At 42.5% G+C, this 144179-nt stretch overlaps 3 protein-coding genes across 3 annotated transcripts in view; 2 read left to right on the top strand and 1 right to left on the bottom strand.

Annotated features, from left to right (window-relative positions):
* Positions 1-6664, top strand: part of LOC115900785 (zinc finger protein 492-like) — a 12953-nt gene extending 6289 nt beyond the window's left edge. Inside the window, 2 exon segments of the mRNA XM_030942589.1 lie at positions 4030-5817; positions 5820-6664. Of these exon segments, the coding sequence (XP_030798449.1) occupies positions 4030-5817; positions 5820-6664 (2633 nt within the window).
* Positions 6665-36764: 30100 nt separating this feature from the next.
* LOC115900735 (zinc finger protein 99-like) lies at positions 36765-102758 on the bottom strand. Its single transcript, XM_030942331.1, is given in 12 exon segments — positions 36765-36853; positions 36939-37002; positions 37358-37578; positions 37581-37702; positions 38080-38173; positions 38176-40893; positions 51372-51467; positions 52266-52394; positions 71580-71693; positions 73581-73880; positions 102023-102313; positions 102470-102758. Coding segments are annotated over 12 exon segments (4527 nt in total).
* Positions 102759-112534: 9776 nt separating this feature from the next.
* LOC115900789 (small nuclear ribonucleoprotein G) lies at positions 112535-112910 on the top strand. The gene has a single exon (XM_030942597.1). The coding sequence runs from the start codon at positions 112535-112537 to the stop codon at positions 112763-112765; it is 231 nt and encodes a 76-aa protein (XP_030798457.1). The 3' UTR covers positions 112766-112910.
* The last annotated feature ends 31269 nt before the right edge of the window (positions 112911-144179 follow it).

The raw sequence follows: 144179 nt of genomic DNA, 5'->3' as shown, positions 1-144179 counted from the left end.
AACCTCTATAAGAAACAACAGTATATTTTTAATTTGGTACAAAATCAACTTCAGTTGAATAAAAAATTCTTCCTCATTACATCTGCCCTGAAATTTGTGATTGATGTTGCTAATTATGTTTTTACATTGTATATTCATTAACAGATGTTTATAATTTCTGTGCTTTTATTTTTCAAAATTTAGAGAATAATTTAAAATGTTTTCTGGACCATTATGATAATGCCACAAAATTCTGTTTTTGTGTATGTGCATATCTTTCCCAGAAAATAATGTATTTTTATTTATGTGTTTTTTTTTTTTTTTTTAATCCTTTAACTTGCAGGTTAAGGAGCTGCTTTCATCATCTTTTATATGTAGGGCATATGCAGTGCTAATATACTTTTTCAGAATTTGGTTGTTTTGGAAGGTTTCTTTCTTTTTTTTTTTTTTTTTTTTTTTTGAGACAGAGTCTCGCTCTGTCGCGCAGGCTGGAATGCAGTGGCCGGATCTCAGCTCACTGCAAGCTCCGCATCCCGGGTTTACGCCATTCTCCTGCCTCAGCCTCCCGAGTAGCTGGGACTACAGGCGCCAGCCACCTCGCCCGGCTAGTTTTTTGTACTTTTTATTAGAGACGGGGTTTCACTGTGTTAGCCAGGATGGTCTCGATCTCCTGACCTCGTGATCCGCCCGTCTCGGCCTCCCAAAGTGCTGGGATTACAGGCTTGAGCCACCGCGCCCGGCCGGTTTCTTTCTTTTTATTTGGCAGGACAGATTTGTTGATGGTATTATTCTCACTTCATAGCAGTTTTTTTCTCCCCGACCCCCCCGCCACAGGATTTTGTGTCACACAGTTTCTTTCTGGCCTGCAAAATTTTTGTTGATAATTTACGGTTATGTCATAAGACTATGTTTGTAAATGACACATTACTTTCATCTTGCAGCTCCTCAGACTTTCTTCTTGTCTGTGATTTTTGAAAATGTCCTTAATATGTATTTGTTATAAATATCTTTGTGTGTATCCTAATTTGTTTGTTGAACTTCATTTTTACATCACTTTTCTTTTAGGATTTTCCAGTTATTATTTATTTTTCTATTTTTTTTACCTCCAAATTGTTTTTTTTTAATATTTTGATATTTTTGTTTTTTATCCTCATTTTTATGATTTTCTACAGTGGACTGACTGTGTTCCTGTTTCACTCATTGGATATTATTCAGTTTATTAGTGTTTAAAATTAATGTGTATATCTTTTTTATGGTTTCTGTCTGACATTTATGTAATATTTTTGATGAAATTATATTGCCCTGTTTTGTATACATTGTAATCTTTGAGATTTGGACATTAAAAAAAGCTACTTGTCACAGTCTTTAAAATGTATTTTTTTCTGACATAGTCTGAAAACAGTTATCTTGGCTAGAGATTCTGGGAGTCTCTCAAACATGTTTTTAGGATGTGCCTTGTCTAAAATTTTGTGTTTAGTTTTTGTCAAAGGAGTTTATTCATGTTCCTTCTTCTTCTTCTTTTTTTTTTTTTTTTTTTTTTGAAACAGTTTTGCTTCTGTCACCCAAGCTGCAGCACAGTGGCATGGTCTCAGCTCACTGCAGCCTCCACCTCCTGGGTTGAAGTGATTCTCTGGTCTCAGCCTCCCACTTAGCTGGGATTACAGGCATGTGACCCCATGCTCAGGTACTTTTGTATTTTTAATAGAGACGATTTCACCATGTTGCCCAGGCTTAGTCTCAAACTCCTGACCTAAGTTGATCTACGCACCTTTTCCTCCCAGAGTGCTAGGATTACAGGTGTGAGCCACCACACTCAGCCTATTCATGTTTCTTCTTAATAACCAATAATCGGGCCGGGCGCGGTGGCTCAAGCCTGTAATCCCAGCACTTTGGGAGGCTGAGACGGGCAGATCACGAGGTCAGGAGATCGAGACCATCCTGGCTAACACGGTGAAACCCCGCCTCTACTAAAAAATACAAAAAACTAGCTGGGCGAGGTGGCGAGCGCCTGTAGTCCCAGCTACACGGGAGGCTGAGGCAGGAGAATGGCGTATACCTGGGAGGCAGAGCTTGCAGTGAGCTGAGATCCAGCCACTGCACTCAAGCCCGGGCAACAGAGCAAGACTCCGTCTCAAAAAAAAAAAAAAAACAATAATCACTTGCTACAATTGTTTCCTGTAGCAAGTCTTTATGCTGCTGTAAAACTTACCTTTCTTATTTATTATTTTTTGTTATACTTTAAGTTCTAAGATACATGTGCACAACGTGCAGTTTTGTTACATAGGTAAACATGTGCCATGGTGGTTAATGTTATCCGTCCCCCAGGCCCCCACCCCACGACAGGCCCCAGTGTGTGATGTTCCCCACCCTGTGTCCATGTATTCTCATTGCTGAATTCCCACCTATGAGTGAGAACATGCAGTGTTTGGTTTTCTGTCTTTGTGATAGTTTGCTGAGAATGAGGGTTTCCAGCATCATCCATGTCCCTGTGAAAAACATGAACTCATCCTTTTTCATGACTGCATAGTACTCCGTGGTATATATGTGACACATTTTCTTAATCCATTCTATCATTGATGGACATTTGGGTTGGTTCCAAGTCTTTGCTATTGTGAACAGTACTGCAGTAAACATACATGTGCATGTGTCTTTATAACAGCATGATTTATAATCCTTTGGGTATATACCCAGTAATGGGATGACTGGGTCAAATGGTATTTCTAGTTCTAGATCCTTGAGGAATCGCCACGCTGTCTTCTACAATGGTTGAATTAGTTTACAGTCCCACCAACAGTGTAAAAGTGTTCCTATTTCTCCACATCCTCTCCAGCACCTGTTGTTTCCTGACTTTTTAATGATTGCCATTCTAACTGGTGTGAGATGGTATCTCATTGTGGTTTTGATGGGCATTTCTCTGATGGCCAGTGATGATGAGCATTTTTTCATGTGTCTGTTGGCTGCATAAATGTCTTCTTTTGAGAAGTGTTTGTTCATATCCTTCACTCACTTTTTGATGGGGCTGTTTGATGTTTTCTTGTAAATTTCTTTAAATTCCTTGTAGATTCTGGAAATTAGCCCTTTGTCAGATGGGTAGATTGTAAAAATTTTCTCCCATTCTGTAGGTTGCCTGTTCACTCTGATGGTAGTTTCTTTTGCTGTGCAGAAGCTCTTTAGTTTAATGAGATCCCATTTGTCAATTTTAGCTTTTGTCACCATTGCTTTTGGTGTTTTAGTCATGAAGTCCTTGCCCATGCCTATGTCCTGAATGGCATTGCCTAGGTTTTTTTCTAGGGTTTTTATGGTTTTAGGTCTAACATTTAAGTCTTTAATCCATCTTGAATTAATTTTGGTATAAGGTGTAAGGAGAAGATCCAGTTTCAACTTTCTACATATGGCTAGCCAGTTTTCCCAGCACCATTTATTAAATAGGGAATCCTTTCCCCTTCTCTTGTTTTTGTCAGGTTTGTCAGAGATCAGATGGTTGTAGATGTGTGGTGTTCTTTCTGAGGGCCCTGTTCTGTTCCATTGGTCTATATATCTGTTTTGGTACCTTATCTTTCATCCCAGCACACTCAAACTGTCATTTGAAAGAATACCACTATTTCTTTCAGATCTTTTATGCAATAAGAGACAGGAACCAGTGTCTGTGAAAGCCCCTGTCATTGAGAAATAAACATGTATAAGCCATTATTTTATTTGTCTTTTAAAAATGAAACCAGGAGTTGGCAGTTTATTTCTAAAGTCACTGTGTTACATAGGGAAGCAGGAAGATCTGTGTAGGGTAAATGTAACAGACTTTACTTTCTCCTGTGTGCCTCTTTGCATTGGACTCACCTGGGGCACTGCACACACTTAACTTACTTTAATTTTTTACAAATGTAATTTGGTCTGTATGTTTTTGTTACATTATATGGCTGTGAAAATGTTACAGCATGTAATATTTGGCTGTGCCATCTTGTGATGTAGTCTATCATTTTATAGGTTAGATTTGTAAAGTATATTTGTCTGAGTCTAGTAAGTAAAGTAATTTATTGTTTTTATTTCTTTCAGTTGTATGTCCTCATTTTTCCCAAGACCTTTGGCCAAAGCAGGGCATAAAAAATTATATCCAAAAAGTGATGCTGAGAAGATATAAAAAATGTGGACCTGAAAATTTACAGCTAAGAAAATACTGTAAAAGCGTGGATGAGTGTAAGTTGTGTGAAGAATGTTACAATGGACTTAGCCAGTGTTTGACAACTGCCCAGAACAAAATATTTCAATGTGACAAATACATGAAAGTCTTTCATAAATTTTCAAATTCAGACAGATATAAGATAAAACATACTGGAAATAAAGCTTTCCAACGTAAAGAATGTGAAAAGTCATTTTGTGTGCTTTCACACTTAGCTCAACATGAAAAAATTCATACTGGAGAGAAACCCTACAAATGTAAAGAATGTGGGAAAGCCTACAATGAGGCCTCAAACCTTTCTACACATAAAAGAATTCGTACTGGAAAGAAACCCTACAAATGTGAAGAGTGTGGAAAAGCCTTTAACCGGCTTTCACACCTTACTACACATAAGATAATTCACACTGGAAAGAAACCCTACAAATGTGAGGAATGTGGCAAAGCTTTTAACCAGTCTGCAAACCTTACTACACATAAGATAATTCATACTGGAGAGAAACCCTACAAATGTGAGGAATATGGCAAAACTTTTAGCCAGTCCTCAACCCTTACTACACATAAGAGAATTCATACTGGAGAGAAACCGTACAAATGTGAAGAATGTGGCAAAGCTTTTAGGAAGCCCTCAAGCCTTACTACACATAAGAGAATTCATACTGGAGAGAAACCCTACAAATGTGAAGAATGTGGCAAAGCTTTTAACAATTCCTCAGCCCTTACTATACATAAGAGAATTCATACTGGAGAGAAACCCTACAAATGTGAGGAATGTGGCAAAGCTTTTTGCGGGTCCTCAACCCTTACTACACATAAGAGAATTCATACTGGAGAGAAACCCTACAAATGTGAAGAATGTGGCAAAGCCTTTAACCAGTCCTCACACCTTACTACACATAAGAGAATTCATACTGGAGAGAAGCCCTACAAATGTGAAGAATGTGGCAAAGCTTTTAGCAAGTCCTCAACCCTTACTACACATAAGAGAATTCATACTGGAGAGAAACCCTACAAATGTGAGGAATATGGCAAAACTTTTAGCCAGTCCTCAACCCTTACCACACATAAGAGAATTCATACTGGAGAGAAACCCTACAAATGTGAAGAATGTGGCAAAGCTTTCAGCAAGTCCTCAACCCTTACTACACATAAGAGAATTCATACTGGACAGAAACCCTACAAATGTGAGGAATATGGCAAAACTTTTAGCCAGTCCTCAACCCTTACTACACATAAGAGAATTCATACTGGAGAGAAACCCTACAAATGTGAAGAATGTGGCAAAGCTTTTAGCAAGTCCTCAACCCTTACTACACATAAGAGAATTCATACTGGAGAGAAACCCTACAAATGTGAAGAATGTGGCAAAGCTTTTAGCAAGTCCTCAACCCTTACTACACATAAGAGAATTCATACTGGAGAGAACCCCTACAAATGTGAGGAATATGGCAAAACTTTTAGCCAGTCCTCAGCCCTTACTACACATAAGAGAATTCATACTGGAGAGAAACTCTACAAATGTGAAGAATGTGGCAAAGCTTTTAGCAAGTCCTCAACCCTTACTACACATAAGAGAATTCATACTGGAGAGAACCCCTACAAATGTGAGGAATATGGCAAAACTTTTAGCCAGTCCTCAGCCCATAAGAGAATTCATACTGGAGAGAACTCTACAAATGTGAAGAATGTGGCAAAGCTTTTAGCAAGTCCTCAACCCTTACTACACATAAGAGAATTCATACTGGAGAGAAACCCTACAAATGTGAAGAATGTGGCAAAGCTTTTAGCAAGTCCTCAACCCTTACTACACATAAGAGAATTCATACTGGAGAGAAACCCTACAAATGTGAAGAATGTGGCAAAGCTTTTAGCAAGTCCTCAACCCTTACTACACATAAGAGAATTCAAGCTGGAGAGAAACCCTACAAATGTGAGGAATATGCCAAAGCTTTTAGCCAGTCCTCAACCCTTACTACACATAAGAGAATTCATACTGGAGAGAAACCCTACAAATGTGAAGAATGTGGCAAAGCTTTTAACAAGTCCTCAACCCTTACTACACATAAGAGAATTCATACTGGAGAGAAACCCTACAAATGTGAAGAATGTGGCAAAGCTTTTAACAATTCCTCAACCCTTACTACACATAAGAGAATTCATACTGGAGAGAAACCCTACAAATGTGAAGAATGTGGCAAAGCTTTTAGCAAGTCCTCAACCCTTACTACACATAAGAGAATTCATACTGGAGAGAAACCCTACAAATGTGAAGAATGTGGCAAAGCCTTTAACCAGTCCTCAAACCTTACTACACACAAGATAAATCATACTGGAGAGAAACCCTACAAGTGTGAAGAATGTGGCAAAGCCTTTAACAACTCCTTTATTCTTAACAGACATAAGATGATTCATACTGGAGAGAAACTCTACAAACCTGAAAGTTGTAACAATGCTTGTGACAACACCGCAAATATTTCCAAACATAAAAGAAAGCGTGCTGGTGAGAAATCATAGAAATATGAATAATGCAACAGAGCCTTTGCTTGCAGGTTAGGTAATTCACACTGGAGAAAACTTTTACAAGTGTGAACAATGTGGCAAAACTTACACAATGCTCATACCTTATTGCACACGAAAGCCTTTATACTTGAAAATAAATTCACAAATATAAAGTAAACTGATTAATATCTGCTCACATCTTATTCAGCATCAGAGAGTTTATACTTAATAGCGTTAAAAGTGCAATTACTGTCAAAAGAGTCTTGAGAAAATGTAAGCCTTTAACGTGCTGAAGAGGATTTATTTTGAAGACAAACATTACAAATATAAACAAAGTTGTAACTTTACTTGTAACAGATCTTGTATTCATTTTGTATTAGAGGCAAACCCTGAAGCAATTGCTCAAACTTTGTTCAACATCAGAGAATTTATATCAAAGAAAAACCCTATAAATGTAACAAATTTGGAAAAAAACATTTATTCAAAAACTGCAGGTTAGAAAACAGTTCATATTACAATATATTTTTGCAGATGCAATAAATAGAAAAAAATTTAATTCCATGGTAAGTCTATGGAAATATCAGAGAATTTACGTTAGAAATATATACGGCACTCATACTTAATTCTTTACACTGAATCAGAGTTCTGAGTTAGAAAATAATCCAAAACTAAACTTGGTAGAAAAATTATTTGTATATAACTTTAAAAGAGTAGAAGATTTTTTGGAGAGTTACAAGTATACTTTTTTGGAAAGAGTACAGATTGTTTGAAAAGTAAGTAATGTAATTAACTCTCATATTCATACAAGTAATGTTCTAATTAGCTCTCAAATTATTTCATGTTAATGTCATAACTAACTCTCAAATTACTTCATGCTAAAGAAGTTAGTTTTTCTTTTTTTGTTTGTTTGTTTGTTTTTGAGATGGGGTCTTGCTCTGTCACCGTCCAGGCTAGAGTGCAGTGGCATGATCTCGGCTCACTGCAACCTCTGTCTCTAGGGTTCAAGTGATTCTCCTGCTTCAGCCTCCCGAGTAGCTGGGATTACAGGCGTGCACTACCATGCTGTCTAAGTTTTGTATTTTTAGTAGAGCTGAAGTTTTGCCATGTTGGCCAGGCTGGTCTCAAACTTATGACCTTAGGTGATCCACCCAGCTCAGCCTCCCACAATGCTGGGATTACAGGTGTTAGCCACCACGCCTGACCCATGCTGCTTTTTTATTCCTATTGTATTCATATGTGAAAGCATGTGACCAAAAGATAGGAGAGATTATTTTTTATTAGGTGAGCATTTATGACCTGTGAAAGAGTAAGAACATTAAAATGTGAGATGCATGATGAAAATCTAAGTAAAGAGGTTCTTTGTGATTCACTTACAGTATTGAGTGATGCATGAGGTAGGTGTTCAGAGTAATATTCTGCATTATATTGAGAGACAAATATATATTTTAGTTTTAGTCAAAATTAAAAATAAGTATATTTTACTAGTTGTACTTTTATGAAAAAAATGCAGTACATGTTAAAAATTTTAGATTATGTCTGAACTTAATTTCTTAATTCAACATTTTTAACAGTTTAAATATTGTGCATTCAATCAAATCACATTATTCCACTTACTTTAATCTAGTCCACCTTACTCAAGGGTGTAGATAAAAGGTGGTAACAAGGCCGGGCGCGGTGGCTCAAGTCTGCAATCCCAGCACTTTGGGAGGCCAAGGTGGGCGGATCACTTGAGGTCAGGAGTTCAAGACCAGCCTGACCAACATGGAGAAACCCCATCTCTACTAAAAATACAAAATTAGCCAGGTGTGGTGGTGCATGCCTGTAATCCCAGCTACTCAGGAGGCTGAGGCAGGAGAATCCCTTGAACCCAGGAGGCAGAGTAAAGTAAGTAAGTAAGCCGAGATCATGCCATTGCACTGCAGCCTGGGCAATAAGAGTGAAACTCAGTCTCAAAAAAAAAAAAAAATGCTAACAATGCACTATTTGGTAAAATAATGGACTAACATCTCTAGTACTAATCTTTTTTCCTGTGGCTTTAAACTGCAAATAAAGAATATTGTTGCTGTAGGCAAAATTTGTATTTTTTTCCCATTTAAATTTACTTTTGTTAATTTTTTCAGGCACAAAATGTTTATGTTATATATGGCATATTCTGATAGAGGCATACAATATATAATGATCACATTAGGGTAAATGAGGTATCCATCACCTTTAGAATTTGTTTTTTGTATTATGAACAGTTCAATTGTACAGTTTTAGTTATTTTAAAATATACAATTGTTGACTGCAGGGTTATTTTTATAATAATAATAAAAATTATATACAAGTACAAAATTTACATTTCTGAGTCCTGAATACTTAAAAATAATTTCTTGTATATTTTTCTTTGACTCTGTGGCCTCTCTGCTTGCAAACACAGACTTTTTCTTTGGATTTACATAGAGTTAAATATACATATCTATTAGTCTAAATAAAAACCTTAGGTGTAAGAAGATTATGGATTAAGTGTGTTTGAGTAGGAGTTTATGACTGTTTTCAGAATATTCAATATTGGAACAAGACAAATAATTTTAATAAGGTGTTTAATTTTCTTTCTTTCTTTCTTTTTTTTTTTTTTTTTTTGAGACAGAGTCTCGCTCTGTCGCCCAGGCTGGAGTGCAGTGGCCGAATCTCAGCTCACTGCAAGCTCCGCCTCCTGGGTTCACTCCATTCTCCTGCCTCAGACTCCCACGTAGCTGGGACTTCAGGCGCCTGCCACATCGCCCGGCTAGTTTTTTGTATTTTTTAGTAGAGACGGGGTTTCACCGTGTTCGCCAGGATGGTCTCGATCTCCTCACCTGTGATCTGCCTGCCTCGGCCTCCCAAAGGAGAGTCACGATATTAACTGTCAACTTCCCTGGAAGTCAGATTCAGAACTTCAAAAGTGAGCTGTGTCCATGTGGGAGAGTGACAACTCTTATTTTTGGGTGGGTGTGCATTTAAGGATCGCAGTCTCACCTGTGTGATTGGCACCCTTATGACATTTTCTGTATCAGCCAAAGGCTTTATATGATATGCATGAGAGTCACAGTCTGCTCTGAGAGTTTTGTGCTGGTATGAGCCATGATTTTACCTGATGCCCTAAGCCCAGGTATGAGAGTCATCCTCTGTCTAATTTGCTGGATCCAGGAATGAGAATCAGCACTGTGCCTGCCAGCTACATTCAGAAGTGAGTCACCATCCTACCTGTGGCTGGATCCACATATAAGTCACAATTCTAACTGCAAACTGCATTTACATGTGAAATTTTTTATCTTAATGTGTGTAAGTTAAAATCCTAACTGTCAGCTGGGTGTGCATGTGAGAGTTACAGTCTCACCTGTGTGCTGAGCCCTGTTAGACACTCTCTATACCAACTGAAAGCCTTATACAATATTCATGAGTATTGTAATTTTCTCTGACCTTCGTATAAGAAACACACCCAGACGTCACTCATTGCCCTAAGCCCAGCAAAGAGAATCAATCTCTCTCTTATTTACTGGGTTCAGGTATGATTGTCATCTTTGCATCAGTGAGCTGAGCCCAGGTGTATGTCACAATCCCACCTGTAGACAGAGACCAGGCAGAAGAGTCACATCACCTGGATCCTAGGACAGGAATATGTCAGTCCTCAGTATGAGCAGGATCAAGGAAGAAGAGTCATATTGGCTGGGTTCTGGGCCTAGTGATATGCCACAATCCTTCATGTGGGCAGGTCCCAAGCAGAAGAGAACAGTAACATCACTTAGGTGATGAGCCCAGCAATATGTAACAATGCCCAATGGGGCAGAGCCCAGGCAAGAGAGGAGAGTCAGGTCACATATTTGCTGGTTCCAGCAATATGTTACAACTCCCACTGTTAGCAGAACTTTGCAAAAGAAGTGGGTCACAAAATTTAATTGCTGGGTTAAGCAATCGTTCACAATCCCCACTGTTGGCAAAGATCAGGCAGCAGAGGACTCAGATCACCTAGTTGCTGGGTGCAGCAATATGTCACGTGTTCATTCTTCTGAAGCTGAGACCCAGGCAGGACAGAAGAGTCACTTCACCTAGGTGTTTGACTAAGAAATATGTCATAATGTCCCATGTGGGGAGAATTAAGGCAGAATAACACATCATCTAGGTGCTGGTCCCAGTGATATGTCACAATTTTCTGTGTAATCAAAGCTTTGGCACAAGAGGAGAGTCACATTACCTAGGTGCTGAATTCAGAAATATGTAACAATCACTTCCAAGTAATGGATTCAGGCAGATGAGGAGACCCACATTACCTTGGTCCTTGACCTTGGTATATGTCACAATTTCATCTGTGGGTTGGGCCCAGGAAGAAAACGAAAATCACTCGGGGTATGGGCAAAAGCACACATCACAATCACACCTGCAGAAAAGTCCAGGGATGAGATACACAATCCCTAACATGCCCAGCTCTAGGGAGAACAGTCAACACCTCCTGTGTGTTCAGTCCGAGTGTGCAAGTCAGAATCTGGATACTGGGCTGGATTTGGGCCTGAGAGTCTCATTCAACCTTCAGATTGTGCTCTGGTAGTAGAGTCACAGCCTCAGAGGTGTGATAAATCTTGGTCCGAGAGTAATTATCTCATCTGTGGACCTGATTCATGTATGAGACTCACAATGCAAACTTTTAGCTACCTCTGAGTGTGAGATTCAGAACCTCAACAGTGGGCCATGGCTATTTAACAGGGTGAAAATTCTTACTGTGAACTGGGCGTGCATACTAGGGTCACTATCTCACCTGTGCACTAGGCCCTGTTATCACAGTCTTGGTGCCACCCAAGAGCTTTCTACGGTGTGCCTGAAAGTCACAATCCACACTTAGATCTACATGCTGGTATGAACTCATGATCTTACCGATTGTCCTAAGCCCAGGAATGAGAGCTAACATCTCTCTTATTAGCTAGGGTCAGATATGAGAGTTCTCAGGCCAGATCCACATGTGACAGTCACAATTTCAACCATGGGTGGCATCCAAATGTGATACTCAGGACCTCATCAGTGGTCTCTGTCCACATGTGGGAGTGACAGTTCTCACTGTTGTCTGAGTGCATCTGTGAGAATCACAATTTTAAATTTGTGCTGGAATCTGTTATGACACTCTCTGTATCATCAGAAGGGATCATACAATATGTGTGAGTTTTGTAATCTTCTGTGACCTTCACACAAGTAGAGAGCCCAGGAGCTTGTCCATTGCTTGAAGGCTACCTATGAGAGTCAACATATCTCCTATTGGCTAGATCCAGGTAGGTATGCAGCTAATCACTGTGCCTCTGAGCTGGGTCCAGAAATTGGTCAATATTCAACCTGTTTCCAGATGTACATATGACAGTCAGACTTTTGACTGTGGACTGCATCTGTGTGTGAGGTTCAGAAGCTCACCAGTGTCCTTCTTTGATGTTTGGAAGTGACAATCCCAATTGTTGGTTTGGTAGGCCTGTGAGAGTCACAATCTCACCTGTGTGCTGAGTCCTATTACATTCTCTGTAGCACACAAAGTATTTATAAGGTATGCATAAATTTTATACATCTCTGTGACCCTTCTTAAAGTAGGAAACCCAGGACTACCTACTGCCTAAAGTCTAGCTAAAAGCGTCAAAATCATTCCTATTGTCTGGGTTCTCATATGAGTGTAATCGTAATGCCTGTGAGCTGGGAAAAACTATGTGTCAAAACTTAGCCTGTGTGAATAAACCAGAAAACAGAATCATGTCAACTGAATGCTGGACCAAAAACATGTCGCTATCCACTCTGTGAGGAGAGCTGTGGCAGAAAAGTCACATAATCTGGGTACTGGGCCCAGCAGTATGTCACAATGCCATCTGTGGGCAGGGTTCATGCAGGAAAGACATATTATCTGCATGCAGGGCACAGCAATATGTGACCCTCTGTACAGGGCTTGGATAAGAGAGGAGAGTCACAATACCCAGTTGATGGGCCCATTGATAGGTCACAATGCCTCCTTTAGGAGGAGCCAAGGCAGGAGAGTCGTATCATTTATGTATACGGCTCAGTGACATATCACAACCCACACTGCGGCAAAGCCCACGCAAAAGAGTAAAGTCACATCATGATGCTACAACTATCTCTGTTGGCAGGACCCAAGCAGGAGAGGATGATTATATAACCTAGGTTATGGGCCCAAAGATATGTCACAATTTCCCCTGAGGACAGGGCCTATGCAGGAAAGTAAAATAAATGCTTGGCCCAGGTACACATCACAATTTTGTTTTTGTGCTTTACCCAGGCCAGATAATCAGATCACTTAGGAGCTGGGCAAAGGTATATGTCACAATCACACTAGCAAGAAGGTTGAGAAATGAGATTCAAAATTCCATGCATTTTATGACTTCAGGTATGAGAGTCAAGAGACCTCATTTGAGTTGGCTCCAAATACATGAGTCACAATCTTAATGGTGGGCTCAGTCCCTGCAAGAGAGCCCCAATTCCAAATGCAAACTACTTCTGAATCTATGAGTCACAGCTTCACAGTGCTCTGAATCCTAGTCTTTGAGTCACCATTCTACCTGTTAAGCAGATCCATGTATGAGAGTCACAATTCCAACTTTCAACTGCCTCCATGTGTGAGATCCACAGCCTCAACAGTGGACGGTTTCCATGTGTGACAGTGACAATGTTTACTGTTGGCTGAGTGTGCACAGGAGAGTCACAATTTCACCTGTGTTCTTGGTTGTGTTATGACACTCTCTGTGCTACCCATGGGCTTTATATGGTATAAGTGGCAGTTGCAATCTACTTTGAGACCTTCATGCTGCTACGAACCAATGATTGTACCCACTGCCCTATGCCCAGGTATGAGAGTCACATCTCTCTTATTGGCCAGATATAGGTATGACAGATATAGTCATCAAAGTGTCTGTAAGCTGGCTCCAAAAAAAAGTCAGCAAACCAATTGTCCCGGGACCCACATATGACTGTCACAAATCTAATTGTAGAGTGCCGGTGAGATTCAGGACCTCACCAGGGGGTTATTCTTATGTGTGAGGGTAACAATCCTAATTTTCAGCTGGGTGTGCCCATGAGAGTAACAATCTCACTTGTGTAGTGGATCCTGTTATTATACTCTCAATGTAACACAAAAGCTTTATAGGATAAGCTTGAGTGTCATAATCTTATGTGACCTTTCCTCACATAGGAGACCCAGAACTTTATCCATTGCCCTAAGCCTAAAATAAAAAGGCAAAATCTCCCCTATTGGTGGGTCCATATATCAAATTAGCCAGTAAAAAAGATACTGTCTGTCCTGGCCAGGCTGAGAGAAACAGGTAAGATTCTGGGTCTCCTCTCTTTACAAAGATCATAAAAAATTACCACTTCCTCCCATATTGTATAAAGCCCTTGGGTGATACAGAGAGTGTAAATTCAGCTGATACAGAAAGTGTATCCAGCACGCAATATAAATTTTTCTTATTTTATGCACGCCCAGCCAACTATTAGCCTTGTCACCCTCACACATAAACAGAGCCCCCTGGTGAGGTCCTGAATCTAACTCGTGGATGCAGTTCACAGTTGAAATTGCGACTGCATATGTGAACACCTGGCTACAGTTGGAATGGTGACTCATTTCTAAACCCAGCTCATAGACAGGTGAAGACCCTCCTATCTAAACTCAGCCATTCTTAAAGATGTTCACTCTCATATCTGGGCTTAGAATCACAGGTAAAATTGTCAGTTCACACAAGCACAAAGGTTTCAGAACGGATTGCAGCTCTCATGCATACTGTGTAATGCCCTCAGTAAGAAAGAGAGGGTCCTTACAGGGCCACGCACACAAATGAGATTGTGACACTCAAATGCACACCCAGCCAACGGTAAAGATTGTCATCCAACCATATGAACACAACCAGTGTTAAAGTCCTGAATCTCATGCCCGCAGGCAATCAAAAGTTGGAAAGCTGACTGTCATATGTGGAGAGTCACCAACGCACCTAATCAAGATTTGGCACACCTATGAAGCTGTGCCCCTTTGAAAATAATACAGTGCATGGGAGGGATTGCGGCTGTCATGCAAGGATCCTGTCCACTGTTGAGATTGTAACTCGTGTACTGAGACCCAACATACAGAACGTATTGACTCTTATACCTAGAACTGGGCCATGTGCGTGATTGTTAATTTTATCCCTGGACTTTTCTGCAGGTGTGACTGTGACATATTTCTTTGCCCAGTACCTGAGTGATTTGACTCTCTTACCTGGGTACTCTCCTTATAGGGTATTGTGACATATTTCCAAACCCAGAACCTAAGTGATTTGACTTTCTTCTGCTGTTTGGGCTCAGAAGGGATTGTGATGTATTCCTGGACCCAGAACCAAGGTGAAGTGACTCTTCTTTTGTCAGGGCACTGCCAAAAAAAAAAAAAAAAAAAAAAAAAAAAAATTGACATATCACTGGACCTTGATTCCAGATGATATAACTCTCCTCTTTTTGCTTTGCCCAACATATTTTGGGTACCATGACACATTTCTAGACCCAGAACCTAGGTGATGTGAGGTTCCTAAGCCCGGCCTGCAGTGAGTCTTGTGACATATGTCTGCATCCATGACCTAAGAATTCTGACTCTTTTTTTGCCTAAACTTTGTCAACAAGGAAAATTGTGATATATTTCTGCACCCAGCAATCAGTTGATGTGTCTCTCCTGCCTAGGATTTTCCCAGAGAGAGCGTTGTGACATATTGCTGGGCCCAGCAGCCAGGTGAGGTGATTCTCTTCCTGTTGCATTGCTTTCAGGGGAAGGTTTTAAAATATTTTTGGCTAAGCATGCTAATGATGTGACTCTCCAGCCTCGTCCCTGCTTTCAGAAAAGACGGTGACATATCCATGGCCTAGTGCCTAAGTGATGTGGCTCTCCTGTTCACTCCCTACTGAGAGGTGGCATTGTGACATATATCTTGGTTCGGCTCACAGGTGCAATAATGACTGTCATACCTTGTGAGTTGAACCAGCCAATAGAAGAGACACTGACTCTGATATTTTGGCTTGGAAAAATGAGTAAGACCCTGTGTCTCCTCTTTGTATGAAGGTTATAGAAAGTTACCACTCTCACATATCACATAAAGCATCTGGGTACTACAGTGTCATAACAAATCCCAGAACATGAGTGAGATTGTGTTCTTGTGTGCACAGTCCACAAACCATTAGAATTTCTACCCTCTCCCATTGACAGAGCCTACTGGTGATGTTTTGAATCTCACATGCAAATGCAGTCAGTCCACAGTTTAAATTGCAACTTTCATATCTGAATGTCAAGCCACAGTTGGAATGGTTACTCATTTTTAAACCCAGCTTATAGGCAGGTGAAGACTCTCCTATCTGGACACAATCAATAAGAAAGATGTTGCCGGGTGTGGTGGCTCAAGCCTGTAATCCCAGCACTTTGGGAGGCCGAGACGGGCAGATCACGAGGTCAGGAGATCGAGACCATCCTGGCTAACACGGTGAAACCCCGTCTCTACTAAAAAAAATACAAAAAACTAGCCGAGTGAGGTGGCGGGCGCCTGTAGTCCCAGCTATTCGGGAGGCTGAGGCAGGAGAATGGTGTAAACCCGGGAGGCAGAGCTTGCAGTGAGCTGAGATCCGGCCACTGCACTCCAGCCCGGGCGACAGAGCAAGACTCCGTCTCAAAAAAAAAAAAGAAAAAAAAAAAAAAAAGAAAGATGTTGACTCTCACACCTGGGCTTAGGGCCACAGGCACGATCAAAGGTCCCTTCTAACATGGAGGTTTCAGAGCAAATTTTGGCTCTCATGCATATTTAACAAAGCCCTCGAGTGGTATGGAGAGTGTTCTAACAGGGCCTAGCACACAAGTGAGATTGTAACTCTCATCTGCACACCCAGGCGAGAGTAAAGATTGTCATTGTCCCACATGAACACAGCCTACTGTTGAGGTTCTGAATCCCACACTCTGAGATGGCTAAAAGTTGCAAACTTGACTCTCATACATGAATTTATTCCACAAGTGGGTTCATGACACTCAGATTAAGTTCAGCAAACCCGTGAGGCTGACTCTACTTAAAAAACACAATCCCCAGAAGGAATAGGGCTCTCAAACATAGATCCTGTGGACCAATGGGATTGTGACTTGTGTACTTAGAATGACCATACAGAAATTGACTCATACTTAGAACTGAGACTTGTGTGAGATTGTTAGTCTCAACCCTGGACCTTCCTGTAGGTGTTATTGTTACATATGCCGCAGTCCAGCACCTGAGTGATTTGACTCTACTGCCTGGACCCAGCTCACATACGAGGTTGTAACATATAACTGGGTGCTGAGACATTGTCAGAAGTGAGATAGTGACTCACTCTGGATTCAGCTCACAGAAATGGTGATGATTCATACCTGGACCCACTAATAAGAGAGATATTGACTCTGGTAACTAGGCTTTGGGGTCTGGGTCCTTTATTTGTAGGAAAGTAACAGAAGATTATGACACTCACGTATGTTGTATAAAAGATCTTGGGAAATACTGAATGTCATTGTAGGGCCCAGTTCACAGGTGTAATTGTGACTCTTTTATACACACCTAGCCAACAGTTTGAATTGCCATGCTTATACATAGACTGAGCCTACTGGTGAGGTCCTAAATCTTACACATGAACCCATTCCACCATTGAAATTGTGACTGTCATATATGGATCCAGTCACAGGTTGGATGGTGACAATTTCTGTACCCAACTCACTTGCACAATGAACCTGGCCAATAGATTTTGACTCTTGTACCTAGGCTTAGGTCAACAGGTAAGGTTTTGGGGTTTCTACTTGTATAAATGTCACAGAGGATTATCGCACTGACTTATATTGTATAATGATGCCCCCAGGGTTGTAAAGAAAGTGCCATTATATAACACAGCACAAAGTTCAGATTGTGACTCTCAGATGCACACTCAGCCAACAGTAAGAATTGCCATCCATACACATGGACAGAACCCACTGGTGAGGTCCTGAATTTTACTCACAGATGCAATCCGCAGTTGGAATTTCTTTTTTTTTTTTTTTTTTTTTTGAGACGGAGTCTCGCTGTGTCGCCTGGGCTGGAGTGCAGTGGCTGGATCTCAGCTCACTGCAAGCTCCGCTGCCTCCCGGGTTCACGCCATTCTCTCGCGTCAGCCTCCCAAGTAGCTGGGACTACAGGCGCCCGCCACCTCGCCCAGTTAGTTTTTTGTATTTTTTAGTAGAGATGGAGTTTCACCATGTTAGCCAGGATGGTCTCGATCTCCTGACCTTGTGATCCGCCCGTCTCGGCCTCCCAAAGTGCTGGGATTACAGGCTTGAGCCACCGTGCCCGGCCTGTTTTTCGTATTTTTAGTAGAGACGGGGTTTCACCATGTTAGCCCGGATGGTCTCGATCTTCTGACCTCGTGATCCGCCCGTCTTGGCCTCCCAAAGTCCTGGGATTACAGGCTTGAGCCACCGCGCCCGGCCAGCAGTTGGAATTTTTAATGTCATGTGTGCATCTAGCCATCAGTGGGATGGTGACTCATATCTGAATCCATCTAAGAGGCAGAGCAATGACTTTTATACCTGAACCCAGCTAATATGAGAGATGTTGATTCTCATACCTGGGCGTGGGGCAACAGGTAACATCGTGTGTTTATACAGCACTAATGTCTCACGGGGGATTGTGAGTCTCACCCAAACAATGTAAAGCCCTCTGGTGTTACAGAGAGTGTCATAAGAGGACCCAGAACACAGCTGAGATTGTGATTCTCATATACACTTTCAGCCCACAGTAAAAATTGTCATCCTCCAACATGAATACAGACAACTTTTGAGCTTCTGAATCTCATACTTGGACACAGTTGAAAGTTGGGATTAGGCTGGGCGTGGTGGCTCAAGCCTGTAATCCCAGCACTTTGGGAGGCTGAGATGGGCGGATCACGAGGTTAGGAGATCGAGACCATCCTGGCTAACACGGTGAAACCCTGTCTCTACTAAAAAATACAAAAAACTAGCCGGGCGAGGTGGCGGGCGCCTGTAGTCCCAGCTACTCAGGAGGCTGAGGCAGGAGAATGGCATAAACCTGAAACGGAACTTGCAGTGAGCTGAGATCTGGCCACTGCACTCCAGCCTGGGCGACAGAGCGAGACTCCGTCTCAAAAAAAATAAATAAATAAAGGAAAGAAAGTTGGGATTATAATCCTTACATGTAGATTTTATCTACAGATAGACGGTAACTCTAGGACCAGGATTCATTACACCTGTGAGGCTTTGACTCTGATACCAGTACACAGTCTACAGGTAAAATTGAGGGTCTCATGCATGAATCTGGTCCCTCCTTGAGACTATGACTCATGTATTTGGATGCAACTCACGGGAGGTGTTGACTTTCACACCTGAGGCTGGAACATATGTGGAATTGTGAATCTTATCCCTGGACCTTCCCACAAGTGTGATTGTGACATATACTTTTGTGTAACACCTGAGTGATTTTACTTTCCTGCCTGGGCACAGCCCTCAGGGGAGATTGTGACATATACCTGGGTCAAGCACCTAGGTGATATGACTCTTGCTTGAACCCTGCCCACAGAGGGTGTTGTGAAATATTACTGGGCCCAGCACTTGGGTCTTCTGACTCTTATCATTAGCCTGGGCCCTACCCACGGAGCCTTTGTGAGATATCGCTGAGCCCAGCACCTCAGTGATGTGACTGTACTGCCTGGGCCCTGCCCACAGTAGGTATTGTGACATATCTCTGAACTCATTACCTAGGTGATGTAACTTTTTTCTTTTGCCTGCATTCTGCCCCTTGAAAATGGACTGTGACATACCACAGGCCCAAGTACTTAGGTGATATGATTCTTCTCTTCTGCTTGGGTCATGGCAACAAGAGGCTGAATTATTTTAGCAAGCCCAGATGCAGGTAATGTAATCTTCTATCCTAAGCCCAGCCCACAGGAGGTATTGTGATTTATCTCTGTGGCCATAATTTAGGTGCTGTGACTCTTCTGTTCTCTCTAAGCCATGCCAATGGAGGGGGATTGAAACATATTTTTTTTTTTTTTTTTTTTTTTTTTTGAGACGGAGTCTTGCTCTGCCGCCCAGGCTGGAGTGCAGTGGCCGGCTCTCAGCTCACTGCAAGCTCTGCCTCCCGGGTTGACGCCATTCTCCTGTCTCAGCCTCCCGAGTAGCTGGGACTACAGGCGCCCGCCTCGTCGCCCGGCTGGTTTTTTGTATTTTTTAGTAGAGACGGGGTTTCACCATATTAGCCAGGATGGTCTCGATCTCCTGACCTCGTGATCCGCCCGTCTCGGCCTCCCAAAGTGCTGGGATTACAGGCTTGAGCCACCGCGTCCGGCTGAAACATATTTTTGAGACAGCACAAAGATAATGTGAAATTCCTGCCTGGGCCATGCCCATAGAAGGCATTGTGACATATCACTGGTCACAGCATGCAGATAATTTAACTCTCCTGTGGCCGGGCGTGGTGGCTCAAGCCTGTAATCCCAGCACTTTGGGAGGCCGAGACGGGCGGATCACGAGGTCAGGAGATCGAGACCATCCTGGCTAACATGGTGAAACCCCGTCTCTACTAAAAATACAAAAAAACTAGCCGGGCGAGGTGGCGGGCGCCTGTAGTCCCAGCTACTCGGGAGGCTGAGGCAGGAGAATGGCGTCAACCCGGGAGGCAGAGCTTGCAGTGAGCTGAGATCGCGCCACTGCACTCCAGCCTGGGGGCAGAGCAAGACTCTGTCTTAAAAAAAAAAAAAAAAAAAAAAAAAATTTAACTCTTCTTCCTGGGCCCTGCCCACAGCGGGATATTGTAACATATCTTTAGCTCAGCACTTAAAATATGTGGCTCTCTTAGCTTCTTTTCTACAAGTGACATTTTGACATATTAAGTGCACCCAACACACAGATGAGACTGTGACTCTTGTATGCTCATCCAGTCAACAGTTATGAGTGTCACTCTCACACATTGACAGAGACCTCTAGTAAGGTCTTGCATCTTGTACATGGACACAGTCCACAGTTGGAATTTTGACTGTCATATGTAGATCCAGCCACAGGTGTGATATTAGCTCACAGGCACAGTGATGACTCTTATAACTAGACCCAGCCAATAAAATACATGTTGACCCTTATAGCTAGGATTAAGGAAACCAGTAGGGTCCTGAGTCTCCTACTTGTATGAAAATTATGGCAGATTATGAAACTTATGCATATTGTATAATGCATCCTGGTGGTACAGAGTTCTCTTACAGGGGACAGCACACAGGTGAGATTATGACTTTGATATGCAGACATAGCTAACAGTATTGTCACCTTGGTGCTAAGCCCAACAGTACAACACAATTCTTTTTTAGGATTGTGAGTCCTAGGAGCAGAAAAGAGTCACATCAACTAGGTGCTGGGTCGAGTAATATGTCACCATATCCCTTGACGAAAGAGCACAGGTAAGACAGTCGCATCAACTAGGTGAAAGGCCCAGCAATATTTCACAATCTTCTCTGGAGTCAGAACCTGGATAATAGAGGAGTGACATCGGTCTGGTGCTGGGCCCAGTGAAATGTCATGTTGGGCATAAGTACATGAGTCACGATCTCAATGGTGTACTGGATCCATGCATGACAGCATCAATCTGTCCTGTGGACTGCCTTCTTAGTAGAGAGCCTCACAGGTTTGCTGAATGTTGGTTGGAGAGTCAGAAACCCAAATGTGAACCAAATCTGCCTGTGAGAGTCAATTCACTACTTTTGACTGGCTTTGGGTGTGAGATTCAGAACCTCAACAGTGAGCTGTGTTACTGCTGGGTGGGTGTGCATATCACGGTCACAGTCTCAGCTGTGTGCAGTGCTCAGGCAGAAAAGAAGGGTCAAATCACCTAGACAAATAATTAGAAATTTTATTCTCTTTTACTCATCTTTTCTAATACCTCTATGAGCAAAGTCAATGGAGGAGAGTTGCATCCCCTATGTTTTGGACACAGTCATATGTCACGATACACAATGTATGCAGGGCCCAGGCAGTAGAGGGAAGTCAAATAACCTAGGTGCTTGACCCAGTGATATATCACAACACCTCCTTGGACAGAGCCCAAGCAGTAGAGGAGAGTCACATCACCTCAGTGCTGTGTGCAAAAATGTGTCACAATACCAACTAAGTGGATGGCTCATACATGAAAGTCACACCACCTAGGCGAGGGTCTCAAAAATATGTTGCAATGCCCCCTGTGGGGAGGGCTCAGAAGGAAAAGAAGAGTCACATAACTTAGGGGCTGCGCCCAGCTTCAATCACTCCAGTTGAAAGAGACAAGGCACGAGAGGAGTGATGTATCACATAGATGCCAGGGCCCAGCAATATGTCGCATTCCTCATGTGGACAGGCCCTGTGAAGAAAAGAAGAGTCACATCATCCAGGTGATGGGCTGAGAGATATGTCTCCAAGACCCTTGTCACCTGTGTGCTGGGCCCAGTCTTAAGTAACTGCCTTCTGTGGGCATGGCCAGGCAAGAGAGGAGAGTCACATCACCTAGGTGCTGTTCCTAGAGATATGCTACAATCTATCCTATGGGCACAGTTCAGGTAAGAGAAGAGGAAAGTCACATTAACTAGGTGATTGGCTCAGAGCTATGTCACAGTGCTCTTACCAGGCAGGGTCCAGGCAGGAGACTCAAATCACCTTGGTGCTGAGCCCAGCAATATGTCACAATCTCCCCTGTAGGGAGAACCTGAGAAAAAGAGTTACACCAATTACCTTTTGGCCTACTTACAGGACATAATCTTCCCTGTGAGCAGAAACCAGGCAGTAGAAGAGGTTCATATCACCTGTGCAATTGGCACATAGATATGTCAAAATGCTCCCTACAGGCAGACCCCCGGCAGGAGGCTTACATAACATGGATGTCAGCCCCAAAAGTATGTCACAATGACCCACACGGACTGGGCACAGGCAGAAGAGACTTATAACCTGAGTGCTGAGTGAGCAGCCTAGAAACATGTGACAATGCTCCATGTAGGCAGGGCCAAGGCAGAAGAATAGAATAACATCACCTACGTTCTGGGTCCAGAGATATGTCACAATTTCATCTGTGAGCTGGGCCCAGGTGGGAGACCAAATCATGCTGAGTGCTGGGCACATGGTATGTCAGTCACACCTGCAGGTAGGTCCAGGGACGAGATTAACAATCCTGCACATGTCCAAGTTTTAGGTATGAGAGTCAACACATCCTGAATGTTGGGTCCAGCTACGTGAGGCACATCTCATCAGTGAACCGGATCTATGCATCATAGCCTCAATTCCTATTGCAGATTGTGTTGACTTAGTGGAGTCCCAGCCTTGTTGGTGTGCTGAATCCTGGTCTGAGAGTCACCAACCCGCCTGTGGACCATGTTTATGTACAAGAGCCTTTAAAAAATAAATCTGACTGCCTCTGAGTGTGTGATTTAGAATCTCAACAGTGCACTGTGTTGATGTATGTATGACTTACATCTTTACTTGGCCATCTTTACTTTCAGCTGGGTTTTCATGAGGGTCACAATCCCATCTGTCTGCTGGGCTCTGTGAACACATTCTCTGTATCTAATGATGGCATTATACGGTGTGCATTAGTGTCACCATTCACTCTGAGACATTCATGCTGGTATGGACCAATGATTGTACCCGTGGCCCTAAGCCAAGATACGAGAGTCAACATCACTCCAGTTGGTTCGGTCCAGATAGGAAAGTCCTGCCTATGAGTGGATTTAGAAATGAGTTGCCATTCCAAGTGTGGCCAAATCTTCACATATGTGAGTCATAATTCCAATTGTAAGCTGCATTCCTGTGTGTTTTAAAACTTCACCAGTGGGCTTTGTCCATGTATGAATGTGATTAATGAAGTGGTTGCCAGGGTGTGTGTATGTAAAACACAATTTCACCTGTGTGCCGGGCTTTGTGTTGACTCTCTGTACCACCCAGGGTCTTTATATGATATACAACCAAGTGGTAACCCTCTATTACCTTCGAACAAAGTGAAGACCCACAATGTTACCCATATTGGCTGGTTTGAAGTATAAAAGTCATCGTCACACCTCTAAATTGAGCAAAGATATATGTCACAATCCTACTTCTGGGTAAGGAGAAAACAGGAGAATCATATCATCTGGTTCCTTCTCCAGGAATATGTCACAATCATTTCTGAGGGCAGGGAATCGGCAGGAGAGTCACATTATCTGTGTGCTGGGCTCAATGATAAATCACTCTCTATTTTGTGCAGATGGTCCAGGGCAAAGCTCATGGGAGAGAAGGTCTCATCAATGAGTTGATGGGTCCAAAGATATGCCAAAATACTCCTTGTGGGCAAGATCCAGGCAGGAGACTCACATCACCTTGGCGCTGGGCCCAGAAATATGTCACAATGTCTTGTGATAGCAGTGTGAAGGCAAAAGAGTAACATCAACATAGTGCTGGGACAAGGGACATGTTACAATCTCCCCGGTGGGCAGAAGCTAGGAAAAAGAGAAAAGTCACATCAGCTAGCAGCTAGTCTCAGAGATATGTCACAATTTTTCCTGTAGACTGAGACCAGGCTGGAGAAAAGAGTCACATCACCTGGATTATAGGCAGAGATAGGTCAAATGCCTCTTGTAGAAAGAGCCCAGGCCGGGTGCGGTGGCCCAAGCCTGTAATCCCAGCACTTTGGGAGGCCGAGACTGGTGGATCACGAGGTCAGGAGATCGAGACCATCCTGGCTAACACGGTGAACCCTGTCTCTACTAAAAATATAAAAAACTAGCCGGGCGAGGTGGCGGGCGACTGTAGTCCCAGCTACTCCGGAGGCTGAGGCAGGAGAATGGCATAAACCTGGGAGGCGGAGCTTGCAGTGAGCTGAGATCCGGCCACTGCACTCCAGCCCGGGCGACAGAGCAAGACTCCATCTCAAAAAAAAAAAAAAGAAAGAGCTCAAGCAGGAGAGTTACATCACATGGGTGTTGGGACTCAGCAATAGGTCTCAATGGCCCATGTGGGCAGGGCACATGCAGCAGAGCCAAATATCTGGGGTATAGGGTCCAGTAATATGTCACAGTGCCCTCTAGGGCATTGCCAAGACGAGAGGAGAGTCACATCACCTGGGTACAAGGCCCAGAAATGTCACAATGTCACCTGTGGTTACAGACAAAGCAGAATAGTCACATCAGTTAGACACTGAGTCCAGAGATATCTCAGTTTTACCTTTGAGCCCAGGCAGAAAACTCAAATCACTCAGGTGGTGGCCAAGTGCATATGTCACACTGTCGCCTACAGGAAGGTCTAGTGAAGAGATTAAGAATTTAGTTGCTGGGCGTGGTGGTTCATGCCTGTAATTCCAGCACTTTGGGAAACCAAGGGAGGTGGATCACCTGAGGTCAGGAGTTCAGTACCAGCCTGACCAACATGACTAAACCACACCTTGACTAAAAGTACAAAAAATTAGCAGGTTGTGGTGGCATGCACCAATAATCACAGCTACTTGGGAGGCCGAGGCAGGAGGATTGCTTGAACCTGGGAGGCAGAGGTTGCAGTGAGTAGAGATTATGCCACTGCACTCCAGCCTGGGCGACAGAGCAAGACTGCCTCAAAAAGAAAAAACAAAAAAAAGAAAGAAAAGAATTTAGCACATGTCTTGGTTCTAGGTACAAGAGTCAACACCTCTTGTATGTCTAAATACGGGAGTCACAATCTGAATGGTGGACTGGAATTGTCCACCATGTCTCCATAGTCACAGCCTTACAGGTGTGCCGAGTCATGGTCCGAAAGTCACCAGTCCTCCTTTTGACTGGATTCACATGTGCAAGTCCACCCTTTGCCTCCTGAGATTCAGTTCCTCAGCTGTGGGCTGTGTTCATGTGGAAATATGACAATCGACCGTTGGGTGAGTGTCCATATGAGTATCATATTCTCACCGGTGTTCTTGGTCCTGTTAGGACACTCTGTACCACCCGAGGGCTTTATACATTATGTATGAAAGTCACAATCTGCTCCGACATATTTGTACTGATACAGACCTATGATTGTACCCGTGGCCCTAAGCCCAGGTATGAGAATCAACATCTCTTCAATTGGGAGAGTCCAGATTGGAAAGTTTTTACCTGCCTATAAGCTGGGTTTATTAAAGAGTCACTAACCCAACAGTGGCCAGATGTTCACATGTGACAGTCACAATTTTAACTTTGGATTGTCTACTTGTGAGTTTCAGGACCTCAAAATTGGACCCTGTCCATGTGTGAGGGTGACAATTTTAAAGGTTGGCAGGTTGTGCATACAATAAACAATCTCATATTTGTGCTGTGTCCTGTGATGACAGTTTGTACCACTTGACAGTTTTATACTGTATGTGAGGGAGTGGTATAACTTTTTTGGGGGGTATAAATGTCATCATCATATCAGTGATCTCTGCAAACATATATATCAACATCCCTCCTGTGTGTAGGGAATGAGTAAGAGAGTTACATCACCTAGGCACTGGCCCAGCAATAAGTCACAATCTTTTCGGAGGGCAAAGATGACGCAGGGGAGTCACATCACCTTGATGCTTAGCTAGGAATGTTACAATCCCCTCCTGAAAGCAGGGCACAGGTAGCAGAGTCACATCACCTGGGTGCTGGGCCCAGTGTTATATCCCAAAACTTTCTGTGGGCAAGGCCCAGGCAGGAGAGGCATGTCACCTGTTTTCTGTGCCCAGTAATACATTACAATCTTCCCAGTAGAAAAAAGAAGAGTCACTATTTTTTGCTGATGAACGCAAAGATATGTCACAATTTCCTTGTAGGTAGGGTCCAGACACAAACCTCTAATCTAATTCCACTAATCCACATGAATTCCAACTCTGGCTCTGCCAGCTTATGACTTATCGTATACTTTTCATTTCTATTATGCCCCAGAATGAGTTTCTCCATGACTTTTGAAGCAGTTTGTCCACCTGCTTTGAACATTACCCTCTTAAATCCAAGTGCTGCTGTTTTGTTGACCATATGAAGGCTTCCCATGAGTATTCCTCTTGCTTCCATTCACTTTCTTCTGTAGCCTCCATTTTTCTAATTACTTTCCTGCCCTTCTCAATATGCATCAAGACCTGGAAGGTCATATAGGAAAGTAGTGGGAGGGATGTCTAGCCCCGTTTTGGCAGTGAGCTGAAAAACAGGCTTCACATCTACTAAAAGAACGTGGGAAGTGGAAATCTGAGAAGAGAAATACTTTTTTTGTTGCTAGAATGCTCTTAGCAAGAGTCACTAGAGGTCAATGGAGTCAATGATGTAGGCTGGGCCAAAGCCACGGTGCAAGAGACCCATAAAACAGAGATCAAAAGTTAGGTGAGCGTGGTAAGACTCAAACCCCAAGGATGAAGAGGGGGCCACAGTTCACTCCAGTATCTCCTCTGTTCTCAAGTGGGTAACTAGCGGATCACCTACTAGTGATCAACAGCTTCCCCATAAGATCTCAGGAGTTGGGTGAGTCGGGGGAAGTAACGCAAGACCCCAGATGTATGCCAACATACAAAACCCCTAGTCCAAAGGTCACACCGTGCACTTGCCTTTAAAGTCACCCACTTGGCCCTCTTCCAAGTGTACTTTCCTTCCTTTTGTTTCCATTCTGTAGCTTTCTAATAAACTTTTACTGCTGCTCTAAAACTTGCTTCTGTCTCTCCTGCTTTATGCCCCTCAGTCAAGTTGTTTCTTCTGAGGCAAGAATTGAGGTTCCTGCAGACTCATACCCATGTGAATTCACTTCCAGTAACAGGTAACAGGTAGGAGAAAAGAGTAACATCACCTAGGTGCTGGTCCAGAAATATGTCATAATACTGTATTAGAGGAGATTCCAGGAAAGTTATATTACCTAGGTGAAGTGCTTAGAGATACATTACAATGCCCCCTGTGGGTAGGACTCAGGAAGAAGAGTCAAATCACCTAGAAGCTGTGCCCAGCTATATGTCACAATCAGCCCAGTGGGAAAAGCCAAGGCATGAGAGGCACATCATGCAGGTGCTGGGTCAAGTGACATGTCACAGTCTCCTCTGTGGACAGAAAAGGAGACACACATCATCTAGCAGAAGAGTCCAAAAGTATGTAAGGATCAAGGCAGTAGAATCACATCACCTGAGTGCTGGGCCCAGAGATAAGTCACTCTTCTGTAGGCATAGCCCAGGCAGGAGAGCAGAGTTACATCAACTAAGTCCTGAGCCCAGAGATATGTCACATTCTCCTCTATGGGCAAAGAGCAGGTATAATAAGGTAATCACTTCAAATAGTTGAGCTTCCAGAGATTATGCCACAATGGTCTCTGTGGTCAGGGTTCAAGCAGGAGACTCATGTCACGTTGACTGTGCCCCAACAATGCGTCACAATGTTTTCTGAGAAGAGGGTCAAGGTAAAAAAGCAATGCCACTTTGGTATTGGGCCCGGTGATATGTCATTGTCTCCCATGTGAGCAGGTATCAGGCAAGAGAAGGGAATCACATCACCTTTGTTATGAGCACAGGCATGTCACAAAGCCCCAGGTAGGCAGTGCCAAGACAGAAGAATAGTGTCACATCACCTAGGTGATGGGTCCAGTGATATGCCACAATCACATGTGTCAGCTTGGTGCCAACAGAGTCAAATCACTCAGGTGCTGGGAGAGGGGTATGCCACAATAACATCTGCAGGAAGATACGGGGGTGAGATTAACAATTCCATACAGGACCCAGTTTTAGGTATAAGAGTCAACATGTCCTGAATGTTGAGTGTAAGTACATGAGTCACAAGTTCAACAGTGCATTGATCAGAGCCTCTATTCTGCTGTAAACTTCTTAGTAAAGTCACCATTTCATGGGTGTGCTGAATCATAGTGTGGGAGTCACCAACCTACCTGTGGACCAGATCTGTGTGTGCAAGTCAGTTTTCCAAATTTTGACTGCCTTCGGGTGTAGGATTCAGAAACTCTATGGTGGGGTGTGATGCCACCAACTAAAGGGCTATTCATGCACAGAAGGGTTGTTATTGTAACCATCATGGTTTCTGTTGTTTTTGCCTTGCTAAGAATACATGCATGGCTTATAGTTGTGCTAGAAAACCATAAGGGTTTTGGTTAAATTACCTGTTGTATGTTATAAAGTAGACATAAAATTGGCCAAAATAGATTAAAATTCTACAAACGTGGAGTCAAGTTTCTCTTGCCTCCAGAGAAACTTGGAGGCTTAGGAAAGACAGACCTGGAAAAAAACCAATAAAAGGGAAATCAGAAGCTCAGAGAAATTGCAACCAGTTGTCCTTTATCTACCTATGACCTGGAAGCTCCCGCCCTACTTCGTGTTGTCCCGTTCTGTACAATGTACCTCTTACATATAGTGATGGATGTCTCCTGTCTCCCTAAAATGTATAAAACTAACACGTGCCCCAACAACCTGGGGCAGGCATTGTCACAACCTCCTGACACTGTGTTGTCTCAGACACTTTGGGTTCAAATTAGTAATTTTAGGTACAAATTACAATTCTTCTTAAAATAGAAACAAACATAAGGACTAGTTAAAGAGAAAAACTAATAAAAGTGTGCTCAAGGCTGGACACTGGCTCACACCTGTAATCCCAGCATTTTGGGAGTCAGAGGTGGGTTCAAGACCAGCCTGGCCAACATAGTGAAACCCCATCTCCACTAAAAATACAAAAATTAGCCAAGCATGGTGGTGCGTGCCTTTAATCCCAGTTACTCAGGAGGCTGAGGCAGGACAATCACTTGAACCTGAGGACAGAGGTTGCAGTGAGCTGAGACTGTGCAACTGTACTCCAGCCTGGGTGACAAGAGTAAACTCTGTCTAAAACAAAACAAAACAAAAACCCTAAAATTTACATGGTACAACAAAAGACCCTGAATAGCAGAAGCATTCAAGCAAAAAAGAACGGCTAAATGTATCATCCTACCTGACTTTGAAATATACTGCATAGCTATAGTAATGCAAACAGTATGGTACTTGAACAAAATAAGTCACATAGGCCAATGGAGCACAAAAGAGATGGGAAGTATATCCATGTATTTAAATTAAAGCTAACTGATTTTTTATATAGGTGACAATTTCTTAGGAAAATAAGAGTATCTTCAACAAGTAGTGTTGAGAAGAATATAGCACATGCAGAGCAATGAGTCTCTCATCTTACTCCATATATATAAATCAACTCAAAATATATTAAATACTTAAATGTAAGGCCTGAAACTCTGAAACTACTACAAAAAATATAGACCGAAAGCCCCGTAACATTGATTTGGGCAGTGACATTTTTTTACTTAACCTCAAAATCCCAGGGAACTAAAGGAAAAATTGATGAGTCAGATTACTTCAAATTAAAAAGTTGCTGCACAGAATCTGATACAATCAACAAGACAAATGGGAGATTTTTGCAAATCATACATGTGACAAGGGGTGAATGTCAAGATTATGTAAGAAAGTGACTATACAATAAAAAAATTACTGTGAAAAATGAGCAAAAAGCTTAAATATATTTTTTAAAAGACATACATACATATGGCCAAGAGATATTTTTAAATGCTCAATGTCACTTATTATCAGAGAAAGGCAAGCCAAAAAATCTATGAGATATAAAGTCACTCACATTAGAATGACTCTGTTGGCAAAGATTGGAAGTAAAAGGAATGCTTGCACACTGCTGGTTTGAGTGTAAATGAGGACAGCCATTATGAATACCAAAACAGAGATTTCTCTATATATTTAAAATAAAACTACCATATAATACAGCCATTTCACTATTGGATATATGTATTTAAAAAACAAATGAAATCGGAATGAGAAACATTTGCACTTCTATGTTGTTTGCAACACTCTTCATAATAGCCAAAATATAGAATCAACAGTTCAACATCTAATGAGTAAATGCCAACAATGTAGTGTATATACACAATGGAATACTATTTATCTTTTAAAAAGCCAGGAACAGAAAGAAAATTTTATGATTTCACCTAAACATGAATTATATAAAACTTAAATTCACTGAAGTAGAAAATAAATTTGTAACCGCCAGACACCAAGATATTTAAGAGGGCTTTACAAAGATGTTTGTGAAAGAATACAAAATTATATTTAGATAGAATATATTCAAAAGACTTATTGTACAGCATGGTGTCTATAGTTAATAATAATGTAATTTTGAATAATGCTAGAACAATGTCATGTGCTCTGACCATAAAAATGTTCACTATGTGAGGTAAAGCATTAATTACCTAAAATTAGCATTTGACAATGTATACATATACTTCAAAACATCATGTTTTACAGAATACATGCTTTATCTGTCAAGTTGAAAAATATATATTTAGTGGCCGGGCGCGGTGGCTCAAGCCTGTAATCCCAGCACTTTGGGAGGCCGAGAAGGGCGGATCACGAGGTCAGGAGATCGAGACCATCCTGGCTAACATGGTGAAACCCCGTCTCTACTAAAAATACAAAAAACTAGCCGGGCGACCTGGCGGGCGCCTATAGTCCCAGCTACTCGGGAGGCTGAGGCAGGAGAATGGCGGGAACCCGGGAGGCGGAGCTTGCAGTGAGCTGAGATCCGGCCACTGCACTCCAGCCTGGGCGGCAGAGCGAGACTCCGTCTCAAAAAAAAAAAAAAAAAAAAAAAAAAAAAAATATATATATATATATATATATATATATATATAAAACATTATATAGAAGGATATTGATTTTTTCAAATACTGTCTTTGTCATTAACTTAGCTAAATAGTATCAAAAATATAGTTTTGTGCTGTCTTGTCATTTAATGTTTGAGTCATAACCATAGGAGCTCTGACATTTAACAGCATGTTCTGAACTCAGTACAGTGCATGGGAAGAAGAGCCAATGTACATTAGGGCTTTTATTTTAAGCTTAAGATAGCAGGAGGTTCTGGTGCTAATTGTAATGGTATGAAAGACATTAAAAGGGCAGGTGTTGTTTATGGTCTCAAGCCTGGCCAGTGTTTGAACACAGTAAACAAGTTTGCATGCAAAATAACAGGAAATGTTTTAATCTGAAAGCTGTTATAACCTCATCTCCACAATTTTTCCAGGGAAAATGACCAAAGAGTTGCCTACAGCGAGGTGACTAAAAATAAAACTGTACACTGAACTTCACCCACTACAAAAATATATGAGTGAAAAATGTCTCCAAATTATAATATCAATATGAAAAAGTTATTTCAAATTTCTAATCACCTGAGTACATTTTATTATTTTGCAACATTTAACATTTACACTTAAAAATAGGAATCTGTATGAAAATGTAAGTTGTAGGCTGGGGCCAGTGGCTCACGCCTGTAATCCCAGCATTTTAGGAGGCCGAGGCAGGTGGATCACGAGGTCAGTTCAAGACCAGCCTGGCCAAGATGGTGAAACCTCATCTCTACTAAAAATACAAAAATTAGGCCGGGCGCGGTGGCACAAGCCTGTAATCCCAGCACTTTGGGAGGCCGAGGCGGGTGGATGACGAGGTCAGGAGATCGAGACCATCCTGGCTAACACGGTGAAACCCCATCTCTACTAAAAATACAAAAAAAACTAGCCGGGCATGGCGGCGGCGCCTGTAGTCCCAGCTACTCGGAGGCTGAGCCGGGAGAATGGCGGGAGCCCGGGAGGCGGAGCTTGCAGTGAGCTGAGGTCACGCCACTACACTCCAGCCTGGGCCACAGAGCGAGACTCCGTCTAAAAAAAAAAAAAAAAATACAAAAATTAGGCAGGCATGGTGGCAGGCACCTGTTATTCCAGCTGCTTGGAGGCTGAGGCAGGAGAATGGGTTGAACCTGGGCAGCAGAGGTTGCAGTGAGCCAAGATAGCACCACTGCACTCCAGCCTGTGTGAGTGAGACTTCATCTCAAAAAAAAAAAAAAAAAAAAAAAAGGTAAGTTGTGTTATGTCATAGAAAATTAAATTTAGAATTTTTACATACCATTAACTCTCTAAGATACATTTTGTAACAAATTTTATGCTTGCCACACTTTATGTAAGAATTCAATAAGATTCTTCTTTACAAACAAAGAAAAACAATGCTAACTGATTTAATTTTTTCACATGTGGACAGTGTATGCCTCTCACTTTAGTTAACTAATCTCAAAGTTATATTGGTAAGCAAATTCTCCACTCAAAACTATTTTTTTAAGCACATTAAAAATACCAACTTTTGGCCAGGCACAGTGACTCATACCTGTAATCCCAGCACTTTGGGAGGCCGAGGCGGGCAGATTACGAGTTCAGGAGTTCGAGACCAGCCTGGCCAATACCGTGAAACCCCGTCTCCACTAAAAATACAAAAGTTAGCCTGGCATAGTGGTGCGTGCCTGTAGTCCCAGCTACTTGGGAGGCTGAGGCAGGAGAATTGCTTGAATCCAGGAGGCGGAGGTTGCAGTGAGCTGAGATCATGCCACTGCACTCCAGCCTGGGTGACAGAGCGAGACTCTGTCTCAAAAAAACCAAAAACCCACCAACTTTTTCATCAGAACCTACAAAGTACTATGTAAAATAACATGGTAGGAAGACAAGTGAGAAAACTGTAGCTGTAACACAGAAAAAGGAGAAAAGCTGTGATGCATACATCCTTGAAATGAACGTAAGACAAACAAAAGTGAAGATAATTTAAAAATAAAGAAGCAGAATATCTCTTTAAATTCAGCAAGAGTGAGCTTTGCATCCTGGAAATAAAAATGTCCTCTCAACATGAGGAATCAATGTAATTTCTTCTCCATTCCTATTTTCCATTCTGACTTAAAGTTACAAACTAACTCCAGAAGGAATACTTACGGCTTATCATGAAGCATCTGCTACACAGCAAGCACTGCCATATTTGCTTGCTGCATTTATACACAAAAACATCCTCTTGACTTATGGAAGCCTCCCTAGTACTTACCTGAACAAATTTGCTCAGTAAATAAATAAATTAGCTTATGACAATTTTAAAAATGCAGAGGAACAATAACTAAGTAAAAGTGAGCTTATATGGGGTTCTCCAAGTTAAAGAAACAAATGGAATCTTCTAACTAAATAAAATATAACTTAATACACTAATTGTGGAATTACATCTAAAGATCATTTTGTGTACACTACTAAATTTCATAAAAATTATTCTTACAGGCCGGGCGCGGTGGCTCAAGCCTGTAATCCCAGCACTTTGGGAGGCCGAGACGGGCGGATCACGAGGTCAGGAGATCAAGACCATCCTGGCTAACATGGTGAAACCCCGTCTCTACTAAAAATACAAAAAAAAGCTAGCCGGGCGACCTGGCAGGCGCCTGTAGTCCCAGCTACTCGGGAGGCTGAGGCAGGAGAATGGCGTGAACCCAGGAGGCGGAGCTTACAGTGAGCTGAGATCCGGCCACTGCACTCCAGCCTGGGCGACAGAGCGAGACTCCGTCTCAAAAAAAAAAAAAAAAAAAAAAAAAAATTATTCTTACAATCCATGACATAATGTATACTTCATAAATTATAAAACAAAAAAAAAAAATAAGAAAAAAGAAAAGTATGTGTCTGGCATGAGTACCAGCCAAGTAAAAGCAAAGAAATTTCAAGGGGAGATTCTTAACCATAAGATGTAAGATTTTACAATAATGAATTCAATACAAACCAGAGAGTATAGATTTGCCTTCCACATTTTTGAGGTTTTTGGTTTTCTAGTAAATTAGTCACTTTATCATAATAATTTTTGTTCTAATACTTTTATTTTCTGAAAATAGGTATAAACTCAGAATTACACAAACACACCTACTTCATAATTTTCTTGCACCTAAATACCTTTAGAGTGATATATGTGTATATTTAACCATATGTAAATCAAAACTAAAAGTCTGTATGTATCTGTTTGCAGGCATAGTGGCCACATGTTCAAAGAAAAATATGTAACACATTTTTATTTACATTCCTGTATGATTTTTATTATGACCACAAAAATGCCCTTATAATAAACAACAATTTAAATGTACATTGCAAAATAATTAAAAGTGTAGGTTTGGATTGCTTGTAATTCAAAGAATAAGTGTTGAAGATGGTGAATCTCTCATTTACCCTGATGTGATCATTACATATTTTATCCTGGTATCAAAAATATGCCATATATGGCAGAAATATATATATATACTATGTATCCACCATAGTTAAGAAAAAGTTTAAGTTTGTCAAGGCAAAAAAAAAAAAAAGTTTAAATAAGATTAAAACTATAAAAATTAACCTATGAGAACAATATTCTTTAACTTATGTGCAAGTTAAACACACTGAAAAAAGAGATGACTACAGATGTTATGCCACTGTTACCAAATAGTAACTGTGACCATTTCTTAACTACACCCTTGAGTAAGGTAGAATAGGTCAAAGTGAGTGGCATAATAACACTTCATTGAATGTACAATAGACTTAACATGTCAAAAAATGTTTTAAAAAAATTAAGTTCACATATAATCTAAAAATTTATGAATTTACTACATTACATAAAACACAATTAAAATAATATGCTACTAACTTAACTAAAATTTTAAAGTTTTTTTCACTATAATGCACAAGAATTTATTACGCAGAACACCTACCTCATACATCACCCAATATTGTAAGTTAACCAGAAAAAGCCTCTCCACTTAGATTTTTATCATGCATTTTATATTTTAATATCCTTTCTCTTTTAAGAGAAAGGTCATGAATAATGCCCACCTAATAAAAACGAATCTCATATCTCTGATGCAGCAACAATTGATCACATGCTTTCACATGTAAATAAAATAGGAATGAAGATGATGAATTTGAGTTGAATTACATCCTTATTTCTTTTTCAAAGAGTAATTTTTTTCAGTATTACAATGTTAAAAGTTTTTTGATAATTGAAATATATAAAAAGTATACTTCAAATATATTTACAATTCTCCAGAAAACCATCTCTTTTTAAAGTTATATGCAACAACTTATCTAACAATTTTAGTTTGATATTTTTTATACTCAACATACTGATTTAGTGTAACGTCTGAAGTGCCAATACCTTATTTCTACTGTGAATTCTCTGGTATTTACATAATTTTGGATTAAATATTTTTCATATTTACTGCATCTACAAAAAGTATATATCTTAGCATACTCTGATATTTTCTAAGCTGTAGTTTATAAATTTTTGCCCAAATTTATTACATTTGCAGGGTTTTTCCTCCAATATAAATTCCCTGATATTAAACAAAGTTTGAGCAACTTCAGGGTTTTTCTGTAATACAAAATATGCACAATATTTAGATCTGTGATACAAATATAGTACTACAACCCTCTTTATATTTGTAATGTTTGTCCTCAAAAGAAATACGACATATATTTTCTAAAAGATATTCTGACAGTAATTGCATTTTTAATGTTTTTATTAAGTATAAACTGTGAAGATGTGAGCAGATATTAATGGCTTTTCCACATTCTTTATAGGTGTACTTTTTTTTCAAGTATAAATGCTTTCCTATGTGATAAGGTGTATTGGCTAAATGTTTTGTCACATTCTCCATTAAGGAGTTTTCTCCAGTATAAATTATATTGCAATCAAATGTGACTACCATTTAAAGGCTTTGTGACATTATTCACGTCTAGGGTTTCTTGACACTATGGTTTATGTTTAGAGAAGTTTAAGGTGTTCTCAAGAGCACTGTCATGTCTTTTGGATTTGTAGTTTATCTCTAGTATGATTTGAAAACTTATTAAAAACTTTGTCACATTCTTCACATTTGTAGAACTTCTCTGCAGCATAAATTATCTCACGTGTAATAAGGGTTGAAATGTATTTAAAGCTGTTGTCACATTCTTCATATTTATAAAATGTATCTTCTGTATGAATTATCTTATGCTTAGTAAGAGTTGAAGACCAGTTAGAGACTTTTTTTTTTTTTTGAGATGGAGTCTCGCTCTGTCGCCCAGGCTGGAGTGCAGTGGCCGGATCTCAGCTCACTGCAAGCTCTGCCTCCCGGGTTTACACCATTCTCCTGCCTCAGCCTCCGGAGTAGCTGGGACTACAGGCGCCCACCACCTCGCCCGGCTAGATTTTTGTATTTTTTAGTAGAGACGGGGTTTCATCGTTAGCCAGGATGGTCTCGATCTCCTGACCTCGTGATCCGCCCGTCTCAGCCTCCCAAAGTGCTGGAATTACAGGCTTGAGCCACCGCGCCCGGCCCAGTTAAAGACTTTGTTACATTCTTCACATTTGTAGGGTTTTTCTTCAGTATGAATTATCTGATGTGTGGAAAAGTGTAAAAATAGTTACAGGTTTTGCCACGTTCTTCACATTTGTAGGGCTAGTTTCCATTATGAATTATCTTATGTTCAGTAAGGTTTGAGGACCAGTTAAAAGCTTTGCAACATTCTTCATGTTTGCAGGGTTTCTCTACAGTATAAATTGTTTATTAAGAATTGAAGAATGGTGGCCGGGCGCGGTGGCTCAAGCCTGTAATCCCAGCACTTTGGGAGGCCGAGACGGGCGGATCATGAGGTCAGGAGATCGAGACCATCCTGGCTAATATGGTGAAACCCCGTCTCTACTAAAAAATACAAAAAACTAGCCGGGCGACGAGGCGGGCGCCTGTAGTCCCAGCTACTCGGGAGGCTGAGACAGGAGAATGGCGTGAACCCGGGAGGCGGAGCTTGCAGTGAGCTGAGAGCCGGCCACTGCACTCCAGCCTGGGCGGCAGAGCGAGACTCCGTCTCAAAAAAAAAAAAAAAAAGATTTGAGGACTAAAAGCTTTGCCACACTCCTCACATTTGAAGGGTTCTTCTTCCGTATGAATTATCTTACGTTTGGTAAGATTTGAGGACCGGTTAAAAGCTTTGCCATATTATTCACATTTGTGGAATTTATCTTCTTTAGGAATTCTCTCAGTTTGAGTAAGAGCTGAGCAATGGTTAGAAGCTTTGCCACATTTATTACATTTGTAGGGTTTTCCTCCAGTATCAATTACGTGTATTTAAGGTGTGAGGACTGGTTAAAGGCTTTTCCACATTCTTCATATTTGATGGGTTTCTCTTCAGTATGAATGGTTTTCTGTCTAGTAAGCTTTGAGGATTGGTTAAAAGTTTTGCCACATTCCACATATACACCGTGGAATACAATGTAGCCATAAAAAAGGGTAAATTCATGTACTTTGGATGGACATGGATGAAGCTAGAAACCATCATTCTCAGCAAACTATCATAAAAACAGAAAACCAAACACCTCATGTTCTCACTCATAGGTGGAAACTGAACAATGAGAACACTTGGACACACGGCGGGGAACATCACACACTGGGGCCTGTCAGTGGGTGGGGGGCTGGGGAGGGATAGCGTTAGGAGAAATACCTAATGTAAATGATGAGTTGACGGGTGCAGCAAACCAACATGGCACATGTATACCTTTGTAACAAACCTGCATGTTGTGCACATGTACCCTAGAACTTAAAGTATAAAAAAAGTTTTGCCACTTTCTTTACATTTTTAGGGTTTCTCTCCAGTATGAATTGTTTTATGTCTAGTAAGGCTTGAGGACTGGTTAAAAGTTTTGCCACATTCTTCACACATGCAGGGTCTTCTCTAGTACAAATTATCTTATGTGTATTAAGGTTTGTAAAATGGTTGAAAGCTCTGCCACATTATTCACATTTTTAGGGTTTCTCCCCAGTATGAATTATCTTATGTTTAGTAAGGGTTGAAGGATGGTTAAAAGCCTTGCCACATTCTTCATATTTGTAGGGTTTCTCTCTAGTATTATTTTGCCTAGTAAGGGGTGAGGATTCCTTAAAAGCTTTGGTACTTTCTTCACCTTTGTAGGGTTTCTCTCCAGTATGAATTGTTTTGTGTCTAGCAAGGTGTGAAGACTGGTTAAATGCTTTGCCACATTCTTCACATTTGTAGGGTTTATCTACAGAATGAATTATCTTATGTTTAGTAAGGCTTGAGAAATTGTTAAAAGCTTTGCCACATTCTTCACATTTGTAGGGTTTCTCTCCAGTATGAATTCTCTTGTGTTTCCTAAGGGTTGTCAAATTGTTAAAAGTTTTGCCACATTCTTCACATTTGTAGGGTTTCTCCCCAGTATGAATTCTCTTGTGTTTCCTAAGGGTTGAGAAATTGTTAAAAGCTTTGCCACATTCTTCACATTTGTAGGGTTTCTCCCCAGTATGAATTATCTTATGTTTCATAAGGGTTGAGGAATTGTTAAAAGCTTTACCACATTCTTCACATTTGTAGGGTTTCTCCCCAGTATGAATTATCTTATGTTTCAGAAGGGTTGAGAAATTGTTAAAAGCTTTGCTACATTCTTCACATTTGTAGGGTTTCTCCCCAGTATGAATTATCTTATGTTTCATAAGGGTTGAGGAATTGTTAAAAGCTTTGCCACATTCTTCACATTTGTAGGGTTTCTTTCCAGTATGAATTATCTTATGTCTTCTAAGGGCTGAGAAATGCTTAAAAGCTTTGCCACATTCTTCACATTTGCAGGGTTTCTCTCCAGTGTGAATTATCTTATGTACAGTAAGTTTTGACAACCACTTAAAAGCTTTACCACATTCCTCACATTTGTAGGGTTTCTCTCCAGTATGAATTATCTCACGTTCTCTAAGGGTTGAGGACTGGCTGAAAGCTTTGCCACATTCTTCACATTTGTAGGGTTTCTTTCCAGTGTGAATTATCTTATGTCTTCTAAGGGCTGAGAAATGGTTAAAAGCTTTGCCACACTCTTCACATTTGTAGGGTTTCTCTCCAGTATGAATTGCTTTATGTCTAGTAAGGTGTGAGGATTGCCTGAAAGCTTTGCCACATTCTTCACATTTGTACAATTTCTCCCTAGTATGAATTATCTTATGTTTTCTAAGGGCTGAGAAATGCTTAAAAGCTTTGCCACATTCTTCACATTTGCACAATTTCTCCCTAGTATGAATTACCTTATGTTTTCTAAGGGCTGAGAAATGCTTAAAAGCTTTGCCACATTCTTCACATTTGCAGGGTTTCTCTCCAGTATGAATTACCTTATGTAAAGTAAGTTTTGATGACCACCTAAAAGCTTTACCACATTCTTCACATTTGTAGGGTTTCTCTTCAGTATGAATTACCACATGTTTTCTAAGGGTTGAGGACTGGCTGAAAGCTTTGCCACATTCTTCACATTTGTAGGGTTTCTTTCCAGTGTGAATTATCTTATGTCTTCTAAGGGTTGAGAAATGCTTAAAAGCTTTGCCACATTCTTCACATTTGTATGGTTTCTTCCCAGTATGAATTATCTTATGCTTCATAAGGGTTGAGGAACTATTAAAAGCTTTGCCACATTCTTCACATTTGTAGGGTTTCTTTCCAGTATGAATTATCTTATGTTTTTTAAGCGTTGAGGACTGGCTAAAAGCTTTGCCACATTCTTCACATTTGCAGGGTTTCTCTCCAGTATGAACTACCATATGTATAGTAAGTTTTGAGGACCACTTAAAAGCTTTACCACATTCTTCACATTTGTAGGGTTTCTCTCCAGTATGAATTTTCTCATGGTTTCTAAGGGCTGAGAAATGGTTAAAAGTTTTGCCACAATCTTCACATTTGTATGGTTTCTCTGCAGTATGAATTACCTTACGTTCATTAAAATTTGAGGACCCCTTAAAAGCTCTGCTACATTCTTCACATTTGTAGATTTTCTCTCCAGTATGCATTCTCTTATGGTCAGTAAGATTTGAGGACTGGTTAAAAGGTTTGCCACATTCTTCACATCTGAAGTATGTCTCTCCAGTATGAATTATCTTATGTTTAGTGAACGCTGAAGAGAAGTTAAAGGCTTTGCCACATTTCTTACATTTGTAGGGTCTGTCTTCAGTATGAATTACCTTATGTTTAATAAGGGTTGAGAACCATTTAAAGGCTTTGCCACGTTCTTCACATTTGTAGATATTCTCTCTAGTATAAACTCTCTTATGTTGAATTAAGTGTGAAAGCACGAGAAATGATTTGCTACATTTTATACATTTGAAAGTTTTCTTTTTAGTGTGTCTAACCTTATTTCTATTTGAATTTGAATATTTATGAAAGACTTTCATGTATTTGTTACACTGAAATGTTTTTCTCTGGGTAGTTGTCCTACAATGGTTAAGTTTATTATAACCTTCTTGATGCATCTTACACTCATTGGCACTTTTACAATATTTCCTTAATTGTAAAGTCTTAAGTCCACATCTTGTATATGTTCTCAGTATTACTTCTTGGAAACAATCTTTCATGCTCTGATCTGGCCAAAGGTCTTGTGTAAAATGAGAATGCATAACTGGAAGAAATAAAAGTAACAAATTATTACACTTGCTAGACTCAAATATACTTTACAAATCTAACCTATAAAATTATAAAAACCACAAAAGCAAGATGGCACAGCAAAATAAGACAGGCCCTAATTTCTTCATAGACATATAAATGTAACAAAAACACACTAACCAAAATACATTTGTGGAAAAGTTATAAATGAGTTAAGTGTATAGAGTACCCCAAGTAAGTACAGTGCAAAGAACCCACACAGAAGGAAGAGAAGTCTGTTACAGTTTCCAATGCAGCTCTTCCTGCTCCCCAAATAACATAGGGACTTTAGAAGTTAACTGATGGCTGGGAATGGCAGCTCACTCCTGTAATTCCAGCACTTTTGGAGGCCAAGGTAAGTGGATTACCTGAGACCAAGAGTTCAAGACCAGCCTGGCCAAAACGGAAAAACTTCATCTCTACTAAAAATTCAAATTAGCGGAGGCTGAGGCAGGAGAATGGCATAAACCGGGAGGCAGAGCTTGCAGTGAGCCAAGATCTGACCACTGCACTCCAGCCTGGGCGACAGAGCAAGACTCTGTCTCAAAAAAAAAAAAAAAAAAAAAATTAGCCAGCTGTGGTGGCACACGTCTGTAGTCCCAGCTACTCAGGAGGCTGAGGCAATCACTTGAACTTGGGATGTAGGGATCACAGTGAGATGAAATTATGCTAGTGCACTCCAGCCTGCATGACAGAGTGAGACTCTGTCTCAAAAAAAGAAAAAAAAAAAAGTAAATTGCCAACTCCTGGTTTACTCTTTAAAGACAAATAAAACAGTGGCACATACATATTTATTTCTGGCTTCTAGGGGCCTTTCTAGACACTGGTTTTTGTCTGTCATGACATAAAGTGCTGAAAGAAATGGTGGCATACTTTAAAATGATAGCTTGAGTCTGCTGAGACCAAAGTTAGATGTTATAGCAGCAAAGAATATAGTACCACACACACAAAAATAGATGTAGCAAGTGATTACTACTGAGAAGAAACATGAATACATGAATAACATTTTTTATCAAAACAAACAAACAAACAAGAAAATAACACACACACAAAATTTCAGACAAGATGCATTCTTTTGTTTTTTTTTTTGAGACGGAGTCTTGCTCTGCCACCCAGGCTGGAGTGCAGTGGCCGGATCTCAGCTCACTGCAAGCTCCGCCTCCCGGGTTCACGCCATTCTCCTGCCTCAGCCTCCCGGGTAGCTGGGACTACAGGCAGGCGCCTGCCACCTCGCCCGGCTAGTTTTTTGTATTTTTAAGTAGAGACAGGGTTTCACCGTATTAGCCAGGATGGTCTTGATCTCCTGACCTCGTGATCCGCCCGTCTCGGCCTCCCAAAGTGCTGGGATTACAGGCTTGAGCCACCACGCCCGGCCCAAGATGCATTCTAAGAACGTGTTTGACAGACTCCCAGAATCTCTAGCCAAGACAACTGGCTTCAGACTATTCCAGGACAAGGCTACATTATGATGATTGCAACATGTAGCTTTTGTGATGTACACATTTTAATCAACGATTACAATGTATATAGAATATTAGGGCAACATGGCCCAATCAAAAAAACTATAAAATTTTTAGAAACCAACCATAAAACAATGAAGATTAATAAATTAATTTTAAAATTTTCAAATAAATTATAACACTGCATGAAAGAGGAACACAGACCACTATAAAAAATTGAAAAAAAATGAGGATACCTCTTCCCCTAATGGCGTAAGGTAATTCATGAAAATGCCTTGCTATTCACCTAAGCCAGAGAACCCCACAATATCACGCTAAACAAGAGGTTCATAAGGGCTATTCTTATATAAGACAAAATAAACTTTAAAGCAACAGCAGTTAAAAAAGACAAAGAGAGACATTATACAATGGTAAAAGGCCTTGTCCAATAAGAACATATCACAGTCCTAAACATATATGCTCCTAACACTGGCGTTCCCAAATTTATAAAACAATTACTAGTAGACCTAATAAATGAGATAGACACCAACAAAATAATAGTGAGGACTTCAATACTCCACTAACATCACCAGACAGGCCATCAAGACTGAAAGTCAACAAATAAACAATGGATTTATACTATACCTTGGATCAAATGGACTTAACAAATATATACAGAACATTCCATCCAACAACTGCAGAATATACATTCTATTCAACAGCACATGAAACTTTCTCCAAATAGACTATATGATAGGCCCCAAAATGAACAAGACATTTAAGAGAATTGAAATTATATCAAGCACTCTCTCAGACCACCGTGGAATAAAAGTGGAATTCAACTCCAAAAGGAACCTTCAAAACCATGCAAATACATGTAAATTTAAAAACCTGCTCCTGAATAATCATGGGGTCAAATATGAAATCAAAATGGAAATTTAAAAAATTCTTCAAACTCAACAACACAAGTGACACAACCTATCAAAACCTCTAGGATACAGCAAAGGCAATGCTAAGAGGAAAGTTCATAGCCCTAAACGCCTACATCAAAACATCTGAAAGAGCACAAACTGACACTCTAAGTTCACACCTCAAAGAACTAGAGAAACAAGGACAAACCAAACCCAAACCCAGAAGAAGAAAAAAAAATAAATCAGCGCAGAATGAAATGAAATTGAAATAAACAGACAAAAACCAAAAGAAAAACCTGGCTCTTTAAAAAGATAAATACAATTGACAGAACTATAGCAAGATTAACCAAGGAAAAAAAAGAAAATCCAAATAACCTCGATAGAAAGGAAACAGGAGATATTACATCTGACACCACGGAAATACAAAAGGTCATTCAAGACTACTATGAACACCTTTAAGTATACTAACTAGAAAACCTAAAAGAAAGGCCGGGCACGGTGGCTCAAGCCTGTAATTCCAGCACTTTTGGAGGCCGAGGCGGGTGGATCACGAGGTCAGGAGATCGAGACCCTCCTGGCTAACATGGTGAAACCCAGTCTCTACTAAAAATACAAAAAACTAGCCGTGCGAGGTGGGGCAGCCTGTTAGTCCCAGCTACTCGGAGTCTGAGGCGGGAGAATGGCGGGAACCCGGAAGGCGGAGCTTGCAGTGAGCCGAGATCGTGCCACTGGCACTCCAGCCTGGGGTGACACAAGCGAAACTCCGTCTCAAAAAAAAGAAACCTAAAAAAAATGGGTAAATTTCTGGAAAAATGCAATCCAACCAGCTTAAATCAGGAAGAATTAGATACCCTGATCAGACCAATAACAAGCAGCGAGATTGAAAAGGTAATTCAAAAGTTACCAACAAAAAAACTCTAGGACCAGGCAGAATTCAGCAGAATTATACCAGACATTCAAAGAAAAATTGGAAAGCCCGGGCCCGGTGGCTCAGGCTTGTCATCCCAGCACTTTGGGAGGCCGAGGCGGACAGATCACGAGGTCAGGAGATCGAGACCATCCTGGCTAACACAGTGAAACCCCGTCTCTACTAAAAATGCAAAAAATTGGCCAGGCATGGTGCTGGGCGCGCCTGTAGTCCCAGCTACTCGGTAGGCTGAGGCAGGAGAATGGCGTGAACCCGGAGGCGGAGCTTGCAGTGAGCCGAGATCCTGCCACTGCACTCCAGCCTGGGTGACAGAGCAAGACTCTGTCTCAAAAATAAAGAAGAAAAAAAAAAAAAAGAAAAACAAAGAAGAATTGGTACCAATGCTATTGACACTATTCCACAAGATAGAGGAAGAGGGAACCCTTCCTAATTCATTCTGTGAAGCCGGCATCACCCTAAAACCAGAAAAGGGCATTAACCAAAAAAGAAAACCACAGACTAATGTCCCTGATGAAAACAGATGCTAAAAGCCTTAACAAAACACTAGCTAACTGAATCCAACATATCAAAAAGAGAATCCATGATCAAGTGGTTTTAATACCAGTGGTGCAGGGATTGTTTAACAAATGCAAGTCAATAAATGTGACATACCACATAGAAAGAAATAAAAACAAAAATCACATGATCATCTCAATAGATGCAGAAAAAGCATTCAACAAAATCCCTTTATGATTAAAACTCTTAACAAAACTGGCATACAAGGCACATACATCAATGTAATAAAAGCCATCTATGACAAACCCAGAGCCAACATAATACTGAATGAGGAGAAGTTGAAAGCATTCCCTCTGAGAACTGGAACAAGACAAGGATATCCACTCTTGACACGCTTCTTCAACAGAGTACTCAAAGCCTTAGCCAGAGCACGGAGAAAAGAGAAAGAAATAAAGGGCATCAAAATTGGTAAAGAGGAAGTAAAGCTGTCACTGTTTGCTGATGATATGACTGTTTACTTTGAAAACCCTGGACTTTTCAAGAAAGCTCCTAGAAGTGATAATTCAGCAAAGTTTTCAGATACAAAATTAATGTATACAAATCAGTAGCTCGTCTATACACCAACAGCGACCAAGCAAAGAGTCAAATCAAGAACTCAACCCCTTTTACAATAGCTGTGAAAAAAAAAACCCAAAAACTTACGAATATACCTAACCAGGCAGGTAAAGACCTCTACAAGGAAAACCACAAAACACTGCTAAAAGAAATCACAGATGACACAAACAAATGGAAACACAGCCCGTGCTCATGGATGGATAGAATCAATATTGTGAAAATGACCACACTGCCAAAAGCAATCCACAAATTCAACGCAATTTCCATCAAAATACCATCATCATTCTTCACAGAATTAGCAAAAATGATTCTAAAATTCATGTGGAACAACAACAAAAAAAGGACTGCATAGCCAAAGCAAGACTAAGCAAAAAGAACAAATCTGAACGAATCACATTACCTGACTTCAAGCTATACTATAAAGCCAGTCATGAAAACAGCATGGTACTGATGTAAAAATAGGCACATAAACCAATGGAAAATAATACAGAACCCAGAAATAAACCCAAATACTCACAGCCAACTGAACTTCGACATAGCAAACAAAAACATAAAGTGGGTAAAGGATACTCTTTTCTTTTTTTCTGACACGGAGTTTTGCTCTGTTGCCCAGGCTACAGTGCAGTGGCACAATCTCAGCTCTCCACAACCTGTCTCCCAGATGCCAGCAATTCTCCTCCCTCAGCCTCCCGAGTAGCTAGGATTTCAGGCACCCGCCACTGCACCGGGCTAATTTTTGCATTTTTAGCAGAGATGGGGTTTCACCACCTTGGTCAGGCTGGTCTCGAACTCCTGACCTCGTGATCCACCCACCTTAGCCTCCCAAAGTGCTGGGATTACCGTGCCCAGCCAAGGATACTCTTTTCAACAAATGGTGCTGGGATAATTGGCTAGCCACATGTAGGAGAATAAAACTGGATCCTCATCTTTTACTTTATACAAAAATCAACTCAAGATGGACTAAGGACTTAAATCTAAGACCTGAAACTATAAAAATTCTAGAAGACAACATTGGAAAAACCCTTTCAGACATCGGCTTAGACAAGGATTTCATAATAAAGAACCCAAAAGCAAATGCAATTAAAACAAAGATAAATTAGGGAGGGTTCTCTCTCTATCTTGTGGAATAGTGTCAAAATGGGGACTTAATTAAACTAAAGAGCTTTTGCAAGGCAAAAGAAACAGCAGAGTAGGCTGGGCGCGGTGGCTCAAGCCTGTAATCCCAGCACTTTGGAAGGCTGAGACGGGCGGATCACAAGGTGAGGAGATCGAGACCATCCTGGCTAACACGGTGAAACCCCATCTCTACTAAAAAACACAAAAATCTAGCCTGGTGAGGTGGCGGGCGCCTGTAGTCCCAGCTACTCCGGAGGCTGAGGCAGGAGAATGGCGTAAACCCGGGAGGTGGAGCTTGCAGTGAGCTGAGATCCGGCCACTGCACTCCAGCCCGGGCGACAGAGAGAGACTCCATCTCAAGAAAAAAAAAAAAAAAGAAAAGAAACAGTAGAGTGAACAGACAACCCATAGAGTAAGGAGAAAATCTTCACAACCTATATACGATGCACTCAAATCAGCAAGAAAAAAAAAATCCCATCAAAACTGAGCTAAGGACATGAATAGAGTTTTCATTTCAACAGAAGATAGACAAATAGCCAACAAACATATGAAAAAATGTTCAACATCACTAATGATCAGGGAAATGCAAATCAAAACCACAATACGACACCACCTTACTCCTGCGAGCATGGCCATAATAAAAAAAATCAAAAACCACTAGATGTTGGTGTGGATGTGGTGATCAGAGAACACTTCTACACTGCTGGTGGGAATGTAAATTAGTACAACCACTATGGAAAACAGTGTGGAGATTCCTAAAGAACTAAAAGTCATACTACCATTTGACCCAGCAGTCCCACTACTGGGTATCTACCTAGGGGAAAATAAGTCATTATATGAAAGAGATACTTGCATAGATATTTATAGCAGCACAATTCACAATAGCAAAATCATGTAACCAACCCAAATGCCCATTGCCCATTAATCAATGAGTGGATAAACTGTGATATCATAGATAGATAGATAGATAGATAGATAGATAGATAGATAGATGATGCAACACCACTCAGCCATAAAATGGAATAAAGTAATGGCATTCACAGCAACATGGATGAGATTGGAGACTATCATTCTAAGTGAAGTAACTCAGAAATGGAAAACCAAACATCTTACGTTCTCACTGATATGTGAGAACTAAGCTATGAGGATGCAAAGGCATAAGAAAGATACAGTGGACTTTGGGGACATGGGGGGAAGAGTGGGAGGGAAACAAGGGATAAAAGACTACAAATAGGATGCAGTGTATACAGCTCGGGTGATGGGTGCACAAAACTCCCACAAATCACCACTAAAGAACTAAAGAACTTACTCATGTAATTAAACACCACTTGTACCCCAATAACTTATGAAAAATAAATAAAGTAGTACACAGGTCACTTGAAGATAAAAAAAAAAACAGAGCTTTCCAAATTTTGATGTAATGAAAAAAAATGCTTTTTTTTTTTTTTTTGGACAGAGTTGCCCAGGCTGGAGTGCAATGGCGGGATCTCGGCTCACCACAACCTCCACCTCCCAGGTTCAAGTGATTCTCCTGCATCAGCCTCCTGAGTAGCTGAGATTATAGGAATGCACCACCATGCCGGACTACTTTTGTATTTTTAGTAGAGATGAGGCTTCTCCATGTTGGTCAGGCTGGTCTCAAACTCCAGGCCTCAGGTGATCCACCTACCTTGGCCTCCCAAAGTGCTGGGATTATAGGCATGAGCCACCGCGCCCAGCTGAAAAAATATTCTTAATCCATAATACTTGATCAGAAATTATTTTATTTTAAAAACAATAAAAAACAAAGACTTTCCAAAATGAAAGCTAAGGGTGTTCATCAATCACCACTAGCACAATTTAAAAAAAAAATGCGGCCGGGCGCGGTGGCTCAAGCCTGTAATCCTAGCACTTTGGGAGGCCGAGACGGGCGGATCACGAGGTCAGGAGATCGAGACCATCCTGGCTAACACGGTGAAACCCCGTCTCTGCTAAAAACTACAAAAAACTAGCCGGGCAAGGTGGCGGCGCCTGTAGTCCCAGCTACCCCGGAGACTGAGGCAGGAGAATGGCGTGAACCTGGGAGGCGGAGCTTGCAGTGAGCTGAGATCTGGCCACAGAACTCCAGCCTGGGTGACAGAGCGAGACTCCATCTCAAAAAAAAAAAAAAAAGAAATGCTAAAATGAGTCTTTCATGCTGAAAATAAAATGATGCTAGATAGCATCAGAAAACATATAAATACATGGTTTTCTGTTAAAGGTAAATATACAGTGGGCCAGGCGCGGTGGCTCAATATACAGCTACATACAAAATTTCTTACTAAAATATAGTGCAGAAAACCCCTTAAAATTCTTCTATAGAATATAAAACAAAATAAAAATCTGCATAAAATCTGAAATACACAATATGAAAACATTTGTAATTTATTTAAATTATAATAATTTATAATATGAATAGCAAACCTGGAAAATATATAGTTTTTTGTTCAACTGAAGTTATGAAATTAAAACATATTGATTTAATCTTAAGATATTTTACAGAATGTCCATTTTTCAAGATAACTACAAAAATTTTATAGAAATTATGCAAAACAAAATAAAATAAGCAAAGTGTGCCACTACAGAATTAAACAAAAATAGTTAAACAAGAAATCAGAAAAAAATATGTTTAAAAAAAAACCATATAAAACATAACAATGAAGGCTGGGCGCGGTGGCTCAAGGCTGTAATCCCAGCACTTTAGGAGGCCGAGGCGGGCGGATCACGAGGTCAGGAAATCGAGACCATCCTGGCTAACATGGTGAAACTCCGTCTTTACTAAAAAAATACAAAAAACTAGCCGGGCGAGGTGGCGGGCGCCTGTAGTCCCAGCTACTCCGGAGGCTGAGGCAGGAGAATGGCGTAAACCCGGGAGGCGGAGCTTGCAGTGAGCTGAGATCTGGCCACTGCACTCCAGCCTGGGCGACAGAGCGAGACTCCGTCTCAAAAAATAATAATAATAATAATAACAATGAAACTGGTATGTAATTTTATTTCTTTTTTTTTTTTTTGACATGGAGTCTCGCTCTGTTGCCCAGACTGGTGAGCAGGGGCATGATCTCAGCACACCACAACCTGCGCCTCCGGGTTCAACTGATTCTCCTGCCTCAGCCTCCTGAGTAGCACGCCAACATGCCAGGCTAATTTTTGTATTTTTAGTAGAGATGGGCTATCACTATGTTGGCCAGGCTAGTCTTGAACTCCTGACTTTGTGATCTGCCCGCTTTGGTCTCCCAAAGTGCTGGGATTACAGGCATGAGTCACCGCGCCCGGCATAACTTTATTTAAGAAATCATTTTAAATATAAATTTATTAAACTACTTAATAAAAAGAAATGTAATTCCAGGACTTTGGGAGGCCAAGGTGGGCTGGTTACCTGATTTCAGGAGTTTGAGACCAGCCTAGGCAACAAGGCAAAACCCTGTCTCTAACAACAACAACAAAAAAAGGCCAGGCGCGGTGGCTCAAGCCTGTAATTCCAGCACTTTGGGAGGCCGAGACGGGCGGATCACGAGGTCAGGAGATCGAGACCATCCTGGCTAACATGGTGAAACCCCGTCTCTACTAAAAAATACAAAAAACTAGCCGCGCGAGGTGGCAGGCCCCTGTAGTCCCAGCTACTCGGGAGGCTGAGGCAGGAGAATGGCGTGAACCCGGGAGGCGGAGCTTGCAGTGAGCTGAGATCCGGCCACTGCACTCCAGCCCCTGCGACAGAGTGAGACTCCATCTCAAAAAAAAAAAAAGGGGGGGGAACAACAACAACAACAACAACTAGTTGGGTTTAATGGCATGTGCCTGTAACCCAGCTACTTAAAAGGTTGAAACTAGAGGATTATCTGAGTTTGAGAGACTGAGGCTGCAGCCCACAGCCATTACCACACCATTGCAAACCAGCCTGGTTGATAGAGTGAGACCCTATTTCATTAATTAATTAATTAATTAAAAGAAAAAGAAAGAAAATGCCTGAGTGGCTTAAGAAAAAAAGCATACAATATGTTCCTACAAGAGACCAATTTTAGTACTGAGTCAAATAGTGCATAAGTCACAGAATGGAAAAAAATCTGTATTTCATGCAAATAGCAGCCACAATTGGGTGAGGCAGTCATAATTATATTGGATACAATATGCTTTAAGTACTAGTATGAGACAAAGATTGTTATTATATAATAGTAAAATGGGTCAATTTACCAGGGATCTATAACTATTATATTTATATGTACAGGTAGGTATAACAAAGGGCTCCAAAATACATAAATATTGACAAAAGTGAAGCAAGAAATACATAGCAACATAAGAGCTGCAGACACTGAGACCCCATTATCAATAATAGAAAATTCATGTAAAAGATTAAGAAAACAAAATGTAGATAACATTATAGACTGTAATATTTTGCATACAGAGAAATACCTGAGAGTAGATAATTTATAAAGAAAAAAGTTTATTTGGCTCACAGTTCAGCAGACTGTACAAGAAGTATGTGCCTGTATCTGTTTCTGGTGAGGGTCTCAGGAAGCTTATGATCATAGTGGAAGGCGAAGAGAACTGCACATATCACACGGTAAAAGACAGAGCAAGTGTGAGGTAAAAGAACCAGGTTCTTTTAACATAGTTTCTCAAAACTATACAGATATTTGTGTGTCCCCAAAATGGAAAAGCAGTTAGATTGTGCAGTCCCTTATATGCCACGAACACGACTTTGGCTCTCATTGTAAACTTGAAGGGAGATCACCAAAACGAAAATAGAATCCTTAGAAAACTTTAAAGCATAAGACAGAAGATGCCTCTACGTGATAGTAAAATTTAAAAAATCTCAGTCTTCTCAGAAACTACTTCCTTTGGAGCACATCTTCTCAGGTCACATTTTGAGAACTGGCTTTCTCCTTGACCTCTGGACCTCTCATCTGTGGTGTGTGTTGTATTCACTCTCACATACCTGGGGGTTTAGTTACCATCTCATGTCTCTTCATATTCCAAGGCTCTTTCCCTTGCTTCAGACAAGCTATCAAGTCTAGCTTAGAGACAGCAATACCTGTTTTATTAAAAATAAATAACACAAATATTGCTCATATTCCACAAATAATGTGCTCATTAAAGAGAATGTAATAGAATATTCCAGTAAATTGATCCCCCAATACTAATTTATAACACACATTTCTAAATATTTAGAAAATATTTTCAATTTGTATAGGCCCTTAATTTTACTACCCGGTACTACTGAATCAAAAATTGGTGGTGGAAATGAAATTTTAAGGTGTGGGCAACTGTATTTTATGCCACTAAATTTCTGCAATTTTCACTAATCTAGAGTGAAAAATACAGATCTGCTCAGAAATGTGAAATGTTCAGGTAAAAATGAAACATCTTTAAAAAATTCCTCTTGGCCGGGTGCGGTGGCTCACACCTGTAATCCCAGCACTTTGGGAGGCCAAGGCGGGCGGATCACAAGGTCAACAGATCAAGACCATCCTGGCCAACATGGTGAAACCCTGTCTCTAGTACAAATACAAAAAAAATTAGCCAGGTGTGGTGGTGCATGCCTGTAGTCCCAGCTATTCGGAAGGCTGAGGCAGGAGAATCACTTGAACCTGGGAGGCAGAGGTTGCAGTGAGCCAAGATTACACCACTGTACTCCAGCCTAGGCAACAAGAGTGAAACTCCTCAAAAAAAAGAAAAAAAAAAAAACAAAAAATCTCTTTCTACACTTACAAATCCCTGTTTTCAGAAAACTCATTTACGGTAAGCATAAATCACCAAAACACATTCTACAGAAAAGAGAAATGAAACCTATAGAATATAATAGGAATTGTTTAATTAAAATTATCCTCACCTAGGAAGACCAGGTTTCTGTAGTTCTCTAACATAACATCCCTATATAAAGTCTGCTGAGCCGTGTCCAGGCATTGCCACTCCTCCAGAGAGAATTCTATGGTCACATCCTGAAATGTCAATGGTCCCTAAAAAACACAACCAAAGACACACATATATTTCCCAAGTGGCCATGGGCAGAATTTTTCATTTGACTCAAGATGAAATGATAGAATAAAGAGAACAGGTTCTAACTTACAGGGATGACCGAACATATCCACTAAAATAATTTTCAACACAGAAATATTCTCTAATGTATTCTCAAATTCTGAGAAAAAAGAATGGCATAAGATCCACAACACCAGTGTAGATAAGATACTTTTCTGGATAATAAAGTATAAAATTAAGGGCATGATAACAAACATGTATTTTTTTAGTGCTATATTTACATGATACAGAAGAAGTCTTGTATATTTTTCTAATCAAAAAGACATGCTGAGTTAGAAGACACCTCTCAAATTTTAATGTATACAATTAACTGGAGATCTTGTTATGCATATTTATTTCAGAAGATCTAGAATAAAGTCTGAGTTTCTGAATTTCTGACAAGCTCACCAGTAATGCCTGTTTTGGGCCCAAAAAAGAATCTTTTGTCAAACATTCACCAAGTAGAGGAGCCTGTTTTTCCCAGCTTTTCTGGCCTGTAAACAAAGATGAGAGACCTCATTTTCCAAAGATAGATATATGCAAAGAAAATCTAAGAAAGAAAGGCAGGTGCTGGATTCAATGTGATCACTGGTGCACATCAGCTGCATAAAGATACTTAAAAGGCTGGGCACAGTAGCTCATTCCTGTAATCCCAGCACTTTGGGAGGCTGAGGTGGGAGGATCACGAGGCCAGGAGTTCAAGACCAGCCAGGCCAACATGGTGAAACCCCATCTCTACCAATAGTACAAAAATCAGCCAGCCATGGTGGTGCACATCTGTTGTCTCAGCTATTCCAGAGGCTGAGGCAGGAGAATCGCTTGAACTCAGGAGGCGGAGGCTGCAGTGAGCTGAGATCGCACCACTGCACTCCAGCCTGGGTGACAGAGTGAGACTGTCTCAAACGACAACAAAAAAAGGTACTTAATAATGAAGAGAAAACTAATTTATAGTGAAAAAATCTGTCGGAGAGCTCTTTAACGAAGTGAATCATTAACATCAACTGCACTAGGACAAATCTATTTTATTTATTTATTTATTTATTTATTCATTCATTTATTTATTTATTTATATTATACTTTAAGTTCTAGGGTACGTGTGTACAACGTGCAGGTTTGTTACATATGTATGCATGTGCCATGTTGGTGTGCTGCACCCACTAACTCGTCATTTACATTAGGTGTATCTCCTAATGCTATCTCTCCCCCCTCCCCCCACTCCACAACAGGCCCCAGTGTGTGATGATCCCCTTCCAGTGTCCAAGTGTTCTCATTGTTCAATTCCCACCTGTAAGTGAGAACATGAGGTGTTTGGGTTTTTTGTCCTTGCGACAGTTTGCTGAGAATAATGGTTTCCAGCTTCATCTATGTCCCTACAAAGGACACAAACTCATCCTTTTTTATGGCTGCATAGTATTCCATGGTGTATATGTGCCACATTTTCTTAATCCAGTCTATCATTGATGGACATGTGGGTTGGTTCCAAGTCTTTGCTGTTGTGAATAGTGCCACAATAAACATATGTGTTCATGTGTTTTTATAGCAGCACGATTTATAATCCTTTGGGTATACACCCAGTAAAAGGATGGCTGGGTCAAATGGTGTTTCTAGTTCTTGATCCTTGAGGAATCGCCACACTTTCTTCCACAATGGTTGAACTAGTTTACAGTCCCACCAGCAGTGTAAAAATGTTCCTATTTCTCCACATCCTCTCCAGCATCTGTTGTTTCCTGGCGTTTTAATGATCGCCATTCTAACTGGTGTGAGATGGTATCTCATTGGGGTTTGATTGGCATTTCTCTGATGGCCAGTGATGATGAGCATTTTTTCATGTGTCTGTTGGCTGCATAAATGTCTTCTTTCGAGATGTGTCTGTTCACATCCTTCATCCACTTTTTGATGGGGTTGTTTGTTTTTTTCTTGTAAATATGTTTGAGTTCTTTGTGTAGATTCTGGATACTAGCCCTTTGTCAGGGGAGTAGATTGCAAAAATTTTTCCCATTCTCTAGGTTGCCTGCTCACTCTGATGGTAGTTTCTTTTCCTGTGCATTAGCTCTTTAGTTTAATTAGATCCCATTTGTCAACTTTGGCTTTGGTTGCCATTGCTTTTGGTGTTTTAGACATGAAGTCCTTGCCCATGCCTATGTCCTGAATGGTATCGCCTAGGGTTTTTATGGTATTAGGTCTAACATTTAAGTCTTTAATCCATCTTGAATTAATTTTTGTATAAGGCATAAGGAAGGGATCCAGTTTCAGCTCTCTATATATGGCTAGCCAGTTTTCCCAGCACCATTTATTAATAAGGGAATCCTTTCCCCATTTCTTGTTTTGGTCAGATTTGTCAAAGATCAGATGGTTGTAGATGTGTAGTATTATTTCCGAGGGCTCTGTTCTGTTCCATTGGTCTATATCTCTGTTTTGGTACCAGTACCATGCTGTTTTGGTTACTGTAGTCTTGTAGTATAGTTTGAAGTTAGGTAGCATGATGCCTCCAGCTTTGTTCTTTTGGCTTAGGATTGACTTAGCAATGCGGGTTCTTTTTTGGTTCCATATGAACTTCAAAGTAGTTTTTTCCAATTCTGTGAAGAAAGTCATTGGTAGCTTGATGGGGATGGGATTGAATCTATAAATTACGTTGGGCAGTATGGCCATTTTCATGATATTGCTTCTTCCTATCCATGAGCATGTAATGTTTTTCCATTTGTTTGTGTCCTCTTTTATTTCGTTGAGCAGTGGTTTGTAGTTCTCCTTGAAGAGGTGACGGGGAGAATGGAACAAAGTTGGAAAACTCTACAGGATATTATCCAGGAGAACTTCCCTGACCTAGCAAGGCAGGCCAACATTCAAATTCAGGAACTACAGAGAATGCCACAAAGATATTCCTCGAGAAGAGCAACTCCAAGACACATGATTGTCAGATCCACCAAAGTTGAAATGAAGGAAAAAATATTAAGGGCAGCCAGAGAGAAAGGTCGGGTTACCCACAAAGGGAAGCCCATCACACTAACAGCGGATCTCTCGGCACAAACTCTACAAGTCAGAAGAGAGTGGGGGCCAATATTCAACATTCTTAAACAAAAGAATTTTCAACCCAGAATTTCATATACAGCCAAACTAAGTTTCAAAAGTGAAGGAGAAATAAAATCCTTTACAGACAAGCAAATGCTGAGAGATTTTGTCACCACAAGGCCTGCTCTACAAGAGCTCCTGAAGGAAGCACTAAACATGGAAAGGAACAACCGGTATCAGCCACTGCAAAAACATGCCAAATTGTAAAGACTATCGATGCTAGGAAGAAACTGCATCAACTAATGAGCAAAATAACCAGCTAACACAATAGTGACAGAATCAAATTCACATATAACAATATTAACCTTAAATGTAAATAGGCTAAATGCTCCAATTAAAAGACGCAGACTGGCAAATTAGATAAAGAGTTAAGGCCCATCAGTATGCTGTATTTAGGAGACCCATCTCTCGTGCAGAGACACACATAGGCTCAAAATAAAGGGATGGAGGAAGATCTACCAAGCAAATGGAAAACAAAAAAAAGCAGGGGTTGCAATCCTAGTCTCTGATAAAACAGACTTTAAACCAACAAAGATCAAAAGAGACAAAGAAGGCCATTACATAATGGTAAAGGGATCAATTCAAGAAGAAGAGCTAACTTTCCTAAATACATATGCACCCAATACAGGAGCACCCAGATTCATAAAGCAAGTCCTTAGACACCTACAAAGAGACTTAGACTCCCTTACAATAGTAATGGGAGACTTTAACACCCCACTGTCAACATTAGACAGATCAACAAGAAAGAAAATTAACAAGGATATCTAGGAATTGAACTCAGCTCTGCACCAAGTGGACCTAATAGACATCTACAGAACTCTTCACCTGAAATCAACAGAATATGCATTCTTCTCAGCACCACATCGCACTTATTCCAAAACTGTCCACATAGTTGGAAGTAAAGAACTCCTCAGCAAATGTAAAAGAACAGAAATTATAACAAACTGTCTCTCAGACCACAGTGTAATCAAACTAGAACTCAGGATTAAGAAACTCACTCTAAACCACTCAACTACATGGAAACTGAACAACCTGCTCCTGAATGACTACTGGGTACATAACGAAATGAAGGCAGATATAAAGATGTTCTTTGAAACCAATGAGAACAAAGACACAACATACCAGAATCTCTGGGACACATTTAAAGCAGTGTGTACAGGGAAATTTATAGCACTAAATGCCCACAAGAGAAAGCTGGAAAGATCTAAAATTGACACCCTAACATCACAATTAAAAGAACTAGAGAAGCAAGAGCGAACACATTCAAAAGCTAGCAGAAGGCAAGAAATAACTAAGATCAGAGCAGAACTGAAGGAGGTAGAGACACAAAAAACCCTTCAAAAAAAATCAGTGAATCCAGGAGCTGGTTTTTTGAAAAGATCAACAAAATTGATAGACTGCTAGTAAGACCAATAAGAGAGAAGAATCAAATAGACACAGTAAAAAAAAAAAAAAAAAAAAAAAGATAAAGGGGATATCACCACTGATTCCACAGAAATACAAAGTACCATCAGAGAATACTATAAACACCTCTACACAAATTAACTAGAAAACCTACAAGAAATGGATAAATTCCTGGACACATACACCCTCCCAAGACTAAACCAGGAAGAAGCTGAATCTCTGAATAGACCAATAATAGGCTCTGAAATTGAGGCAATAATTAATAGCTTGCCAACCAAAAAAAGTCCAGGACCAGATGGATTCACAGCCGAATTCTACCAGAGGTACAAGGAGGAGCTGGTACCATTCCTTCTGAAACTATTCCAATCAATAGAAAAAGAGGGAATCCTCCCTAACTCATTTTATGAGGCCAGCATCATCCTGATACCAAAGCCTGGCAGAGACACAGCAAAAAAAGAGAATTTTAGACCAATATCCCTGATGAACATTGATGCAAAAATCCTCAATAAAATACTGGCAAACCAAATCCAGCAGCACATCAAAAAGCTTATCCACCATGATCAAGTGAGCTTCATCCCTGGGATGCAAGGTTGCTTCAACATACGCAAATCAATAAACATGATCCAGCATATAAACAGAACCAAAGACAAAAACCACATGACTATCTCAATAGACACAGAAAGGCCTTTGACAAAATTCAACAGCCCTTCATGACAAATTTTTATGATGTGCTGCTGCACACAGGACACACGGTCACCGCTGTGCATAACAAGATCTCCACTTAATTGTACACACTAAAATTTGAGAGGTGTCTTCTAACTCAGCATGTCTGTGATATTGCCCCCTCAAAAGTATAGTCTGAATTTAGCCATAAAGAAACATCAGTTTTATGCAAAAGCCAAAACACAGGTAATTCCCATTTTGTGTAATTTTTAATAGCCATTGCCATCCTGTTTTAAAAAAAAAATTTTTTTTTTGAGACAAAGTCTTGCTGTGTCACCCAGGCGGGAGTGCAATGGTGCAAACTTGGCTCACTGCAACCTCCGCCTCGCAGGTTCAAGCAATTCTCCTGCCTCAGCCTCCTGAGAAGCTGGAATTATAGGTGCCCACCACGACGTCTGGCTATTTTTTGTATTTTTAGTAGAGACAGGATTTCACCATGCTGGCCAGGATGGTCTCGAACTCCTGCTCATGTGATCCACCCACCTCGGCCTCCCGAAGTGCTGGGATTACAGGTGTGAGCCACAGCCACTAGCCTTAAAAAAGCATTTACTTAATGCTCTTCGGCATAGAGCTAATGGAGAACACAGACGGAAACTCAACACTACATGTTCTTCTTTTTCACTAAGGATCCCAGCTTTTCCCCAATAGGAATCTTGAGTATCCACACCTTGCCATGTTCAACAACCACAAGTGAAACATTTTTAATACTGTAGACCATAAATTCATCATGAGAATCCTGCATGGCATATAAAATCCAGGATGTAGAGAATATAGAGAAGGCTCTGGTATATAGGAAAGAAATACTTTTCAGAGATTCTTGACTATCATAAGAATTTTAAAAGGTAGTTAAAACAAACTCATTAGGGATGAAAAGTACAAGTAGAGATGTAAAGGTTTGCAAGGACTAAACGCATGGCATTCCAGGAGGCAGAATAGACACAGCTCTTCATCTGAGACATGTTTAGCTGAAAAAAAACCATTTTTTTTTCTCTTTCTCCTCTTTCTCTGGGATTCCTTCTCAGATAAGATTCTCTGGACAAATTACACCTGCACCTTGAGAGAACATGCCTTTAAAGGTATCAGCACCACCTCCTTACCTGCTACCATCACACTCACAGGCAGAAGGACCAAGACCTGCAGAGAAAGTCCATCCATTTCTTTCCTTTGTAAGAGATTCCGGAACTATGAGCTGCCCTATGGAGTTAAAAATGTTTCTCCTTTCCTGTCCTCAGGTTCCCTCCCCTGTCACAGACATGAGCAATTTTTGCTACGTAATCGAAATATGGGCCACACTGTCCTGTCCCTACCAAACCCAAACACTTCAGGCCCTGTGACCACCCTTTAGTGAAAAAGAGGAACTTAACTTCCATGAATGTATTTTAAACGTCTCAAACTCGACTCTGGCCTCACCATAGAGTCACAAGAGGCCCTTAATTACAACAATATGGATGCTTTCAGGACAATAAATAGAATCTGTGGGGAGGGCACAACTGGAGATTTCTGCAAATTGATCATGTACTTTTTGTTTTTGTTTTGTTTTTTTGAGATGGAGTCTCGCTCTGTTGCCCAGGCTGGAGTACAGTGGCCGGATCTCAGCTCACTGCAAAGTCTGCCTCCCGGGTTTACGCCATTCTCCTGCCTCAGCCTCCAGAGCAGCTGGGACTACAGGTGCCCGCCACCTCGCCCGGCTAGTTTTTTGTGTTTTTTAGTAGAGATGGGGTTTCACCGTGTTAGCCAGGATGGTCTCAATCTCCTGACCTCATGATCCGCCCGTCTCAGCCTCCCAAAGTGCTGGGATTACAGGCTTGAGCCACCGCACCCAGCGATCATGTCCTTTTAATTAGAAGCCTGAGCTCATAACCACTTAGCTAAGCATTGCCTCTGAAACTTTAATGAGCTTATAAATCACTTAGTAATTTTGGCCCCACTCTATGTAATGCGATTCTGCAGGTTTTGAAAGGGTCCATAAATGAGTGTTTTAAACAAGTTCCCTGTCAATGCTGATGTTTCTTCCCCTGGCCTCATCATTAGCATTAGTTAGAGAAAGCAGGCACAGCTCAGAGTCCCTTACATTCAGCACTCTTATCACAACACAAATACTTCTGGTACAAATAAAGACAACCAATCTCCATCATAAAATGTTATATTTCTTTTCCTGGCTCTTTAAAGTTTACAAACTAAACAGAAGGCAGCAATGTCTGAACAGGTCTGCATTTGGAAAACAACATGTACACTTTCACCGTGCAATGTTTACTAAGTAGGTACTATGTGCTCCAGAGGATGTTACAGAGCACTGTGCTGGGAATAACACATTATGTGACTTAATCCTCATAACACTCTGGGAGTTGGTACTAAGTGTTTAATAATTCCTAGGATTTAGATACAGGATATAGCCTGTATCTAAAAGAAATCTTTTGTTTCTCTGTCACTGATTTTTTAAAAATGTATAGAATAGAAGCTAAATATAGACAGATGAGAGGAATACAGAAGAGTTTAGTGTAATTTTAAAACTCTAATTTTGTTTATATTTACTTGTTTGTGACTTGTGGAGAAACTACTGGATCTGCAGGATAATTTTAGACAGTTTTTGTGAAACATAATTAAAAGATAAATTTTCTTCAGCCCCAGAGAAACTCCACAATAGAACAGACATAAAACTGTTTTATTACACAATTAAACCTGAATGTGACATGCATCACAGTCAATCTGCTTAAGAGATTGCAAAGATAGAAAGACAGTAACCATAATTAGTTCACAAGTTAGTATAGCACCATGTCATAGACAGTTCATCCTAAATTCACCTGGTAATCGGGAAGGCTAGCCATGCAGGCTAATCAGTTGTGTTCAATGACAAAATAAACTTTTCACATCTTCATGAAAGGAGGTAATTTTGCAACTTGAAGCCAGGTGCCTGCTGAAAGTAGGCTGTTAATCTCCTACAAAAATGGCTGAATAGGGTGCTATCTTTTTGGCTATTTACACTTTAAAGCAATGGCTCTCTACTCCCTGAGCACTTGGCTACAACTCTCTTGCTTGCCTTCTCCTGTTAGCTAGTGTCCTCTCTTGACCACTACCCATCTGCCATTGAGGCCAAGCCCACTGCATAGGGCTCACAGCTGAAAGCTCACATCTTACATAAACCACAACTGCCACAACAGCACTCCAGTGTCACCCCAGAGAGGGAAGCCTGAGCTGCAGGAGGAGAGCCTGCAGACCTCCTGGGGAGAACTGCACCTTCATAATAATGGAAATTGGAACAGTAATTCAGCCTCAGTTTTTATTTACAATGATGACATGGAAAAATTACTGCTGGATTTCCAACATGAGTCCAAGTACAGATAGCTCCAAAAGTTCTCACTGTGACAGCCCACCTCATTCACAGACACCAGGGAATACTTAATAGTGCAGACACCCAAAGCATTGGACAGAAAAACAGCTCTCAATCTGAGCAAGATTATGCTGAGAGAAAAAAAAAAGTTAAATGCATTTTAAGTAAAAACTCATTTTAGGCCAGGTGTGGTGGCTTACGCCTGTAATCCCAGCACTTTGGGAGGCCAAGGTGGGCAGATCACGAGGTCAGGAGGTGGCATGAGCCTATATAGTCCCAGCTACTTGGGAGGCTGAGGCAGGAGAATTGCTTGAACCAGGGAGGTGGAGGATGTAGTGAGCCGAGCCCACGCCACACTAGCCGGGGAGACAAGAGCGAAACTCTGTCTCAAAAAAAAAAAAAAAAACAAAAGACACTATAATTATGCTTACCTATAGTTATCCCTATTAGATAAATTAATAATTGTGTCAGACCAATATCTACTTTAACAATTCGGTAGTAAATTTTATTTGGATATTAGAAATAAATATCTAACTATAAATAACTTTATAGTTATAAGGCATGTAAGAATTTTTAAAATGTCTGTAGCCATAATTCAGTTAAAACACTTTATATATTTATATATATGTGTGTGTATATATATATATATATATATATATACACTTTATATGTTTCAAAAGTATGAACATCCATATTAAAATGACTGAGTATTCAATCAAAGTAAACATTTTGGCCTTATATTCATACTACTAAGAAAATGCTGTTTAACTTATATGAATGCAGGTTGTCTACAAACACTACACATAACTATGCTAATTGTTCTAAAGTAATAAAACTGAAGTACAACTATAGACTTTACTGTTCAGTTTACACACTGAACTGTTCTTGCTTTTGCAGTGTAAGTGCTTCGGCATGAAAATATTAGATTATTACCTTATACAATCAGTTTTCTGTCAAAGAAATGTACTCAGTATTTTTTAGCTTTATCATTCAGTATTGATTAATTTCATTCTATCTTTGTGCTCAACGTTTTGTGTGTGTGTGTGTGTTTTTTGTTTTTTTTTTTTTGAGATGGAGTTTTGCTTTTGTTGCCCAGGCCAGAGTGCAATGGGCAATCTCGGCTCACTGCAACCTCTGCCTCCTGGGTTCAAGCAATTCTCTGGCCTCAGCCTACCGAGTAGTTGAGATTACAGGCATGCACCACCACGCCGAGCTAATTTTTTATATTTTTAGTAGACACGGAGTTTCTCCATGTTGGTCAGGTTGGTCTCAAACTCCTGACCTCAGGTGATCTGCCCGACTAGGCCTCCCAAAGTGCTGGGATTACAGGCGTGAGCCACCACACCCAGCCTTATGTGTTCTTAATATGAACTTTAATCTAAACAAATCTTTGTCTCCTTTAAAGACTATATACTTTTATATATATATATATATATATATATATATACCTACACCAAAGCAAAAGCAAAGTAATGAATCTAAATAAAAATAGTCCTGAGTCACAAAGAATGATGAGGTTCATTTTGTTTTAATATGGTTTATATATACTTCAAAAAAGTAGAGAAAAATATCTACATATAATCTAAATGCTTTAAAAAAAGAGAAACAACATATATTTTCTTATTTTCAGGTAAGAGAATAAAGCCTCTTATTTCTAATTTATATTTTCTCCTACAAAAGTCAAGTCTCTTGACATATTCTTAAATTGTTAGACATCTGAATTTCAGCAGACACTGAAAATCTAAGGAGTATTCTTGGGCACACTGTACACACTTGAAAAAATGTGTATGGAAAAAAATAGCAGAAGAGAAAAAGGTGTTATAAAAAATGTACTGGTACACATAAATAGAAAAAGTTCTTAGAGACCTATGAAGAGATGTAGATTCTGACACAACAATAGTAGGAGGCTAAAAGACCTCACAGACACTATTAGACAGATTATTGAGGCAGAAATAAACAAAAATATTTAAACCTAAATTCAGCACTTGACCAAAGAGTCCTAGTAGACATCTACAGGACTCTCCATCTAAAAACATCATAATATACACTCTTCTTATCACCACACGGCACATACTCTCAAATTGACCACACAGCCAGAAATCAAACAATCCTCAGCAAATTCAAAAATCCTCAAATCATACCAATCACAAAGACCACAGCTTGATAAAAATACAATTCAATACACAGAAAACCACTTGAAACCATACAATCACATGGAAATTAAACAACCTGCACTTGAATGACTTTTGGGTAAATAATAAAATTAAGGTGGAAATTTAAAAGTTTTTGAAACAAAGATACAACATTGCAGAATCTCTGCAACACAGCTAAGGCAGTGTTAACAGGGAAATTAACAGCATTAAATGGTCACATCAAAAACATCTCAACTTAACAACCTAACATCATAAATAAAAGAATGAGAGAAGCAAGAGTAAAGCAACTCCTAAGCTAGCAGCATATAAAAAAATAACCAAAATAACATCAGAACTGAAGATTTAGATATGAAAAATTATACAAAAGAACAAGAAATCCAAGAGATACATCTTTGAAAGAAATAAATAAGGTAAATAACTAGCTAGACTAATGAAGAATAAAGAGAAGATTCAAATAAACAGTTAATGACAAAAGAGAAATTATCACAGACCCCACAAAAGTACAAAATACAAATCACTACTGAAGTCTACTATGAACACCTGTCTGCACACAAACTAAAAAACCTAATAGAAATACATAAATTTCTGGACAAATACATTCTCGAAAGACTGAACAAAAAAGAAATTAAATTCCTGAATAGACCAGTAACAAATTCCAAAACTGAGTAAGTAATAAATAGCCTACCAACCAAAATAAAGCCCAGGGTTAGACAAATTCACAGCTGAATTCTATCAGATGTAAGATGAAGAGCCTGTACCATTCCTACTAAAACTATTCCAAAATTGAGAAGAAGGAACTCCTCCTCAGCTCATTACATATAAACAGCAACATTCTGATACCAAAACCTGGCAGAGATAAAACAAAAAATAGAAAACTTCCGGCCAATATTCCTGATGAACACTGATGAAAAAATCCTCAACAAAATGCTGGCAAACCAAATCCAGCAGCACATCAAGAAGCTACTCCACTATGATCAAGTAGGATGCAAGGTTGGTTCAACATGCAACAATTAAAAAATGTTATTCATCGCATAAAGAGAACTAAAGATAACCAAAAAAATTATGTCAATAGATGCAGAAAAAGATTTCAATAAAATTTATCACCCTTCATGTTTAAAATCCTCAACAAACTAGGCTTTCAAGGTACGTACTTCAAAATAATGAGTTATCTATGACAAATCCAAAGCAAACATAGTGAATGGACACAAGCTGAAAGCATTTCTGTTTGAAAACTGGCATACTTTCTCTCACCACTCCTATTTAAGAGAATTGGAAGTCCTGGCCAGAGCAATCAGACAAGAGATAAAATAAAAGGCATTCAAACAGGAAGAAAGGAAGTCAAACTATACCTGTTTGCAGATGACATAGTTCTGTATCTGCAGAAAAGCTCTTCAAACTGACAAACCACTTCAGCAAAATTTCAGAATACAAAACAAATGTATAAAAATCGGCAGAATCTCTGTATATTAACAACATTCAAGCCAAAAGCCAAATCAAAAACACAATCCCCTTCACAACTGCCACACACACTCACAAAATATCTAGGAGTACACCTAACCAGAGAAGTGAAAAGATTTCTATGTCAAGAATCACAAAACAGTGCTTAAAGAGTCAGAGATGGCCGGGTGTGGTAGCTCAGGCCTGTAATCTCAGCACTTTGGGAAGCCGAGGTGGGTGGATCATTTGAGGTCAGGAGATCAAGACCAGTCTGGCCAACATGGTAAAACTCTATCGCCACTAAAAATACAAAAATTACCTGGGTATGGTGGTGGGCACCTGTAATCCCAGCTATTCAGGAGGCTGAGGCAGGAGAATAGCTTGAATCCAGGAGTCAGAGGTTGCAGTGAGCCAAGATTGTGCCATTGCACTCCAGCCTGGGTGACAAAGTGAGACTCTGACTCAAAAAAGAAAGAAAAAAAGAAAAAAAAAAAATCAGAGATAACACAAATGAATGAAAAACCATTCTATTCTATGCTCATAGGTAGAAAAGTTCAAAAATGATTAAAATCGCCATACTGCCCCCAAAAAAAAGAGATTTCATGCTATTCTTATCAAACTACCAAAAACATTCTTAACAGAACTACAAAAAATTATTTTAAAATTCATATGGAACCAAAAAAGAGCCAGAGTAGCCAAGGCAATCCTAAGCAAAAAGAACAAAGCTAGAGGCATTACATTACCTGACTTCAAACTATACGACAGGGCTACAGTAACCAAAGTCACATAATACTGGTACAAGAAACAGACTCATAGACCAATGTAACAGAATAGAGAGCCCAGAAATAATGCCATACACCTATAACCATCTGATCTTTGACAAAACTAACAAGAGGAATGTGGGAAGAATTCCCTATTTAATAAATGGTGCTGGGATAACCACCTAGCACTATGTAGAAAATTCAAACTGGACCCTTTCCTTACATCATATACAAAAATCAATTCAAGATGAATTAAGCCTTAAATGTAAAACTTAAAATTATTTTAAAACATCCTTAAAGATAACCTAGAAAATACCATTCTAGACATGGGAACTAACAAAGATTTTATGATGAAAATACCAAAAGCAATAGCAACAGCAGCAATTGACAAATGGGACCTAATTAAACTAAATATCTTCTTCACAGCAATGGAAACCGTAACAGAGTAAACACACAACCTATAGAATAAAATATTTCCAAACTATGCATTTGACAAAGGTCTAATGTCCAGAATCCATAAAAAACTTAAGTTTACAAGAAACAAACAAATGAGCTCCTTAAAAAGTAGACAAAAGGCGGCCGGTCTCAGTGGTTTATGCCTGTAATCCCAGCACTCTGAGAGGCCGAGGTAGGTGGATCACTTGAGGTCAGGAGTTCGAGATCAGCCTGGCCAACATGATGAAACCCAGTCTTTACTAAAAATACAAAAAGTTAGCCAGGCATGGTGGTGGACACTTGTAATTCCAGCTACTCGGGAGGCTGAGGCAGGAGAATCTCTTGAACTCAAGAGGCGGAGGTTGCAGTGAGCCAAGATCACACCATTGCATTCCAGCCTGGGCAACAAGAGCGAAATTCCGTCTTAAAAAAAAAAAAAAAAGTAGGCAAAAGGCTGGGAGTGATGGCTCATGTCTGTAATCCCAGCACCTTGGGAGGCCAAGGAAGAAAGATCACTTGAGGTCAGGAGTCTGAGACCAGCCTGGCCAACAAGGTTAAACCTCGTCTCTACTAAAAATATAAAAATTATAGCAGAGCATGGTGGCAGAAGCCTGTAATTCCATCCACTCAGGAGGCTGGGGCAGGAGAATCGCTTGAACCCAGGAGGTGAAGGTTGTTGTTTGCTGAGATTATGCCACTGCACTTTAGCCTGGGCGACAGAGTGAGACTTCGTAGACAAAAAACGGGCGAGGTGGTGGGCGCCTGTAGTCCCAGTTACACGGGAGGCTGAGGCAGGAGAATGGCCTGAACCCGGGAGGCGGAGCTTGCAGTGAGCTGAGATCCGGCCACTGCACTTCAGTCTGGGCGACAGAGCGAGACTCCATCTCAAAAAAAAAAAAAAAAAAAAGAAACATGAACAAATGTTTTTCAAAATAAGATACATATGTGGTTAACAAACATACGAAAAAAACACTCATCAGTAGAGAAACGCAAAGAAAAAACCACAACGAGATTCCATCTCACAACAGTCAAAATGGCTATTACAAAGTCAAAAAATAACATGCTGGCAAGGTTTCAGAGAAAAGGGTATGTGCTGCTAGCAGGAGTGTAAATTAGTTCAACCATTCTGAAAAGCAGTGTGGTGGTTACTCACAGAACTAAAAACAGAATTACCATTTGACCCAACAACTTCATAATTGGGTATATACCCAAAGAAATGTAAGTTATTCTGTCATAGACACACGCACGTGCATGTTCATTGCAGCACTATTCACAACAGCAAAGACATGGAATCAACCTAAATGCCTACCAATGGTAAACTAGAGAAAGAAAATATGGTATGGTAAGGTGTGGTGGCTCATGCCTGTAGTTCCAGCACTCTGGGAGGCTGAGGCAGGTAAATTGCCTGAGCTCAGGAGTTCAAGACCAGCCTAAACAACATGGAAAAACCCCATCCCAGCAAAAAATACAAGAAGAAAAATTAGCTGGGCTTGGTGACACACACCTGTAGTACCAGCTGCTTGGGGGCTGAGGTAGAAGAATTGCTTGAGCCCGGGAGGTTGAGGCTGCAATAAGCTGAGATCACGCCACTATACTCCAGCCTGGGTGACAGAGTGAGACCCAGTCTCCAAAAATAAGTAAAATAAAATAAAAGATTTAATAGAAATAAAATATGGTACATAAACATCATGGAATACTGTGTTGCCATAAAAAGCGACCAAGATTATGTTATTTGCAGCAACATGGATGGAGCTGGAGACCATTATCTTTAGAAAACTAATGCAGAGGCTGGGCGCAGTGGCTCAAGCCTGTAATCCCAGCACTTTGGGAGGCCGAGATGGGCGGATCACGAGGTCAGGAGGTCGAGACTATCCTGGCTAACACGGTGAAACCCCATCTCTACTGAAAAATACAAAAAAAAAAAAAAAAAATCTAGCCGGGCGAGGTGGCGAGGGCCTGTAGTCCCAGTTACTCGGGAGGCTAAGGCAGGAGAATGGCGTGAACCCGGGGCGGTGGAGCTTGCAGTGAGCTGAGATCCGGCCACTGCACTCCAGCCTGGGTGACAGAGCAAGACTCTGTCTCAAAAAAAAAAAAAAAAAAAAAGAAAAAGAAAACTAATGCAGAAAGAGAAAATCAAATGCATGTTCTCATTTATTAGTAAGAGCTAAATAAGAACACATGGACACAAAGAGGGTAACAACAGACACTGAGTTCTAGTTAAGGGTGGAAGATGGAGAACAAAGAGGATCAGAAAAATAATACCTGTGTGGTGCTGTGCTTAATACCTCAGTGACAAGATATTCTGCACATCAACCCCCCGACACAATTTTACCTATATAACAAACCTGCACATGTACTCCTGAATCAAAAATAAAAGTTAAAACAAAAGAACTCGCTGGCCAGGCACAGTGGCTGGCTCACGCCTACAATCCCAGCACTTGGGAGGCCAACGCAGGCTGATCACGAGGTCAGGAGTTTGAGACCATCCTGGCCAACACAGTGAAACCCCGTCTCTACTTAAAATACAAAAATTAGCCAGGCGTGGTGGCAGGCGCCTGTAGTCGCAGCTTCTCAGGAGGCTGAGGCAGGAGAACTGCTTGAAACCAGAAGGCCAAGGTTGCAGTGAGCTGAGATTGTGTCACTGCACTCTAGCCTAGGCAACAAGAGTGAAACTCTGTCTCAAAAGCAGACAGACAAAAAACAAAAGCAAACAAACAAAAAAAAACAAAGAACTCTATAGGTTGGGGAGAGTGTAATGCAGGTGGAAGGACTGGTTTGTGCTACAGAGAGTGGCCCAGGTGTGACTCTACTCTGATTAATTTCTGGGTCCATGCAGGCAGATGAGATTATGAACAGGTTGTCTAGAACCCCAGGTTGGTGGCGAAAACAGGTTGCTGCTGCAGATTCAGTGTCTAGGGGTTGGGATACGCCAGGAGACTTGTAGACACTTTTGTGAGTTTCTGGCAAGAAACACTAGGATCAAAAATGCCATGGTGAAATTCCTGAGGGTGGTACCTAGTCCTAAGAGGGGTGTGGACAAGTCAATGTCTAGTGGGTATGTTTGTAAGAAGGTGGGAATCCTGTGGTGGCAGCAGTGGAAAAGGGGGGTCTGTTATCAGAACTTTTTCCCTCTAAATTTGTATCCTCTCTCACCCTGGGTAGAGACCTGAAATCACAGGGTAATGGGCAGTGTGATGGCCTGTGTAGAGAAAAGCAGAGCTTCCCATTCCCAGACACCCATAGATCCATTCCAGACCAGTCCTCTGTGATATCTCTCAGCTGAAACCAAATTTGTAGAGCTTAGTAAACACCAAGCAGTTCTCCAACACCAACTCATTGCCTAACATTTGAATTCTGACACCACCCAGAGTCAGCACAGACCCTGATTCAGGGCTCAGTCTCACAACATTGTTCTTACTGCAGATGCCAGTCACAAACCGCACGGGCCCATCTGTTTCTGAGCTACTGTTCAAAACTGGGTACTCTCATAACCTTCCTCAAGTTCAATAATAATATAGAACTACTCACAGAACTCAGGAAAACATCAGTTACATTTATCAGTTCATCAGAAAAGATACAATCCAGGAAAAGTCAGAAAGAAATACCCTTCCCATTATGACTTAGATGGTGTTCTCTTTTCTTACCTATCACACAGCCAGACACAGACTCTGCACACTATCTCCTTTTTCTCATTAAAATAAATAAATAAATAAATAAATAAATAAATAAATAAATAAATAAATAAATCAGCTGAATTTGTTTTCAGTGGTCAACCTAAAATACTTCTTAATCAAACATTACTTAAGTTTATTTCCTTTCAACAGGCTTCTGAACTTTTAGCTACCCTCAGTCTGAGTCGACATACAACCCCATTTTATGTAGTTCCTAAGAACATGACGACTTCAGGGTAAAACATTCTCTGATCTAAGATCTCATTTTTTCACCCTCCCTTCACCATCATCTCCCACCTCCTAATATTGTTTGCTCTTCCATATGAAACAAGGCCCCTGTCTGCCTAAACTTTGCAATCTTTAAAGATCTTATAGTTGGTACATCCTCCTCTTGCAATACTCTTTTGGAATTCAATTATTTTTCCAACATAAATCTAACTTTGTTTTACCTTACAAAGTCTAGAAACTACCTCAAAACAATAACAATTTCATCTTCAGTAAGACCCTCCCAATCCCCTTTCATCTTAACCTTAACTGCATCTGGCTGTGGGTCTCTAACTTTCCATGGCTCCATGGCTTCTCTCAGGATAAAGGATTCTTCCATGGCTGGGGTGAGCAGGCTGGAATATCTGCAGAGAAGACTCCCCCCAAAAAACTAAGTGATCCTTTAATAACCTCCTTTTGCAGGCTCAGTATTAGCCTTAGCTTAGTTAGAGTCACTGGGTTCAGGCTTTAATTTTCTTTCTTTTTTTTTTTTTTTTTTTTGAGATGGAGTCTTGCTTTGTCGCCCAGGCTGGAGTGCAGTGGTGCAATCTCAGCTCAATGCAATCTCCAACTCCTGAGTTCAAGCAATTCTCGTGCCTCAGCCTCCGAGTAGCTGGGGACTACAGGTATGCACCACTACGCCCAGCTAATTTTTTGTATTTTTAGTAGAGACGGGGTTAGCCAGGATGGTCTCGATTTTCTGACCTCGTGATCCGCCCGCCTCGGCCTCCCAAAGTGCTGGGATTACAGGCGTGAGCCACCGCGCCCGGCGTCAGGCTTTAATTTTCATGTCAGAGTTATTCACATGGTTTTTGAAAGTAAGTGCTTGAAAAATTCAGCAGAATTACTCTAACACAGTGTTCATGTAAGGGAAGGAAATTTTAAGGTGCTTACATTTTATATTGCAGTAAGATAAGCAAAAGTATCTATTCCTTTCAGACAGTAAATGTATTATTTTACTATTTCCATTAAAAATCCTGTAGTAAACAATTAGTCATATGGGAACATTTCTAGAGGGTACAAAGTTTCAGCTCATAAAATTTAGCATGAAACTCAGACAGCAATATTAACAGGATACAGAATACAGACATTCATAGTTACAAATTTACCCTGCAAAAAGAGGAACTGATCTTTTCCCGAATCTACGAATCTACGTAACTCAACAATTATCTACCATTTTCTGGTGGAAATGTGTGCATTTTCTGAAGCCAAAATGGAAGAGAGATTTTTCCTATTTCACCCAGCCATAAAAAACAAACCAGAGAAAATTCCTAAACTCATTCTGGGAAAAGGGTAAATAAAAATTTTTAACAAATGGAATATACAATTAAATATTAATTTTATTCTGAAATTCACCTCTTTTTTGTCCTTGGTAAATATTTTCTTACCTTTCTTTCAATCCCTAGTAACAAAATGCAATTTACAGTTAAAAAACTGAGGTCAAAATAAGCGAACAAATCTTTTCAAGGTACAGATGTGTCTGATTCATGTATCAAGTCAGGCCATCCAATCACTTGAGAGATTCTCCCACTCCATTCTGCTCACTTAAGTGCCCAATAACCCCTTCTCAGGAGACTCTGAACTAAGCCCCAGTGAGCCCCAGGTGCATTTTACTTTGCAAGTTCTCACACCATCTCACTGGGATCACTACTTGTTTTTTTCTTTTTTTTCTTTTGGGATATTATTTTTGTTTTCACAGATTCTCACTATTTTTCTTTCACTATTTTTTCATTATATTTCTTTCACTACTGTTCTGCCCCCTTAGAGAACGCAGGGGGCAGAAATTATTTCAATGTTTTTCCCGCAATACCAGCAACTGATTGGCTGATCAGCAAGAAATGGAAGCTGGGTTGGGTGAAGACAACCTTAATATCTCAAGGGTTAGCTTTTCAAAGAAAGAGTATGCCAGGAGATTCCTCTCAACCCCAGGGCATCCGCCTGCTTCCTTGAAAGGCTACACTCCATACCTCAGGTTGTCCCACAGGAGAAAATGACCAGGAGCTGATATTCACTAGACACTCTAGCAGACATAGCCATGGGGGATATTTCAGTTAATTCCCAGACAGTACTGAAACCCAGGACCAGGAAAAAAACTGAAGAATGTCTGAAAACACATCATTCCATAAAGTTTTCAAAGGAAAACCTTTACCCCAAAACATTCTGATAAAATCTGTGGGCCTAGGAGGAAAAACAAAAAAGCAGTGTTAGGGGATTATTTTTTGCTTTCTTCTCATGGGAAATATTTACAAACAGAAAACAAATATAGGAAAAGTGCCATCCAATGCTTTGTTAAAAAAATAATTAAAATAAGGTATCAAAAATGTACACTAAAGGACAAATAGTAGGCCAGGCACGGTGGCTCATACCTGTAATCCCAGCACTTTGGGAGGCTGAGGCGGGCAGATTACGAGATCAGGAGTTCGAGACTAGCCTGGCCAACATAGTGAAACTCTGTCTTTACTAAAAATACAAAAATTAGCCGGGCATAGTGGTGCATGCCTGTAGTCCCAGCTACTTGGAGGCTGAGGCAGGAGAATTGAACCCAGGAGGTGGAGGTCACGGTGAGTCGAGATCAGGCCACTGCACTCCAGGCTGGGCAACAGAGCAAGACTCCGTCTCAAAAAAAAAAGGGCAAATAGTAATGTGAATCAGAGAGGAAAAATTGACATTTGGGAAGGTAAGAATGAACTGGAAATTTTATATTTTACTGCAAGCCAGCGTTAGGTTGCAGGAATTGGGGGTTTGGGAGTACACATAATACTCTCCTTGGGATACCTGTAAAAAATGCAGGGGAAAAAAAAAAAAAAATCAGTCCTCTGAGGAGTGTGAAAATAATTAAGAATAATTAAGTGGCAGGCAATTAGAATGAAGTGGCTCTAGTCCCTGATTATCTACTTTTTAAAAATTCTAATTCGGCCGCGCCCAGTGGCTCACACCTGTAATCCCAGCACTTTAGGAGGCCGAAGAGTGCGGATCACCTGAGGTTGGGAGTTCGAGACCAGTCTGACCAAAATGGAAAAACCCCGTCTCTACTAAAAATTCAAAATTAGCCCAGCGTGGTGGCACATGCCTGTAATCCCAGCTACTCGGGAGGCTGAGGCAGGAGAATCACTTGAACCCAGGAGGCGGAGGTTGCACTGAGAGGAGATCGCGCTATTGCACTCCAGCATGGGCAACAAGAGCAAAACTCCGTCTCAAAAAAAAAAAAAAGAAAAAAAATCTAATTCGAGAGTTTTTTTTTTTTTTTTTTGGGGGGGGGTAAACTATACATTGGGGGAAACAAAACTCAGGCTTAACCAACTATATACTACAAATAACCTCTGATTATATAAACGGGAAATTTCCATCTTGATTGTACAAATTGAGAAACTACGTAACTGTACATAGCCTATTACTGAATTTGGTTTTCTTCATTATGCATCTTAAAAAACTCTTTCCGTCAAATCCCTTCCATAGACCATAAACTACAAACCATAGCTGGGTGCTCTACCATTTTTGAATCACTCTTTGATTAAATTCATTACTTTAGTGGTGATTGCCATAAATTTTTAATAGAAGAAAAGAGGGACTGGAAACCTCACTGGACTGAAACTCTCCCCATTCATGAGCCCGGAACCGGAGTCAGGATTCTCCCGACGCCCCTCCCGTGGTCCCTGCACAATCTGTGAGAGACGCGGCCCTGCGGGTGCAGAGCGGCCCAGAGAGGGCTCCAGGCCAGGGCACAGTCACAGCGCATGGAGGAGACAGGTTGCCCGGGGTCCCGCAGTCAGCGCAGCCGCCATCTTATGGCTGAAGGGGACTGAGGCCCAGCTAGGCAAGAAGAACTCCAGGCGCAGATTGTGGAGCTGACTGTGGGGACGCCCAAGTCCCGCCACAGCCACTTCCCACCGGTTCCAGTCAGCCCCTTCCCTTTCTTGGGATGTCGGACCGGCACTCTCACCATTTCTAGGCTTCCAGGGGCACCTGGCATCTTAGCTGTGGCTCTCCCAACTCCGCAGGTTACAGAGCCACAGAGTACGAGGTCACAAAGCAGTGAAGACGAGACCAAAAACCGGCGCTGCAACGAGAAATAAGGGCCCCGCCACCTCTCGGATGCCGCCTTTTCCGCTCCAGCTGCGTCCCTGATTGGACGGTTCCTAGACCAGAGTTTCTGATTGGATAATTCTTGAATCCCCGCCTCCTCAGACCCTGAGTCACAGAAGATGTGATCAGACGCTGGACTGAATGAAGACCGATGGGCTGCGCGGTGGCTCACGCCTGTAATCCCAGCACTTTGGGAGGGAAGCCCAGGCGGGTGGATCACCAGAGGTTAGGAGTTGGAGACCAGGCTGGACAACATGGCAAAACCCCGTCTCTACTAAAAATAAAAATTAGCGGGGCGTGGTGGCGGGCGCCTGTAATCCCAGCTACTCCGGAGGCTAAGGCATGAGAATCGCTTGAACTCGGGAGGCGGAGGTTGCAATGATCCGAGATCACCCATTCTGGGTGAGAGAGAGAGAGAGTCTGTCCCCCTCGCCAAAAAAAAAGAAAGAAAAGAGTGACAGTCTAGGCTAGGCTGCAGCAGCCTTTTCAGGCAGGGCTTCCTCCCTGAGCTAAGTAAGCCAGGCCAACCCCAGAGGGTATTTGCATTTAACCTTTTGTATAAGGTCATATTCTTTTATAAATGATACATTATATGGTTATTCACAAATGAGAAGAATATAATAAAAATTATCTAAAATTTTCTGATTTTATGTCCTTCCTGACTTCTGTTTTTTTCATCAGATTTCCTGAGGTTTTAAAAAGAAGGCAATCCTCTGAAATAAAATGTGAGCTACATGTGAATTTTAAATTTTCTAGTAGCCAAACTTTAAAAAGAAAAAACAAACAGGCCGGGCGCGGTGGACCAAGCCTGTAATCCCAGCACTTTGGGAGGCCGAGACGGGCGGATCACGAGGTCAGGAGATCAAGACCAATCCCGGCTAACACGGTGAAACCCCGTCTCTACTAAAAAATACAAAAAACTAGCCGGGCGAGGTGGCGGGCGCCTGTAGTCCCAGCTACTCGGGAGGCTGAGGCAGGAGAAGGGTGTAAACCCGGGAGGTGGAGCTTGCAGTGAGCTGGGATCCGGCCACTGCACTCCAGCCTGGGTGACAGAGCGAGACTCCGTCTCAAAAAAATAAAATAAAAATAAAAATAAAAAATTCTCGTACAAATACTTTTTGGAATATAATTAAATTCCTTTAATAGCATTTAAGTGACACCTCCTTACATTTCTTAGTGGTTTCTTCAGGGATAACTATATGCATCTATAACAGATCACGATCTACCTAGAGTTTATACTGTACTATTTTAATAAATGTAAAATATGAAAAACTTGCTGTTGAAGAGTTTTAATTACTTCCTTCTATTCTTTGTGCTATTCATACATTTTACATCTACACATATCTCACAATACTGTGTTATAATTTTTCTTTAAATAGTCATAAGTGTTGTAAAGAAATTGAGAGGAAATAGTGTTTATAAATATTTAGAGGTAGATATTTTGGCGCTATTACTTTGGGCTATTTATAAATATTTGGGGCAGATACTTTGGGGCTAACAGAAACACTGTTTCTCTTTTAAATTTTACCCACAATGTTTGCATTTTTAAGTGCGTCTTGTCTACAGTAATTACTACTGTGGTGTCTCAGTGGTGATTTTCTATTTTGCATTATCTTCTACTTTGATTAGTACTTGGAATTTTGTAAAGAAAAATGATTTCTCTTTTTTTCTACTTATTTCTCTTCCTTCCTTCCTTCCCTCCCTCCTTTCTCTCTTTCTTTCTTTCTTTGTTTCTTTCTTCCTTTTTATTTCTTTCTTTCCTTCCTTCCTTCTTTTTTCTTTCTTTTTCTTTCTTTCTTTTCTTTCGTTCATTCTTTCTTTCCTTCCTTTCCTTCCTTCTTCTTTCTCTTTCTTTCTTTCTTTCTTTCTTTCTTTCTTTCTTTCTTTCTTTCTTTCTTTCTTTCTTTCTTTCTTTCTTTCTTTCTTTTCTTTTTTCCTTCTTCTTTCTCTCCTCCTTCCTCCTTCCTTCCTTCCTTCCTTCCTTCCTTCCTTCCTTCCTTCCTTCCTTCCTTCCTTCTTTTCTTTCTTTGATGGAATTTCTCTCTTGTTGCCCAGGCTGGAGTGCAATGGTGTGATCACAGCTCACTGCAACCTCAACCTCCCAGGTTCAAATGATTCTCCTGCCTCAGCCTCCCAAGTAGTTGTGATTGGAGGCATGCAACACCACGCCAGGCTAATTTTGTATTTTTGGTAGAGACGGGTTTCTTCATGTTGGTCAGGCTGGTCTTGAACTCCCAACCTCAGGTGATCTACCCGCCTTGACCTCCCAAAGTGCTGGGATTACAGGCATGAGCCTCGGCGCCCAGCCTTCTTTTTTTCTTATTTGTATTTTTCTCTATGTATTCATGGATTTTTTTTTCTAGGTTTTAATCCAATGCCAATAATATTTATTGTGTTGTTCACATTTTTCCAGCTTGGGCTCCTGGGAAGTCTTTCAGGTTGATTTTCTCTGACATGACTGCTTCTGTTGTTCATAAAGCACTTTTCAACTTTTTGGATTAGCAATGCACTACCTTAACTTGGATTCTCCACTCCAGTGCTAGAATTATCTCTTATTACAAGTAGTCTTGCTTTTTTGTTGTTGAGGAGTAGTACTTACAAACCATGATATGAGAGCTAGGTGTGCCCATTATTACTGGGGAGTCACAGCTTCTGCAACCTCACAGCAAACAGAGTTTGGAAAGGTGCATTTTAATATTGACTCCTGTATAACACATCTCTCTCTCTCTCTCTCTCTCAATAGATATGTTATGATACATGCATTTATCAAGATATTCTCAACTACAGTCTAGAATTCTCTTTGTTTTTAACTTCAGGGAGAAGCAGGCACTAGTTATATATATGTATAATAACATAGAGTGCTTTTAAAAATTGCTAATCTATACACTTATAGACAAGCAATACCAACCAGAACACAATGTTTGTCTTCAGTTCTTGAGTCTTGCGGTATTTAATCAAAATACTGTTATTCAAAGTGATTTACACCAAGTCCTTTCATTCCAATCTCCTTCAATAGGGTTAGGTGATACATTTCTAGTAAGGGTAAACTCTTTTTACTTCCTGCATTTTATCTGAATTTTCCCCAAATCCTTGTTGTTTATAATTTGCAGAGAGGAACATTCCTTCTTTGTGTTGTATAGTTCTATAGGTTTTGAAAGCTGTCTAGAGTCGCATAGCCATCTTCACAGTACCACACAGAACTGTTTTGTTGCCCTCAAAATTATCTGATGCTTCCTATTTGTAGTTAACTCTACACTCATCTATTCTTTGGCAATCAGTGATTATTCTCTTTTTATTCTTTTTTTGTAGGGAGGTCTTTCTATGTTGCCCAGCCTGTTCTCAAAATCCTGGACTCAAACACTCCTCTCACCTCAGCCTCCCAAAGTGCTGAGATTATACACTTGAGCCATCAAGCCTGGCCTGATATTATCAATCCCTATAATTTTATTTTTCTACAATGCCATATACTTGGATTATATCATTTGAGTTCTTTTAGATATTGCTTTCTTCAATTAAAGAAATGCATTTGTGACTCATATATACTGCTATACTGTGATTTTTGTTTTAATTGACAACTAGGATTCTATTGTATGGATGCACTGGTTTGTTTATTCATTCACCTGTTGAGAAGCATCTTGTTTACGTCCAGCTTTTTGCAACTACAAATAAAGTGACCAATAGACATCCACAAAAAGTTTCATTTCAGCATTGGTTTTCAGTTTGCTTTAGTAATGACCTAGCAGTGGGATGGCTTGATAACATAGTAAGTATATGCTCAACTTTATAATAAACCACTAAACTATCTTCCAAAGTTACTGTAACATTTCATATTTCTAGTTCTAGTTAATCCAAATTTTCATTGACAGTCTTTGAAATTTTTCTTTTCATGATTGCCATTTTCATAATTGTGTGCTATCTCATTGTTATTCATGCTTTATTTTTTTCCATTTCTGTTGGGAAACCCGAATTTTATAATCAATGCAGAAAAAAATGTATAAAACGCTTAGGGATTAGCCTTGGATTCTGGAAACTGACTTCCAGAAATCGGCTATGGAATTAGAGCTTTACAAACGTTAAAAAAAATTATAGTTTATTCTTTGTGTGCTTTCTTCCTTCCTTCTTTCCTTCCTTCCTTCCTTCCTTTTCTTTCTTTCCTTCTTTCTTTCTTTCTTTTTTCTGAGACAAGGTCTTGCTCTGCCGCCACGGCTGGTGTGCTATGGCGCGATCTCCGCTCACTGCAACATCTGCCTTTTGAGTTCAAGAGATTCTCATACCTGAACCTACTGCGAACCTGGTATTACAGGCAAATGCCACCATGCCCAGCTAATTTTTGTATTTTTAGCAGAAACAGGGTTTTGGCATGTTGGCCAGGCTAACCTAACCTCAAGTTATCCACCTGCCTTGGCCTTCTTTTCCTTTCTTTCTTTTGAGAAAGATTCTCTCTCAGCCAGGCAGGAATACAGTGGCATGACTGCAACTCACTGCAACTTCAACCATCTGGGCTCAAGCAGCTTTCTCACCTCAGCCTTCTGAGTATCTGGGACACCACTCATGTGCCACCATGCTCAGCTAATTTATTATTGTTATTTTTAGAGGTGAGGTCACACTATGTAGCCCAGGCCTGTATCAAACTCCTGAGCTAAAGTAATCCTCCCACCTCAGCCTCCCAAAATGCTGGAATCACGGGCAGGAGCCATCACATCCACATTGACGTTTTATTTTTTATATCAAAATATGAAAAATGGCATTGATGTCCATAAATAGACTCCAAGAAAATGTTATACATATTAAAAAAGTAATTTCCAAAGCAAATACTAAAATTGAAAGCAATTGAAATAAATAAAAGTAACTAATATTATATAGATAATATGACCAGAAAGAGAAAAGATTAGTTTCTCTGACTTTATTTATTTATTTTCCAGCATCATTTATTAAATAGGGAATATTTTCCCCATTGCTTGTTTCTATCAGGTTTGTCAAATATCAGATGGTTGTAGATGTGTGGTCTTATTTCTGAGGTCTCTATTTTGTTTCATTGATCAATGTGTCTCTTTTTCTTTTTACCAGTACTATGCTGCTTTGGGTACTATAGCTTTGTTGTATACTTTGAAGTCAAGTAGCATGATGCCTCCAGCTTTGCTTTTTACACTTAGAATTTTCTTGGCTATACAGGCTCTTTTTTGGTTCCACATGAATTTTAAAGTAAATTTTTTCTAGTTCTGTGAAGAATGTCAATGGTAGTTTGATGGGAATAGCACTGAATGTGTAAATTACTTTGGGAAGTATAGCCATTTTCATGATATTGATTCTTCCTGTCCATGAGGATGAAATTTTTCTCCATTTGTTTTTGTCTTCTCTTATTTTCTTGAGCAGTGGTTTGTAGTTCTTTTTGAAGAGGTACTTCACATCCCTTGTTAGCTGTATTCCTAGGTATTTTATTCTCTTTGTAGCAATTGTGAATGGGAGTTCATGCATGATTTCACAATCTGCTTGTTTATTGTTGGTGCTTGTGATTTTTGCACATTGATTTTGTATCTAGAGACTTTGCTGAAGTTGCTTATCAGCTTAAGAAGCTTTTGGGCTGAGACAACGGGATTTTCAGGTTATAGCATCATGTCATCTGCAGAGACAATTTGACTTCCTCTCTTCCTAGTTGAATACCCTTTATTTCTTTCTTTGGCCTGATTTTCCTGGCCAGAAATTCAAATACTGTGTTGAATAGGAGTGATGAGAGAAGGCATTTTGTCTTGAGCTGATTTTCCAGAATTCTTCCAGGTTTTGCCCATTCAATATGATATTGGCTGTGGGTTTGTCATAAATAGCTCTTATTGTTTTGAGGTGTGCTTTTTCAATAGCTAGTTTATTGAGAGTTGTTAACATGAAGGGATGTTGAATTTTGTTGGTTTGTTTGAGACAGAGTCTCACCCTGCTACACAGGCTCGAGTGCAGTGGCATGGTCTCAACTCACTGCAACCTCTGTTTTGGGTTCAAGGGATTCTCTTGCATCAGCCTCTAGAGTAGCTGGGATTACAAGCACCCACCACCATGCCTGGCTAATTTTTGTATTTTTAGTAGAGATGGGGTTTCACCATGTTGATCAGGCTGGTCTCAAACTCGTGACCTCATGACCAACCTGCCCCAGACTCCCAAATTGCTGGGATTACAGGTGTGAGCCACTGCGCCCAGCCAAGGAATGTTGAATTTTATTGAACATTTTATTATTAGTATTATTATTTTATTTTTTTGAGAGGGAGTCTCTCTCTGTCACCCAGGTTAAAGTGCAGTGGCACAATCTCGGCTCACCACAACCTCCACCTCCTGGGTTCAAGTGATTCTCCTGCCTCAGCCTCCCAAGTAGCCGGGATTACAGGTGCACACCACCACCCCTGGCTAAATTTTGTATTTTCAGTAGAGGCGGGGTTTCACTATATTGGTCAGGCTGCTCTCAAACTCCTGACCTCATGATCCATCCATTTTGGCCTCCCAAAGTGCTGGGATTACAGGTGTGAGCCATTATGCCCAGCCCTTATTGAAGACTTTTACTGCATCTATTGAGATAATCATGTGGTTTTTGTCATTGGTTCTGTTTATGTGATAGCTTACATTTATTTTTATTTTTATTTTTATTTTTTATTTCTTTTTTTTAGACACGGAGTCTTGCTCTGTCGCCCAGGCTTGAGTGCAGTGGCACGATCTCGGCTCACTGCAAGCTCTGCCTCCCGGGTTCACGCCATTCTCTTGCCTCAGCCTCCTGAGTAGTTGGGACTACAGGCGCCCACCACCACGCCCAGCTAATTTTTTTTTTTGTATATTTAGTGGAGATGGAGTTTCACCGTGTTAACCAGGATGGTCTCGATCTCCTGACCTTGTGATCCGCCCGCCTCGGCCTCCCAAAGTGCTGGGATTACAGGCATGAGCCACTGCGCCCAGCCGATAGCTTACATTTGTTGATTTGCATATGTTACATGAGCTTTGCATCCTGATGATGAGGCCAACTTGTTTGTAGTGGATAAGCTTTTTGATGTGCTGCTGGATTCCGTTTGCCAGTATCTGATTGAGGATATTCACATCAATGTTCTTCAGAGATATTGGCCTGAAGTTTTCTTTTTTGTTGTGTCTTTTCCAGGTTTTGGTATCAGGATGATGCTGGCCTCATAAAATGAGTAGGGAGGAGAGTCTCTCCTTTTTAATTGTTTGGAATAGTTCCAGAAGAAATGGTACCAGTAATATAGGAGTTATTAAGAAATTATTTTAGGCACTTAGCAAGGGTAAAAAAGTTCTCAGTGAAATTTTCCTTTAATAGAAAGCAGCCAAAAACCATTTCTTTTCTAACATAAAACAGCCTGAAAAGTCAAGCTGCAAGCATAGATAAGCAAGCTAGAACTTTGCATAGATGAATGTGGGCAGCTGTACTAAAAGCCAGGTCAACCCACTATGGCAATTGCCCCTTCCTTTTCTTTGTCCCCATGTGTGCAGTTGTCCGGGAGTCAGCCAGGTAGAGGCCACATTTGCATAATGAAAGATTGGGGTGGGAAGGCAAGCTTTTTTGCAGGCTATGTAAATGGTACACCTGGTCAAACCAATGCTTTGAGCTTTTGGTAAATCAATAACCCCCTCTTCAAGCCTCTCTAAAAAATCAATTGCATTCTGTTCCAAACCTGGAAACTTTGGGTGCCCCACTTTCTCTGCATGAGAAAGCTCTCTCACTCCCTCTCTCTCTTCTTTCTTCTATTAAACTTTCTGCTCTTTATTTTATTTTATTTTATTTTATTTTATTTTATTTTATTTTGAGACCGAGTCTCGCTCTGTTGCCCAGGCTGGAGTGCTGTGGCCAGATCTCAGCTCACTGCAAGCTCCGCCTCCCGGGTTCACGCCATTCTCCTGCCTCAGCCTCCCAAGTGGCTGGGACTACAGGCGCTGCCACCTCGCCTGGCTAGTTTTTTTGTAGTTTTTAGTAGAGACGGGGTTTCACCGTGTTAGCCAGGATGGTCTGGATCTCCTGACCTCGTGATCCGCCCGTCTCGGCCTCCCAAAGTGCTGGGATTACAGGCTTGAGCCACCGCGCCCGGCCTACTTTCTGCTCTTTAAACACACTCCAAGTGTGTATGTCTATGTCATTAACCTTCTCAGCATGAGATGATGAACCCCGGGTATTTACCCCAGATAACGATGCTCCTTCACCAGCTCCTTTTTTACCTCTGGTAGAATTCAGCTGTTAGTCCATTCTGGGATTTTTGTGTATTTTTTTTTTTTTTTTTTTGGTTGGTAGGCTGTTTATTATTCCCTAAATTTCAGAACTTAGTTTGTTTTTTCAAGGATTCGACTTCTTCCTGGTTTAGTCTTTGGAGGGTTTATGTGTCCAGAAATTGATCCATTTCTTCTAGATTTTTTAGTTTATTTGCAAGGAGGTGTTTATAGTATTCTCTGTTAGTAGTTTGTACTTTTGTGGGGTCACTGGTGATATCCTATTTATCATTTTTTATTGGGTTTATTTGATTCTTCTCTCTTTTCTTCTTTTCTAGCTACTGGTCTATGTATTTTATTAATTTTTTCAAAAAAAGCAGCTCCTGGGCCAGTCATGGTGGCTCACACCTGTAATCCCAGCACTTTGGGAGGTGGATCAGCTGAGGTCAGGAGTTTGAGATGAGCCTGCCCAACATGGTGAAACCCCATCTCTCCTAAAAACATAAAAATTAGCCAAGCATGGTGGTGCATTCCTGTAATCCCAGCTACTCAGGAGACTGAGGCAGGAGAATCACTTGAACCCAGGAGGCGGAGGTAGCAGTGAGCCAAGATCTTGCACTCCAGCCTGGGCAACAAGTATGAGACTCCATCTCAAAAAAACAAAACAAAACAAAACAAAAATCCAGCTCCAGAATTCATTGATTTTCTGAAGGTTTTTCATGTCTCTATCTCCTTATCTCCCTCAGTTTTGCTCTGATCTTAGTTATTTCTTGTCCTCTGCTAACTTTTACATTTGTTTGCTCTTGCCCCTCTAGTTCTTTTAGTTGTAATGTTAGGGTGATGATTTGAGATCTTTCTAGCTTTCTAATGTAAGAATTTAGTGCTATAAATTTCCCTCTTAACACTGCTGTAGCTGCATCCCATAGATTCTGGTACACTGTTTTTTTGCTCTCATTGACTTTAAAGAACTTCATGATTTCTGCCTTAATTTCACTTCGTGTTTTCTGCCTTAATTTCATTATGTACCCAGAAGTCATTTAGAAGCAGGTTGTCCAATTTCCATGTAGTTGTGTACTTTTGAGTGAGTTTCTTTTTTTTTTTTTTTTTTGAGACGGAGTCTTGCTCTGTCACTCAGGCTGGAGTGCAGTGCCCAGATCTCAGCTCACTGCTCACTGCAAGCTCCGCCTCCTGGGTTTAGGCCATTCTCCTGCCTCAGCCTCCCGAGTAGCTGGGACTACAGGCGCCCGCCACCTCGCCCGGCTAGTTTTTTTGTATTTTTTAGTAGAGACGGGGTTTCACAGTGTTAGCCAGGATGGTCTCGATCTCCTGACCTCGTGATCCGCCCGTCTCGGCCTCCCAAAGTGCTGGGATTACAGGCTTGAGCCACCGCGCCCGGCTTGAGTGAGTTTCTTAATCTTGAGTTTTAATTTGATTGCACTGTGGTCTGAGAGACAGTATAATGTAATTTGAGTCCTTTTACATTTTCTGAAGAGTGTTTTACTTCCAATTATATTATTAATTTTAGAGTAAGTTCCATGTGGCACTGAGAAGAATGTATATTCTGTTGTTTTGGGGTGGAGAGTTCTGTAAATATCTATCAGGTCCACTTGATCCAGACCTGACTTCAAGTTCTGAATATTCTTATTAATTTTCTTTCTCATTGATCTAATATTAATAGTGGAGTGGTAATGTCTCCTAGTATTATTGTAGGGAAGTCTGAGTTTCTTTGTAGGTCTCCAAGAACTTGTTTTATGAATCTGTGGGCTCCTGTATTGAGTGCCTATATATTTAGGATAGGTAGCTCTTCTTGTTGAATTGATTCCTTTAGCATTACTAAGGGAGGAGACCACCCTTCATATTGTCTTATGCCCAATTTCTGCCTCCAAAGAAAGAAGAAGCAAAAACTAAAAGGCAGAAATGAAATCCACAGGCAGACAGCCCAGCACCATGCCCTGGGCCTGGTTAAAGATCGACCCCTGACTTAACTGGTTATATTATCTGTAGATTCCAGACATTGTGTGGGAAAGCATTGTGAAAATCCCTGTCCTGTTCTGTTCTTTTCTGATTACCAGTGCATGCAGCCCCCAGTCACGTACCCCCTGCTTGCTCAATTGATCATGACCCTCTCACACTGACCCCCTTACTGTAGTAAGGCCTTAAAAGGGACAGGAATCCCTCACTTGGGGAGCTTAGTTTTTGGAGACATGAGTCTTGCCAAAGCTCCTGGCCAAATAAAGCCCTTCCTTCTTTTTTTTCTTTTTTCTTATTTTTTGAGATGGAGTCTCGCTCTGTTGCCCAGGCTGGAGTGCAGTAGGCGCTATCTTGGCTCACTGCAAACTCCACCTCCCAGGTTCATGCCATTCTCCTGCCTCAGCCTCCCGAGTAGCTGGGACTACAGGTGCCCACCACCACGCCCAGCTAATTTTTTTTGTATTTTTAGTAGAGATTGCATTTCATCATGTTAGCCAGGATGGTCTCAATCTCCTGACCTCGTGATCCACCCGCCTTGGCCTCCCAAAGTGCTGGGATTACAGGCGTGAGCCACCATGCCTGGCCAAGCCCTTCCTTCTTTAACTCGAGTGTCTGAGAGGTTTTGTCTGTGGCTTGTCCTGCTACATTTCTTGGTTCCCTGACCGGGAAGTGAGGTGATTAATGGATAGATGGTCGAGGGAGTGCCTTAGGTGGCTTAGGCCTGCCCTGTGAAGCATCCCTGCAGGGAATTCCGAGTGGAAGTATGGCCTGATCACCCACACGTGCCTGTAATGGCACTTTGGTTTTTGTTTTTCGACTTGACCTGTATTGCTCGATACTTTGGTTTTGGTTTTGACCTGGCTTGGATTTCTTGATACTCTGATTTTGGTTTTGATTCTGGTTTGATGTAAACTGTGAAAGTGTACTTATGCCCTTTTAACCCATTCTTTGTTTTGTGGTGTGCGTGTGGTGTGAGCATGGTGTTTTGTCTCAAGGAAGCACAGGTCAGTCACAAAGTAAGCCCACCCCACCAGGAACTATGTTGAAAATTTCAAGAAAGGATTTAATGGAGACTATGGAATACTATGACACCAGGAAAACTTAGAACTTTGTGTAAGATACACTGGCCAGCATTAGAGGTGGGTTGGCCATCAGAAAGAAACCTGGACAAAATAAATAAATAAATAAATACAATAAGGAAGCCTGGGCAGGTGCCCTTGTTTTCAAAGGTATGGCACAAGGTAACCTGTAAACCAGGGCACCCAGACCAGTTCCCGTACACATAACACTTGGTTACAGCTGGTTTTAGACACCCCCCCACTGCCCCCACAGTGGTTGAGAGAACAGCAGCATAAGCGGCTGGCAAGGCAAGGAAATGCCAGCAGAGAGAGGGAGGAAAGAGACAGAGAGAAAAAGAGGCGAAGAGAGAGAGGAAGAGACAGAGAGACAAAGAGGGAGTCAAGAAGAGAGTGAGAAAGAGAGAAAGAAAGAAGCCGAGAGAGAGGAAGAGACAAAGACAAAAGGAAAGTCAAGAGAGAGAGAGACAGACAGTCAAAGAGAGAAAGAAAGAGAGAAAGAGAAATATACAAATAGTTAAGAAAAAAAAGTATACCCTATTCCTGTAAAAGCCAGGGCAAATTTAAATATATATATTATATATATATATGTATAATATTTGATAATTGAAGGTCTTCTCCATGACCCTACAACACTCCAATACCACCTTGTTGTAAGTGTAAACAAGGGCATAGTCCGAAAACACTGAGGTCACTGACAACCTGTAGCCTTCCTATCAAAAATCCTTAACCCAGTAACTCACAGATGGCCCAAATGCATTCAATCTGTAGTGACAACTGCTTTGCTAACAGAAGAAAGTAGATAAATAACTTTTAGAGAAAACCTCACTGTGAGTGCACCTCACCAGTTCAGAAGTATCCTATGTAAAAAAAAAAAAAAAAAAAAAAAAAAGATGATTTAACATTAACCACTGAAGGCCGGGCGCGGTGGCTCAAGCCTGTAATCCCAGCACTTTGGGAGGCCGAGACGGGCGGATCACGAGGTCAGGAGATCGAGACCATCCTGGCTAACACGGTGAAACCCCGTCTCTACTAAAAAACACAAAAAACTAGCCGGGCGAGGTGGTGGGCACCTGTAGTCCCAGCTACTCGGAGGCTGAGGCAGGAGAATGGCATAAACCCGGGAGGCGGAGCTTGCAGTGAGCTGAGAACCGGCCACTGCACTCCAGCCCGGGCAACAGAGCGAGACTCCGTCTCAAAAAAAAAAAAAAAAAAAAAAAAAAAAAAAAAAAATTAACCACTGAAAATTCCCTTAACCCAATAGGTTTCCTAACAGGGGATCTAAATCTTAATTACCATAAAAAGGTCTGATCAGACTTAGGAGGAACTCCCTTCAGGACAAGATTACAGATGGTTCCTGCTGGGTAATTGGAAAAAAAAAAAAAAGCCATCTATACAAATTCTAAGTTAATTTGGACTAAACAAGGTCTTATTAATAGCAAAGTATAACTGAAATCTCAAATTTACAAGGTTTTCAACAAAAGTAAACTTTGCTAAAAGTTAATAATGTAACATGTATTATAGTAACTTTTAATCTTGTGACCTTAGATAGTCTAGTCCACAGACATAAAGAAAGGTTGCTTTGGAAAAGAATGTTTATCGGCCGGGCGTGGTGGCTCAAGCCTGTAATCCCAGCACTTTGGGAGGCCGAGACGGACGGATCACGAGGTCAGGAGATCGAGACCATCCTGGCTAACACGGTGAAACCTCGTCTCTACTAAAAAATACAAAAAACTAACCGGGCGAGGTGGCGGGCACCTGTAGTCCCAGCTACTCAGCAGGCTGAGGCAGGAAAATGGCATAAATCCAGGAGGCGCAGCTTGCAGTGAACCGAGATCCGCCACTGCACTCCAGCCGGGGCGACAGAGCGAGACTCCATCTCAAAAAAAAAAAAAAAAAAAAAAGAAGAATGCTTATCATCTCAAAAAAAAAGGGGGGGGGGGACAAAAAGAGAGGGTAGTAAAAAGATTCTTTATGTAAAAAGAATGTTTTATAGTAAATTCTTGTCCTGAAATAAATTAACTGGTTGTTTAAAGAAAGAAATGTTTGTAATAAGTCAGAAAGTTAAGGCATGTCGAAGAACTATCTGTGAAAGTCGTGAAAGAGAAAAAAAGTTATAAAAAAGAATTTCTGCAAGAAAAGTTGCATAATTTAAAAAATATTAAGCCTCCTGAGTGCTATTGAAGAAACCGTTTAGGTACAAGGTGTATAAGGAAGATAAAATATACCTTTGGTAAAAGGATGACAAGGAGGCTTAAGAATGTAAATTTTTACTACATTAAAAGGTTAAAAAATTTTGTTTTGAAGGTTTAAGCAAGTTTTAAAAAGTTAATTGTAAAGAAAATTCTGTGTGTAAACATATTAGCTAAAGTTAAAGGAGTATCATCCAGTTTTTCTGTGAACTGAACATTGCATAAGAATGTAAATTTTTACCTACAATAAAAGGTTAAAAAATTTGTTTTGAAGTTTTAAGCAAGTTTTAAAACATTAATTGTAAAGAAAATTCGGTGTGTAAACATATTAGCTAAAGTTAAAGGGGCATCATCCAGTTTTTCTGTGAACTGGACATTAAAGTGAAAACACAATAGGTTTTTCTTAAAGCACTAACCTGCTCTTTAAGAAAGATTTTAGAAGGTTAAAAAGAGTCTGTAAAAATCTTACCTTATGGTCCGACATTAAAAATTGAATAAACATGTCTACAAAGTTTTATTAAAACTAAGTTTAACATTAGTAACACACTAATATAAAGGTGACATTTAGTTTATCTGGTATAAAAATCATACAGGAAGCATTGTCAAATATAAAATGGTAGGCCGGGTGTGCTGGCTCAAGCCTGTAATCCCAGCACTTTGGGAGGCCAAGATGGGCGGATCACGAGGTCAGGAGATAGAGACCATCCTGGCCAAAATGGTGAAACCCCGTCTCTACTAAAAAAATACATAACCTAGCCTGGCAAGGTGGCGGGCGCCTATAGTCCCAGCTACTCAGGAGGCTGAGGCAGGAGAATGGTGTGAATCCAGGAGGCGGAGCTTGCAGTGAGCTGAGATCCGGCCACTGCACTCCAGCCTGGGGGACAGAGCCAGACTCCATCTCAAAAAAAAAAAAAAAAAAAAAATATGTATATATATATATATATAAAATGGTGTTTGGCTTCTTCAGTCTAAAAACTAATAAAAATAGGTGCTAAAGGGAATTTCTCAGTAAAAGGCACCAAGGACTATAAAGTCCACTGCTGACATCCCCACATTTGAAACAAAAGGTCAATTTCTTGAAAATCATATACTTGGTTTGTCTTCCACTTTCCTTTCCCTTAAAACTAACAGTCTTGTATTGTTCTTTTTTTTTTTTTTTTTTTTTTTTTTTTTTTTTTTTTTTTTTTTTTTTTTTTTTTTTTTTTTTTGAGACGGAGTCTTGCTCTGCCGCCCAGGCTGGAGTGCAGTGGCCAGCTCTCAGCTCACTGCAAGCTCCGCCTCCCGGGTTCACGCCATTCTCCTGTCTCAGCCTCCCCAGTAGCTGGGACTACAGGCGCCCGCCTCGTCGCCCGGCTAGTTTTTTGTATTTTTTTTAGTAGAGACGGGGTTTCACCATATTAGCCAGGATGGTCTCGATCTCCTGACCTCGTGATCCGCCCGTCTCGGCCTCCCAAAGTGCTGGGATTACAGGCTTGAGCCACCGCGCCCGGCCAAAACTAACAGTCTTTTAGCACATGTACCACCTCTAGAATTTCCAGCAAACCAGCACCAGCCTGAAGATCACATTCTTATCAAAGAGTGAAAAGAAAGGAAACTCGAGCCAGCCTAGGAAGGACTCTACCTTATGCTGCTAACCACTGAGACTGCTGTTTGTACAGTGAAAAAAGGATGGACTCATCACACCCCAGTCAAGCAAGTGCCACCCCCTCCAGAGTCGTGGGCCATAGTTCTGGGGGAAAACCCTACCAACTAAAGCAAAGAAAAATTTAACTCTTTCAACTATTCTATTACTCTTTCTTCTTTCCTTGCTCTATTGCTGACCATTATTAAAGTCAAACCAAGTCTATTGTGCCTCAAACTATTGCATTTAATGCTTGCCTTGTTATACCCTGTGGGGACTTGCCAAGTCAAAGACAGTTCTCTACTTCAGAAAAGTACCTCTGTCCCTCCTGATTCTCCTCAAACTGGGTACTAGTAAATTAGGACCATTTAATCTGGGGAAATTTCGATAAAGACTCCAGTGTCAACCAGGATTCTTGCCCCCCAATGTAGAGCTTTTATGCCTGAGTTGGTCCAACATTTTGTGGACTACTAAAGTGCAAGGATGGACTGCCCCATCCGGTTTTTGTAATTTCCTAAAATCATACATTCATTTTGCTAGAGGATCATAGAAGTTACAGACTTAAAACAAACTTTGGCAATTAAGATGCAAATGCCTGGTTGGAACGGATCAAATATTCCATCCACACATTAAACAAAAGCAATTGTTACGCTTTTGCACATGGCAGGCCAGAGGCCCAGATTGTCCCCTTTCCACTAAGGTGGTCCTCCAGTCAACCATGCATGGGCTTCATGGTAGCTCTTTCCCAGGATTCTACAACCTGGAGTAATAAGTCAGGCCAAGCTCTCTCTGCTATATCCCAAAGTCTGGCACCCTGCGGGTCAGCCCCCAAAGGCCATCCAGCTTTTGTCTCCCAACACTAAGTTCACTTCACATCTCTCATGACAGGGAGGAAACTTAGCATTCCTTGGAGACCTGAAGGGATGCAGTGAGCTTAAGAATTTTCAAGAGCTTATCAATCAGTCAGCCCTTGTTCATCCCTGAGCCAATGTGTGGTGGTATTGTGGTGGACCTTTACTGGGCACTCTGCCAAGTAACTGGAGTGGAACTTGTACTTTAGTCCAATTGGCTATCTCTTTCACCCTGGCATTTCATCAACCAGAGGGAGGAAAAATAAGACATTGTAAAGTGAGAGAAGCCCCTTATGGGTCTTTTGACTCTCACGTCTATTTAGACACAATTGGAGTCCCACGGGGAATACCAGATCAATTTAAAGCTTGAAATCAAATAGCTGCAGGATTTGAGTCAATATTTTGGTGGGTGACAGTTAATAAAAACATAGATTGGATAAGCTACTTCTATTGCAACTAACAGCAATGAGGCTTTCATGAGTTAAAAGAAAAACTCATGTTGGCCCCAGCCCTGGGGCTACCTGACCTGACAAAACCCTTTACACTTTATGTGTCAGAAAGAGAAAAAATGGCAGTTGGGGTTTTAACCCAGACTGTGGGGCCCTGGCCAAGGCCAGTGGCCTATCTCTCAAAACAACTACATGGGGCTTCCAAAGGCTGACCTCATGTCTAAGGGCCCTGTCAGCAATGACCCTGTTAGCACAAGAAGCAGATAAACTAACCCTTGGGCAAAACCTGAATATAAAGTCCCTTTGTGCTGTGGTAACTTTGATGAATACCAAAGGACATCATTGGCTAACAAATGCTAGATTAACCAAGTGCCAAAGCTTGCTATGTGAAAATCCCCACATAACCACTGAAGTTTGCAACACCTTAAACCCCACCACCTTGCTCCTGTATCAGAGAGCCCAGTTGAACATAACTGTGTAGAGGTATCAGACTCAGTTTATTCTAGTGGGCCCAACCTCCGAGACCATCCTTGAACATCAGTAGACTGTGAGCTGTATGTGGACGGAAGCAGCTTCACCAACCCCTGCAAAGTGACTCTCAAGAAGACTAAGAGCCCTGCTCCAGTCACACCCAGAAGTTGACAGGTCCACCCATGTCCGAAGCATGAGAAAACTCATTGCGGGACTCATTTTCCTTCAAATGTGGACTTGTACAGTAAGGACATCAACTGACCTTCCTCAGACTGATGACTGTTCCCAGTGTATACATCAAGTCACTGAGGTCGGACAAAAAGTTGCTACAGTTCTATTATTTTATGGTTACTGTAAGTGTACTGGGACTCTAAGAAGACCTTGTTTGTATAATGCTATTCTATACAAGGCAAGCAGCTCAGGAAATGACCAGCCTGATGTGTGTTATGACCCATCTGAGCCTCCCATGACCACAGTTTTTTGAAATAAGATTAAGGACTGAGGACTGGTGGAGGCTCATAAATGATACAAGTAAAGTGTTAGCCAAAACAGAAGAAAAGGGGTGCCCAAACAAGTCACTTTGAAATTTGATGCTTGTGCTGTCATTAATAGTAACAAGTTAGGAATAGGATATGGTTCTCTTAATTAGGAAAGAGGCTATATGGCAGAAAATAAGTACATATGTCATGAATTAGGACTGTGTGGAAATGAATGTGGATACTGGTCTTGTGTCATTTAGGGTACTTGGATACAAAATGAAAAGGATCCTGTCCACCTTCAGAAAGGGAAAAGTGGCCCTTCCTGTACCAGTGGTCAGTGTAACCCCTTAGAACTAGTAATAACCAAACCCCTTGATCCTCGCTGGAAAAAAGGGGAGTGTATAACCCTAGGAATTGATGGCGCTGGACTGGATTCTTGAGTAAATATCGTGGTTTGAGGAGAAGTTTATAAACGCTCTCCTGAGTCAGTATTTCAAACCTTCTATGATGAACTGAATGTACCAGTACTAGAAATTCCAGGAAAAACAAGAATTTTGCTTTTACAATTAGCCAAGCATGTAGCCCAGTTTCTCAATGTCACTTCATGTTATGTATGTGGAGGAACTGTAATGAGAGATCAATGGTCATAGGAAGCCTGAGAATTAGTACTGACAGACCCAGTTCCTGATGAATTCCTGGCTCAAAAGAATCACCCTGGTAACTTCTGGATAGTAAAAGCCTCAGTCATTAGACAATACTGTATAGCAAGAGTGGGGAAGGACTTCACCCTTCCTGGGAGAAGACTCAGGTGCCTTGGGCAAAAACTGTATAATAGAACTACAAAAACAGTCACCTAGCCGGGCACGGTGGCTCAAGCCTGTAATCCCAGCACTTTGGGAGGCCGAGATGGGTGGATCACGAGGTCAGGAGATCAAGACCATCCTGGCTAACAAGGTGAAACCCCGTCTCTATTAAAAAATACAAAAAACTAGCTGGGTGAGGTGGCAGGCACCTGTAGTCCCAGCTACTCAGCAGTCTGAGGCAGGAGAATGGCATAAACCCGGGAGGCGGAACTTGCAGTGAGCCGAGATCCGGCCACTGCACTCCAGCCTGGGTGACAGAGCGAGACTCCATCTCAAAAAAAAAAAAAAAAAAAAAAAAAAAAGAGTCACCTAGTGGAGTTTAATCATACTAAGAAAAATCCATTTAGTAAATTCCCAAAGTTGCAAACCATGTGGACCCATCCAGAGTCCCACTGGGACTGGACAACCCCCACTGGATTATACTAGTTATGTGGGCATAGAGCTTATGCCAAATTACCTGACCAATGGACAGGTAGTTGTGTTACTGGCACAATTAAACCATCTTTCTTCCTACCGCCCATAAAGACCAATGAACTCCTGGGCTTCCCTGTCTGTGCTTCCCAAAAAAAGAGAAGCATAGCTATAGAAAATTGTAAAGATGATGAATGGCCCCCTGAAAGAAGCATACAATATTATGGGCCCGGTGTTTGGGCACAAGACAGCTCGTGGGGATACTGGGCCTCCATTTACATGCTCAACTGAATCATACAGTTACAAGTCGTCTTAGAAATAATCACTAATAAGACCAGCAGAGCCTTGACTATTCTGTCCCAGCAAGAAACTCAGATGAGAAATGCTGTCTATCAAAATAGATTGGCTCTTGACTATTTGCTAGCAGCTGAAGGAGGGGTCTGTGGGAAATTTAACCTTACTAATTGCTGTCTACACATAGATGATCAAGGGCAAGTAGTTGAAGACATAGTTAGAGATATGACAAAACCGGCACATGTGCCCATGCAAGTGTGGCATGGATTTAATCCTGGGGCCGTGTTTGGAAAATGGTTCCCAGTGCTAGGAGGATTTAAAACTCTTATAATAGGAGTTATAATCATAATAGGAACCTGCTTACTGCTTCCTTGTTTGCTACCTGTACTTCTTCAAATGATCAAAAGCTTCATCACTACCTTAGTTCACCAAAATGCTTCAGCACAAGTGTACTATATAAATCACTGTCAATCTGTCTTTCAAGAAGACATGGGTAGTGAGAATGAAAGTGAGAACTCCTACTGATGAGTGAGGTTCTCAAAGAGGGGGGGATAAGGGAGGAGACCACCCCTCACATTGTCTTATGCCCAATTTCTGCCTCCAAAGAAAGAAGAAGTAAAAACTAAAAGGCAGAAATGAAATCCACAGGCAGACAGCCCAGTGCCACACCCTGGGCCTGGTTAAGGATCAACCCTGAACTAATTGGTTATGTCATCTGTAGATTCCAGACATTATATGGAAAAGCATTGTGAAAATCTCTGTCCCAGTCACATATCCCCTGCTTGCTCAATCAATCACGACTCTCTCACACGGACCCCCTTAGAGTAGTAAACCCTTAAAAGAGACAGGAATTGCTCATTCAGGGAGCTCAGTTTTTGGAGACATGAGTCTTGCTGATGCTGCCAGCAAAATAAAGCCCTTCCTTCTCTAACTCGGTGTCTGAGGGGTTTTGTCTGCGGCTTGTCCTGCTACCTTATGTAATGCCCTTCTTTGCTTTTTTGATTTTTGTTGGGTTAAAGTCTGTTTTTTAGGAAACTAGAATTGCCACCCCTGCTTTTTTCTGCTTTCTGTTTGCTTGGTAAATTTTCCTTTTTTTTTATTTTTTTATTTTGGGCATATGTGTGTCTTTGCATGATAAATGAATCTCTTGAATATAGCACCTCAATAAGTCTTTACTCTTCATTCAATTGGCCAGTCTATATCTTTTTTTTTTTTTTTTTTGAGAAGGAATCTCACTCTGTCACCCAGGCTGGAGTGCAGTGGCCAGATCTCAGCTCACTGCAAACTCCGCCTCCCGGGTTTACGCCATTCTCCTGCCTCAGCCTCCCGAGCAGCTGGGACTACAGGCGCCCGCCACCTCGCCCAGCTAGTTTTTTGTATTTTTTTAGTAGAGACAGGGTTTCACCGTGTTAGCCAGGATGGTCTCGATCTCCTGACCTCGTGATCCGCCCGCCTCGGCCTCCCAAAGTGCTGGGATTACAGGCTTGAGCCACCACACCCGGCCGGCTTTTTTTTTTTTTTTTTTTGAGACGGAGTCTTACTCTGTCGCCCAGGCTGGAGTGCGGTGGCCGGATCTCAGCTCACTGCAAGCTCCACCTCCTGGGTTCTCACCATTCTCCCGCCTCAGCCTCCTGAGTAGCTGGGACCACAGGCACCCGCCACCTCGCCCAGCTAGTTTTTTGTATTTTTTAGTAGAGACGGAGTTTCACCATGTTAGCCAAGATGGTCTCGATCTGACCTCGTGATCCGCCCGTCTCGGCCTCCCAAAGTGCTGGGATTACAGGCTTGAGCCACGGCGCCCGGCCAGTCTATATCTTTTAATTGGGCCATTTAACCCATTTACATTTAATGTTAATATTGTTATGTGTGAAGTTGATCCTATCATAATGATGCTAGCTGGTTATTTTGCACACTAGATGTTGCAGATTCTTCACAGTGTAATTGATCTTTGTATTTCAGTGTTTTGTTTTTGTTTTGTTTTTTTTTTTTTTTTTTTTTGAGAAGGAGTCTCGCTCTGTCACCCAGGCTGGAGTGCAGTGGCCAGATCTCAGCTCACTGCAAACTCCACCTCCCGGGTTTACGCCATTCTCCTGCCTCAGCCTCCCGAGTAGCTGGGACTACAGGCGCCCGCCACCTCGCCCGGCTAGTTTTTTGTATTTTTTTTTTTTTTTTTTTTTTTTTTGAGACGGGGCTGGAGTGCAGTGGCCAGATCTCAGCTCACTGCAAGCTCCGCCTCAGCCTCCGGAGCAGCTGGGACTACAGGCGCCCGCCATCTCGCCCGGCTAGATTTTTGTATTTTTAGTAGAGACGGGGTTTCACCATGTTAGCCAGGATGGTCTCGATCTCCTGACCTCGTGATCCGCCCATCTCGGCCTCCCAAAGTGCTGGGATTACAGGCTTGAGCCACCGCGCCCGGCCGTATTTTTTTTTTAGTAGAGACGGGGTTTCACCGTGTTAGCCAGGATGGTCTCGATCTCCTGACCTCGTGATCCGCCCGCCTCGGCCTCCCAAAGTGCTGGGATTACAGGCTTGAGCCACCGCGCCCGGCCTCAGTGTGTTTTTACAGTGACTGGTATGAATTTTTTCCCCCATATGTAGTGCTTCTTTCAGGTATTCTACCAAGGCAGACCTTATGATGATGAATTCCCTCAGCATTCGCTTGTCTGAAAAGGATTTTATTACTCCTTTGCTTATGAAGCTTAGTTTGGCTGGATATAATTTCTTGGTTGAAAATTAGCTTATTCTAGAATGTCAAATATTGGCCCCCGACTCTCTTCTGCTTGTAGGGTTTCTGCTGAGAGATCTGCTTTTAGTCCAATAGGCTTCCCTTTGTAGATGACCTGACCTTTCTCTCTGGCTGACCTTAACATTTTTTCCTTCATTTTGACCTTGGAGAATCTGAAGATTATGTGTCTTGGGGTTGATCTTCTCATGAAGTATCATACTGAGGTTCTCTGTATTTTCTAAATTTGAATGTTGGTCTGTCTTTCTAGGTCAGGGAATTTCTCCTGAATGATCTCCTGAAGTATGTTTTCAAACTTGTTTTCATTCTCCCCATCTCTTTCAGGAACTCCGATCAGTCGTAAGTTTGGTCTTTTTACATAGTCCGATAGTTCTCAAGGGTTTTGTTCATTCCTCTTTATTCCTTTTTCTCTAATTTTGTCTGCCTGTCTTATTTCGGCAACATAGTCTTCAAGCTCTGATATTCTTTCTTCTGCTTCGTTGCTTTGGCTATGTATACCTGTGTATACCTCACAAAGTTCTTGTGCAGTGTTTTTCAGCTCCATCAGGTCATTTATGTTTCTCTCTAAACTGGTTATTACAGTTAGCAACTCCTGTAATCTTTTATCACGGTTCTCACCTTATTTGCATCGGGTTAGAACATGCTTCTTTACCTCCTTGAAGTTTATTATTACCCACTTTCTGAAGCCTACTTCTGTCAATTCATCAGTCTTTTCTCTGTTCAGATCTCTGCCCTTGCTGGAGAGGTGTTGTGATCATTTGGAGAAGAAGCACTCTGGTCTTTTGCGTGTTCAGCAATTTTTTGTTGATTCTTTCTCATCTCCATGAGTTTGTCCAGTTTTGATCCTTGGGGCTGCTGACCCTTGGCTGAAGTTTTTGTGGGGACTTTTTTTTTTTTTCAAGACAGTGTCTTGTACTGTCGCCCAGGCTAGGATGCAGTGGCATGATCTCAGCTCACTGCAACCACTGCCTCCTGGCTTCAAGCAATTCTGCTGCCTCAGCCTCCCGTGTAGCTGGGATTAGAGTTCCCCAGCACCGCACCTGGCTAATTCTTGTATTTTCAGTAGAGATGGGGTTTCACTGTTTTGGCCAGGCTGGTCTCAAACTCCTGACCTCGGGATCCACCTGCCTCGGCCTCCCCAAGTGCTGGGATTACAGTTGTAAGCCACTGTGCCCGGCCTTTGTGGGGACTTTTTTTGTTGATGTTGTTGCTGTGGCCTTCTGTTTGTTTGTCTTTGAATAGGCATGTTCCTCTTCTGTAGGGCTACTGTGGTTTGCTAAGGGTTCACTTCAGGCCTATTCGTCCAGGTCACTCCTGCATCTGGAGATGCCCACAGGGGAAGCCGGAGAACAGAAAAGACAATTGTCTCCTCCTTCCTCTGAGATTTCTGACCTTGAGGGACAGTGACCTAACATCAGGAGGAACACTCCTGTGTAAAGTGTCTGGAGACCCCTATTGGGGGTCTCACACAGTTGAGGGCATGGGAACCCGGAACCATTTAAGGAAGCATTTTGGCTGGCCCTCGGTGGAGGGGGTGTGCTATACTGGGGGAAACCCACTTGTCTGGGCTGCCTGGATTCTGCAGAACTAGCAAGAGGAAACACTAAGTCTGCTGGTCCGTGGAGGCTATGGCAACCTCTCTCCATAGGGGGTCAGGCCGAGGAAGATCAAGGTTCTGTCCCTGAGCTCCCAGTTGGATTTGTTGGAGTTTCTGCAGACTCCCCACTCAGTGAGAAGGGGTGGATGAAGGTCTGGCCTAAAGAGGGAATCAGGCCATTGTGTGCAACAGCTGGTGTGCTGTGCTGTGGGCAATGTCTCTTAGGACCAAGCTATCTAATCTCCCTGGCTCCAACAGGGGAATAGCATGGCCTGGAGCCACAGTGATGACTGCCACCCTCCCCTGCACCCCAGGGGCTTAGTGTCTTTGGTAGCTAGCAGCTGCAGTGATGGCTGCTGTTCCTCCCCCAGGGAGTTCAGATGGCTTAGACAGCAGGCAGCCACATTATGTAGCCCAGTCTGGTCTCAAACTCCTGGGCTTAAGTAATCCTCCCACCTCAGCCTCCCAAAGTACTGGAATTACAGGCATGAGCCATCACATCCACACTGAGATTCATTTTTTATATCAAAATACAAAAACAGCACTGATGTTCATTAATAGAATCCAAGGGAATATTATGCCATTTAAAAAAGTAATTTCAAAAGCAAATACTAAAATTGAAAGCAAATGAAAATAAATAATAATAACTAAACTTTGTATAGATAATATGACCAGAAAGAGAAATATTTAGTTTTCCTGACTTTAAAGTGCTGTAGCCAGGCACGGTGGCCCACATCACTAATCCGAGCACTTTGGGGGGCCGAGGCAAGCAAATTACAAGGGCAGGAGTTGGAGACCAGCCTGGCCAACACAGTGAAACCCCATCTCTACTAAAAATTTAAAAATTAGCTGGGCGTGGTGGCAGGCACCGGTAAACCCAGCTATTTGGGAGGCTGAGGCAGGAGAATTGCTTAAACCCAGGAAGCAGAGGTTGCAGTGAGCCGAGATCACACCATTGCACTCCAGCCTGGGCGACAGAGCTAGACTCTGTCTTGGAAAAAATAATAATAATAATGTGCAGTATAATAAAGGGGATATTTTTAGTGGAGAAGATTCTATTTCCATAAGAAACTCAAAATGAGATAAGTTACAGGTTTTAGAAACTGATGCAAAACATATAAATATAGAAAGCCTCTAAGGTGATCCCATGATGTAGTATTACTTCAAATAAAAACTGGGCAAACTCAACAAACGGAAAGTTAAAGTTAATCTCAAGTGTCAGAATACATACAGAAGTTCTAGTAATATAATATTAAATGGAATCCAGAATTTCATTAAAAATATGTTGTATATTTATGTATTATATTAAAATGTAAATGTAATTAAAAATAGAAAATCTTTTGTTTAATTACATAAAAGGTTAAAATGTGACCATTCTCTGTGATTTTGAAAGCAGCATTGTCTAAACAGATGTATAGTTGCATCTACATTTATCTACACATACATTTATATAGTATCTGTCTACATATTCTTCATCCATCCATTCATAGAATGTATAAAAAGATGAACATAATAGAGTGATTAAAAATAGAGTGATTAAGAAAAGCATTTGAAATGTATTATCAGTTTATTACAGTGTCCAGATATTTATATGTTCACACACAAAATATAAAATATTTTTATATATTCACACACAAAAATATAAAATATATTTATATGTTCATACACAAAATATAAGATTATCTTATCAACTCTTCCAGATAATGTAATAAAATATTTTAAAACTATGTGGCCATGGTTATTAGCTGAAAATAGGAAAGAATATATTTATTTGTACAAATAATAGAAATGCTCTTTAAACTGAATATAAAATACAAAAATATCACTGAAAAGGGCAAATAATGTACATTATCTAAAAAATAAATAACTATGTAATATACATTATCTAAAAAATAAACAGCTCTGTGCTACAAGAGTTATGCAGCATACAGGAATCATATATAAATATCAACTATTTATATATATCTTTTTTTTTTGAGACAGAGTCTTGCTCTGTCTCCCAGGCTGGAGTGCAGTGGTGCAATCTCGACTCACTGCAAGCTCTGCCTCCCAGGTTCACGCTATTCTCCTGCCTCAGCCTCCGGAGTAGCTGGGACTGCAGGTGCCCGCCACCACACCTGGCTATTTTTTTTAAATTTAGTTTTAGTAGAGACGGGGTTTCACCATGTTAGCCAGGATGGTCTCGATCTTCCGACCTCGTGATCGACCCGCCTCTGCCTCCCTAAGTGCTGGGATTACAGGTGTGAGCCACTGCACCCGGCCAACTATTTACATGTGTTTTTTGAGACAGGATCTCACTCTATCACTTAAGCTGGAGTGCTGTGGTTTGATGGTGGCAGGAGCAACCACACCTTATCTAGCTATAGACATTTTAAATACTTTCAGTGTGAAATACTAAACATAATTCAAAATGTATTTTCCTTTTGAATTCCTTTTGAATGCAATGAGGTACACAGAGTTTCAAGATCTAAATGATGTGTGAAAAAGAATTCCAACAACCTGCAGCATGATAATGCAAACAACTCACATGTGTCCTGCACTCTCACTGTGCCTGTCATGCGCGTCCGTGTGAAGAGACCACCAAACAGACAGTCTTTGTGTGAGCAATAAAGCTTTTTAATCACCTGGGTGCAGACAGGCTGAGTCCGAAAACAGAGTCAGCAAAGGGAGATAAGGGTGGGGCCACTTTATAGGATTTGGGTAGGTAAAGGAAAATTACAGTCAAAGGGGGGTTGTTCTCTGGCGGGCAGGAGTGAGGGTCACAAGGTGCTCAGTGGGGGAGCTTGTTGAGCCAGGATAAGCCAGGAAAACGAATTTCACAAGATAATGTCATCGCTTAAGGCAAGGACCGGCCATTTTCACTTCTTTTTTTTTTTTTTTTTGAGGCAGAGTCTCACTCTGTCGCGGGGGCTGGAGTGCAGGGGCCGGATCTCAGCTCACTGCAAGCTCCGCCTCCCGGGTTTACGCCATTCTCCTGCCTCAGCCTCCCGAGTAGCTGGGACTACAGGCACCGGCCACTTCGCCCGGCTAGTTTTTGTATTTTTAGTAGAGACGGGGTTTCACGGTGTTAGCCAGGATGGTCTCGATCTCCTGACCTCGTGATCCGCCCGTCTCGGCCTCCCAAAGTGCTGGGATTACAGGCTTGAGCCACCTCATTTTCACTTCTTTTGTGATGGAATGTCATCAGTTAAGGCGGGGCAGGGCATTTTCACCTCTTTTGTGATTCTTCAGTTACTTCAGGCCATCTGGGAGTATACACGCAAGTCACAGGTGATGCGATGGCTTGGCTTGAGCTCAGAGGCCTGACAGTGCCAGTCTGTGTTTAGAAGCATTTTAGATACTTTTGTGCATTAAATTCTCATCAGAAATAACTCAGGTAAGTTTAATTAATGTCCATGTCACAGACAAGGTAACTGAAAGGAAAAAACTTCAGGACTTATCCAAGGTCACCCAGATAGGGAATGGGTGAGCTAAGGTGTGCTCTGACCTGCTCCTTCTGCTTCCCTAGCACAGAGACAGCCATTGTTCATTGATTAAACAACTCTCACTGAGCACCTCCCATGGGCCAAGTACTGTGACTGGTACTGGGAACATAGTGGTGAACTAGACACAGCTCCCAGGAGCAAACGCTAAAGAAGTAAACAACAAACAGTAAGATTATTGCAGAGAATGCTGAGTTGCCAAGACAGGCTGCTGCTATAAAAGATGGGTGTGCACGGGGCTATTGGGGGGTGGTTCTAGTTGGAAGGAGGAGGGTGGAGCAAACCTCCCCAGGAGGAGTTAGAGCTGAGCCCGGACTGGAGGCTCCTGTCAGTGTGAGAATGTGGTTAGAGTCTCAGTTTCTTTCTATGCATCCCCTAAAATCTTTGGAATGTCTGAAATGAGAAACTGTCTACTGCATGTAGGCACTGATCCTCACATATATTAGAGAACAGAACTCTTGCCGTGCCCACAGCCAGGGAAAGGGGGGCAATGTCAATCTACCTCATGGGTCCTAGAGCACCTTGTCCTGCCAGGACACTCACCCTCACCCCTACAAGGTACAGATGGTAACCAACGTGCCGCATACCACCCACTGGTGCACCCCAAAGAATGCTGGGTCCTGTAGGGGCCGTGGGCCTGAATAGTGTTTCCTAGTCACAGATTCTTTCTGATTTTTTCACTCACTAGCCCTGTGCCTCAGTTTCCCTCACTGTCACACAAAGTCAACATCCCATTCTGCAGGTTAGGTGACCCAGAGAGGTCACCACAGCCCATTAAATGACTATAGCATATGAAAGTGGGAAGTGAGAGTCCCTCCCTGCTCTGGGTCTTTTGCCCCAGGACAGATGTTTATCACGCTGGCTACCTGGAGAGGGCCATATCTCCTGCCTTGGGAACATTGTTTCCAAATTGAGGTCAATACAGTTAAGGACCTCCAATGCACTGGGGGAGGCACAGGGGTGGGATGGGGTAGAGCAACATCGCATCACAAGAGCCTTGGATCAACCCCGGAGAGTGAGAATCAAATTCAGACTCCTGTCTGAAGCTAACCCCCACCCCGAGGAATTAGGATTTGGCAATAAGACAACAAGATCTTCTGGTTCTGGACTGTGTAGCTATACTGGGTAGGGAACTTGTTTCCAACTATGTGCTTTAATTGAACCTAAGGGATAGGGCACCCATAAGGGACTCTGAAGACAAGGGTGAGAGTCCTGCCTTCTGCCTCCTAAACTCTTTCCCCCATAGTAGATATTGGGCGGCAACGTTTCTTTACCAAGAAAAAATATATATATCCAGAGACCAGGCAGGCTAATAAATGCTTACCAGGATTATCTGGCCTCATCATCACAACAGTCCTGCTATATTCGTCCTGTGGGACAGGTGAGGAAACTGAGGTTGGAGGAGGACACTGGGAGCCTGGTCGGGCCACTGGCAGCCTGGAGCCCCGGAGGTACAGGCATTCATTGCCCTCCCACCCCGTCTCTCTCTCCCGGCCCCAGGAGGCTTCATTCCCAGCTCATTCACTTGTCGGTCACTCAGACTCACTGGGCCTCCAGCCTTACCTGAAGCTGAGAGTGGCCTGTTCCCAGGGGGCTGGCTTCCTCTTTGTTTGGCAGCCAGGAGTGTGGAGCGCAGGTACCGGCAGCAGCACCGGGAGCGCACAGAGACTTGTCTGGAGGCCGAAGGTGCAGCCCCTCGGGGACGAGAGCGCCTTTGCAAGGTGGGCTTCGCGCACACTCCCCTCCCCTTCTGTGGCCCCGGGGCTCCTCCTAGAAGACCCTCATCATCTCCGGGGACCTTGACCGCCAGCAGCCCCACACTTGCTCCCTCTGCCTGGCGTTGGGTATGCACCTCTAGGAGCAGAGGGATCGCTTAGCCCAGCGGGCTTGACAGCAGATTGGGGGCAGTGGGGACTCCAGAGAGCCTTACTGCGTTATGCTGGCCACCGCCGGGCAAGAGCTGGGCTCAACTGACACCCTACATCCGCCGTCCAGATTCCAGTCTCTGACTTTGGCGAATATGGCCAGGACCTGGGGTCTGGGGCCAGGACTGTGGACACTCCTGGGCAGGGCTGCCTCCGTGGGTCTCGTACTTGGGTGGGGACCCTGCGGTTCCAGGAGCCACACACACTAGTGCGCCCGCTCTGGGTGTGAATTTCGGCAAGTGTCGGCAGCAAAGCCCGGGGGCTGGCCCGGGGGGCACGATCACCCGCCAGCGCCTTTTCCCGCCCAGGCTCCCTTTCCAGTCCCCGCGTCGCCTGCAGGGCCGTCCCTTCTCCGCCCGCTGGTCCCTCCCCATCCGCAGCTCTTCCGTCCCGCGCGGCTCCTAAGCCGAGGCTCCAAGGAGGGGCCACCCACGACAGCCACTGGCAGGGACAGCGGGGGCAAATTTCCCAGAGCGGGAAGCCGGCCCCAGCCCGCCCCACGGCAGGGGTGGCTCGGCCTCCGAGCCCCCGACACCCCGGCCCTGCCCGCCCCGCCCGCACCCGCTCGGTCCCTCAGGCTGGGGGACCCGCCAGGCCGGACGCGACCCAAGGCCACCGCGCGGGGCCTGAGCCCAAACCCCAACCTCAGATCGCAGGAACCCTGCCCTCCAGGCACGAGGATGGGCCCTCCTGGCGGGTGTTTGGGGACCCGGGTGTGTATCTGTGGGAATAATTGGTCAAAGGTAGCTTTTTGTTTTCCCAAAGGTAAAACCTCCTTTGTAATTATGTATTTTCTTCTTACTTACTTAAAACGGATAGAATCTCATTATTTAGATATACTCATGATTGTGTCAGTGAATTTGAGTACACTTTTTAAAGTTTTTCTCAGTTTAGTCCTTATGTTTGTTTCTATTTTAAGAAGAGTTTTAAATTCTACCTAAAATTAGTAAAGTGAACCCCAAAGTATCTGAGACAGATCTCAATTTAGAAAGTTTATTTTGCCAAGATTAAAGACACACCCAGGACACACCCTCAGGAGGTCGTGACAACGCGGGCCTAAGGTGGTTGGGTCACAGCTTAATTTTATACATTTATACATTTTAGGATTTTATACATTTTAACTCTTAGGCACATGGAAAAGTTTTTGGTTCTCCTCTTTATGAAGATCATAAAGAATTGACACTGTCTTGCATATTTTGTAAAGCTCTCAGGTGACAGAGAGTGTCATCACAGAGCCTAGCACACAGGTGAGGTTGTGTTTCTCAGAGGCAAAAAAAAAAAGGATTATTTTCTTCTATAGATATGCACATACAAACAAAATGACATTTCTTAGCATAATCATAATTTGGTGCAGTATCGGGAGAACCTGCTCCCGATGTTTGACATGGGTTCTTTTCTATTTCCCAAGTGTCTCGGCTGGGTTGAGAAATAAAGGGAAAGAGCATAAGAGAGAGAAATTTAAAGCTGGGTGTCCGGGGGAGACATCACATGTCGGCAGGATCCGTGATATTCCCCGAGCCATAAAACCAGCAAGTCTTTATTAGCGATTTTCAAAAGGGGAGGGAGGGCACGAATAGGGTGTCGGTCACAGAGATCACATACTTCACAAGGTAATACAATATCACAAAGCAAATGGAGGCAGGGTGAGACCACAGGACTACCGGATGAGGAGAAATTAAAATTGCTAATTTTCGGGCAATTTAACTTTCGGGCACGCATTGTCATTGATAACATCTCATCAGGAAATAGTGTTTGAGAGCAGGTAAACTGCCTGACCACAATTTATTAGGTGGGAATTTTCCCATCCTAGTAAGCCTGGGAGCACTACAGGAGACCCGGGCTTATTTCATCCCATTGGCTTCCACCATAAAAGACGGGAAGCCTTAAAAGGGGCCATCCATAGGCCTACTTTCAGGGCGCATTCTCTTTCTCAGGGATGTTCCTTGCTGAGAAAAAGAATTCAGTGATATTTCTCCTATTTGCTTATGAAAGAGGAGGAATATCGCTCTGTTCCATCCGGCTCACCTGCGGCCATTTCAAAGTTACCTCTCTTGTTCCCTGAACATCGCTGTTATCCTGTTCTTTTTTAAGATGCCCAGATTTCACATTGTTCAAACACACATGCTGTACAAACAATTTGTGCAGTTGACACAATCACAGGGTCCTGAGGCGACATTCATCCTCCTCAGTTTACAAAGAAGATGAGGGGATTAAGAGATTAAAGTAAAGACAGGCATAGGAAAACACAGGGGTATTCCCTGGGGAAGTGATAAGAGTCCATGAAATGTTCACAGTTTATGTTCAGAGATTACAGTAAAGACAAGTGTAAGAAATTATAAAAGTAGGCCGGGCGCGGTGGCTCAAGCCTGTAATCCCAGCACTTTGGGAGGCCGAGACGGGCGGATCACGAGGTCAGGAGATCGAGACCATCCTGGCTAACATGGTGAAACCCCGTCTCTACTAAAAATACAAAAAAACTAGCCGGGCGAGGTGGCGGGTGCCTGTAGTCCCAGCTACTTGGGAGGCTGAGGCAGGAGAATAGCGGGAACCTGGGAGGTGGAGCTTGCAGTGAGCTGAGATCCCGCCACTGCACTCCAGCCTGGGCGACAGAGCGAGACTCTGTCTCAAAAAAAAAAAAAAAAAAAAAAAAAAAGAAATTATAAAAGTATTAATTTGGGGAACTAATAAATGTCCATGAAATCTTGACAATTTATGTTCTTCTGCCGCGGCTTCAGTCAGTCCCTCCGTTCGGGGTCCCTGACTTCCCGCAACAGTGCAGAAACATTTTTAAGTATTGTCTATACTTTTTTAAAATGTAGAAAATTATTAAAATTTTGAGAGTAAAATCTTTGTATGCAACTTAAGTTCATCTTCTACCAGATTAAAATGTATTGTTATATCTTTTAGAGGTTTTATGTAATTTCCAAAGTACCACAAGGTACCACACACACACACAAAAATCTGTATAGATAAGCAAAACAAAGTAAGAAAAAATTAAAAGCATATTGTCATGCGTGTCCGTGTGAAGAGACCACCAAACAGGCTTTGTGTGAACAATAAAGCTTTTTAATCACGTGGGTGCAGGCGGGCTGAATCTGAAAGGAGAGTCAGCAAAAGGAGATAAGTGTGGGGCCATTTTATAGGATTTGGGTAGGTAAAGGAAAATTCCAGTCAAAGGGGGAGGAGTGGGAGTCATAAGGTGCTCAGTGGGGGAGCTTTTTGAGCCAGGATGAGCCAGGAAAAGGAATTTCAGAAGATATCATCGCTTAAGGCAAGGACCCGCCATTTTCATTTCTTTTGTGGTGGAATCTCATCAGTTAAGGCGAGGCAGGACATTTGCACTTTTGTGATTCTTCAGTTACTTCAGGCCGTCTGGGTGTATACCTGCAAGTCACAAGGGATGCGATGGCTTGGCTTGGGCTCAAAGGCCTGACACATGTCAGTATAAAAGTCAAAATGACACAAAGGAAGACACAAAGAGAGAAAGTTAGAGACAAAGGTACAACAATCAAATAAAACAATAAAATAACATTAAGTCTTTCTGTATCAGAAAATTATTTAAACATGTATATAAAAGGAGGTTTCCAATTAAGAGACATACTTTTAATAAAGGAATTAGGTAATTTTAAAAACTAAGATCCAGGCCGGGCACGGTGGCTCAAGCCTGTAATCCCAGCACTTTGGGAGGCCGAGATGGGCGGATCACGAGGTCAGGAGATCGAGACCATCCTGGCTAACACGGTGAAACCCCGTCTCTACTAAAAACTACAAAAAACGAGCCGGGCGACGTGGCAGCGCCTGTAGTCCCAGCTACCCGGGAGGCTGAGACAGGAGAATGGCGTGAACCCGGGAGGTGGAGCTTGCAGTGAGCTGAGATCAGGCCACAGCACTCCAGCCTGGGTGACAGAGCGAGACTCCGTCTCAAAAAAAAAAAAAAAAAGAAAAGAAATTTGGCCGGGCGCAGTGGCTCAAGCCTGTAATCCCAGCACTTTGGGAGGCCGAGAGGGGCGGATCACGAGGTCAGGAGATCGACACTATCCTGGCTAACATGGTGAAACCCCGTCTCTACTAAAAATACAAAAAACGAGCCGGGCGAGGTGGCGGCGCCTGTAGTCCCAGCTACTCGGGAGGCTGAGGCAGGAGAATGGTGTAAACCAGGAAGGCCATGAACAGAGCTAACTGGTGAGGTCCTCCATTTCATAAGTGGATACAGTCCACAGCTGCATTCAAAATATGTCATATGTGAACATCAGGCCAGGGTTGAAATGGCAAAACATTTCTTTTGTTTTGTTTTTTTTGTTTTGTTTTTGAGATGGAGTTTCGCTCTTGTTGCCCAGGCTGGAGTGCCATGGCGCAATCTTGGCTCATCACAACCTCCACCTCCCGGGTTCAAGCGATTCTCCCGCCTCAGCCTCCCAAGTAGCTGGGATCACAGGCATGCACCATCACACCCGGCTAATTTTGTATTTTTAGTAGAGATGGGGTTTCTCCATGTTGGTCAGGCTGGTCGTGAACTTCCAACCTTAGTTGACCCGCCCGCCTCGGCCTCCCAAAGTGCTGTGATTATAGGCATGAGCCACCGCACCCGACCGAAATGGCGAAACATTTCTAAACCCAGCTCATAGGCAGTTAAGTAATCTGTTATCTGGGCTAAGCCAACTGGAGACGTGTTGACTCCTATACCTGGACTTAAGGTCAAAGGTACAAATATGGGTCCATATGGGCATAAAGGTCTCAGGCCGGATCATGACTCTTATGTAGGCAGTATAAGGCCTTGAAGTAGTACAGAGAATGTCCTAATCGACCTCAGCATACAGGTGAGATTGTGACATCGTATCCACACCCAGCCAACACTAATGATTGCCATCATTCCACATGAACACAGCCCACTGTTGAGATTCTGAATTTCCACACCAAAAAACATTTCAAAAGTTGGAAAATTGACTTTCATCCTTGAATCCAGTCCACAGGTGAGTTGGTGACTCTCAGACCACGATTCAGGACACCTGAAACCTAAGAGACTTTGACTCCACTAAGGAGACCCAGTGTGCAGGACAGATAGAAGCTCTCATGCAGAAATAGAGTCCATGGTTGAGATTGTGACTCCTGGACATGTGCAGGATTGTTCATCTCATTCATGTACCTTCCTGCAGCTGTGATTGTGACATATGCCTTTGTCCAGCACTTGAGTGATTTGACTCTCCTGCCTGGGCTCAGGCCACAGATAGGATTGTGACACATCACTGAACCCAGGACCTAGGTGATGGGAATCTATTCTCCTGACTTGGCGCTGCCCATAGGGAGCACTATGACATATCACTGCACCCAATATCCAGGTTATGTGGCTCTCCTGCTTGTGCCTTACATGGGCCATTGTGACATATTGCTGAGTGTAACACCCAGGTGATGTAACTCTCTTGCCTAGGCCTTGCCTACAGAGAGTATTCTGGCATATCACTGTGCCCATCACATCAGTGATGTGACTCTCCTTTCCTGCCTAGTACCTGCTTACAGAGGGTATTGAAGCAGACTGCCGGGTCCAGCACCTAGATAATGTGATTCCTCTCTTTTTTCTAGGTTTTGCCCACAGGGGACATTGTGATGTATCATTGGGCCCAACACCAAGGTTATGTTACTCTCTTTCCTTGGTCCCGCTCTCAAAAACATTGGAAATACTGCTGATCCCAGCACGAAGAAGATATGAGTCTTCTGCCTGGACCCTATTAACAAGGGGCATTGTGACATATCTCTGGGTCCATAAACCATTTGACGTGACTCTTCTCTTTTTCCTGGGCTTTCTCCATAGAAGAGATTGTGGCATCACTCTGGCCCCAGCACCTAGATAATGTGACTTTTTTCTTTTGCCTGAACCATGCCCACAGAGGAGAGAGTGACTTATTACTAAGCCCAGCACACGTGATGTAATCCTTCTGCCTGGTCTTTGCTCACAGGAATAATTTTGACGTATTTCTGAGTTCATCACATGGTTGATGACTGATGTGTTCATTCTTTTTTTAGCCCTGTCCACAGTGGAGATTGCTACATATTGCTTGAGCCAGCTCCTATGTGATGTGGCTCTATTGTCATGCCTGGGTGCTCCCCACTGGGGTTATCATTACATATGGCTGGGCCCTGGACCTAGTTTATGTAATTTTTCTTTTCTTCCTGAGCCCTACTCACCTGAAGGCATTGTGACATATCTCTGAGCTCATCACCTAGGGGATGTGACTCTCCTGCCTGAGCCCGCTCCTCAGGGGGTATTGTTACATATTTTTAGACCAAGCAACTAGGTGATATGACTCTTCTCTATCACTTGCGCTCTGCCCAGTAAGAAACTGCTTTATCACTGGGCCCAGCACCTAGGTTGTGTGACTCTCCTCTTCTGCCTTGGCTATATATACATTGCTATTGTGACATGTGTCTGGGTGCAATGTCTAAGTTATGTGATTCTCCTGTATGGGCTCCACCCCCAGGGACATTATTACCTATCATGTCGTTAGTCACCTAGGTGATGTGACTCACATTTTCTGCCGGTCTCTGCCAGAAAGAATAATAGTGACTTATCACTGGACCCAGCACCTCAGTGATGTGACTCTCCTCTTTTACCTGGACCTTGCATATTTTTGGTATTGTGACATATTGCTGGGTTCAACACCTAGGAGATAAGAGACTTTTACCTTGACCCTGACTAGGAGGGGTTTATTGTGTTTTCTCTGCATCTATTATGTAGGGGTTGCATCTTTTTTCTCGAGACCATCTTGGCTAACACGGTGAAACCCCGTCTCTACTAAAAACTACAAAAAACGAGCCGGGAGAGGTGGCGGCGCCTGTGGTCCCAGCTACCCGGGAGGCTGAGGCAGGAGAATGGCGTGAACCCAGGAGGCGGAGCTTGCAGTGAGCTGAGATCCGGCCACAGCATTCCAGCCTGGGTGACAGAGCGAGACTCCGTCTCAAAAATAAATAAATAAATAAATAAATAAATAGGCTTTGACCATAGGAGGGCTTGAGACAAATCTGTAAGCCCAGTGGCTAGGTGATGTGACTTTCATCTTTTGCTTAAACCCTGTACACAAAAGGAAGAGTGGCTTATCACTGGACTTCACACACAGGTGATGTAACACTTCAGTCTAGGGTAATTGTGATATGTTCCTGTGCCGATCAACCAGAAAATGTGACTCTTCTAATTTCCTGAGACCTTCCTACAGTGGGGATTGTAACATACTGCTTGGCCCAGCACCTACGTGATGTGACTCTTCCTCATACCAGAGACTTGCACCTAGGGTAGTTGTGACATATAGCTGGGCCCAGCCCCTAGGGTGTGTCACTCTTTTGATTATCCTCAGCTCTACCCACAAGGAGCTCTGGGAAATATATCTTTGAGCCCCTCAGTTAGGTGATGTGACTCCCCTTCCTGGACTCTTTCCTCAGGAGGTATTGTGGCAAATTCCTGGTCCAAGTACCCAGTTAATGTAACTCTTTTCTACTGCTTGGACTGTACCCAAGGAGAGATTATAATGTATCACTGAACCTAGCACCTAGGTTATGTGACTTTCCTCTTTTGTCTGAGTCTTGCATAAATTGTGTATTGTGACAAATAACTGGGTCTAAAACCTAGGTAATAAGACTCTTCTGCATGGGCCCTCCCTACAGGGGGTATTATGACATAACTTTTTTTTGTTGTTTTTTTAATCACCTAGGTGATGTGCCTTTGTTTGTGTGTGTGGCGTCCTGTCCCTGCCAAGAGTGGGGATTGTAACATATCACTAAACTCCTTGTTTGCCTGGGCCCTGCTTATATTTGGTAGTGTGACATATGTCTGAGACAAACACCTAGGGCGTGAGAGCCTTCTGCCTGGGTCCTGCCCACAAGGAGCCTTTTGCCTTATCTCTGCATCCATCAACTAGGAGATGTGACTCTTCTTTTCTGTCTGGGCTCTGCAAAAACAAGTGATTGTGACATATCATTAAATGCATTAACTAAATGATGTGATTTTTCTTCCCTGCTTGAGCCCTGGATATGCCATGTATTGTGATATATGACTGGGTCCAACATCAAGGTAATGTGACTCCTAAATGGACTCTGCCCACAGGAGTATTATGACATATCTTTACATTTATCACCTTGGTTATGTGACTCTTTTTATTTCCCTGAGCCCTCTTGAATTAGGGATTGTGACATATCACTGAACCTAGCACCTAGGTGATGTGACTCTGTTTTATTTCCTGGGTTCTGTAATTTTTTTTTTTTTTTTTTTTTTTTTGAGACGGAGTCTCGCTCTGTCGCCCGGGCGGGAGTGCAGTGGCCAGATCTCAGCTCACTGCAAGCTCTGCCTCCCGGGTTTATGCCATTCTCCTGCCTCAGCCTCCTGCGTAGCTGGGACTACAGGCGCCCACCACCTTGCCCGGCTAGATTTTTGTATTTTTTGGTAGAGACGGGGTTTCACAGTGTTAGCCAGGATGGTCTCGATCTCCTGACCTCGTGATCCACCTGTCTTGGCCTCCCAAAGTGCTGGGATTACAGGCTTGAGCCACCGCGCCCGGCCTGGGTTCTGCATTTTTTAAGTATTGTGACATGTACCTAAGCCATAACACCTAAAGAATTGGGAGGTACCTGCTTGTACTCTGCCTATGGGGGGCATTGTGACATACCTCTGGGTCCATCAACTGCTTCATTTGACCCTCCTCTCCTACCCATGCTTTGTCAATAGGAGAGACTGTGACATAACTCTGGAACCAGAATCTTGTTGATGTGACTCTTCTCTCCTGCTGAAGCCATGCCCACACAAGGGGAAGTGACTTATTACTGGGCCTAGCACACAGGTGATATAATTCTTCTGCCTGGTTTTTGTACCCAGGAGCCATTGTAATCTATCTCTGGGCCCATCATTTAAATGATGTGACTATCCTTTTCTCCCTGAGCCCTATTCACAGAGAAAATAGTGACACATCTGTGGGGTTCTCACCTAAATGGTGTGATTCTCTTGCCTGGGCTCATCTCTCAAGGGAATTGTGACATATTACTGGACCAAGTACCTAGGTGATGTGGCTCTGACAAAGGAGAAATCGTGATGTACCACTGTTTCCAGCACCTCAGAGATTTGACTCTCCTATTTTCATGAGCTCTGCATTTACTGTGTATTGTGACATATGGCTTGCTCCAACACCTAGGTGATTTGACTCTCTACTTCTTCCTGAGCCATGCCAAAGAAGAGGATTGTGACATATCACTGGATCCAGCACCTAGATGACATAAATCTTTTGTTTTGCTGAGCCATGCATATCTTTGGTGTTGTGACATGTCACTGGACCCAACACCTATAGGATTGGATCAGAGGCTACTGAATAAGCCCTGCCCATAGGCGGCCTTGTGACATATGTCTGCATCTATCACCAAAGTGATGTGACTCTTTTTCTGCCTGCAGCCTGCACATAGAGAAGATTGTGACATATCGCTGCACCCAGTAACCAGGTGATGTGTCTTTTCTGGCAGGTCTCTTCCCACAGGGAGCATTGTGAAATATCACTGGGCTCAGCCACCAGGTTATGTGACTATTCTGCCTGTGCTCTGCTTCCAGGAAATATTGTGACATCCCTCATACAGCACCCAGGTGATGTGACTCTTCTGCTCATTTTCTATTTATAGATGGGATTGTGACAAATATCCTGGCCCAACTCATAGGTGCTATGATGATTCCCATACCTGGAATCAGCCAATAGGGGAGATAGTGTCTTTTGTATTGTAGCCTAGGGAAACAAGTAAGATCCTGGGCCCCCTCTTTGTATGAATGTCATAAAGAATTACCAATCTGACTGGGCACAGTGGCTCATGCCTGTATTCCCAGCACTTTGGGAGGCCAAGGTGGGTGGATCATGAGGTCAGGAGTTGGAGACCAGTCTGGCCAACATAGTGAAACTCAATCTCTACCCAAAATACAAAAATTGGCTGGGTGTGCTGGCATGTGCCTATAGTCCCAGCTACTCAAGAGGCTGAGGTGGGAGAATCACTTGAACCCAGGAGGCAGAGGTTGCAGTGAACCGATGCCATGCCATTGCCCTCTAGCCTGGGTGACATAGTGAGATGAGGCTCCTTCTCAAAAAAAAAAAAAAAAAATTCTGTTCCAAGGCGTTTGTGAGCCAGCGGAGTATACGCCATGAGCAAAGCTCACCCTCCTGAGTTGAAAAAATTTATGGACAAGAAGTTATCATTGAAATTAAATGGTGGCAGACATGTCCAAGGAATATTGCGGGGATTTGATCCCTTTATGAACCTTGTGATAGATGAATGTGTGGAGATGGCGACTAGTGGGCAACAGAACAATATTGGAATGGTGGTAATTCGAGGAAATAGTATCATCATGTTAGAAGCCTTGGAACGAGTATAAATAATGGCTGTTCAGCAGAGAAACCCATGTCCTCTCTCCATAGGGCCTGTTTTACTATGATGTAAAAATTAGGTCATATACATTTTCATATTAGACTTTTTGTTAAATAAACTTTTGTAATAGTCAAAAAAAAAAAAAAAAAAAACAGTCTTACCAATCTTTGTTTCGTAAACCTTTTGGGTGGCACAAAGAGTGTCTTTACAGGGTTTAGCACACAGGTGAGATTGTTTCTAAGATGCAGAAACTGCCAACTGTTAGGACTGTCACCCTCACACATGGCAAAAACCAACTAGTGAGCTCCTGAATCTCACAGGTGGACACAGTTCAAAGTTGGAATTGTTACTGTCATATATTAACATTTGGCCAAAATTAAGGTGGTGACTCATTAATAAATGCAGTGCATAGGCAGGTGAAGTCTCTCCAATCTAGACCCTGCCGACTAGAGAGTGAGGACTCTCTAATCTGACCCTGCCAACTATGCTCACACCTGAACTTAGGGTCACAGATAGAATCATGGGTGTACATACAAGCAGAAAGGCCTCAGAGCAGACTGTGACTTTTATGCGCACTCTATAAAGCCCTTAGGCGGTGCAGAAAGAGTTCCAACAGAGCCTAGCACACAGGTGAGATTGTGAGACTCATATGCACACCCAGTCGACAGTAAAGACTGTCATTCTGTCTCATGAAAACAGCCAATGATTGAGCTTCTGAATCTCAGACTTGGAGGTAGTCAAAAGTTAGAAAATTGACTGACATACCTGGATCCCATTCACAGGTGGGTTGGTGACTCACAGATTCAACACAACTCTGAGGCTGTGACTTCACTAAGGAGATTCAGTCCACAAGAGGAATTAAGGGTCTAATGGACAGATTATTCGACCATCTAGATTGTGACTCCTTAGGCCCAGTGTACATGAGCTATTGAATCTTACACCTAGAACCTAGACATGTATGGGATTGTTAATCTCATACCTGGACATTCCTGCAGGTGTGATTGTGACATAGATTCTGCCCGTCACCTCAGTGATTTAACTCTACTCCCTGGGCCCAGCCCACAGCTGAAATTATAAAATTTCACTGAAACCAGCAATTAGGTGATGCAGCTGCATGCTCCTGCCTTAGCATTGCCAAAAGGGAGCATTGTGACATATTGCTTGGCCTTGCATCCAGGTGATGTGAGTCTCTTCTGACTTCACATTGCCCACAGGGGGCATTGTCACATATCACTTGGCACCACATTCAGGTTATGTGACTCCCCTGCCTGTGCCCTGCCCATATTGACCATTTTGCCATGTTGCTGAGTCCAATACCCAGGTGATGCAACTCTCTTGCCTGGCCCTGCCTACAAGGTTTTTATGACATATCTATGCACCAATCAACTTTGTGTTTTGATAATCATCTTCTACCAATTTCTGCTCAAAAGAAGAATTTTGCCGGGTGGGCGCGGTGGCTCAAGCCTGTAATCTCAGCACTTTGGGAGGCCGAGACAGGAGGATCACGAGGTCAGGAGATCGAGACCGTCCTGGCGAACACGGTGAAACCCCGTCTCTACTAAAAAATACAAAAAAACTAGCCGGGCGAGGTGGCGGACGCCTGTAATCCCAGCCACTTGGGAGGCTGAGGCAGGAGAATGGTGTGAACCCGGGAGGCGGAGCTTGCAGTGAGCTGAGATCTGGCCACTGCACTCCAGCCTGGGCGACAGAGCGAGACTCCGTCTCAAAAAAAAAAAAAAAAAAGAAGAATTTTGACAAATAATTGGGACCATCACGTAGCTGACGTTACTCTACTCTTCTTTCAAGGTTTGGTTTGAAACCAAGGGGATATTTTGGGCATGTCCCTGGGCTAACAGACAGGTGATATTCTTCTGTCTTGGCTCTTCCAAAATAAAGCATTTTTATGTAGTGCTGTGCCCAGGACCACAGTGACAGAGTCTCCTGCCCAGACCCTGCCCACAGACAGATTGTAACATATCTCTAGACCCATCAACTGTTTGATGTGAGTCTCTTCTTTTACCTGGTCTTTTCCCACAAAACATATTGTGATGTATCTCTGGGTCCAGCACCTAGGTGATGTGACTTCTTCTGCCTGGATCATACCCATAGAAGGGAGAGTAACTTACTACCGGGCCTACCACAGAGATGCTGAGATACTTCTGCCTGTTACTTGCCCATAGGATGCATATGCCATATTTCTGGGACCATCACCTAGATGATGGGACTCTCCTCTTCTTTCTGGGACCGGTACACAGTGGGAATTGTGATGCATTGTTTAGTTCATCAGCTACATGATGTGACTGTCTTCTCATGAGAGTCCTGCCCACTAGGGTAATTGTAACATATAATCTAGCCTAGTTTCTAGGATAGCTGACTCTTCTCTTATTCCTGAAACTTACACAGAATTGGCAACATCTCTGGGCTTCTCACGTAGGTGAGATTGCACTCCTCCCTGATCTCTCCCTTCAGGAAATATTTTGACATATAGCTAGACCCAACACCTGGGTAACAAGATTGTTATATCTTTTGGGTTCTGTCCAGGAAGAAATTGGGATGTATTGCTAGGCTCAGTACCTAAGTTATGTGACTCTTCTCTCCTGTCTGGGCCCTGCATACATTGTGTATTTCGACATATTGTGGGCTCCAACACCTAGGAAATTGGTGATTGCTACCTGTGGTCTGCTCACAGGAGGCCTTGTGATGTATCTCTGTATTCATGACCTAAGATATATGACCCTCGTTTTTACCCTCCACTTTGCCCACAGGGAAAATTGTGACATATCACTGGGCCCAGCAAGAAGGTCATGAGTTTCTTTTGCCTGCACCTTGCCCACAGAAAACAGTGGAACATATCCCTTGGCCTAGTACTAAGGTGATGTTTCTTTTATCCCTGGTTCCTGGCCTCAAAAATGATTGTGACATAACCCTTTCCCAGCACTCAGGTGATGTGACCATCCTCCTCACTGTCTACTGACAAATAGGATTGCATCATACATCTTGGCCTGGCTTACAGGTGCAATAGTGACTCTCATACCAGTCACCAGGAGAGATACTGTCTCTTATAACTAAGCTTAGAGAAATGGGTAAGATCTTGGGTCTCCTTTTTGTAGGAAGGTCATAGAGAATTTCCACTCCCTCACATACTGTATAAAGCCCTCAGGTGATACAGAGAGTGTCATCACAGGGCCCAGCACACAGGTGAGACTGTTTTTCTTGTATATACACCTCCCCAATTATTAGGATTATTGCATTCACACAAAGACACGGTGTACTGATGAGGTCTTGAACTTCATACATGGATGCTGCAGGGGCCATTGAAAATAATATGCTAAGAATAGATAAGGCTCAAGGACAGTATCTCTAGCTAGTTGCACTTTCAATGAACTCCAGTAGTCAAGGACAGTATCTCTAGTTGAACTTTTAATGAACTCTAGTAGGCGCCAAGAAGGCAGACAAAATAAGAAAGAACTTAGAGACAAGGAACTAAGCAGAAGGTTATATCTGGGTGCAGAAAGTTTGTTTTGCATTGTGTTATTTTTGCTGACGTGGAATTTATGGAGTATAAATAAAGTGAGGCGGAGGCTCTAGGCGCAGCCGCCATGTTCTCTGTTTGTCTTTGTCTCTTGTGTCTGTTCATTCTCCACCACCCCCGGCACGGTCCCCAATAAGTGGCGCAGCGAGCAGGGTGCGCAGGGTGAGTAGTGGGGAACAAGAAGGGGAACCCCCTAGGAGTGGGTAAAACCTGGGAATTGTTAAGGGGAACCTTCTTAAGCTTTCATTATGGGGAATTCCAGTTCCTTGGCCTCAGAATATTTAAGATTATTACAAGGGCTTTTACTTTCGATTGGGGTTGATGCAAAAGAGAGAACTTTGCGGAAATTGTTTGCTCATGTAGAACAACTCTTGGTTTCAATATCAAACTGAAGTACAATTAAATAAGCGAGAGTGGCAACAGGTTGTTAAGACCCTTCGTCAAGCGCATCAGTGCGATGATGTAATGTCAGCACCTTTGTGGGCCCTTTGTGCCTCTATTACTCAGGCTTTGGAGCTCTTAGAGACAGACTCGGAAAAGGGGGAAGGTGGGGATGAGGAGTCTCTGAAATCTCCGATAGCCATTTCCCCTCCTTTAGATAATTCTGTAACTGAAGGAGAAGGTCCTTTGTGTGATAATGTGTCTCATGAAAAGGAATCAGAAATTCAAAAGGAGCTTCAGCCAGTTGTTCAATTGTTACAACAAATTTTACAATTGCAGTTATCTCCCCCTCAACCTTCTCCTCCACCCACTCCTGTTTTTACTTTTCCCATGGTTCATCCACCCCCATCAGTACGTAAGGCGGAGGAGGAGGATAGTTTTCCACCACCACCACTGCCGGTGGAAATGCTGCCTCGTTCAGGCACGGTTTTTGCTGTTCCCGCTTCTACTGCTAAAGCTGTAATTAAGGTATTGGATTCTCAAGAGGATGAGGATCCTCTACAATTGTTCCCCATTATTAGGCAAACTTTTGGTCCTAATGACCAATTTTCTCAAGGGGGTATAAATGTGCAGTATAATGTTCTTCAATTTAAATTTCTTAAGGAAATGAAGGCAGCTGTTGCTAATTATGGCCCTCAATCTCCTTTTGTCATGGGGCTTCTAGATTCTTTCTCCTCTGAGAATTTGTTTTTGCCTCTTGATTGGGAGACTTTGGGGAAGGCTGTTTTGGACCACTCTCAGTGGCTTCAGCTACCCAGTTGGTGGCTGGAAGATGCCAAAGAGCAGGCCCACCACAATGCCGCTAGAAATCCTCCAGGACCTACAGAGGAGCAATTAACAGGCACTGGTCAGTTTGCTACCATAGCGGCTCAATCTGGCCTTGAGGACGTGGCATTATCACAAGTTAAAGCACTTTTTTTAAAGGCTTGGTGTAAAGTAGAACCATCAGGAAAAACTGCCTTGTCTTTTGTTAAGATTTTGCAGGGCGCAAATGAACCTTATCCTGATTTTGTGGCTCGGCTCCAAGATGCTGTAATAAAGACTGTGGGTAGTGGGCCTGCAGGCCAAATCCTGGTAACTACACTAGCTTTTGAGAATGCTAATCAGGAATGTCAGAGGTTGTTGCGTCCTCTAAAGGCTGCTGGAAACTTACAAATAGAAGATTTTATTAGAGCCTGTGCAGGAGTGGGAGGGGCTGCCTACAACGCTCAGTTGTTTGCTGGAGCTTTATCTAAGGCATTCATGGGAAAAAAGGGAGTTTGTGGCCGGGCGCGGTGGCTCAAGCCTGTAATCCCAGCACTTTGGGAGGCCGAGACGGGCGGATCACGAGGTCAGGAGATCGAGACCATCCTGGCTAACATGCTGAAACCCCGTCTCTACTAAAAAAAATACAAAAAGCTAGCCGGGCGAGGGGGCGGGCATCTGTAGTTCCAGCTACTCGGGAGGCTGAGGCAGGAGAATGGCGTAAACCCGGAAGGCGGAGCGTGCAGTGAGCTGAGATCCGGCCACTGCACTCCAGCCCGGGTGACAGAGCGAGACTCCATCTTAAAAAAAAAAAAAAAAGGCCGGGCGCGGTGGCTCAAGCCTGTAATCCCAGCACTTTGGGAGGCCAAGACGGGCGGATCACGAGGTCAGGAGTTCGAGACCATCCTGGTGAACACGGTGAAACCCCGTCTCTACAAAAAATACAAAAACTAGCCGGGCGAGGTGGCGGCGCCTGTAGTCCCAGCTACTCGGGAGGCTGAGGCAGGAGAATGTCGTGAACCCGGGAGGCGGAGCCTGCAGTGAGCTGAGATCCGGCCACTGCACTCCAACCTGGGCGACAGAGCAAGACTCCGTCTCAAAAAAAAAAGAAAAAAAAAAAAAAAAAAAAAAAAAAAGGAGTGCCGTAAGTTATCTAATAGGAGTGACTCCACCAAAGTAGAATTTAAAAGGCTTCCTACTGAGCCTTGTTGTCGTTGCAGCAAAGGGCGACACTGGGCTAATGAATGTCACTCTCAAGTGGACAAAAACGGTAATTCTCTCACCTCCGGATCAGGAAACTTGCAGAGGGGCCCTTCAGCTTGGGGCCTCAACAACAATAAAAGCCCTCCTCATTTGCAATTTCCAGTCAGCTCAGGGGTCCAGCATCAGCAGGCCAGTCAGCCAATGTTAACCCCCAATTTTCATTAGCTCAGCTTTTCTCTGCTACTTCCGGTAGCGCCACTGCTGATGTGGCGGTTTTACAGGCTGTTGAACTCACCCCAGAAATGGGAGTTGTTAAATTGGCTACAGGTGTTTTTGGGCCATTACCTCCACATACTGTTGGATTGCTTATAGGACGCAGTAGTAGCATTTTACAGGGTTTACAAGTTCATTTGGGTGTTATAGATTCTGATTATAAAGGGGAAATTCAAATTATGGCTCAGGCTCATAAACCTATATCCCTGAAAGAGGGGCAGCGAATTGCACAACTCCTTGTACTACCCTATTTTCAGTTTCCTTCATGGAGGCAAGAAAGAACCGGAGGTTTTGGAAGCACAGGTAAACATATTTTTTGGGAAACTTTAGTAACTCAACAAAAACCCTTGTTTCCCCTCGAAGTAGAGGGACAAATTTTTCAGGGCTTGGTCGACACTGGAGCTGACGTTTCCATTATTGCCTCTGATCAATGGCCTTTGCAGTGGCCCAAACAGCCTGTTGCTGTTTCTCTTACAGGATTAGGTTCCGCCTCTGAGGTGTATCAAAGTTCTCAATCCTTAAATTGCCGAGGGCCGGATGGTCAAGTGGCCCAAGTTCAGTTTTATATTGTTCCTATTGCCCTAAATTTATGGGGACGAGATTTATTCCAACAATTTGGAGCTTTTGTTTCTATTCCTCATGTCTCTAATGTTTTGTTTTTCTAAGACCACCAGAGCGGGTACAAAAGAACCAGCGACTAGGCAAGGGTAGGAGCAAAACTGCAAGTTTATTTTGGTCACCTAGCTTCAAGGGAAGAAGGTGGGTAGGGAGAGGTCTGTTGGTCCCCGACAAAAGGGGCCCCCAGAGTCACCCGTACAGCTCTCGGACGGAGTTCCAACAGTCCCGACCACAGTGGGGAACCGACCGCAGTGGGGAACCGACCGCAGTGGGGAAGCTGGGAAGTCCGCGTGTGGCGATCCTCCGGAGCGGCTTTTCTAGGAGTGGGAGGGCGATAGGCGGGGCACGGGCGTGTCCGGGGGCGTTCCGCAGGTGCGACCAGGTAAATCTTGGTCTCTTCAGATTGACATCACCTGGCGCATGCCTAGTTGGTCTGCACCTTCCCGGGTCGCCGGCTGGATTTTCGCGCGTGCGGGAAAAGTTGGGGGATGAAGAACCCGGAAGTGCGCCATCTTGCCTCCGTTCATCCAAACATCTAATTCTGCCAAGAATATGATGTTCTGCATGGGCTACAATCCCCTTGAAAAATCTTTAAACATGTAGCCACTGTTCAGCAGCCTCAAGCCCTTCCCTTGACATGGAAAACTAATATTCCTGTATGGGTTGAACAGTGGCCTTTAACACGTGAGAAGCTGGAGGCCTTGGAAAACTTGGTTCAGGAACAATTATCCCTAGGTCATATAGAACCTAGTACTTGTCCATGGAATTCCCCTGTCTTTATGATTAAGAAAAAAAACAGTAAATGGAGACTATTGACAGATCTTCGTGCTATTAATGCATGTATTCAACCCATGGGATCCTTACAACCTGGCCTTCCTAACCCTTCTATGATTCCTCAAGATTGGTTACTTATGGTTATTGATTTAAAAGATTGTTTTTTTTCTATTCCTTTTTTTTTTTTTTCTGAGGCGGAGTCTCGCTCTGTCACCCAGCCTGGAGTGCAGTGGCCAGATCTCAGCTCACTGCAAGCTCCGCCTCCCGGGTTCACGCCATTCTCCTGCCTCAGCCTCCCGAGTAGCTGGAACTACAGGCGCTCGCCACCTCGCCTGGCTAGTTTTTTATATTTTTTTTTAGTAGAGACGGGGTTTCACCGGGTTAGCCAGGATGGTCTTGATCTCCTGACCTCGTGATCCACCCGTCTCGGCCTCCCAAAGTGCTGGGATTACAGGCTTGAGCCACCGTGCCCAGCCTTCTATTCCTTTGGATCAAAAAGATTGTGAGCGTTTTGCCTTCTCTGTCCCTGTTTTTAATAATTCTCAGCCACTTTCTCAATATCAGTGGACGGTTTTACCTCAAGGTATGTTAAACAGCCCTACCTTGTGTCAAGAATTTGTCCATTGAGCTCTGAATCCTGTTCGAAAATGTCATCCTTCTGTTCTTTTATATCATTATATGGATGACATTCTTCTTGCCACACCCACCAAGAAAGAGCAGCAAGATACTTTTACATCCTTACAAACACAGCTCTCTTTATACTCACTTAACATTGCCCCAGAAAAAATTCAAATAGATTTTCCTATTCAATATTTAGGTTATACCTTGGGAGCACAAAAATATTTGACCCCAAAAGATTCAAATTCGACGCGATCATTTAAAAACATTAAATGACTTTCAAAAGCTTTTAGGAGATATTAATTGGATGCGTCCTGTTTTAGGAATACCAACGTATCAGTTACAACATCTTTTTTCTATTCTAGAAGGAGACAGTCACTTGGACAGCTCACGTCATTTAACTCCTTTGGCTTTACAGGAACTCCAGCTTGTAGAACAACTTCAAAAGGCCCATCTACACTATATCCTTCCCGACGTTCCCCTTTCCTTTTGTTTATTTCATACTTTACATTCTCCTACAGGTATGATTCATCAAACAAATCGGCCGTTAGAATGCATTTTTTTATCAAACAAAACATCTAAACGCTTGACTACTTATATCGATCGTTTAGCTGAATTGATCACCAAAGGACGGCATCGCTGTCGACAACTCTGGGGAGGAGATCCTTCCTTCACTATCTCTCAATTCACTCATAGTCAGATTACTTATCTTCTTGCCACTTCTGATTCTTGGCAAGTTGCTTGTGCCTCATTTGTCGGACAATTTTCTACCCAATATCCTAAGTCTCTGATCTTTTCATTTTTTAGACAGCATTCTGTGTTGCCTTTCTCACCAATATCTTTATTTCCTGTTCAAGGCCCTACCTTTTTTACTGATGCTAGTAGCAATGGTAAAGCTGGATATTGGAGTGTTCATCAATCTAGAGTTACAGTTTATCCTTATCCCTCGGTGCAACAGGGAGAACTGTTTGCTATTCTCACGGTCTTACTTGATTTCCCTTCCACCAGTTGTAACATTGTTAGTGATTCTCAATACGCCGTGTATGTTACTTCTTATATTTCTCAAGCCACTCTACCTCTTTGTGCTACTTCTTCTCTTCAAAAACTCTTTTCTTTGTTGTCTTCTACTTTGAGCCAATGTCGAGCTCCTTTATTCTTCACTCATCTTCGTTCTCATTCTCAACTTCCTGGACCGTTAGTTCATGGTAATGCTCAGATTGATTCGCTTTTAATCGGCCACCTACAGGCTGCAGAACAAGAACATGCTCTACATCACACTAAGAGTTCTGGCCTTCAACGACGATTTCATTTAACTCGTAAACAAGCTCGTTCTCTTATTTGAGAACGAGCTTGTCCTTCTTGTGCTCCTTTGAGCATTCCATCTTTCCATCCTGGGGTTAATCCGTGAGGTACTCAAGTTAATCAGATTTGGCAAATGGACATCACACACGTCCCTTCTTTTGGACGATTAAAGTATGTTCATCATACCATTGATACTTTCTCTCATTTTCAATGGGCAACTCCTTTGCCATCTGAAAAAGCAGATTCTGTTATTACTCATCTCTTAGCTTGTTTCACCATCATGGGCATTCCTCTAATACTTAAAACTGATAATGCCCCTGCCTATGTTTCTCGTAAGTTACAAGTTTTCTTTTTTTTTTTTTTTTTTTGAGACGGAGTCTCACTCTGTCGCTCAGGCTGGAGTGCAGTGGCCGGATCTCAGCTCACTGCAAGCTCCGCCTCCCGGGTTTATGCCATTCTCTCGCCTCAGCCTCCCGAGAGTAGCTGGGACCTACAGGCGCCTGCCACCATGCCCGGCTAGTTTTTTGTATTTTTTTAGTAGAGACGGGGTTTCACCGTGTTAGCCAGGATGGTCTCGATCTCCTGACCTCATGATCTGCCCATCTCGGCCTCCCAAAGTGCTGGGATTACAGGCTTGAGCCACCACGCCCGGCAGTTACAAGTTTTCTTACAGCAATACAATATTCAACATCTCACCGGTATCCTGGGCAACAGTCAAGGTCAAGCCATCATTGAGCGCGCAAATTTAACCTTAAAAACTCAACTGCTAGGCCGGGCGCGGTGGCTCAAGCCTGTAATCCCAGCACTTTGGGAGGCTGAGACAGGCGGATCACAAGGTCAGGAGATCGAGACAATCCTGGCTAATACGGTGAAACCCTGTCTCTACTAAAGAATACAAAAAACTAGCCAGGCGACGAGGAGGGCACCTGTAGTCCCAGCTACTTGGGAGGCTGAGGCAGGAGAATGGCGTGAACCTGGGAGACGGAGCTTGCAGTGAGCTGAGATCTGGCCACCGCACTCCAGCCTGGGCGACAGAGCCAGACTCCGTCTCAAAAAAAAAAAAAAAACAAAAAAAAAACAAAACTCAACTGCTAAAACAAAAAGGGGGAAATGAGTCCCCCAGAAATCAGATTTTAAAGGTTTTGTTTACCTTAAATTTTTTGAATCAATGGAGACAATTGTAGGACTCCGCTGCCGTAACTCATCTTTCCTCACCTCCCTCGGCGATAGTCCCCGCCGACAATTTAAAGGTTTGGTATCCTAATGAAGAAGGTAAGTATGCTCAGGGGCAAGTTCTAAAACAGGGACGGGGCTATGCTCTTGTCCTTACAGGGAGCGGACCTGAGTGGTTTCCTACAAGGCGATTGAAACCCTGTTGAAAAGAAAACTGGACTCAGCATTCATCTCTTCCTTTGTTGGATGTGCCTCAGTGGGGGACTTATTTCCCTTAGTGAGGCTTTGTATGAATATTGGACTTATATTCCCTTTCCACCCTTGTATCAGGGAGTTGCCTGGGGGGAGGCGGAATTTAAGGTTTTCACCAATGACACTACTTGGATGCAGTCCCCCTATATGGACAAGGACAACATAGAATGGGAAATGGGAATAATAAACAGCACATACCAATTTGGAGTGGAAGGACTTCCGATTTGCATGGGAAATAGTCCTCATTGTCTCCGGAAATCGCATGAAGCTTGGGCTGTTCGCTATAATCATAGCCATGTGGCTGCCAATACTGTTATTATGGTAACTAGAAGTTTTCATTATAATCATACTGTATATATTAATGAGACTATTCCTAGTTCCTTACCTTTTTGTCCTATTCCAGAGGTTTCCCCTAATATTGAGGTATTGGAGTGGCAACATTGTTGGGGAACTAAGCCCTGGATTTTATTAGAATATAATTGGCTGCAAGTAATTGATTGGAGTGTGCACGGTGATTTTCAAACAAAATTTAGTCACATACCTTTGAAATGGCACCGGGTAAATAAAAGTATTGCTGCTGACGGTAATGAAACTTTGGTATGGCGTGAAGGAGGCTTGTCGCCACCTATGCCTCATCTTAGATACTCTTTACAAGCACAAAGTCATCTTTGGAAGTTATTAGCTGCAGGTGATGCCATTAGTACTTTTGTGGGGAATATGTCCCTTAATCTTTCTAACCCGAATAACCCCTTTCATATTCAATTACATCGGAATATCTCCTGATATATTATTGCTTGTGTCCGAAAGCCTTACCTATTGTTAGCAGGGAATTTAACATGGAATAATGATACGGGAATTGTTAATTGTAAAGATACGTGTACATTTTTGTCTTGCCTCAATCATTCCTGGTGGCACAACTTTACTGGGGATATTTATATCCTCAGGGCTCATAAGGAAAGTTGGCTACCTGTCAACCTTACGCGACCGTGGGGGGCATCACCTCTTGAAACTTATATTTGGACTTCCCTCCAGTGGACCCGTCGTGCTCTTGGACTTATAGTCGCCTCGGTAATGGGCCTTGTCGCCATCGCCTCCACTGCAGCCATGGCAGGACTTGCTCTACATCAAAGCATACAAAATACTGAATTTGTGCAGCAATGGCATGAGCAATCTCATTGGTTGTGGCTTCAACAACGGAACATTGACTCTCAACTCGCTGAAAGATTGGACAACGTGGAGCAAGCCTTAACGTGGCCTGGAGATCAGCTCACTGTCCTCAGTACTCGAATAACATTGCAATGTGATTGGAACTCCACTCAATTTTGCATAACACCTATGCCTTTTAATGTTTCTCAGAATTGGACCGAAATCCGAAGATTATTAATAGGCCATAAAAATATTAGTTTGGACATCCAAGAACTCACTCAAAACATTTCTGAAACATTTCGACAACAATTCCACGTATTGTCCGGGGCCGCTACCTTGCAGGAGCTGGGTCAAAGTTTTGCTGCCCTTAACCCATGGACCCAGACGAAAACATGGATTTCTACCATCTCTGTAAGTATCTTGCTTTGGGCACTCGGATTGGGTTTACTTTTCATGGTGATCCGATGCTCCCTCCGTCACATCCAAAAACAAAGGAAAACACAGGAACAAGTATGGGCTACCTTTCTAGGATTGAGGCAAAACAAAAAGGGGGAAATGCAGGGGCCATTGAAAATAATATGCTAAGAATAGATAAGGCTCAAGGACAGTATCTCTAGCTAGTTGCACTTTCAATGAACTCCAGTAGTCAAGGACAGTATCTCTAGTTGAACTTTTAATGAACTCTAGTAGGCGCCAAGAAGGCAGACAAAATAAGAAAGAACTTAGAGACAAAGAACTAAGCAGAAGGTTATATCTGGGTGCAGAAAGTTTGTTTTGCATTGTGTTATTTTTGCTGATGTGGAATTTATGGAGTATAAATAAAGTGAGGCAGAGGCTCTAGGCGCGGCCGCTGTGTTCTCTGTTTGTCTTTGTCTCTTGTGTCTGTTCATTCTCCACCACCCCCGGCATGGTCCCCAATAGATGCAGTTTACAGTTGGAATTGTGACAGTCATATGTACATATCCGACCACAATTGAAATGGTGACTCATTTCTAAAACTGTCTCATAGACAGTTGAGGAATCTCCTCTCTGGACAAAGTCAATTAAAGAGATGTTGACTCTCATACGTGGGCTTTAGGGCCGCAGGTACAATCAAGGGTTCATACCAGCATGGAGGTCTCAGAGCAAATTCTGACTCTCATGCATAGCATATAAAGCCCTTGAATGGCAGAGAGACTGTCCTCACAGGGCCCAGCACACAGGTAATATTGTGACACTCTTATGCACAGGTGGGCAATAGTAAAGATTATCATCCTTCCACATGATAATCAACAGTCCACTGTTGAGGCTCTGAATCTCCCACTCAGAGGCAATGGGAAGTTGAAGAATTAACTCTTATGTGTGTATCTGATCCATAGAGGGGTTGGTTACTCTCAGACCAAGATTCCCCACAGCTGTGAGGCTGTGGCTTCAATAAGGGGACACAGTTTTCAGGAGGGATTGGGTCTTTTGTGCACAAATCCAGTCCATTGTTGAAATTGTGACTCAGGTACTTAAACCAAACGTACAAAAGGTGTTGACTCTCATACCTGAAACTGGGACATGTGTGGGATTGTTAATTTCATTTTGGGACCTTCCTGTAGGTGTGATTCTGACGTATGCTTCTGCCCAGAATCTGAGCAATTTGACTTCCCAGCCTTGGTCCAGCCTCCAGTAGGGATTATGGCATATCACTTGGCCAAGCACTTAGCTGATGTGACCTATCCTCCTGCCTTGGCTCTGCCTATAGAGGGCATTGTGATGCACTGTCAGGCCCTACACCCAGATTATGTGATTTCTGACTGTGCCCTGACCACATTGGCTATTTTGACATATTGCACTGTCCAACACTCAAGTGATGTTACACTTCTTCCTGTGCCCTTCCTACAGGGGACATTATGAAATATCTCTGTACCCATCACCCATGTATTTTGACTCTCTTCTGCATGGATTGTGCTCACAGGGGGATTGGGACATATTTGGGCTCAGCACTCAGCTGATGTGATGCTTCTCTCTTTTTTTTTTTTTTTTGAGATGGAGTCTTGCTCCATCACCCAGGCTAGAATGCAGTAGCACCATCTCAGCTCACTGCAATCTCCGCTCCTAGGTTCAAGTAATTCTTCTGTCTCAGCCTCCTGAGTGGCTGGGACTACAGGTTCCTGCCACCACACTTGGTATATTTTGTATTTTTAGTAGAGACAGGGCTTCACCTTGTTGGTCAGGCTGATTTCAAACTCATGATCTCAAGCAATCCACTTTCCTCAGCCTCCCAAAGTGCTGTGATTGCAGGCGTGAGCCACCGTGCCCAGCCAATGCTTCTCTTTTTCCTATGTTCTGCTCACACAAAAGATAGTGGCCCAGGGCAAAGGTGATGTGAGTCTCCTGCCTGCACCCTGCTGACAGGGAGCATTGTGAAATATCTCTGGGCCCATCAACTATTTGATGTGAGTCTCCTCTGTTACCTGGGCTTTGCCTATGGAAGACATTGTGACATATCACTGGGTCCAGCACCCAGGTGGTTTGATTTGCCTCTTCTGACAGGGCCATGCCAACAGATAAATAGTAACTTATCACAGGGTCCAGCACACAGGTGCTGTGGCTCTTCTGCCTGGTCCCTGCTCACAGGTGTCATTGATACATATCTTTGGTCCCAACATGGAGATGATATGACTCTTTACTTTATTCTGGGACCTGTACACAGTGGGGATTGTGACATATCGCTAGGCCCAGCACTTATGTGGTGTGACTCTCCTCTTATGCATAGGCCCTGCCCATTGGAGTGATTGTGACATGTACCTGGGTGCAGCCCCTAGGTTATGTGACTCTCCTCTTTTCCATGATCCCTATCCATAGCATGCATTGTGATATATGTCAGTTTTCTCACCTAGGTTATGTGACTTTCTTGTCTTTGCTCTTCCATCAGGGGGCATTGTGACATATTGCTAGTTCCATTATCTGGGTGATTTGACTCTCCTCACTTGCCTGTGCACCACCCAAAAGGGACATTGTGACAAACCCCTGAACCAATTTTCTACATAACGTGCCTCTTCTCTGTTGCAGGAGACATACCCAAAAAAGGGATTGTGGCATATCTCTGAGCCCAGCACCCAAATGTTGTGAGTCTCCTGCTTGGGCTGTGCCTAGAGAAAATGTAATGTGTCACCGGGCCCTGCATGCAAGTGATCTGATTCTCCAGCCTGGGCCTTGCCCATTGGGGAGATTGAGACATATTCTAGGTGAAGAATTCAGGTGATGTTACACTCATTTCTCATTTCTTAGCCTTTCCCACAAGTAAGATTGTGAAATATAATGTGGTGCAGCAGACAGATGAGATTTTTATTATTGTATGCGTTCCCAGACAACAGTTACTATTGTCACTATAACACATGGACAAAGACCACTGTTGAGGTCCTGAGTCTCATGAGTGAATACAGTCAACAGCTGCCGGGCATGGTGGAGGGTGCCTGTAACCCCAGGTACTCAGGAGGCTGACACAGAGAATTGCTTAAACCCAGCAGGCAGAGGTTTGACCATATGTGGAGAACCAAGGAACATAATGAAGCTGGTTGTCCTAAGTTCAGTGGACAAAGTAATGATAGAAAATGATGAACTCAGGGGTTCTATCTTTTGGCTTCAGAAGTAGTTACTGAGCCTCAAATCTGCTAAGAGTGCCCTGAGTGCATGTCTCATCTCCTGTAGGGAAAGAACTGAAATTGTGGAAAAACACACACAAACTCTTATTATGCTAGTGGCTGACCTGCAACGAAAGATGTATGCACAGCCTCACCAGTTGTCTACTGTTGAAGTGAGGGCATTGATTGGAAAGAATGGGACTCTGCCACTTGGAATGGGGACGTTCGGGAGGACCCTGATGAAGCTAGGGGCACTGAGTTTGTAAACTCTGATGAGACTTTTTTGTCAGAAGAAACAGCTTCCCCATCCCCAGTAGTGGCAGCATCCCCTTTCTGATCCATGCTGCCATCAGCCTTTCTACCTTTGTCTGAAATAAACGCTGCACTGCCTGAGGCAACAGTGATGGCCTTTCCTGAGGCAGTTGCCAGGCAAAATAATGTTGATTCTTCTCAGGAGCCACCCTCAACACCCCTGTTTGCTTCTAGGCATGTAAGTAGACTTAGGTCCCAGTGGACCCCTACAGGTGAAGTTGAGAGTGTGCCCCATGAGGAGGTACACTACACTCAGAAAGAACTGATTGAGTTTTCTTTTTCTTTTTCTTTTTTGAGACGGAGTCTCGCTCTGTCATCCAAGCTGGAGTGCAGTGGCCAGATCTCAGCTCACTGCAAGCTCCGCCTCCCGGGTTTACACCATTCTCCTGCCTCAGCCTCCCGGGTAGCTGGGACCACAGGTGCCACGACCTCGCCCGGCTCGTTTTTTGTAGTTTTTAGTAGAGACGGGGTTTCACCGTGTTAGCCAAGATGGTCTCGATCTCCTGACTTCGTGATCCGCCCACCTCGGCCTCCCAAAGTGCTGGGATTACAGGCTTGAGCCACCATGCCTGGCCTAAAGCCTATTTAAGAGACAAGAATTACATTAGCTGCTCTGCCTATGGAGCAGCCATTTTTTTGGTTTGTTTCTTTACTTCTCTAATCAACTTGCTTTTGTTTTACTGCATGGACTCACCCTGACTTCTTGGGGTCTGGATCAAAAGCCCTTTTCAGTAACAGCTTTCTGGCAAACTATAAAGGGATCGTACTGAGGAGAAAACTTAACTGAAGGAAATAAACTGCAGCACTAATTAGCCAACTTTGGGTAATTAGTGGGGTACACTTTACCAGGATCAAAAATGGGATTGGGTTAGAGGCCCAACATAGAAGAGTTACAGTCTCTCCTAAGACATACTGGGTTAAAGACCTCTCTTAATAAAAAGCTTGAGGCCCAAGTTAGGAAGGTTCGAGTCCTTTCTAAGATTTAGGGTGTTGGCTGGGCACGGTGGTTCACATCTTTAATCCCAGCACTTTGGGAAGTCGAGGCAGGTGGATCACCTGAGGTCAGGAGTTCGAGACCAGCCTGACCAACATGGAGAAACCCGTCTCTACTAAAAATACAAAAACTAGCTGGGTGTGGTGACACATGCCTGTAATCCTAGCTACTCGAGAGGCTGAGGTGGGAGAATCACTTGAACATGGGAAGCGGAGATCACTTAAATGCAGTTAACCAAGATCATGCCATTGCACTCCAGTCTGGGCAACAAGAGGGAAACTCTGGCTCAAAAAAAAAAAATTTTAGGGGGCTAGAGGCCCCTCTTAGTAATGTCACTCTTGGTTAAAAATAGATGAGGCAGGCCAGGCGCGGTGGCTCATGCTTGTAATCCCAGCTACTCAGGAGGCTGAGGCAGGAGAATGTCTTGAACCTGGGAGGCGGAGGTTGCAGTGAGCCAAGCTCGCGCCACTGCACTCTTTAGATTAATTTTCCCTGTGCTCTTTGCTGACAGTTGTGTGTGACACGATTAGGCATGTACAGGATCATGAGACATGGGGAGCTTCTATTCTCAAAAGGGGAAACTTGAGAGCTAATGAAATTGCTGGAAAAGATCCCTTCATGACTAAGTCGCTGGCTGAATTTCTCAGTGTCGCTGCAATGGGTGGGTCTTTCACTGGCATCCCTGAGCTCCTCCCTTTCCCCAACCTGCCTCAGGCAATGCTTTTCTTTCCTTCTATCCTCTTTTTTTCTTATCTTTTCTGTTATTCAGGGCAGCTGTCCTTTGTTTTTTTGTTTGTTTTGAGACAGAGTTTCCCTGTTGTTGCCCAGGCTGGAGTGCAATGGGGCAATCTCGGCTCACCGCAAACTCCACCTCCCAGATTCAAGCGATTCTCCTGACTTAGCTTCCCTAGTAGCTGGGATTACAGGAATTTGCCACCACACTCAGCTAATTTTTGTATTTTTAGTAAAGACAGGGTTTTACCATGTTGGCCAGGCTGGTCTCGAACTCCTGACCTTAAGTGATCTGTCCATCTTGGCCTCCCAAAGTGCTGGGATTACAGGCATGAGCCATCGCACCCGGCCGTGTGTGATATTTATATATGAAAGAGTTCTGATTAATTGACTTAAAAATAATAAATATTTATTAAAAATAAGTATTTATTAAATATAAATATTTATTAAAAATAATAAATGCTTAAGTCTAACTTTTTTTCAGAAAAGGAATAAACGTTCATGTGACATAAGTAATCTTTGGAAAATAAAAGCAGTTTTACATGCAAGATGTGTAAGAAAAGTAGAATGTGCTTTTGGTAAACGATTATATGATGGCATAAAAATGTTAAGTTTTTTGGCCTAGTTTAGAGGACTAAAGAGTTGTTTTAAGTTAGGATTGAGCTGAAGATTTGAGCAAGTTGTGGAAGGTTTGTAAAAAATTAATCTTGTAAAAAAAATTCTGTGTGTGAACATATTGGCTAAAGTTTAAGACATATTATTCAGTTTTTTTGTTTGTTTGTTTGAGACGGAGTTTCATTCTTGTTGCCCAGACTGGAGTGCAGTGGTGCAATCTTGGCTTACCACAACCTCCGCCTCCCAGGTTCAAGTAATTCTCCTGCCTCAGCCTCCCTAGTTGCTGGGATTACAGGCATGGGCCACCATGCCTGGCTAATTTTGTATTTTTAGTAGAGATGGGATTTCTCCATATTGGTCAGCCTGGTCTCGAACTCCTGACCTGACGTAATCCACCCGTCTCAGCCTCCCAAAGTGCTGGGCTTATAGGCGTGAGCCACCGCACCTGGCCTGTATTCAGTTTTTTTTTTTTTTTAAATAAATTAAACATTGGAATTTAAGTACAACAGGTGTTTTGTTTTGTTTTGTTTTGTTTTGTTTTTAAAGCATGGATCTGTTCCTTAACAAAAATTGTAGAGAGTTATTAAAAGTTTATGAGAATCGGCCGGGCTCGGTGGCTCAAGCCTGTAATCCCAGCACTTTGGGAGGCCGAGACAGGCGGATCACGAGGTCAGGAGATCGAGACCATCCTGGCTAACACGGTGAAACCCCGTCTCTACTAAAAACACAAGAAACTAGCCGGGCGAGGTGGCGGGCGCCTGTAGTCCCAGCTACTCGGGAGGCTGAGGCAGGAGAATGGTGTAAACCCGGGAGGTGGAGCTTGCAGTGAGCTGAGATCCGGCCACAGCACTCCAGCCTGGGAGACAGAGCGAGACTCCGTCTCAAAAAAAAGAAAAAAAGTTTATGAGAATCTTCCCTTACGGTCAAACAGATTAAGATTGGATAAATCTGTATATAAGAATTTTATTTTATTTTATTTTATTTTTTTTTTTGAGACAGAGTCTCATTCTGTCGCCCAGGCTGGAGTGCAGTGGCTTCATCTCGGCTCACTGCAAGCTCTGCCTCACAGGTTCACCCCATTCTCCTGTTTCAGCCTCCCGAGTAGCTGGGACTACAAGTGCCCGCCACCACACCTGGCTAATTTTTTGTATTTTTAGTAGAGATGGGGTTTCACCATGTTAGCCAGATGTTTTCAATCTCCTGACCTCGTGATCCGCCTGTCTCAGCCTCCCAAAGTGCTGGGATTACAGACGTGAGCCACAGCGCCCCGCCAAGATTTTATTAAAAACTTGTTTTGGCTGGGTGCAGTGGCAGAGGGAAGCTCAGGAGGGAGGCTCGGGAGGCTGAGGCAGGAGAATTGCTTGAGCCCCGGAAGTGGAGGTTTCAGTGAGCTGAGATCTAGCCACTGCACTCCCAGCCTGGGTGACAAAAAGCAAAACTCCATCTCAAAAAGAAAAAAAAAACTAGGTTTGACCCCAATAGTACACTCATTCAAAGGTGAAATGTAGGCTTTCTCTTTTAAACAAGATTTTTATATTATATTTTGAAAAATGAAAAATTTTGTGTGCCTTTTGAATAAACTACAAGAAAAACAAGACAGGAGACAAATGGTTTTTCTTTTTGTTGGTGGTGTTTTTGTTTGTTTGTTTTTTGTTTGTTTGTTTTTGTCGTTGTTTGTTTGTTTTTGAGACGGACTCTAGCTCCATCGCCCAGGCTGAAGTTCAGTGGTCTGATCTTGGCTCACTGCAATGTCTGCCTCCTGGGTTAAAGCAATTTTCCTGCCTCAGCCTCCTGAGTAGCTGGAATTAGAGGCAAGTACCACCACACACAGCTAATTTTTCTATTTTTAGTAGAAACAAGGTTTTGGGTCAGGCGGGTGGTCCACGCCTATAATCCCAGCACTTTGGGAGGCCAAGGTGGGCAAATCATGAGGTCAGGAGTTCGAGACCAGCCTGACCAACATGTAGAAACCCCGTCTCTACTAAAAATTAGCTGGGCGTGGTGGCATGCATCTGTAATCTCAGCTACTTGGGAGGCTGAGGCAGGAGAATTGCTTAAACCTGGGAGGCAGAGGTTGCAGTGAGCCAAGATCGAGCCATTGCACTCCAGCCTGGGTGACAAGGCAAGATTCCGTCTCAAAAAAAAAAAAAAAAAAAAGGAAAAAAGAAAGGGAAGGGAAGGGGAGGGAGGGGAGGTGAAGGGAAGGGAAAGGGACAGGGTTTCATCATGTTGGCCAGGCTGGTCTCGAACTCCTGGCCTCAAGTGATCTGCCTTTGTATTTCTAGTAGAGATGGAGTTTCCCTATGTTGGCCAGGCTGGTCTTAAATTCCTGGCCTCAAGCAGTCCAACCAATTGGACCTTCCAAAGTGCTAAGATTACATGCATGAGCGACCACATCCAGCCTCATTTTGGCTAAAAGAATGACATATGGTGACCTGGAATTTGATTTCATATTATCAAGTGTTTTAAACCTTTGACAGTTGACAAACTTTTCAATATTAAATTACAAATTTTGTCTTTTTCTGACCTAGTTAATCTTTTAAATATTAGGTTACCTAAAGTCCCCAAGTGACATATTCAGCTTATTTGGTATTAAAATCATGCAGGATGTATTGTCAAATATGAAATGGTGGTTGGCTTTCTCTAGGTTATATCAGTATAAATATGTTATTGATGAGTGTCCCAAAATTATGGAAAACTGTAAATCTGATGCGATTTAGTGTATGTTATTAATAATTATATACATATATATATATATATATATTTTTTTTTTTTTTTTGAGAAGGAGTCTCGCTCTGTCACCCAGGCTGGACTGCAGTGGCCAGATCTCAGCTCACTGCAAACTCCGCCTCCCGGGTTTACGCCATTCTCCTGCCTCAGCCTCCCGAGTAGCTGGGACTACAGGCGCCCGCCACCTCGCCCGGCTAGTTTTTTGTATTTTTTTAGTAGAGACGGGGTTTCACCATGTTAGCCAGGATGGTCTCGATCTCCTGACCTCGTGATCTGCCTGTCTCGGCCTCCCAAAGTGCTGGGATTACAGGTTTGAGCCACCGTGCCCGGCCAATAATTATAATTTTTATGTCAAATAGTTGTATCCCACAGGAGTGAGCAAAATTTCTAGCCAATTGTGGCTTTAATAATGGCTCTCTAGTTGGGCATGGTGGCTCACGCCTACAATACCAGCACTTTGGGAGGCCAAGGTGGGTGGATCACCTGAGGTCAGGAGTTCGAGACCAGCCTGGCCAACATGGTGCAACCCTGTCTCTACTAAAAAAAAAAAAAAAAAAAGGTTAGCCTGGCATGCTAGCAGACACCTGTAATCCCAGCTACTCCCAAGGCTGAGGCAGGAGAATTGCTCGAACCCAGAAGACAGAGCTTTCAGTGAGCCAAGATTGTGCCATTGCACTCCAGCCTGGGGACAGAGCAAGGTGAGGCTCCATCTCTAAATAAATAAATAAATAAATAAATAAATAAATAAATAAATAAATAAATAACAGCTGTCCTAAGACTTTTTGTCACCCACAAACAATTGTTGTCTTGATTTGATCCTCTTCAAGAGGTGATTTATAGTCTGCTATAGAAATTTGCCAGGTGCTTTTAAATGCAGGTTTCTGATAACTTTGGAGACTGCAACATTAGAACAGAGGAAAAATTTTCAGGACTCTCATGGAGAGCTAAAATATTAATGAATATCAAGCAGAAAAGGAGTTTATGGCATGAACTGAATTAATAGAAGACAAAAGTAATATTTTTGACCTTTTTCTTAAAATGCTGCAAATCCTTTTTTTTGTTTTTCAGAGTCAAAATATTTTTAGCTATTTACAGTTTTTAACAACTGAGGAATGTGTACTTCTGTAAAAAAAATTTGGAGCATATTTGTTTTTCTCCACCTGATTTCTCCAGAATGTGGAAATCTATGATTTTTTTTTTAATTTACAGAAATATAGTTATTTGCATACGTGCCATAAGCATGTTTTCTTTTGCAACAGGGCCCAATTGGAGACACTGGTAATTTCATGAAGACTTTGACTGGAATGGAGTACTTTCCTTGAAGAAATCCTACTGAATTTGTAGAGTCAATATAAGCCTTTTGGGAAAGCTGGCCTCCGACTTTGTCTGCACAGTCCCTATTGACCCGTGGTAAGTATAAGGAATGTCAAATCCCTCTCCCTCCCTCCCTCCCTCCCTCCCTCCCTCCCTTCCTTCCTTCCTTTCTTCCTTCCTTCAGACACAGTTTCCATCACCCAGCCTGGGTACAATGGTGTGATTTCAACTCACTGTAACCTCTGCTTCCCACGTTCAAGTGATCCTCCCGCCCCAGCTGCCTGAGTAAGTGAGACTACAGGTGCATGCCAGCACACTCAGCTAATATTAGTATTTCATGTCAAGATGAGTTTTCACCACGTTGACCACCCTGGTCTCGAACTCCTGACCTCAGGTGATCCACTCACCTTGGTCTCCCATAGTGCTTGGGATTACAAGTGTGAGCCACCATGCCTGGCCAGGAATGTCTCTTTCTGACAGAACCAGGAGCCCAAAGTTATCTTGGGACCCCAAGAAGAGAGAAATTCACCCAACTCATAGGTATTTGATGGTACAAACCCATGGCTGGGCTTGGCTTTTTTTTTTTTTTTTTTTTTTTTGAGACGGAGTCTCGCTCTGTCGCCCGGGCTGGTCTCGATCTCCTGACTTCGTGATCCACCTGTCTCGACCTCCCATAGTGCTGGGAATACAGGCTTGAGCCACCGTGCCCGGCGGGCTTGGCTTTTAAAAAGTGTTTTCTGATAGTCCTTTAATGGAACGTAGTTACATCAAAGCCAATTTTAAAAACCTATGTGAAAAATAATTACTGTTGCTGCACTTTATACAAATAATCAGGCCAAATATAATACTAAAGCTTTTATGCAAGTAAATCAGTTTTTTGGTTTTTTTTTTTTTCTTTTTGAGACGGAGTCTGGCTCTGTCGCCCAGGCTGGAGTGCAGTGGCGCGATCTCAGCTCATTGCAAGCTCCGCCTCCAGGGCTCACGCCGTTCTCCTGCCTCAGCCTCCCGAGTACCTGGGACTACAGGCGCCTGCCACCTCGCTGGGCTAGTTTTTTTGTATTTTTTAGTAGAGACGGGGTTTCACCGTGTCTGCCAGGATGGTCTCGATCTCCTGACCTCGTGATCTGCCCGTCTCGGCCTCCCAAAGTGCTGGGATTACAGGCTTGAGCCACCGCGCCCAGCCTAAGTAAATCAGTTTTACCATGATTTGTCTTTAGTAGAAATGGAAGACTGGAGAGAGAAAAAAATTATGTCTCAAGAACTATGGTACACCTGTTATTAGACACTAGTCTCATTTGTTGTTTTTGAGTATTTTCCCTGCTATTTAGACTAATTCTACTTATTCCTGTGAACACACCACTGATCTCTGACTGCAGCTTGAAAGAACCAAGAGAGATAGATAATGTAAAAATCTGGATCAGGGGCCAGGTGCTCATGCCTGTAATCCTAGCACTTTGGTAGGCCAAGGCAGGTGGATCACAAGGTCAGGAGTCCGAGACCAGTCTGGCAAATACGGTGAAACCCTATCTCTACTAAAACTACAAAAATTAGTCGGGCGTGGTGGCACATGACTGTAATCCCAGCTACTCGGGAGGCTGAGGCAGGATAATCACTTGAACCCAGGAGGTGGAGTTGCAGTGAGCCGAGATTGCACCACTGCACTCCAGCCTGACCAACAGAGTGAGACTCCATCTCAAAAAAAAAAAAAAAAAAAAAAAAAAATTCCAGGCCGGGCGCGGTGGCTCAAGCCTGTAATCCCAGCACTTTGGGAGGCCCAGACAGGCGAATCACGAGGTCAGGAGATCGAGACCATCCTGGCTAACACGGTGAAACCCCGTCTCTACTAAAACCTACAAAAAACGAGCCGGGCGAGGTGGCGGCACCTGTAGTCCCAGCTACTCGGGAGGCTGAGGCAGGAGAATGGTGTAAACCCGGGTGGCGGAGCTTGCAGTGAGCTGAGATCTGGCCACTGCACTCCAGCCTGAGTGACAGAGCGAGACTCCATCTCAAAAAAAAAAAAAAAAAAAAAAAAAAAAAAAAATTCCGGATCAGTATTCTAATTCTGAACACATATTGGAATCAAGTAGCAAACCCATATCAACTTCGTTCCAACACTTGCCCTTATTTAGTTTAAGTGGGATAATTTTACTTACTTTGCTTTACTGTTGTGGATTATATTGTTATTGTGCTCTTTGTGTAGAAATGCAGCATAAGCTTGCTCAATGTTTTCTTAAATAGAACAACTTTGCAGATATCATCTTTTGTTAAGAACTCAAGAGTTATAAATGGCCCTTGTCATACTGATGCTTTCTCACCTGGCCGGGCATGGTGGCTCACACTTGTAATCCTGGCACTTTGGGAGGCCAAGACAAGTGGATCACCTGAGGTCAGGAGTTCAAGACCAGCTTGGTCAACATGGTGAAACCCTGTCTCTACTAAAAATACAAAAATTAGCCAGTCATGGTGGCAGGTAAAGTTTCTCACAAAGCTGAGGCAAGAGAATCGTTTGAACCCGCGAAGCAGAAGCTGCAGTGAGCCAAGATCATGCCACTGTATTCCAGCCTAGGCAACAGAGTGAGACTCTGTCTCAAAAAAAAAAAAAAAGAAAGAAAAAGAAGAGTCAAATCACCTCGGTGCTGGGCCCAGAGGTACTTCATAACCCCTCACTGGGCACAGCCAAAGCAGTAGAAAAATTTACATAACCTAGGTGCTGGGTATGGTAGTATGTCCCAATATCCCTTGAAAGAAGGGTGAGCCAGAGAGTAATATCACCCATGTGAGGGACCAAACGGTATGTTACAATGCCTTCTGTAGGCAGAGGACAGGGTGGAGGATTACATCACCTGTGTGCTGGCCTCAGCAATATGTTACAATGGCCCATGTGGGCAAAACACAGGCAGGAGAGTCACATAACCTAAGTGCGAGGAGCCACAATATGTCAAAGTTGTCTCTATGGGCAGAACCAAGACATTGACTAAGTGCTGGGTGCAGCAAGATGTCACTACCCGGTCTGTGGGCTGAGCCCAGGCAGGAGCATAAAATTTCTCAAGTGCTAGGCTGAAGTATATGTCACAATCACAGCACAGGAAAGTCCAGAGATGAGATTAACCATCCTGAACATGTCTTGGTTCTAGGTATGAGAGGCACCACCTCCTGTGTGTTGGGTCTAAGTATATAACTCACAATCTCAACAGTTTGCTGAATCCATCCATAAGAGCCTCAATCCCTCCCACAGACTGTGTCCCTTTAGTGGAGTCAAAGCCTCACAGATACACTGGATCTTGGTCTTAGAGTCACCAACCCACCTGTGAACCGAATCCATATATGAATTAATTTTCCAACTTCAGCTTTCTTTGGATGTGAGATTCAGAACCTCAACAGTCAGCTGTGTTCAGGTGGAAGAATGACAATATTTACTGCCAGCTGGGTATATATATGCATGAGTGTCATAATCTCACCTCTGTGCCATGCTCTGCTAGGACACCCCGTGTGTGTGTGTGTGTGCATGTGTGTGTATATATATATATATATATATTTTTATATATATATAAAATATATATATATAAAATATATATATTTTATATATATATAAGGTGTGTGTGTATATATATATACACATATATACACACATTAAAGTCACAGTATGCTCTGAGACCTTTGTGCATCTACACACTCATGATCCTACCTGTGGCCCCAAACCCAGGAATAAGAGTCAACATCTCTCCATTGAATATGTCCAGGTAGAAAGGATCTAACTTGCCAGAATTAAAAATGAATCACCATCCCAACTGTAGCTGGATGTTCACATATGACAGTCACAATCCAAACTGTGGGCTGTGTCAATGTGTGAAATTCAGGACCTCCCCAGTGGGCTCTGTCCATCTCTGAGGGTGACAGTCTTAACAGTTGGTTGTTGTTTAGTGTGCCCTGTAATGACACTTTCTGTACCACTCAAGGGCTTTATATAATACGTAAAAGAATACTAGTCCTTTAGGACCTTAATACATAGAGAAGACCCATAATCTCTCCCATTTTCCTAAGTCTAGTTATGGGAGACAGTATCTCCTCTATTGGATGGTTTGAGGTATAAGAGCAATTCATGAACCTGTGAGCTGGACAAAATATATGTCACAATTCTACCTGTGGGTAGGAAGCAGCAGATTCACATCACGTAGGTTTTTCGCAAGCATATGTCACAATCTTTCCTGAGGTCAGAAACCAGGCAGAAGTCATATCACCCAGGTGCTCAGTCACAGATATATTACAGTCCCCTCTGAAAGCAGAGCACAGGCAGTGGAGTCATTTCACCTGGGTGCTGAGCCCAGTGATATGTCAGAATGCTCTCTGTGGGCACAGTCTTGGCAGGAGAGACACACCATCTGGTGACTGGGTCCGGCAATATATTGCAACATTTTCTGCGGGCAGGATGCAGGCAAAAGAGGAGAGTCACATCTCTTAGGTGATGGAGGAAGAGACATTTTACAAGGCTCCTCATGGGCAGGGCCCATGCAGGAGCCTCCCATCCTAAAGGAATGATGCCCAGCTATATGTAACAATACCCAAGATATGCAGAGCCCAAGGAAAACAGAAGAGTAGCATCACTTAGGTGCTGGTTTTATTGATGTGTCAAATTCCTCCATTTTGTCAGGGCCCAAGCAGAATAGAAGAGTCATGTCACCTAGGTGATGAATGAACAGATATGTTATAATACCTCTGTAGGCAGGGCCAAAACAGATTTACATCACAAAAGTGTTTGGTCCAGGTAGGAGAGGAAAGTCACATCACCTAGGTGTTGAGCTCAGTGACATATCACAATCTGTCCTTGGGCAGAGACCAAGAAAAGGAAAGTCACTTCCCCTGGGTTCTAGGGCCAGCGAAATGTCACAGTGCCCTCTGTGAAAAGTGCTAAGGTAAAAGTATTGGCTCACATCACCTAGATGCTGAGTTCAGTGATGTGCCACAATTTCACCTGTAGGACCTAGGCAGAATGGTCAGATCACTCAGGTGCTGGGAAGAGCTGTATGATACAATCACACATGCAAGAAGGTCTAAGAATGAGATTAACGATCCCACATATGTCCTGGTTCAAGGTACGAGAGTCAATACCTACTGTATGTTGTGTCTAATTACATGAGTCACCATCTCAAAGGTGAACTGGATCTGTGGATTAAATCTTCAATCCCTCCCATGAACTGTATTCCCTTAGTGGAGTCAGAGGCTCACAGGTGTGCCGAATCTTGGTCTGAGAGTCACCAAACCGCCTGTGGACAAGATCCATGTATGTGATTCAGTTTTTCAACTTTCAGCTGCCTTTGGGTGTGAGGTTCAGAGTCTCAAAAGTTGGCTGGGTTCATGTGGTAAAATGACAATGCTCACTGTTGTCACGGTGTGCACAGGAGTGGCATAATCTCACCTGTGTGCTTGGCCCTTTTAGGACACTCTCTGTACTATCCCAGGGCTTTATATGGTTTGCATGAGAGCCACAATCCAGCCTGAGATTTTCATGCTGGTATAAACCTGTGATTGTATCCATGTCCCTAAGCCCAGTTATGACAGCCAACATCTCTCCGATTTTCTGGGTTCAGATAGGAGAGCCCTCACTTTCCTATGAGCTGCATTTAAAAATGTTTTGCTATCGCCAAATGCGGTGGCTCATGCCCGTCATCCCAGCACTTCGGGAGGTCGAGGCGGGCAGATCACAAGGTCAGGAGATGGAGACCATCCTGGCTAATACAGTGAAATCCCGTCTTACTAAAAATACGAAAAATTAGCCAGGCCCGGTGGCGGGCGCCTGTAGTCTCAGCTACTCAAGAGGCTGAGGCAGGAGAATGGCAGTACATGGGAGGCAGAGCTTGCAGTGAGCAGAGATAGTGCCACTGCACTCCTGCACTCCAGCCTGGGTGACAGAGCGAGACTCCATCTCAAAAAAAAAAAAGACCAACCAGTTTTACAATCCCAAATCTGGATGGATGGTTACTTATGATAGTCACAATTCCAACTGTGGACTACATCCATGTGTGAGATTCACAATTGGGGTCTGTCCATCTGTGAGAGTCACAATTTTTTTTTTTTTTTTTTTGAGACGGAGTCTCGCTCTGTCGCCCAGGCTGGAGTGCAGTGGCCGGATCTCAGCTCACTGCAAGCTCCGCCTCCCGGGTTCACGCCATTCTCCTGTCTCAGCCTCCCGAGTAGCTGGGACTACAGGCGCCGGCCACCACGCCCGGCTAGTTTTTGTATTTTTCAGTAGAGATGGGGTTTCACCGTGTTAGCCAGGATAGTCTCAATCTCCTGACCTCGTGATCCGCCCGTCTCGGCCTCCCAAAGTGCTGGGATTACAGGCTTGAGCCACCGCGCCCGGCGTAAGAGTCACAATTTTAACAGGTGCTTGGTTGTCCATACGTGCAAGTCAATCTCACCTGTGTGCTGGGCTCTGTGATGGCACACTGTGTACATTCCAAAGACTTTATACCATAGGTGAGAGTGTAGTAATCTCCTCTGACCTTCATAAAAATAGGAGACCCAGAATCTTATCCATGTTCCTAAGCCAAGCTATGAGAGACAGCATATCAACTACTGTCTGGTTTAAGATATGAGAGTCATCATCTCACCTGTAACATGGGACATGTAACCTGTGAATAGGTAGTGAGCAGGAGAGTCACATCACCCGGGTGCTTGGCCAGAGATTTGTACAATATTCTCTGATGGAAGGGACCAGGCAGAAGAGGAACATCGCCTGGGTGCTGAGCCCAGTGATATGTCACAATGCTCCCTGTGGGCAAGGTTCAGGCAAAAGAAACACATCATCTGGTCGGTAGGCCCAGCAATATGTTACAACCTTCTCTATAAGCAGAGTGCAGGTAGAAGAAGGCAGTCACATCTCTCAGGTAACGGATGCAGAGATATGTCACGAGGCCTTCTGTGAGCAGGGCCCATGCATGTGCCTCCCATCCCCTGTGTGTTGAGTCCAGTGATATGACACAATACCCAAACATTCAGGGTCCAGGCAAAATAGGAGTGTCATCCCACCTAGGTTTTGGGTCCAGTGATTCGTTACAATCCCCTTTTTTTTGGCAGCGCCCAGGCAGAAGAGAAGAGGCATATCACCTAGGGGATGAATGAAAAAATATTTCATAATACCCCTGTAAATAGAATCCATGAGGAAGAGTCACATCAACTATGTGGTGGACCCAGACATATGTCACAATACACAATGTAGGCAGGGCCCAAACATAAGAGGAGAGTCATATCATCTAGGTGCTAGGACTAGTAATACATCACAATCCTTCCTTGGGCAGAGTCTAAACAGTGAAGGAGAGTCATATCACCTATGTACTGAGTCCAACAATGTGTCACAATAACTCCTGAGGGAAGAGTCCAAGGAGTATTGTTACATCACCCGGGTGCTGGGGCAGGAATATGTTGCAATATTCCTTGAAAGCAAAGACTAGGCAGGAGAATCACATGACCTAGTTTCTGGGACCAGCAATATGTCACAGTGCTTCCCAGTGGACTAGGCCCAGGCTGGAGAGACACATGACCTGGTTGCCAGACCCAGTCACCATCTTCCCCGAGGTCAGGGAACAGGCAGAAAAAAGATGCAACCCCTACATGATAGATGCAGAGAAAACACAATAAACCCCTCCTAGTCAGGGTCAAGGTAAAAGTCTCTTATCTCCTAGGTGTTGGACCCAGCAATATGTCACAATACCAAAAATATGCAAGGTCCAGGTAAAAGAGGAGAGTCACATCACTGAGGTGCTGGGTCCAGTGATAAGTCACTATTATTCTTTCTGGCAGAGACCAGCAGAAAATGTGAGTCACATCACCTAGGTGACTAACGACATGATAGGTAATAATGTCCCTGGGGGTGGAGCCCATACAGGAGAATCACATAACTTAGACATTGCACCCAGACACATGTCACAATAGCAATGTATATATAGCCAAGGCAGAAGAGGAGAGTCACACAACCTAGGTGCTGGGCCCAGTGATAAAGCAGTTTCTTACTGGGCAGAGCGCAAGTGATAGAGAAGAGTCATATCACCTAGTTGCTTGGTCTAAAAATGTGTAACAATACCCCCTGAGGAGCGGGCTCAGGCAGGAGAGTCACATCCCCTAGGTGATGAGCTCAGAGATATGTCACAATGCCTTCAGGTGAGTAGGGCTCAGGAAGAAAAGAAAAATTACATAAACTAGGTCCAGGGCCCAGCCATATGTAATGATAATCCCAGTGGGGAGCACCCAGGCATGACAATAGAGCCACATCACATAGGAGCTGGCTCAAGCAATATGTAGCAATCTCCACTGTGGACAGGGCTAAAAAAAGAATGAACACATCAGTCATCAACCATGTGATGAACTCAGAAATACGTCAAAATTATTCCTGTGAGCAAAGACCAGGCAGAAGGATTACATCACGTGTGCTGGGCTTAGTAATAAGTCACTCTCTCCTCTGTGGGCATGGTTCAGGCAAAAGAAAAAAGTCACATTATCTAGGTGCTGGGGCCAGAGTGATGCCACAATCTCTTCTATGGAGAAAGCCCAGGAAAAAGAGAAGAGTCACGTCAAATGGTTTATGGACCCAGAGATATGTCACAATGCCCCTTGTTAATAGGGTCCAGGCAGAAGACTCATATCTTCTTCGTGCTGGGATCAGCAGTATTTCCAATGTTTTTGAGAGCGGGACCAAGGAAAGAGAGTAACATAACCTTGGTGTTGGGCCCAATGATACATCACAATGTCCCCTGTGGGCAAAACCTAGAAAAAAGAGAGGAATCACATTATCTAGGTGCTGGACCCGGCAGTCTGCTTCAATACCCTCTGTAAGCAGGTACTAGGCAGGAAAGGAGAGTCACATCACTGATGTGATGGGCACAGTGATATGCCAGAATACTCTCTGTAGGCAAGGCCTAGGCAAGAGAGTTACATCACCTGGGTGTTACACTCAGCAATATGTCACAATGGCCCATGTAAGGCACAAGCAGGAGAGCCACATAACCTGGATATTGGGTGCAGTGATATGTCATAGTGCTCCCTA

This window comes from Rhinopithecus roxellana, chromosome 12, assembly GCF_007565055.1.
Source record: "Rhinopithecus roxellana isolate Shanxi Qingling chromosome 12, ASM756505v1, whole genome shotgun sequence".
Taxonomy (NCBI): Eukaryota; Metazoa; Chordata; class Mammalia; order Primates; family Cercopithecidae; genus Rhinopithecus; species Rhinopithecus roxellana.
This window is presented reverse-complemented; position numbering and strand designations above follow the sequence as displayed.

What these genes read in the sequence shown, in the direction of transcription:
- LOC115900789 (XM_030942597.1), top strand. Translation starts at nt 112,535, where the DNA reads ATGAGCAAAGCTCACCCTCCTGAGTTGAAAAAATTTATGGACAAGAAG.